Source organism: Kogia breviceps, chromosome 6, assembly GCF_026419965.1.
Source record: "Kogia breviceps isolate mKogBre1 chromosome 6, mKogBre1 haplotype 1, whole genome shotgun sequence".
Lineage (NCBI taxonomy): Eukaryota > Metazoa > Chordata > Mammalia > Artiodactyla > Physeteridae > Kogia > Kogia breviceps.
In genome coordinates this window covers 128,013,886-128,158,064 of record NC_081315.1, presented here as the reverse complement: position 1 = coordinate 128,158,064, position 144,179 = coordinate 128,013,886, and the positions used below count along the sequence as shown (strand labels likewise).

Sequence of the window (144,179 nt, the reverse complement as noted above, 5' to 3'; positions counted from 1 at the left end):
TGGAGGGTAGAAGTATGTGGCAAAGAAAGGTGCTGATGAAAAAATTAAAAAGTCCAAGCAAGCGCATGACACTTCAATCCTTTGTCATGGAGGCAACAAAACTCAGGGAATAAATGATCCAGTAAAACCAGGACAAGGATGCAACTGTGGAAGTATAGTGGGTAAGTTAGGAATGCCATATTCAGAGATAATTCATCTGAGATGAAATATGAAAGAGATCCTAGTAAATAGTCACACCAGTCAGAATGGCCATCATCAAAAAATCTAGAAACAATAAATGCTGAAGAGGGTGTGGAGAAAAGGGGACACTCTTGCACTGTTGGTGGGAATGTAAATTGATACAACCACTATGGAGAACAGTATGGAGATTCCTTAAAAAACTACAAATAGAACTACCATACAACCCAGCAATCCCACTACTGGGCATATACTCTGAGAAAACCATAATTCAGAGAGTCATGTACCACAATGTTCACTGCACCTCTATTTACAATAGCCAGGACTTGGAAGCAACCTAAGTGTCCATCAACAGATGAATGGATAAAGAAGATGTGGCACATATATACAAGGGAATATTACTCAGCCATAAAAAGAAACAAAATTGAGTTATTTGTGGTGAGGTGGTAGGACCTACAGTCTGTCATACAGAGTGAAGTAAGTCAGAAGGAGAAAAACAAATACCGTATGCTAACACATATATATATGGAATCTAAGAAAAAAAAATGTCATGAAGAGATTAGTGGTAGGATGGGAATAAAACACAGACCTACTAGAGCATGGACTTGAGGATATGGGGAGGGGGAAGGGTAAGCTGGGACGAAGTGAGAGAGTGGTATGGACATATATACACTACCAAATGTAAAATAGATAGCTAGTGGGAAGCAGCCGCATAGCACAGGGAGATCAGGTCAGTGCTTTGTGACCACCTGGAGGGGTGGGATAGGGAGGGTGGAGGGAGGGAGATGCAAGAGGGAAGAGATATGGGAACAGATGTATATGTATAACTGATTCACTTTGTTGTAAAGCGGAAACTGGCACACCATTGTAAAGCAATTATACTCCAATAAAGATGTTTTTAAAAAAAAGAAAATACATTCCAGCCCGGCAACTATGGTATATGCAGGGCCTCTTCACCTTCTCTACCCCAGGAGTTTATCAAACATCCTAGGCTGGTGTTCCCCAAACTTCAGCTGTCCCTAGACCACCTTCATAACTTTTACTATATCCATGCCCCAACTGCACTAATGTTTCCTTAACATTTAAATTTAAATTAAATCATTTCACTTAAAATGTGGAAACTACATTATTACCATAAATAGAAAAACAGTATCATTTATCATTAATAGAATGTAACCATAAAAATAAATTCAACTAAAGCAAAATATTATTAAATTCTAGCTAAATTCCATTGTCTGCCTATCACTTTCAGCTTGAGGCCAGCTCTCTGTTAAAAATTTAGGCTAGAAACTCTTAGATGTTACAGATATTCTAGCATTAAAGTGAGAATTTCTTCTAGACCAAATAGAAGGATTGAAAGAAATTAAAAAGTATATGATCCAAAACTATCCAGTATGGTTAACAAGGATCAACTTTTTTTTATGTCTTCTTTTTTTAAAAACTGGAAATATAGGGTTTTTAAAAACTTTTTATTGGAGTATAGTTGATTTACAATGTTGTGTTAGTTTCTGTTGTACAGAAAAGTGAATTAGTTATACCTATATATGGATCCACTCTTTGGAACATGTCTCATATGTTAGTTTGTTCCTGTTACTCAGTATTGTAAAATTTTCCTCATTCTAGACATTTGATATTTCTTTGCTTTATTTTCTTGTGTTATAGGCAAGTGTTGACTTAAGCAACAAAACATAGATTATCAGTTGAAATCTTTTTGGCTGTAAGTAAAAGAAAAAATACCCTGACCCTACAAGTTTAAAGAGTGAAGAAAATTTGGACTTCCCTGGTGGCGCAGCAGTTAAGAATCCGCCTGCCAGTGCAGGGGATACGGGGGGATATGGGTTCGAGTCCTGGTCCAGGAGGATCCCACATACCGCAGAGCAACTAAGCCCGTGTGCCACAACTACTGAGCCTGACCTCTAGAGCCTGAGACCCACAACTACTGAAGCCCGTGTGCCTAGATCCCCTGCTCCACAACAAAAGAAACCACCGCAGTGAGAAGCCCGCGAGCCACAACGAAGAGTAGCCCCTGCTCAACGCAACTACAGAAAGCCCAACGCAGCCAAAAATAAAATTAATTAATTATTTTAAAAAAGAAAATTTGTTCCACATAATTAGCTCCTACATAGAGTGGCTCCAAGGATAGTTCACACAAGCAGCCCAATAACACTATCAAGGACCCAAGTTCTTTCCATCTTTATATGCTGCCAACCTCAGTGTGTTGGCTTCGTTTTCTGGCCGATCTCCTTCCTGGTTTTATGACAGCTGTTGCAGTTTTAAAGCATCACTTGGAGATATAGCAAATCCAGCAAAACAAAAAACTATCTTTGGGGAATGAATAAACTCTTCCTGGGGCTTCCCTGGTGGCTCAGTGGTTGAGAGTCCACCTGCCGATGCGGGGGACGCGGGTTCGTGCCCCGGTCCGGGAGGATCCCACGTGCCGTGGAGCGGCTGGGCCTGTGAGCCGTGGCCGCTGAGCCCGCGCGTCCGGAGCCTGTGCTCCGCAACGGGAGAGGCCGCGACAGTGAGAGGCTCGCTTACCGAAAAAAAAAAAAACCAAAAACTCTTCCTGAAGGTCCACCTCACCTCACCCCCATAGGCTTCCCCTTGTAACCCTTTGGCCCGAATTCTGTCACATGTCCATGCTAACCAGTCTGTCTAGAAGAGTGGAAGTCCCACAGCCCGGCCTGAGATCCCGGCTGGCAGCCCGCGCCCATCATTGCAGTAAACATTCTTGGGAGTGGATCCTCCAGCCCTAGGTGGGCCACTTAACTGTAACTGGAGCAGTGACAAGATCTTCCGACCAAGTCCTACCCAAGTCACAAAATCATGAGAAAATAAATGATTTTTGTTATACAACAATAGATAACCAAACACAAACAGATACTTTTAAAATATGACAATTCCATGGTTTATGAATTTTAAATGTTGGACATTAAAATGCTATTTTCAACTATCATCATCTCATGAAAGAAGAAAAAATTTAACATCCACACATACACACACACACACACACACACACAGAGTGAGAAGACAATCTCAGACAAGACGCTGGTTCTTTAATTTTAGTAAATTTAACTTCACTTCAAAAACTCACAATATTGCCCTTATTTTTCTCACTTTTTTCTGGACTTACTGAAATATTATTTGGAACTCATACTTAGAAATCATTGCTCTACCATCTCACAGGATGATACCAGAAGGATATCCTTATTTAAGAGCATTTTAAAGCTCAAATAATTTTTTTTTTTTTTTTTTTTTTCCCGTTGCGGGGCACAGGCTCCGGACGCGCAGGCTCAGCGGCCATGGCTCACGGGCCCAGCCGCTCCGCAGCATGTGGGATCTTCCCGGACCGGGGCACGAACCCGTATCCCCTGCATCGGCAGGCGGACTCTCAACCACTGCGCCACCAGGGAAGCCCTCAAATAATTTTTTTCTTGAGAAAATATTTACCTTACCCAAGCCAACAGTAAGTCCTGCCTTCTCTGAATTATAGTCTGTATCATTACTGAAATGTCACAAAATGATAAAATATCTTACTAGCTAAAACCACAATTTGAATATTCTTGTTGGTGTCATTTGCAAAACCTGGTTACCTACATACTTGAGGGAAACAAAGCTAGTGACACAACTGATGGATCAATGGTGAAGAGTTAGTTGCTATGGACAGGAAACATTGTCACCTGCATAACACGTTCCTAGGCCTGCCTTGATTGGAGGCTCCACACTAGTGACAGCCATGCTGCAGTGAATTGAGGGCCAATAAGCTATCCATGTTTTCATGCTGTGAGCCCACTGGGAAGAGCCTGCTGGGTGACACACCCAACTTCTCCCTGCCCAACTGAGGCTTGCAACATGCATACACATGTGCCCCGCAGGCCTGAGGTACCACCTAGTGGTTGGGAATTCCTGAAAACTGGAATACAGTGGAATACAGCGAAGTCTGCTGACTGTGTCACTAACAGCTCCTTTCTATACCTGCTTATGAAATTAATAGGATCTACACAAGACTTACTGAATTATTCAATTACTTCCATGATCAACATCTTGGACTCTCATACCTTAGAGGGATGTGGATTGATAATTATGTTTTAACATTCAAGCCGTTTTTCTCTTAGCATTTGTTTCTAAACTTCTGTCATTATTTTTGAGATAGAAAGTTTTCTCAATTTCTGCTCATCTTTGGCATCTTATAGCAGTTTTGTAGAAAGTAAAACAAAAAGGGCAAAAACATTTTGAACTAAATGCCTAGAAAGGTTTGATAAAGCCAACCTGAGAATGCCTGAAATACAATGTGACGAATTTCTTTCTTTGGCTCATTTTAAATATAATTGACAGTTATAAATGTATCCTTAAAATTTTCAAAGACGTCCACAAGTACATTTAAATTCAAAGTTGGACTGGTGATATTTAAGAGCAAGTGCATTTCCCGGTTTGAATAAACCACCTCTGAAGGACTTCTTTGGGAGAACTGAGGGAAGCTGGAAATTAAATATTATTAAGGAATAATTATTTTTGTAAGGTGTGATAATGAAATTGTGGATTTTAGGAAAATATCCTGTTTTCTTCAGGGATGCATATTGAAGTGTTTAAGGGTGAAGTGTCATGATATCTATAACTTGCTTCAAAGTACTTTAAATTTATGAATCAAATATGCCCACATGGTAAAAATTATTCTTGAAAGGTGATTGGTATATGTTTATTTGCTGGTCTCTCTACTTTTCAATATGTTTAACATTTTTCATAATAAAAGTGAAAACAAAAATTGATACAGGTATTATATTTTAATGTTTTCCTTTCAGGAATATGATGGAGGGAATTTAACAAATCTTGAATTGTACTTAAAAAAATAGATGTTAATCCTGAAAGAAACCTCTACTTTGAAGCCTATAAGCTTCCCACCAGAAGGGCTCTCTTTCTAATTCTGATTCAACCTTACTTATTTATTTTCTTAACCACTGTCCATAGATACACTTCTAGCAATCAGAATAATTTTGATATTGCTACAATGCGAACCCAAACAAGCACAAGATTCAAATTTTATTTTACTTAATTTGATGAGCTTCAAATGTGTGCACTTTGATTAAGCAGGCGATTTAGAGAGCAGATAATGGGGCTGACACAGCCTTCTGAAGGAGGAAAGCACAGCATAATTGAAGTCAGCTAACAGGATTTCCAGCAGGGAACGATTTCCCTGAGTGTGTGATCTGATTTTCTTTGATGTTTGTATTACAGTAATAACGTTAGTAGCGTCCCAAACACTGTTTAATGAAATTTTAGACTTGCTATACGTGAGGACTCTTCTGTCATCAAACTTGGCTGTTTTCTATATAGTTTCTCTCAGGTGTGCTAGCTAAACGTATGCGAAAACCAGGACAGTATAGGACACATGTCAGCTTCAAATTCCAGACCAAATATCACTGCTTTAAAAAATAACCCTATGTGCTATCCTTGCCTAGCCTGTGCAGATATCGAGGTGAGAAAGTACCTAAAATAGTCAAACTCAAAGAAGTGAAGAATAAAGCAGTGGTTGACAGGGGCTGGAGTGGCGGGGAGGGCGGGGAGAAATTGGAGAGTTGCTGATCAAAGGGTATAAAGCTTCAGCTTTGCAAGATGTGTACGTTCTACAGATTGCTGTACAACACTGTGCCTATGGTATTGTACACTTAAATATCTGTCGAGAGAATAGATCTCGTTATCACAGTAAAAAGGAAAAAGAATGTGGATAGATCAATATCAATTGATGCACGAATACAGAAATAATGATTGGGTAAATCCTGCTAATGGTTGGTAGCAACGGTAGCTACTGTACAAGGAATAGTGGACTTTAACATTTTCAGAAAATTGTTCATATCACTTTAAAGGTGATTTAGGATTATAACAAATGTTAAGTGCCATTGTAAGGAACTGAGGACTCCAATCACTACTTGTAATTTTATTAACAGTGAGTCAGTAAAGAAATATTGAACTGTATCTTTAAAAAGCTTTTCAATGAATAATTAACAGGAGAGAGAGAGAGTCGTCATCCTGACTTCACTGTCATATAATTTTGGAATCTGAAAATTCATCTCTCCCTGAAAATGTTTGTAAAATGGGGGAATAGATTCTTGCTTTCCATAATTCATGCCTGACTACTAATCCATAGGAGTGAACTGTACGTAAGTACCAAGATTAAATTCTGTGTCTAAGATTTTCCAGGTCTGATGGAAATGGCTTTATTCTGTGTGTGTATTTGAAAGAAAGGTCTTGGTTCTTAGGTTAGAACTAAAAATGGGGTGAGAGGAGTGGAGGAGAGTGGGAATCTATGGCTGATTGATAAGTTAAGCATATGTATTAATAATTCCATAAACTTAAGTTACACTAAAATTAAGCAAGTAATTATGAGAAATGAGTAAAAGTAGGCAATTACTGACAATTGCCAGTACAAACACAAAGGGCATTTGGCCACTTATGAGTCCTACCAGTGGAGTTAGAATCCATGTGGACCCAAGTTGCAGAATTTCAAGAGACACCAGGCATATGAACATTCTGTATTCTGATATTTGTGATCATTGACAATTTTTATCAAAGGCACGTCAAACAGTTCACTGAATACAAATCGGGTAAATGCTGTTGCTCTAACATGCCTGCTTGATTTTGAAGTTCAGCAGGCAGGATGATGTAGTCTTGGTTTCAGGATGCATAACACCTTCCCATTCACTACAACAGGTCTTTTTAGGACTCTGATTCCAAACGCAGTCACAGTAAAGACGTTAATTTGACAGTTCTGAAAATCATTTTTGTTTTCCTTCTGTTGGGATCAACGACCCTCTCATTTTAAAAATTCAGGTTCCACCTGGATTTATTAGCTAAATCAGAAAGCATGAATGTAGTATGAATGATGGCTTATTTTGGCTACAACTAGAAGATAGATTATAAAATTACTTCAGAATTTTCTTATATAATTTTGCTCATTTGGGGACTATAACATTTATTGAGCTCCTACGCTAATCAAGGAATGTGTTTGGTTGGCCGTGTGGTGTGTACAAATACAACAGCCCGGAAGGCAGTCCCTGTCCTCCAGTCGACCTTAAGAGATCGGTTCATTGATGACTTGCAAATATTCAAAAGTCTATAAGTTAGCTATTTGATATTTTTAAGTCAATAATAGATTATTTTATAGAAGTTGATCGTGTCTATCAAAGAATTGGAGAAAGGATTTTTAACATGGGGTATAACATAGGAAAAGCTTCCCGGTACCTGAAAAGAGCAAAAACCTTGAGTCTTGAACTAGGCTCTAGTTTTCTGGCAGCTAAGATGCAAAACAGAAACATGGATTATTTCTTGTTATTTTGTTGTTGTTGTTTTCTGAGAAAAAAAGAGCCGTTTATGTTTTCTTCAGTGGCACTATTTTTGCTGAAGTAAATCCTAATAATCATGAGTAACTTCCTGGCCAACATTAATGCAACAAAAACAGGATCCACTTTCATCAACTCAGGGTGAATTTATTTTTGCCATGTTAAGTGTTAACCACCATCACACATAGCACAGGTGGTGATTTTTATTCTGTTTTGTAGAATAAATAGCGGGATAATTCACATGTCCAAAAGATTTGAGATCACATCCTTTTCTAACTAGTTCGAAATATCTTAGTTTTCATTATCCTGATAGTTTGCAAACCCCAAAAGAAAAGTGTTCTGTTCTTCTGAGAATAGCCCACAGTAAAACATAAAGAAAGGTTCATGAGGAAATATAACTACTAACTCTAATGTGTTTAAAAGGTTACCCAGTTTCGGTGTCATTAAAAGCTTTTATCAGATGGTTTCCTAACGTAACATAATAATTCTGTTGAGGTAGTTATATAATGACTTTGGTATTTCCTCTTATTCAAAAGTGTGTTTAATTATAAAATGTGTAAGAACACATTTCTGTTGTTATCAAGTAAGCTGCATCTTAAATTATATTGGCAAGACAAACATCAATGTATTACGCTAGTAGAAATAGATTTTTTATTTAACAATCCAAGTTCCAAAACTGACTAACAATATAACAATAATATGATTTTTTGAGTTCTCTCCTATGGCTGGTTTTTATAAATTTTCAGTTTTCTGGACACCTATAGAACAACTGGACAGCCAAATGACTTGCTTGGCTTTGGTGACAAAATGTTAATGTGAGGCTTACATAGGTGTCAAATCTTTGTAAACTGAAATGCTTTACTAATTAATTTGAATTTAAATAATAAAACTGCATAGACCGATTGATTGAGATACTATTCTATTGTAATGTAAGAGTGATTGTTACTTATCATTTGCAATTGAGCATTCAATCATTTGGTAAATATTGAGTTATTAGTCCTATTCAAAGCCCAGAACTGTGTAAAGTGTGAGGATATACTAGTGGGTAAAACAGTCTCAACCTCGTGGTGTTTAAAGTTTACTGGGGGACTTCCCTGGCGGTAGAGTGGTTAAGACTCTGCTTCCACTTCAGGGGACAAGGGTTCAATCCCTGGTGAGGAACTAAGATCCCGCATGCCGCGAGGTGTGGCCAAGAATAAAATAAAATGGCGAGGTGTCTTTTTTTTTAATTCACTTAGTATTAAAAATAAGAAAGGGGCTTCCCTGGTGGTGCAGTGGTTGAGAATCCGCCTGCCGATGCAGGGGACACGGGTTCGTGCCCCGGTCCGGGAGGATCCCACATGCCGTGGAGCGGCTGGGCCCATGAGCCATGGCTGCTGAGCCTGCGTGTCCGGAGCCTGTGCTCCGCAACGGGAGAGGCCACAACAGTGAGGCCCGCATACCACAAAAAAAAAAATAAATAAATAAAAATAATAATAATAAGAAAGGAAGGGAGGGAGGGAGGAAGGAAGGAAGGAAGTCTGTTGAGAAGGCAAACAGTCAAAATATCTCACAAATATACAATTACAAATTGCAATAAGTGCTATAAAGGCACTTCTATTGCATAGAAGATGCAATTAGAGTGTATCATAGGCAGGCCTGATGCAATATGGGTATCAGAGACGGCTTCCTAGAGGAAGTGGTATTTGAGTTTCTATTTGAAGGATGAGTAGGTGTTAACCAGCTGTAAAGAAGTGGGTAGTGGAAGCACACCAGGCAGAAAGAAAAGTATGTACAAGGGCCCTGTGGTAGAGCTCTGGAGGAGCCAAGAAAAGAAAGGAAAGGTCTGTGGGACGGGGTCACAGAAAGTATGGGGGCAGTGGAATGAATGGGATCAGGGAGGCAGGCAGGGCCAGATGTTAAGATTTGGGTGTTTATTCTGAAAGTAATAGGAAGCCTTTGAAGTATTTTAAACAGGAGTGTGACATGAACAGATTTGCAGGTTTTTTTAAAAAATTGACTTCTATTTTTTAAAATTCCAAAGTATAATTTACATACAATAAAATGAACCCACTCTAAGTACACAGTTGATGAGCTTTGACAAATGTATATATTCTTGTAACCACTACAAAAATCAAGACATAAATATTTCTATTAGCCCAGAAAGTTGTCTCATGCCCCTTTCTAGTCTCAGAGATACCTCCCCTAACCCTAGGCAGTCACTAATCAGCTTTCTCTCGCTATATATATTATTTTTTCCTATTCTACAATTTTATGGAATTTTATGGAATTTTACTGTATGTCCTCTTTTATGTCTGGCTTTTTTCACTGGCATGTTTTAGAGATTCATCCATATTGTTGCAGGTATCAGTAATGTGTCTTTTTTGTTGTTGTTGTTGAGTACGATTCCATTCTTTGGCTATATCTCAATTTGTTTACCCATCAATCTGTTGGTGGACATTTGTGTTGTTCTTACTTTGGGGCCATCCTGAATAAAGCTTCTATGAATATAAAAGTCTTTTGTGGACATATATTTCCTTGGATAAATGTAAGAGTGGGTGGTTAGTGTAAGTTTACTTTCTAAGAAACTGCCCAACCATTCTCCAATGTGGTTTTACATTCCAAAATACATTTTTTTTACTCAAAAGCACATTTTACATTCCCATAAACAGTGTATAAGAATTCTAGCTCCTTCATATGCTCACCAACACTTAGCATGGTCAGTCTTGTTCATTTTAAACATTCTAACAGGTATGAAGTGATACATCATATTTTTAATATTTATTTTAAATAAATCACCCTGGCTTCAGTGTGGATAAGGATTGGAGGGAGGCAAAAGTGGAATCAGGGAGATACCGCTGATAATTAGGATGACCAATTCATCCGTCATTGACTAGAACTGATCCTTTTTAAAATTGCAAATCCCACATCTTGGGACCCCTCTTAATCCTGAGCAAACCTGGATGGTTAGTCACCCAATCAATAAAGAAGAACTGATGATGGTTTTGGCTTAAATGGATGACAGTGACCTTGAAGAGAAGTGGACAGATTTACTATTTAGGAGATACACTACGTTAGAACGGAGCGATGGAGTGGATAGATATGGGGGGGGGGGCACGGGTAACCACTAGGCTTCTGTCTTGCACAGCCGAGTAGACGGCAGTGTTACCCCCTGAGCACTGATGTGGAGAACACTGGAGGAGGACCAGGGCTGAGAGCATGACCTCGTGTTCAGCTTTGAACATGTAGAAGGTGAGGCATATATGAGACATCCAAGTGGTGCTGTCAAGTTCACTTATAGCCTGGAGCCTAGAGGACGGGTCTGGTCTAGAAATACAAATTAGGGAATTCTGGGCAAATCGCTGTGAAGGTTACTGAAGACATGGGTTTCGATGAGACCAGAGGGAACTTTAATGGAAATTTCTTAACTGACTTTTCCAAGGGTTTTTCTCTGTAATTTTTATAATATATAAGTCATGCTACTTCAGTATAAGGAACATGAGTAGAATTTTATCATTAACATGCCCCTTTATACAGCACTTTTAAAATGACTTTGGCATCATTAATATCGAAATGTACCATCTCAAACTCCCTCTTAAAACAGAAATCCCAATTTGGCATCATACTCACTCATAATTAGATGGATTAGCAAATAATCTCTGCCTAACCTATGTAAAAATATGTTACATTTATTGCAGCATCATTTAAAGAAAACATAAAGATGTCAGATTTCTGAGGAGACCTAATCTAAAGGTCTTCTGGCTTTTTGAAAAGAGATACCACCGCTTTGCTTGAAAGATGGGTATATCAAGAAGCAAAGACACAAAGATATAGAAAACATGTCCTATTATGAAATTCCAAATACTACATCTTAATTTAGGGTATGTTATTTTCATTTAAATGCATATGAAATATCTAGATTATCTCCTAACCAGGCCTCAGAGAATGCATGAAAATCTCAATCTTAGCAACGCCAGGGTTAGTAAGATATCTGGCTAAATATTATCTTAACAAATACAGAGGGTTTTTGTTTTGTTTTGTTTTGCTTTTATGTTATTTAAATTTTTATTGAAGTATAAAATACATACAGAAAAGTGGAAATATCCTCAGTGTATAGCTTGATAGATTTTTGCAAACTGAGCATACCATTCTTGTCACTACTGACTCTCTGGGAGTGTCTCCTCTTGGGAACCATGCCAAAAGTCTAAATTTGAGTCCCGTTGTATATATGAGGCCACTTTTTTTTTCTTTTGAGAGTTTATTGCAACTTTGGGAAATTAGTGGCAAACCATATGGTTTTAAAAAACAATATGTGGCTGTACTTAAATTCACATAAAAACTGAGCTGTTTTTTAAAAAAAGGTTTTAGGGACCTAATAAAGAGAGCTGAAGAAAGTGTAAAACTAGGAGAAAAAGCATGAGAAAGAGGCAAGCATTGAAAATGCAGATTATCTTTGTTGTAAAGCAGAAACTAACACACCACTGTAAAACAGTTATACTACAATATAGATGTTTAAAAAAAAAAAGAAGAAAATGCAGAGTATATGTTTGAGGAATAAGGATTTAACATAAGGATATGTACCCACAGAATAGGTCCAAGAGAACCTGGGACAGAAGAAGGAGAGATAATTGGGAAAACTCTGGCACCCAATTGTTCTGAGTATCAGAACATATGTTTCAACAATCAGGAAAGCACTCTTGTCATTTCACATGGCCAATTAGACCACAACTGAAATACTGCACTTAAATCTGTATTTCCGGAAGCTACATTTAAGCATTCAGTCCAAAACTGTTCTTAAAGATATGTTCTACTAGTTTTCCTTAATAGGGTTAAACACAAGAGCCAGAAAGTTGAAGAGAAAGAAAAAATTCAGAGAGGAACACAGGAATAGTTTAAAGGATGCTAGGTTTAAATAGTGTGATAAACAGAAATAGACTCATAGACATAGAAAAGAAGCTTATGGTTACCAAAGGGGAAAGCGGGGGCAGGGATAAATTAAGAGTTTGGCATTAACAGATACACACTACTATATATACAATTGATAAACAATAAAGACTTACTGTATAGCACAGGGAACTATATTCAGTATCTTGTAATAACCTATAATGGAAAAGAATATGAAAAAGAATATATATATATATATATAACTGAATCACTTTGCTGTACACCTGAAACTAGCAAAACATTGTAAATCGACTATACTTCAATAAAAAATTTAAAATAAATAGTGTGGTGAAATGAAAAGAACTAAACACATTAGCTGAGAGAAACTTATTAGGGACTGATTCATATGTATCTCTGAAGGTTGTACATATGAGAAAAAACGAAGATAAATGGTGGCTAGAAATGTCAGAATTTGGTAAGCATGGTAGAATGGAATAAGAAAAGATTCTTTTTTATTTTCTTTACTTAATTTTTGGTAGGAGGAAAACCATCTGACCTGGAAATTCCATGATAACTGGTAGAAGTTTTATACCATGAGGTATTCTAAAAACTTCATAAAAGCAAACTCAGGGAGTCTAACAAAAGAGGAAATGACTGTGTATGAAGATGTAAATGAGAATGAAATAGCATTTTAATGGGGCTCAGCTTGGACTCAGACTCTATGAGGAAAATACAGGAGGATGGTAGTGTGTGTTCCAAATGACTATTTGTCACTAAATTGTGTGCCATTTTATGCGTCAGTTGGTAAACTTTTTTATCAATCCCCCTGTTTGAAGATTGTTTCTGGGGATTAATTTGTGACCCCATTTGCTTAATAGATAGTCACCATTGTAGCCTTTATTTTCATACAGATTCTAATGTAGCTAATCTAAGCAAGCTTTAGATAATAAGGACCTGAAAGAATAAAGTAGGCTCCGTCCTCAATTCTAGAAATCCTGTGTTTCAGGCAAGCATTTGTTCTTGTCTGCCTATTACTGTGATTTCATGGCATGTCTGTAAGGTGCTAAATGCATTATTTAGAGTGCACTGAAAGTACAGGGAATATTTTCTGAGAACTTTTGTGCTCTAAGTTATTTTCTAAGGTGCTCTTTTACACTACAAGATGCTAATATAGAGATGTGACATATACAGAGCAGACTGGAGAAGGCCCTTCTCTATACTTTTTCCACTTCTCTGAATGCCAGCTTGCTGTGATTATTACATTCTGTCCTCTTTCATTCTACCCACAGTAGACTTCCAAAAGAGTGTAAATTTACGTTTGACTTATTCTTTGTTTTATGCAATGAATAGAACACTGAACTCTAATTCAGAGGACCCCATGCCATTCTATACATTTGTCCAACTGGACACTATTTTAGACTGCTTCAGAATATGTGTGCCTTTAGGGCAGGAAAAGGGGATTGGACAACTTGGGTTGTGTTCAATATGGAGGCGGCTGCATTAATAAACACCACTTGATACCACTGATCTCATTTCACAAACACAAATGTTTTTATTTAATTGTCCATTTCCCTGTGAAATAAGGTGAAATATTTCCCTCCCCATCTAATTCTAATTTTGATTAATGTTATGTTTTTCCTCCACAAATACAGAAATTCAAAATTTAACAAACGAACTATAATTCTAAGGAGAAAGAATGGGTTGAGTTCTTTAGTGCCACTTAAGAAGCAGTGGGAAAGGCAGCAGTTAACTGGGGTGAGATTTCCATTCATCCACATTCTTACATCCAACCTTGATTTTTCCTCTTCCCTGCCACACTTTGATCAGTTCAAAGTGTCTACTAGGCACCCACCAGACTGTGTTCATTCCTACTTCTGTGCCTTTGTTCACATAATTCCCTTTTCCTCTCGGCTTTTTAAAGATTTAAGTGCCTTATATGACATATTTCCAATACACAGAAGAAAGCAGGAAATAAAATACATAATAACCAAATGTATGCGTCTACCAACAGCTTTAATAGACATTCATGTTTGGTCCTACTTGCTTTGGTCTCTCCAACTTTATTTTTATTTTTTTTATTTTTTATTTTTTATTTTTTTTGCGGTACGCGGGCCTCTCACTGCTGTGGCCTCTCCCGTTGCAGAGCACAGGCTCCGGACGCGCAGGCGCAGCAGCCACGGCTCACGGGCCCAGCCGCTCCGCGGCGTGTGGGATCTTCCCGGACCAGGGCACGAACCCGCGTCCCCCGCATCGGCAGGCGGACTCGCAACCACTGCGCCACCAGGGAAGCCCCCTATTTTTGTTTTTTAAGAAAAAAAGTTTTGCTCCAAAATACCTCCCCATTGCTTTCAGTCTTTCATTTGTTTTTGTTATTCAGCAAACATTTCTTTATTGAGTATCTACTACATCCAGAGGCTGTGCCAGGGTGTGAAAAGGTGGGGAGAATAAACCAAGCAGCCTTATCTTTTAAAGTTCAACATACAAAGACCTCCTCTTGTTTAAATCCTATCTTCCCCCATCAAGGTCTTCCTAATAGGAGTCTGACTGGCTGACCTCCCTTATCTAGACATCCAGACAACATAATTTAAGGTGTTGTTCATGTAGACACACGACCCATGTGTGCCGGAGCTGGCTTGGACTGGCTTGTGAGAGACAGTTTTGCGTACCCCTTTCCAACTCTGCATTCAGTGATGGCCATGGTGGGAGTATATGTACCACAGAAACTGGCAAACACTACGAATCAGAGTTTTATGTTTTCTAAGAGAGCTGATTTACCAATTCACCATTGCATATAACCCATAAACTTGTAAACATGCCTGTCTCGTATACTGAAAATGCTTTTCTAGCTAAGTCAAATATAAAACCTATGATCTCCTTAAGGGATGGAATCATGTTTTACATGACTTTCTTAATCTCACAAGTGTTGGGCAAACAGTAGGCGTTTCCTAAATACTTTCTGATCACTTTAAACGAGTGTTTTCATTTCTCCTCTTGCCATAGTGATTCATTAATGACATCCACTTTTCCCTGTTTTTGTTATCCTGAATTTTAAAATGCTATTTGAAATTACTCTGATAGTTAATTGCTTTCTCTCTCCCTGTGAGGTAATTTCATAAACATTGAAATAGCAAGTCCTTACAGCCCAGAAAGATCCATTCCAGTAAATGATAGTCTCTCTGGTCCCGTGCATCTCCTGGCAATGCCGAGCTCTCTGACCCCAGGCACTTGCTCCGTCTATTTCTCAGCTGTGCTCTCTGCACATTCCGCATCACCCAGCAGGTCTCTTTTGGAGGCCTGGCTTGATGCAAATCATTTATGATGAATCTTGAGAAAGGGAGGGGTGGTGTGAGGCACGTTCTTCTGGATCAGCAAAGAGTCCTTAGCAGGGACCACAGGAGCTATCAGAGTGAAACGGAGTCAGATGCGAGCAGTAACGGTCGTGTACACATTTCTCAGAGTCCGGGCCTTTTTATGTCTTCATTTCTCATTCCACTAATTACACAGCAAAGCGTATTGGAGACACTGATGCTCATATGTGCAGACCACGGTCAGTGCTCCTTACAACGCTTATGCGAGTATAGAGATTCTCACAGATCAGGGGTATGTTGCATACGGCCTATCCTGCCTGAGGTGTTCTTTAAGAGACCAAGGATAACTGAATTTTTCTAGTTTGTCCTCTTTCTTCAGTAAACCACTCTAGTGTTCCATCACTTTGTCCTTTTTTTTTTTTTTTTTTTTTTTTTTGCGGTACGCGGGGCCCCTCACTGTTGCGGCCTCTCCCGTCGCGGAGCAACGTGTATGTTTTATCATCAGTAACTAAAACTGAGTATTCCTTTTCAAATATTAAAACCATTTTTGCTAAATCAGTAATCTTTGGCAAATTGGTCATTCAATTAACTGAATCTTGTCTTTCAAAGTATTGATTTTGGGTGAGTTGATCTACAAGGGTTGGAGGTTCTAAACTAGCTCCTTGCTTACATTGAACAACTTCTAGAGAATATAAATATACATTAACGTTTTTGAAGTATTTTGGCTACAGTAATATCTCAGATGGAAAGCATATACATTAGAAACACATCGTGTATGATGTAAATGATTAATAAAAGGACAAGTCCTTGAGAGATTTAGGCTCCAGAAATTGAGAACCATCTTTACCGCAATCCCAAACAGACTTTACAAATAACCTCGAAGGCTCAGGACTCGGTTTATAGATATTACATTTCATCCTTCATCAGGGAACATTGCTAAACACTGCTGGGCCTTTTGTGTGCTTATTTATTCATGATACCTTATACGAACTTTTGTTTCACTGTTTGGGCCATGAAGTTCCCACTTGTTAAAAGTTGTAATAATAAGTGTTGTTTGCATGGTAATATATTGCTTATAAAATGTTTTACATACCACTATCTCTGTTAATAGGGCCAGTTACCTCACAGTGCATTTTTTAATAAAGAGGGAGAATTTTGTATAGTAGTGTAGAAGAATATTTCAATTCTTCAGTTAAAATTTCATCTCATGACACATTCACACGTAGAAATTTCAGTTGAGTCAGGATTCTGTGAACAATCACCTTAACACTCAGAAAGCCAAGCTCCTTTTCCCTAAGCTGGTTTAGCATGGACTTATGCCTTCATCACTATTATGCTTCAACTCTAATGTAGCCTCTTGTAAGACTGAAGATAACACCTTCAAGATGAATTTATTTAGCTGGAGCTAACACTAGGATGGAGATTATTAGAATGGCTTTTTTGATAAAGTCAGGAATCAAACTGACAGCACTAATGAAAACTGGGATATCTTTGGCTTCACTGACAAGACAAAAAACCCAAGAAGCAATGTTTGGCTACAAAACTGAATAACAGCAAATGTGCACATACCAAAATTTTTTCCTAGTATTCATGAAGTGAAGTTACTGTCCCTAAGTTTCCCCCAGCCATCCCTGCCCCCACCAGGCTCTATTCCAATCTATCCCTGGAGACAGTACAATCATTGACCAATCTTGAACTATATTCATATTGGTGACTGGCAGGGACAAATATCCTCTCTGAATTTCAGTAAGTTCCTCTGAATAAAACCCATGCATGAAAAACCCACTCTGATTACAATATATAAGTATGGTATAAAATTAAGGAGCAAAATCTCTGGACACTGAAAACCAAAATAGCTTCTTAACCGTTTTTCCTAAAATAGGTTATATGAAACCTTTTATAAAGAGATAATTAACTACCATAAATAGTATAATAAAAGCAGTCTCTTGTTTCTGCTGCAAAACTTGAAATATATTCATGACAAAAGAGAACACTCTTGAGTTCTAACCTTGGTTTTTAATACAGAAGTCATTTTGCAAAAATATGTGATGTGTTATTTTATACAGTTGTTACGCTAGCTAAGACTTTTCTATCAAATGGTTACCTGCTTGGGTACTGTTAAATGACTTAATTTCCAACATATTTCTTCACTTAATAATTAGGGCCATTAGTCACACTTTAGCCCATATAATTTATAAATGATTGATATGATTAAAACTTAACTCATCTAATTATGGGAATATGCCTATGTATGAAGCACAGGTTGCAGTATGAGAGCATATTTTTAAGGTTGTAAAATAACAGTTTGACCAGCTGAATCCTAAGTTTGAGAAGTTTTATAGATTAAAGATAAAATGATATCAAAATAGCAAACACTATCAAAAGTGTCCTTCCTGCCCTGCGTTTTGAGATCGTCTCTACCTTGTCATTGGAAGGTCAGTTCAGAATCCAGTTCCATGTTATGCCGTTAGTGTAGAGCTCTCGCCAAACGAGGAGTGATCAAAGGCACAATGATGGCAGCTGGAAAGATGTGAAAAGCTGCTTCTGTGAGGGTGGGTGCTGTTACAATGTAAGGCAATAGAAGGCAAAAGAATTTTGTGATTAGCTTTCACCATGGCCCGTGCCCCCCCGCCCCCCACCGTCGGGGATGGTGGTGGCAAGAACTACCCAGTGGTCTACAATGGGCTTGGCTACAGGCTACGGGCCATGAGAAAAAGCCTGTGGTCATCTTCCCATAAATGAACCATTCAGCTCCAGAGGTCAAAACCAATCATCGATTGAGAAGCCCCATCTTAATCTTGAAAAAGTCTGCTTCAAAGAGTGTGGCCAATAGTCACATATAGCTTGGCATTGAATTGATGAAAAAGAGTGAAGGAAATCATGTCCTATAACTCTAACTATGATAAAAAATAAAAGAAGATCAATGGATGATGTGGTCCAAAGAGGGGGTCAGTACCATTTGACATATGCTAAGAAAGACAGGCAATCATGATAATTATAATAAGTTGCATTTGAATGCTCACTCCATGCCAGGCTAAGCATTTTATATACTTATCTCTCCAACCGTGCAAGATAAATGGTATTATTACCTCATTTTATAGATAAGGAAACTAAAGGTTAAAGAGATTAAGTAAATTGCCCAAAGACACATGATAATTTTATTAGAATTCACACTCAAACCTGTACCATAGACACCAAAGCTCTATTGTCTTCCCAGGACAAATGGGAAGGGACAGCCCTTGGGTCTCCCCTCAAAAGCTGAAAACCTTGGGGGTGGGGAAAGAGGTGAGTTGCATTTTTAAAAAATGGAATTCTCCTCCAGATTTTGAACTCTGGCTATGAGGCCCCTATTTTGCAGATGAGGTTCTTGGAGGTTGAGTAATTTGCTCAAAGTCACACAATTATTAAGTAGCACAACCCAAATCTTGCCATCCTGAGATGAATAATAATATGTTTGTAATGGGTTAAGTCTGAACCTCCATGTTTGAGAAGCTTGTGAGTATTAACCTTGGAAATTAAAGTGCTGATCAAAATAGAACATGTTTTCCCCAGAAAAGGATTCTGCTATTAACTGAATTAACAAACCAGATGGAGTGCCTCTGGAAGGCACATTTTCTTTTCTTTCCTTTTTTTTTTGTTTGTTTTTTTAACTTTTTGTAAAAAAAATTATTTATCTTTGGCTGTGTTGGGTCTTCTTTGTCTGTGTTGGGTCTTCTTTGCTGCACGCAGGCTTTCTCTAGTTGTGGCAAGCAGGGGCTACTCTTCGTTGCAGTGCATGCGCTTCTCATTGAAGTGGCTTCTCTTGTTGCGGAGCATGGGTTCTAGGCATGTGGGCTTCAGTAGTTGCAGCACGCGGGCTCAGTAGTTGTGGCTCGCGGGCTTAGTTGATCTGCGGCATGTGGGATATTCCCAGACCAGGGATCAAACCCGTGTCCCCTGCATTGGCAGGATTCTTAACCATTATGCCACGAGGGAAGTCCTCAGAAGGTATTTTTTCCTCAGGGTTCCTCAGGGTACAGAGACAAGCCTGTAAGATCACGCTTGGTCTCTTACAAAATTGTGTGGGATAGCAATTGGCAATGTGGAGAAATATTTGGAAGAATAGATCATATTGGCCCAGAATCACTCAAGAACTAAAAGACAAAAAGGTATTTACCGTGTAGTAACAGCCCAAAGGGATGATTACTGAAAAATGACCAGCCTCAGTTCAGTGGAATTGAACGAAGGTTTGAACATAGTTTGGTGGTTAAAAGATTTAGGTTTGTAAATTTTATACTATGTATTGATGTTAATTGAGAGATTAAGGTTTAAAACACATTTTCTGTATTAAAACACAGAAAAGGACATTCATAATATATGTCTAAGGTAGTGATAAGAAAATTAAAAACGTAACAGAGACTAACAATGTAGGTAACTGTGGTACTCTAGTTATAGCTGTGCCTTAATGGCCCTATATAAAGTTTCTTCCATTCCCCTAACGGATATTCTTTGTGATTTCATTTCCACAGAGCTGTGCTGAGGAGTTCAGGAATGAAAAACTATTCTAATAGGACAATAATATAGTCTCTGTAGTTCTCAAACTTTAGAGTACTTGGAACAAATTTCAGTGCCCCAACCCCAGAGTTTCTGACTCAGCAGGATTTGGGTGGGGCCTGAGACTTTGCATCTCTAACTTGTTCTCAGTTGATGCTGATGGTGTTGGTCCAGGGAAGACACTTTGATAATCTCTGATCTAACTGTATGGGCAGATCTTTTGCCTTAGATGAGAGACATCCGGAAAGTCTTTTTCTCCGTATGTTTCTAGCAAGGACCAGTTTCACATGCATGACAAGGTTAGAGTTGAGGTTTAGAAATGAAAACAGTGTTGGCATCTCTGTTCCAACCCAAACACAGAAGCCAACAAAATGCTTTAAGATGAATCTAAAATCAAAGCCCCAAAAGAGAAACCCCCCAAAGCCCCCAAAAGGCCAATCTAACTTTCCATGAGATTTTGCTGTGTTCTATGGACACATTGTATTATGATTTATTTGGTGACGACAGAGCAGTAACTCTCAATAAAATCATGTGAGAAAAGCACTATTTCTTCATTTAGCAGTTAACAAAAATGTAGACTTGAATGGCAGTAAATAATTCACCCATTGCAGCAGACTAAAGGAATGGTAAAAGAAATGAAGACAGAAGAAAGTCACAGAAAGAGAAAAATTATCAACTTTTCTATTGTCCTTTGCATGTAAAGTACACACATCACACTTGTATTGATATGAATAGGAAAGATTCCTGATGGTCCTGTTTGCCTATCCTAGGATCATAGAATGTGAGAGCAAAAGGGGATTTCATTTTACAGAAAAGGAAACTGAGGCTCAGAGATCAAGCAATCATTGCAAGTTTCTCTGGCTGGCAAGGAGAGACTTACTGGAAGTCCTGGGGCTCTGATCCCGTACCCTCTCTACCACCCAAGTTACACCAGTTCTAAAGACAAAAGACTCTCTGGTTGAAACAGAAAAAGCACTACGCTAGAGGTTGGGTTCTGGCTGTCCTCTGTGGACCTGTTATAAAAATCTATCTGATTTCAGTTTCTTCAATTCTCGAGTGGGAATAACAATTCCTGTTCCATAGGGTTGTCCTGGGGCTCCGTGATGGGCTGGACATGAGGTCACATTTTGTAAACCGAAAAGCACTGCATGGATCGCTAATACTCTGGTGATACATCTGGTGTGACTGATGGGCCTGTTGGCATTTTAGAGCTCAATGTGAGGTTATAGACAGAAAGGGGCAAGGTCTTAAACCAAAAAGTATATCCAAAATAAAAAGCCAATATCAAGTAATTCCAAAAGACTTCTGGTTCACATTCCTGCTGCTGAATGGCATATGCTTTTGAAAAAAATAGCATGTCAAAAAAAAAAAATAGAAAAAAAAGAAACAAGCAAAAAGTAAGAAAAGATTTAACCAAGTCACATCCCATAACACCCAGGTTATCCTCTAGGCTAGCACTGGCTGGGAGAACTAAGTAAATCACACTATAAGTCTTTTGTATTCGTGACATATTCCATAGAGCCCTTGGGCTAACTCTAGCTATTCATGCCAAGTTGCCTGTCTTCCTGCTTCAGCTGGGGAAGTTCTAGGTCAGTAATACCCACCAGACCTCAACTTTCAAATGGCTTATGGCTCTTGTAATTACCAAGAGACTCCCAAACTTCTGGTTTTTGTCTTAGAATATCCGTGAGACCATTTAACAACACTGGGGCTCATCCAATTAACGGTGATTGTAGCCGTGAGGCTCCAGAATCCCAGGGCTGCAGATACTACTGGCCTGGGTATTAACTTTGAAGCACTAGAAGTGATATGGTGACCTCTGTGGAAGGACCCAAAATAACCAAGGCCACGCTGAGATGAAATAAGGAAAACTGAGCCTGAGCTAGCACCCACGATATACAGCAAGAAAAACAGGGATTGCTTGTCTCCACAGTCTATGTTTAGCAGACCGTGCTCCTTCGAAAGCTGGAAATGTGTGGCTGTTATTTACAGAAAGCACCATAAGCATGTCCGGGACCTTTCTGAGGTATAAAAAAGCAAACTGTGGTGAGCCACAGAGAGGAATTTATTGTCAATGTTGATAAACCAAAACCACAGTGATGGGGATGTGATTATGCGACTCACTGGGGCGACTTCCCCCATCGGCCATGTGTTCCACGAGGATCAGGGCAGCTATGAGGGTAGAGATGGAGGAGGGAAACATTGATAGTAAGAAAAAAAAAATTTTAAGTTAAAGGAAGTGTTTACTCTTCTGGTATCCCTATGTGACAAGAGAAGGGATATAATAGGATTGTCCTCAATAGTCATGCTGTTGAGTAGAGTGGACCAAAACACAAAACAAACAAACAAAAAAACAAAAACAGCTATAAGGAGGAAATAAGCCATGAAAAGCAATAAGAACATATACTTTAAGTCATTTGCTTTCACTTTCCTTTTGGCCTATTATCAAGAAAACCATTACCTTTCTTCTTCCATAAGGTATTCATTTAGTTTAAGAAGCACTTTATGGGCATTTATGTGCTTCACTTCTATAGGAAAAAGGTTACTTCTGCCATTATTTATCTGTTTTGTGTTTCAGAAGAATGCATCTTTCCTTCAAAAGAGTTTTAGGTCCCAGGCAGGTTTGCTTTGTTTTCAGTGGGGCCACTGCTGGCCTACAGGGTGCCATTGAAGGCGTGCAGGCAGCCTCGTGGGCACATGGCTTAGGGTGAGAAGTGAGGGCTAGATTTCAGCTTCCCCTTGTGCTCCAAGCTAGGCGTCATTGCGCAGTGCACAAACTACATACCCGTACTCAGCAGCCTAGCTTCATGTAATAATATGTTTTTTAATAAGTTGTGTGTGAACTAAATGTATGTGGACTCACTATGATCTTTGGTTTCCACATAAGAGGAGATTTTGTGAATTGCCAGGGCAGTGTTTTATACTCTGAAACCAAATATTTGCAGCAATTCCATGATGCATTGTTTGTTAAGATGAAGCATTATCTCACAATTTACCCATGATACAAAATCAATAAGTAATAGTAATATTATACCAATTATTTCATTATTGTAGAATAATTTAATGAGGAATTAAATTAAGCTCAGCTCACTTCCTCATGTCCAGGGTGGCAAAGAACCTCTATTTATGTGCCCCAGAGTTCTTCAGAATAAAAACTTTATTACCAGCTATTATGTAGAAATATGTGACACAATAAAAATTTATTTCTCACTGTCTGATGGTCAGGGAAGTCTCCTTGCAATATAAAATTCTTGACAGTCAGCAAGGAATATACAAAAACAGGAGTGCTACTGGTGGAATTCCAAAAATTTGTTTCTCTGCTCTGTCAACCCTTACCACTACCCTCCCATCTACAGCTGCAGAGTCTAAGTTTAGCGATAAGGAAGTGTATGCCATCTCCAGAGACAAAAGACAAAAAGTATTTTCCCCTTTCTCTCAGTATAAACACGAACTTAATGTGTTAGTGAGAATTTTCATAAACACGGCGTCCTGGTCAACACTATTTTGGTTGGAAGTGACTAAACCCAACTAGTTGGCAAAGGGGATGTAAGGAAAAGAGTGGAGATGGAGCCTGAGAACAACATGATACCAGGTCTCAAACTCTGCCTTTCTTACTATCTCTCCTTCTCTCCTCATGGTTTCTATCTCTCAATTTCTCAGTTTCTGACTACAGAAATATATCTATATATTTACATATAATATACATTATATATGTAAATATCTATATATTTACATATAATATACATTAAGTCTGGGAATAAATGTAAAGGTCACCTTTATATTCCCAGACCTAATGTAGAAACACCAGCTGCTCTCATGCCGGACTTCTCCTAGCTTCGCCACCAGAGGGAGACTGAGACTAAGGTCCCAGCTGCAAGATCAGAGGGGAGGACTCTGATTGGCCGAGCTTGTGTTCACCCAGCTGGGCCCAAACCTGTTGCAGTCATCTCTAAGCAGGTCCAATCAGAGGAGGCACGAGAGAGTGGGATGGGAACGTGAAAGGCAGCTCCCCTTTGCGTATGGCTAGAGTAGGGGAAGGAGCATTTCCCAGAAGAAAGACGTGCGGCTGTAGGCAAACAATGGTTACTGTGCCTGTTCTTACACCAACAGGTGAGAGTTGAGCTAACAGGCTCCTTCATGTTTGTTCCACACGTATTTATTGAACTCCTCCTTAAGTTCCAGGTAGGAAGCTTGGAGTTGGAAAATGTATGGAACGGGTGTATTCCAGAGCCCAGTGCATTTAGGGGAGGGATGCTTAGTGATTAAGAACTTGGGCTCTGAGGTGACAGACAGGAGCTCAAAGCTCAGCTTTACTATTTACTTCGGGTGTGATCTTGGGCAAGTTTTTTTTTTAACTTCCTTCAAATCAATCCTCATTATACTCAAAGCACTTTACCAAAGAGCATGGCATAAAGAAAGCACTCAATAAGTGACGGCTATTATTATTTAAAAATCAGACGGAGAGGGTCTTATTGTCTCCATTGTGTTAGTAAAATGGTGGACTGTCTTCATGAAAACCAAACAGAATTTGCATAAACCTATCTTGTTTTCTTTCGATGGGTGGTGGGGGATGCTTAGGTACCTCTCCAGAGCAGTCCCTGTTCTGGCACAGAATATAGAGAACCCCTGTGCAAACTAGACCTTACTGCAGAATAATTTTCTTATTATGGTGGCACCTGGTCCTAAGTTCCTTGTGTGTCTGGATTTTGTGCATTTTCTCTGCCCCTTCTCTAATACCTCCTGCCTCTCGGTCTGCGCTGTGATTCTCAGGTTCCTGACATCCTTGTTGTTTCTGACTTCCTCTACTTTTACCTTTGTGGCAGGTGTTCCTGACTCTCCAGACAATTGAGGCCTCCATACTTTCATACCGTTGCTGCTGTAACTCATACTGTACAGAGAATCAGGAACACACTGGGATATCAGCACGGCACAGGAAGAGCAAATGGAAAACAGGGAAGGGTTTATATTGGGTTTATAAGGGTTTATATTTATATCCTCCGAATATATTGGAGGAGAGAGGGATAGAGTGTAAGTGGACCACCAAAGCCCTTATAAGAAGAGAAGCATACGTCCCAAGGATCAGCCATTAGCTAAATTTGAGTGAAGCGTTGCCATAAGGCAGTCTATGGGCTGGTCCAAAAGGGACTGGGAAAGAGCAAGGCAAGGAAAATGAAGACACACTGCAAAAAAACACCCTCAGTAGAAGGATTATCAGGGAGCCACTAAATTGCCAGAAGGTGGAACTATCTGAGTTGGAAATGGGCAGGCACCAGGGCAGCTCTGGAAGAACAAGAAGGAAGAACCCTAGCAAGGTCTCCTGACAGGTCAGGGTACCACTGATGAAGTGCATCAGGCCCTATGTTTCTTCGTTATGTCCCTCACTCCAGAGGCTTTGAGAGGAAAGATCAGGTCACTTCAGCTCCTGTGGAGGGAGGTCCCTGTATTCACCATCCACCAGCATCACAGTCAGTGGGAAAGAGGTAATTCCCCAAAAGGAAATCAGGGTCCTGCTAGGAAAAGGGAGTATATCCCAGGCAAATATCCTCCACACATTCCTGAAACATGATATTTTGGTTATTTCAATGCAGAAAAATGATTCGCTTTGATTGGAAAAAAAAAATAAATGTCTCCACGATTCCATCATTCAGGGATTTACAATTTTTTTCCCCTCAGAATCCATTTTTTAATTGTAAATGTTACATAGAAATCCAAATGTAAAACGTAAAAAGCAAAACTCCTGGGGTAGGAAGGGGAAAGAACCCTCCCCGCCCACACACTCAGCCCCAATTTTGGCAGCCCTGAGGTACCACCATGGAAAACTTGTGGCTTTGAGAAACACACTTTGAAAACCTCTGCAGAAAAACTCTAATGGTGGCTATACATATTTTTAAAAAAAAAACCTTCAACCACTTATTAAAAGGCAGTTCTCACATTAGAGTTTTTAGAGGAGGAAAATATATGAAGCAGTGTATTTATATCCTAGTTCTTGTCCTTCCTTCCGTCAACCAAAGGTTAAATTATGGTTGCTAAGAAATTCAGATGCAATGGTGCTAGACTGCCCATAAAAATGTTTCTTTGCTTTTTTAGATATTTGTCCCATGTTGCCGTGTCCTTTCAAGCTGTTCCTTGAAAGGCTAGAAAATGTATTCTTCATCGTTAACATGTTGCACTTGGGACTTGAAAAGGATGAGACTGAATGCTGTGTGATTGTTAGAAACACTGGTACAGCCAGCAGACCCTGATCTCTACACAAGTAGCTTCAATGGAGAAGAAACTAACACCTGGAGGGCATGAACTGTACAATTGCAGCGTATTCTCTGCAGCTCAGAATGAAAGTGCATTGACTAGACAGAAAAGCAAATTGCTAGCACTAAGCCCCATGGCACAAATAAGGGAGTCAGAGGTATCTGCATTACTGAACAGGCACGGTTCAACAGCATCAAAATTTATAGTCACCTTCTTTTTTTTTTTCCAGTTTAAAATGGTTTCCAACATCTTCAAACAGAAACTTGTATAAAATTTGTGAATATGTGCTTGGTTCAAGTTCTTAGTCTTTACACTTAAAACACTTACTCCCAAACTTCCCTTTGCTTAATTGCAAAATTAATCATAACTACCTGAAATGATAAACTTTAGCAGCCTGTTCTTCTCACAATTAGAAAAAAGAGAACAAAACATGATGACTGTCACTGTTTAACATTTAGGGTCAGAGAGAGGAAATTCAGGAATGGAAAGAAGTACTTATTATTGTTGTTGTTGTTATTATTGAAAAGTAGACTCATAATATCCAGCACACATTGTACTAAACCTGCTGACTTTCCTTTCAAATGAGAAGCTAAATATGGGTGAGAGAAAATCAGTAGTGCGGGGAATTTCGAAGAGATCTCACATTCTAATCCTTCCTTTCACAATTTGCGATATTGTTCAATATGCTTTTACGGGAGAGTTGGGGGAAATGCTAACATTAATTAGCCCTTGAGGAAAAAAGAAAATTAAATGTATTTCTGAACAACTCGTTTATATATAGGAATTAATTTTATCCTCAGGGAGTTCATTGTTGTGCCTGTGAGCCAGAATTACTGGGGCTGAATTCTTATATTTAGCCCAAGCTAGAATCATACAATGACATTTATAGGACATTTATAAGCCTTATGTGACTTCTGACTTTTCATTCCTGATGTACCACCTACATAGACTGTTGATAATTGCTTTAGGTACCTAATGAGGATGATAATGATAATAATAATAATAAATAGCCTTCTACAGTTGGGAATTTATAATCTAGTTGGGCAAGTAGCACATGAAAAACCATATTAAGAAAGTAAAGCAGTACTTATTTAAGGTCCAAATAGGGTAACAGTGCCCTAGGAGTTAGGAGAAGACAGAGGTCACCATGAGCTGTAATGGTCCTCAAAAGGTTTGTGGATTGGGTAAGATTCCAGGTGGGTTTCTACACATTGGTAGGATTTTGATTAGAAAAAAATGGAGGAAAGAGAGTATACACTTTAGGCAAGAGAATTCCCATGCACGATATTGAGAGCTGCGTTAGGGTAAATGGCACTCACTGTTATAACAATCTTCGAGTCTCAGTGGCTTAACACAATAAATCTTAGTTATTCTTCACTTGATCTTAGCCAAAAGGCCGAGAAGCGATCTTAGTTATTCTTTTACATCCCAATCTAATGTGATGGGGGTGGCTGTGTGGGGAGAATAAAGGACTCATCTCCACCCAACCATTCAGAGACCTGAGCTCATCTATCTTTTGATGTCATCAACCTCCATGTGTGATTCCCAAGGTTAGCACAGAAGAGGAAATGGAGCATTGAGGATGGAAGAGTTCTATGGGTAAATTCCTCTGCTTACGTTCCACCGTCCAGAACACAGTCAGATGGCTCCAATCTGACCGCAAGGAGATTGGGAAATGTCGTTTGTCTGTGTACGCAAGAGTAAACTTCAGTTATTGAACCAGGCATTGTTTTTGCTGCAGGAGGTCATGTGAAAGACAGTAAGAAAAGCATATCATGGTGGCAAACTTTAATGGCAATTGCTGGTCACGTCCTTAGTCCCCTCTCCTCCTCTTAATATTACCCCAGTTTTGGTACCCTATGCACTCCTTCACTTCAAGGGATATTGACACTAAGGTTAAGTACAGCTGGAGAAGAGAAGTTCAGACTAGATATCAAAGATAGTAAATTGGAAGCCACTGTTGGTTCCTTTTTAGAGAACTGACATGGCAAAAAATGGTGCTAGTAGACAGTGGTATCAAGATATTGAAAAGAGGGTAGAGACCTGAAAAAGCATAATATCTTTGTAATCTTTTAAACCATGTTTTTCTTATTTGTCTTTTTTTCTCCCTACAATCTCTTATTATTACTAGACCCGGAGATTCTGGACTTTTGTCCTAGGGAAGAGGAAAGCAAATGCCGTCCCAGGGAAGGTAGAAGAAGCTAGGGTGATATTTAAGTATCTGAGAACTTAAATGGTCTCTGGGGGCAAGAGCAGGAGGAGAGGAGGAGAAGAATCCAGAACTGGCCAAGCTTAAATGCTAAAGGACTGACCCTATAATAATCTAAAGAGACTTTTTTAACCGAAAGATGCTGAGTTACCTTGGACCAAATAAGTACTCCCCCACCCCAATTACAAAGTAGAAGTGGAAACTTCATTATTGCAAATACAAAATAAGTGTATTTCTACCCGTTACATTTAGTAATGAAAAAGTGTATCTGGCTTAGGATGCTGGCTTAGCCTGGGTGTTCCCATTAAGTGGAGCCCTGAGGCGTAGCTTGTGTGCAGGTCGTTCATTCTGAGAAGTGATCTTGAAGAGCAAGAATGGGGACCTGGGTAGTGGGAAACAGGGAGGGAGGAGAGCCAACACAAGCGTGCGTTTTCTGGTTGGCTGCCACTGCGGGCAGCTGGGGCTTCCTGCCAATGGCACCACCTGTGGAACCATGTAGAAATGCCTCCGATCTATCCACCCAAGGGATGGAAGAGAAGGGAATTTGGTTACCCTGCCTCCAAGCACAGACACTTCCGGGCCACAGGTGTGAGTCCCGTAGGTCCCACAGGCATCCCACACTGAGGCATCTGAGGAGCCCCACAGTACTAGGTGAGAGGAGCTTAGAGCACCTTGCATCCGGTGCTGCAAGGTGACCCTCTGCGGAGCTGGGTGGCTCAGTAAAGCCTGGAACAGTAGGTGGGCTGAGATGATGGCAGGTGTCTGAAGCAGGTGCAGTGTTCCAGCCCCAGGATGATGAGGGCACAGGTTAGAGTACTGAAAGCTGAGGAAAGGAAAAGATGTCACGTTGCCCTGTCCTTCAGCGGCAGGTCTCCTCTGTCCTTTTAAAAAGAGCAACACTCCCAGCTTTCGTAAGAAAGCAAGATTTTACTCATGGGCTTCAGTAGAATATGCTACTTAAGGGCGCTTCTAAAAAATGGAGAAAGGGGGCCGACTACCAATTTCCCTTTCTAAAAAATCCTACTGATAAAGAAAGCCAGACCAATTTGGGTGCCATGGCCCCTCAGTGTCATTACTTAGTCTGCTGTAAATTGTGGCTTCCCAGAGGCTAAGTCGCTGGTTAATGCATTTCACTTACTTTTCCTATAGAATTCTGTGATACTTGCCATGACACAGAAAAAGCAGCTAAAATAGTTATGCCTGGCACTGGCCTCCTCTATGGTGCCCACTGTAAATGAAATGTTTTTGGCTTATACCCACAGTCAGACAAATGTTTTTACCAGATAATGGTCTCTGGGCACTGGATTCCTTCCTCTAGAGAGTTTCTCATACTGAAACATTCCATTTTCCATGCTCCTTCACCCCTGCTGGTTTTCACAGTTCAGCGTTTTTGACATTGTCCTTAAGTTGATAGCAGCAGGCAGTAATGTCATAACTAATAGAGTCAAAACTTTACTGCAGGTTCCAAAACAAGGAGATTTGACATGAAAATGAGGATAAAGAAATGTCTTGGTGGATTTTTCTGTTAATCACTGTACTCTCTTACATTTTTCTAAGCCCAAGAATCCATTTAGCTTGTGTCACCTCTTTTAAGTGATTACAACTTCAGTTATTCTGACTGAAAAAATTTCCATGCTGAGTATGTGAGACAGAAAATTACAAGCAAGCTGTGCCTCTATAATATATTGCTAATGCAGTTATTTTAAAAAAACCTGTGCTAATATGGGGATCTTTTAAGCCAGTGTTAATACATTTATTCACTCAGTGCTTATTAAGGAGCTGTTATGTACTAGGGGCAGGGATTCAAATGTGAGGAAGCCCCTACCCTCAGTCTAGTGGGGGAGAAAAAAAGTAATTAATGGTACTGCCTGTGGAAAATGCTCTAAGAGGAGCATGCATAATGTGTCAGTGGGTCAGAGACAACTCTAACTTCCTCTGGGTGTGGGGGGTGTGGTGATAGGGTGGGAGAAGATGGGGAGGAAGGCTGTGAAGAGGAGGCTGCTCTTGCACTGAATGTTGACAGTTGTGTGAAAAATCCTCAGAAGAACAAAGGGAAAGGGCAAGTGCAAAGGTGTGGCTTTGATCGTGGCTTACTTGAAGAGCTGCGGGGCAGAGAGTCAAGTTGGACCGTAGGGTGCAACTGGAGGAGCTCCAAGAGGGAAAAACTGATTGTGAAGGGGTCTGCTGAGCTTCAACGCTACACTGTATCCAGGCATTGGGAAGGCAGTCTGGGGGTTTAAGCTGGAGAGTGACATGACCACATTTGCATCTTAGAAAGAAAACCGAGGTGTGGGAAATGGACGGATGGGTTGGTGCAATACCTAGGCAAGAGGCAATGAGTGCCTGAAGGAAAGCAGTGGTGATGGAGTGGAAAAAAAAAGAGTGTACTTGAGAAATACCCAGAGTGTAAGACTGGCTGGTTCCATAGCCAACTGAGGAGAGGATATTGCGAGGGAGAGGGTAGGGTCTGGGTTGACTGTGTTTGCTCTTCTGTCTTCCCTCACTGGCATCAGTGGCTCCTTGCTACAACTGCTGCCTGCTGTCCTGCCACTAATTCTCCCCACATAAGTGACAGAGTAAAAGTGGTGTCTCATTTGAATGTCTTGGTTATAGTTCTTACCTTCTGGCATTTGACCTTTGACGTAGAAGATGAGCTGTTTTTACATATCTGGGGGACAATCGTGTTTGCACTCGAATTTTAAAATAACTCTGCAGTTTACAAAGCAGTTTTCCATTCGTCATGTCACTTGAGACTCATGTCAGTGCTCTGGTGGGTAAAGCAAGGGCTATGACTATTTGCATGTTGCCATGGGCAGCTGTGAGTGAGGGAGCTAAGGAGACTTGCCCAAACCCGCACAGCTTCTGAGGAGCTGACCCAGGAATCCCGTAACACCTTTCTCCATAACTTTACAGTACCCCACATCAGCTGAGACTTTTGGTTTCTAGTTTGGAATGTCATATATTGCTTTTCATTTCCATTTTAATGCTTTTTTATCCAACTTGATTATGATTCTCATAAGGCTAGGAACTAGATATTAGACTTCTTCCTTCCACACATACTAACTACACAATTGATAACCATCACTGATAAGAGTGATTTCTTTTAAAACTATAAAGATCTAGGGGCTTCCCTGGTGGCGCAGTGGTTGAGAATCCGCCTGCGGATGCGGGGGACACGGGTTCATGCCCCGGTCCGGGAAGATCCCACGTGCCGCGGAGCGGCTGGGCCCGTGAGCCATGGCCGCTGAGCCTGCGCGTCCGGAGCCTGTGCTCCGCAAAGGGAGAGGCCACAGCAGTGAGAGGCCCGCGTACCACCAAAAAAAAAAGATCTAGGAATTTGGGGCAGCATTTAAAGGCATCACTTAATTACTTCTGCTAAGGGAAAGGACTGTGGATCAAAGAGTGCGAATCAGTACTGTGGAGCTGATAGGAACCCTGGAAAGGTAGTATAAGTTGCTGGTTAAAAACGTGGGCTTTTGTGTCACGCAGATCTATGTTCTCAGTTTAGCTTCAGCATGTATGGCCTAAGGCAAGTTATTTAACATTTCTATGTTTCAATTTCTTCATCTCAAACAGGGAAAGTGATTAAAAACATGTAGGATTGTTGCAAAGAATGCACAAGAGAGCACGAGTAAACCCTTTGTCCAAGGTCTGGCACATAGTAAATCTCTCAATACATGTTGGTAATCATTAATATGTTAGTAACCCCGATGTCAACTCAAGCCACCATCCCATTCCCTCCTTGGAATTTCTGTGCCAACTTTGGGCTCTATTTGTTACTCTGTGAGTTCCTGCCCTACGGAGCTCTCAGTCTCATCAAAGTCAGAATGGCAAGAAGGTTACATCACAGATTTCTAAGACAGACTACTTAAAATATAATGATAGGCTTCCTTCTTTGTTTCATTAACTCTAGCTTCCCACCAGGTTGCCCAGCTGTGGCTCTGCCTCCCTCTTCGGCTGCCACAAATGACTTAAAGAACAACAGTAACAATGGTTCTTCCTACAGTTGACAGGGTGGGAGCGAACTCGGCAGCTCTCTCCAACATCTCTCCTCCAACTCAGTACCAAGCCCCTCATGAATGACCAAAGACTATGAACGATGGGTCGCTGCTCCAGGTCTCACTCTCCTCTCCCCTCCTCCAAAGTCTCTGTTAGGAGGAAGAAGCCATATAGAGACTTATAGAAATTGATTTCTCCCCTGAAATGAATTATGCCACCTCTTCCTTATAAGGAAGAACAGGCCACAGCCAGGCCACAGCCAGTTTTAGTTTCAGATACATGCTTTTCTCTTAGTAACATATTATTATTGTACATTCTGGTGATGGATGCAGCCTGCTTAACAAGATATTAAAAGATGATATTGAACGGCTTGGGCTTTTTTTAAGATTGCTCTTCATTTGATCAACACCTTCACTCCCATCCCAGGACTTGCCCTCTGCACTAACTGTAACGTTGCACAACTCCCCAGGTGATAACTTAAAAAGGAGTTGGGTTTGCATGAGATGCAAGAAACTCCTCGCAAAGCAATGCCATAATTTTCACTCAGATAAACCACCTCTTAAATAGCTAATTTTTCCTCAGCTTGTGGAATAACAATGTGTCTTACAATTACATAGTATCTATAAATTACGGCAATGTTTCCAAGTTACCTCTACCATTTGAAATAAAGGACGTCTTGTTATTCTGGGATAAGGAACGAATGTGTTTGTCTTTGTGCCAATGAAAATGAGGCAATCTCAAATTCATGCAGGTCTAGAGATCTGGTTCTTAAAAAGGTGAATCCCTGAACTCACAATAAATAAAAAGTTCAGTTAGAAATTTGAAGTATGCCTTTCATTTCATAGGAATTCTTTTTAGATTTTTTTCCAGTAACTCAGCTCATTCACTACCTTGTGACTGGAAGATTTTAATACAAGCTGTTTAAGAGGAAAGGATGATACATGCTGTTACTTTCCAATACACGAAGTCAGCTCCCTAACTAAACTGTCTTTTCTGACAAGCAGTCAGAAATGTTGACATGAACCCAATCAGGTGATGTGACTTTACATCCGGGCTTTTTAACTGACACTTTGATGGAGCATAATAGATAGTTCCACTCAAGGATCTAGCTTTGTTGTCTCTAATCTGTCATCATTTTGATTTGGTAATATACATAATGTCTCTGGTTTCAATTTCATTCCTCTTTCAATTTACATTTGAAGATTAGACATGTGTGAATTCACATAGCCCTTCAATTTAGAAAGAGAATGAGTCTTTAGAATGATTAGACAGAAGACTAAAATTTTCACTCAATTCTCCAAACTTAACTGGTATATTAAGAAAAAAATCTTAACTTCTAAATAAATTAGTGTTGGATTCAAAATTCTTTATTTTGACTTCTGAATAACATTTGTTTTCCCCTGCAATACTTGCTATTAATAGAATAAAATTTCAACACTAGTTTGTTGTACAATAGTAACATAGGCAACTTGGTTTTGCCTGCCTAGAATCTTTTCCCTCATCTTCTGAGACAAAACCCACGTTGTCCTTCAGAAACCAGCCCTCCCACATTGTCAGTCTAGGCAACTGGGGTAGGTGAACTCCTCCTGGTGCCAGCGCAGGGTATGTGAGGAGACCCGCCCAATCAGAGCACTGTATCTCTCAAGGATGGGTGGAGCCAAGAGATGCAGAAAGAAAGAGCATTAATTATGTGAGCCTGGATCCAGCTGGGCCAGAATTCAGTCCATCTTGGAGGCCCTGATCATGTAAGCTAAGTCAGCTTCATTTAGGTTTCCTGTTACTTAAAATAGACAAAGTCCTAACTATAAGGAATAGCTTCCGATTATATTTGGCAACATCTCGAGAAAGATGTCCCTTTAGTTTATCTCTATTTTGCCAATAAGTAAGTTCTTGAAGCTAGTTATAAGTCACTTACAGTGGTAATTTCAAAGGTGACACAAAAAGCACATTCGAGGATTTATTGTTTCTGCTTCTGGAGTGGTAGGTGGCTTTTACTCACATGTTGCCCTCAGGAAATTAAACATAAATAAAAGTTTCTATTACCAAAACTGTTTCTGAAATCTGGGTTTGCATTTCATTTATTTTCTGAGACTTTGCTTCCTGTTTCTAAACTTTCTATGTATTGTTTCAATATCTCACGAGAGAGAGAAGCTGGACAGTATGAGATGAGTCTCTTTAGTGGGGAAGCAACACTTTCAAGAAAACTTGTCCTTCTGTGATGCATCACAATTTACATTTCTGCCTAATATTTTCTGTTCTCGTTTTTCTGTAAGAATTTACTTTTATGTAAGAATTTCTTTGATTACTAAGACACACAAATTGAGCTGCTTTTAGCTATAAGAGGAAAACTCCAACTCAAACAGCTTAATTTTTTTTTTTTTTTGGTGCTAGGCGGGCCTCTCACTGTTGTGGCCTCTCCCATTGCGGAGCACAGGCTCCGGACGCGCAGGCTCAGCGGCCATGGCTCACGGGCCCAGCCGCTCCACGGCATGTGGGATCTTCCCAGACCGGGGCATGAACCCGTGTCCCCTGCATCGGCAGGCGGACTCCCAACCACTGCGCCACCAGGGAAGCCCAAACAGCTTAATTTTTTAAAAAAATATTATTTTACATAGCAAGAAGGGTAAGCAGGAATGGCTTCATAGCTAGTTAATTCCACATCCAACTGGTGGATCCCTTCTCTCTTTTCACTTTGCCATCTTCAGTAGCGTTCCTCATTTAGCAAGGTGGCTACGGAAATGTTGGGCATTCTTGCACAGATAATAATGTCTAGGGAAAGAAGACCTGTTTCTTCTCCTGTGTCTCTTTTCATCAAGAATGAAATCAGATCTCACTGGGTAGAAGTGTATCATATGATCAGGCCTAAACCAATTTCTGACAAAGGAAATGGAGATATACTCTTGGCTTATTCCTCACCCCTGGATTTGAGGATGGGACAAGCCTCCCCCTACCTAAAAGGATGGCCATGTGAAAGCAAAGGAATACCTGAAGATGGCATTGGGAAGTAACCAAAGACTTCTGCTCAGGGTCAGTGTCATGAATGTATATCCTGGACAGCAGCACAGAGACCAGCCCCAGAAGGGCCCTGTTCTTAGTTTAATGCTCTGCTGTCATGAATTTCTTGATACATTTTGAACAAGGGGCCCTGAAAATTATGTAGCATGTTTTAGCTGTGGTAAATCAAATAGCTATGCCAGGGGCTTGGTAGAGTGTCTTCTTCATCTTTTTCTTTTCCTTTTCTCCTTGGAGGAATGTGAAATAAAATTTTGCTGTGTAGAGGTGAAGGAAAATTAGGCAAAAGACGGTGGAAGACAGTAGCTAAGAATGTAAGGAGGAAGCTGTCAGTAGAGATGTGAGCAAACAGAAAGGACGGAAGATGGACTGTAGAATACAGGAAAAGACAAGAAAGAAGTATACCCTGAGGATGGGCTGGAACAGGTCAACACAGCTCATTCTCAGGGGGCTTATTACCAAGGGAGGGTGCGTTCTGCAGGAATTGGTCAAGGCAAAATGTTGTGATTAACTTTATAGCTTTTTAATGATCCTCATATTTGTTTATAGTTACTTCTGTTTGTTTATTTTAAATCTCTCTTTTAATGTTTGCTTTCTTTCTCATGCTACTCCTTTTTCTTTCTGTCTCTCAGTTTTTCTGCTAGAGGGCTGCTTCCCTCAAATCAGTTATTGCCTCTTTCCCCTTTTCAAGAACGGTTTCTGCTGTTAGGTAAAAAGGGGCCTTGCCTCCCCTGCATGTGCAAAGGCCTGGTGAGAACATGGGACTTGAGCTAATAAAACCCTCTGACCTAACACAGGAACGCAGCACATGTATCCGTGTAGCTGTTCGTGTGGTTGACCCCCATTGCCAACTCCACTTTTAGGAGTGGGCCCATGGTATAAGCCTGCCCTATTGGTAAAGCCCAGTCCCCTGGACTCAGAGGGCTTTTCAGGTATGGACACTTTATTTCACCACTGTGTTAAATAAAACGTAGCTCCAGGATATCTGCCAGAACAACTGAGAAAGAGGTGCCCACTATTTGCTGGAGTTCATGGGCTGATAGGATGTAAGCCTAGAGCTGCTGGCTGCCATTTTTCTCATGACTTGGTCAGAAACTGGGAGTGAAGGTATTAGCATAGAGATAAGCAGAGCTGAGACGTGGAGGGAGACAGATTTCTAACGACAGTTTTTGAGCATTTGGGTTCAGATGAGCTTCAACTCTCACCAAGACTTTCAATTAGAGGACCAGCAAATTCCCTTTTTAGTTTAATTCAGTTTGGTTTAATCCAGTCACTTTTAATCTAAAGAGATCTGACTCATACATATCGCTACCACCAGAACATATAACTGTGTAAATATTTTCAGCCACTTTTAAGGAAGAGATGTGTTTTGAAGGAAATTTCATTTACTATCTTTCCAACTGTTTAATATCTACTTAGAAAAATAAGGGACAGTAAGTGTGACTTGCCCTTGCACACATGCCCTCTGATTGGCTAGGTCCAATCAGGCCAATGGATTCAGCCAATCAGAACTGAGCAGCACGTAGGCGTCAGCTGCCGGGAAGAGAGGACTGTTTGCCTTCACACCTCACAGAGACAGTGCACTGGAAATTTATGTGGGCCTAGGTAAACAACATAGATCAACTGAAAGGTGACGAGGTCCAAAGTCCTTAGCTTATACCCATGGCAGAAATGTCTTCAAGCCATGGAGAAAATGAAAAAGACAGATTTTAAATCAGATTATGAAAAAATATATATAGATAGATAGGTAGATGAGGAGGCAACCTTAGAAAACACCGTTACTCCCTATAGGGCTTTCACAAGGCCCTCAATTTCACCTGCTCTGGAGTTCCATTAGCCGCCTTCTTCTTCTAATCTTCTTGTTCTTATTATAGTAGAAATAAGAATAAAAAGACAGACATAAAACTTGTTGTTGTTAATCATCATTGAGACGAAAGTCTGTTTTCTGGTAATTAGCCCCACTTGCTACAGAGAGTTTTTGAAGAATAAATGTACTTATAAATTGTGCCTATTACGTTGACATCACCAAAACCTCAGAAATTCATTATTTCAAAAGTATAGTGACTCCTAAATTTAAGAAGCAAAGCATCTTTGTGCAGTTTTTAAAACTAAAATCCAGTGTATAAAAACTTTCATTCTTTTTTCTTTCTTTCATAGACAAACTCCTCAAAATTTGCTCTACACTTAGTCACCATTTCTTCACTTTACTGCCCTGCTTCTAGCCAGCTTATACACATGAACATATCAAGAAGATAAGGCAGAGGTGAAGTAAAGAGGAGGTTGGACTTACCTAGTAAGGCTTTTTTCTCCTGGGAAATAGGTGCCATCAAATGGCTGACAGTAAAGGGCTACTGTGATAGGATTAAACATACTCTACACACACACACACACACACACACACACACACACACACACACACACACACCCCAGACCATAAAGAAGAATTAGAACCATTCAGCCCCAGCCCAGAGCTCTCGGCAACCCCCCAGCTTCTCTCCCTGGGCTGCAATCTGCTTTCCCTCTAACCCTGTCTACCCAGCCTCACACCCTTGGTCTGCAGTCCCAACTTGAATCCCTTGGAACTTGGCTTCTCCAGGGCTCAAAACTTGGCTTTTCTCAAACAACTAGAATCCGATTCCCTTTACCCTACCACCTCCCCTACACATGAGCTCTTTTTCTGCTTTGAGGAGAAAATTCTACCCTTAAAGTTTAAGGTAAAGAACCCACTCCAGACAACACAAAGAACTGGGTGGGGTGAGTCAGGGAGTATCTGGAGAGGGCTAATGGTGAGGGGGGAGGATTTGCATCTCACTTTGAATTGACTTCTCCAGCACTCTGGCAAAGGCCACAAGGCCTTCTACTTGTTAAATCCAGTGAAAATCTTTCAGAACTTAATCATACTGGATTTCTCTGGACCTTCTGACATTGCTGACAATCCTTCCTTCCTAAAACACTCTTCTCCTTCGGCACTTTTCCCCCTTAGGCCTCTAAGACACACCTTCTTTTGCTGAACTTTCTTTTTCTCCAGCCATTCTTTCCTATTCATACTCCTCTTCTCTTTGTTTCACTGATCCTCAGGAGTCATCTTATCTACTCCCATGGCTTTGACCTACAACCTACATGCCAATGGTGTTTAGACCTTTATCTCCACCCTGTTCTTTCTCCTGAGTTCCAGTCCTATGTATCCAACACCTATACTGAACAACCCTACCTAGGTAGTCACAGATAGCTCCAGGATGTCAAAGACAGAACTCGTCATCTTTACTCCTTAATTCCATTCCACTTCCTCTGCAGCCAAGCTTCCCCACATCCTGCATTCCTTATTTTAGTAAATGGCACCGCAATTCATCAAGAGTGCAAAACAAGAAACTGTGAGTCTCACTAAAGTCTACGTTCTATCAACTCAACTTCCCAAATAACTCTCCATCTCTTCCCCCATATTAGGCTCTCACTTTCCTTGCCTTAACTACTGTAATTACTCTGTAGTGGGATTCTATGTCTCTAGTCACTTTTCCCTCTAATTCTTCACCTGATGGCTCTCAGTGTTATCTTAATAAAACAAAATCTTATCACATTATTCCCTTCCTGCAAGTCATGTGATGACACCCTATCAATCACCCACAAGAAAAAATGTTTTGATAGGAAAGTTTAGCACCATCTTTATTTCACTTCTGCCATATCTCCTTGATAACCTCATTTAGACACACTTAGAGACTATTTTTTCCCTAGTTCTCTTCTTTTATTCAAGACTTTAATACCCTAAAAGAAATTAATTTGTGTTTGATTTCTCAATATTGCCTGCTTTGTTTGGAGCATTGTTTGTCCAAACATGGAAGTAATGTGCTATATATCCAAGTGATTTTGGCAATTAACTTGTAAAATCTGGTCTAATTATTCTTCTCCTTTTCTTGGATTAAGGTGGGCTTTTAATTTGTTTTCTTTTTAAAAGAATATGCTACGGAAGAGACTTTATTTTTCACATAAAATAGCCTATTTTTTATTTGTGGGTTATTGGGATTGAATCAAAGTTGATGTTTTAGTGAGAAACTTGAATATATTCATTAATTCATTTAAAGTGATACTGTTCAATTTATAGTGGTAACTATTAAAATATGGCAGTTATGTTTTATTGAAAGAAAAAAATAACAACAATAAAAAATAAACAAGGCAATCTTTGAGAGTCATAAGTGCCCTAAAGGGAATAAATAAGATGGTGTGAAAATACATAGTAATAATAGTTAACATTTATTGAATAATTATTATGTGCCAGCATATTACATTCTTTACATGTAATCCTGTAATGTAGGTACTATTATTATCCCTATTTTATAGATGAAGAAACTGAGGTACATGGAGCTTAAATGATTTATCCAAAGTCACACAGCTACGAAGTAACAGAGTAAGGATTTGAAGTGAAGCAGATTCCTGTGTAATGGTGGGCTATGATATTTGAATCAATCGTCCTGCTGAAAACAACCAAAACACTTAAGAGAAACCTCTTCTTCAAGTCATTAAAAAGATAAGACAGTTTTTAAAAAGGCCAAAAGTGAAGGGAAAATGAGAACTCTGGAAGGTAATGGATACAGAAAGGAAGTGAGCATTGAAACTGTTTTTGACTTAAAGGCACTTCCCAATCTGGGTAGATCAGAAGCTTTGTTTTGATGGTCTTGTTGAACAAGGGAGATGACCTGATGGAGAATCTAGTAGAAGACCCTCCTTTCAATAGACTGAGAATCCTCCTCCAAAGGGCTGCACATTCAGCATAGGTATGAATCAGAAGGGAAACAGCCCAGAAGATAACTTAAAGCCTCTGATTTAACTGCTATCTCGAGACTTAGGCTTATGGTTTAAGGTAGTAATGCCCCAGAAGCCTAGCAAAATCAGGAAAAAAAAAATCTCTCTGGAACTGAGTACCTTCATCTGTGGGTCTCAAATTGTTTCCACAAATAATTTTCAAATACAGTGTTCTACACACAAAGGAAACCAGGAATATAAGGAAACTAGACTTGCGACCCCAAAAGACTTCAGAGGGAGACAGTAAAAGAACTATGCTGACTTTGTTGGAACAAATAAAAGATAAGCTTGAAGACATCAGTAGGAAATAGAAAACTATAAAGTGACTGCTTTGTAAAGGTGGAATTTAAGATGGAAAATGATAGAGACAACAATTAAAAGGCCATTGTAATAGTTTGCACAAGGGATATTATTTAAAGAATATTAATGTATAAATAGGTATCAAACAGAATAGTGGATTTGTCTTGGCCACATCAACACTATATTCAAAGTATAGATAAAGTCATAAAAATGTCTATCAAATCTGTGGATAATGTGCAGTTAGGAACAAAGGAGACTGCTTTGGGTGATAAATTAGTACCCAGGAAGACATCAACTTCTTGGTGTGAACAAATAAAATAAACTGAAATTAAGCAGGGTAAACATAACATAGGAATGACAGGACTTAGTATAGCTCACATAAGGGAAAAAAAACAGAGATTTTCTCTGACAGTGAGCCCAAGATGAGTGAACAGTGATTTCAACGGTGGGCTCATCAATTACTCTAAATGATAGTACCGCATTTCTTTGTACTACTTAAAACAAACCTTAAAGTTAAGGTCATTTATGGGCACCTTGCTAAGAAAAGGGGGACAAAGATGATGAGAGAGGGCACAAAACCACATCATATTAGGAATTTTGGAAGAACTGGGAATATTTAACATTGATAATTCAATTTGATTTCACTAATATTTGTTGAACATTGCCTTTATGCCAGAGATTGTTATAGGCAAAGGAAATACAGAAATATACATGACTGGTTCCCAGTCTCAGAATGTTCATAGTTTCATTACGATGTAAACAAGAATAGAAGATTAGAAATAAAAATAATAACTGTCTTAAAATAATTTAAGGTTTATGATGTGGAATAAAAAATGGCTATGACACCTAGGTAAGATTCAGGACCTGTGAATAAAATATAACCTATTAAAGTGAACTATTTCCTAAAAATTGTAATTTCCTGAAGATGGAATGGACTACTTTTCCATCTTTACTACCTTTTAGAGTAGTGAGTTTTATGTCATCTACGCCATTTAAACATAAGCTAGACATGTACTTGGGGGAGATTGACATTAGACTGTTGGACTGTGTGTATATACACACTACTATATATAGAATAGAGAACTAATAAGAACCTACTGAATAGCCCAGGGAACTCTATTTAGTGTTCTGTAATAACCCATATGGGAATCTAAAACAGAATCTAGAAAAGAGATTTTTTAGAATCTAAAAAAGAGTGGATATATGTGTATGTATAACTGACTCACATTGCCGTGTGGCAGAAACTAACACAACATTGTAAATCAAGTATACGCCAATAAAATAATTAATTTAAAAAGGAAGGTTGGACTGTGTGAACTTAAAAAAGTTCTTCCCACCCTGAGAATCTATTATTCAATGTGTATTAGTTATCTACTACCGACTAACAAATTACCACAAGTTTAGTGGCTTAAAACAATACACATTTATTATTTCACAGTTTCTGTAAGTCAGGAATCCAAGAATGGCTCAGCTGGGTTCTCTGCTTCTCAGTATCTCACAAGGTTGCAGTTAAGTTTTGGCCAGGGCTGGAAGATTTGACTGGGGAAGGATCTGGTTGTTTCAGTTCTTCAAAGGCTATTGGACTGAGGGCTGTTGGCCATAAGTCACCCTCATTTCCTTAGCATGTGGGCCTCTCCAATATGGGAACTTGTGTTATCATAGTCTGTTAGGGAGAGAGTCTGTTAACAAGAAAGGAGTTACTATCTTGTGTAACCTAGTCATCGACGTGACATTCCATCATCTTTGCCCTATTCTGTTGGTTAGAAACAAGACGCAGGTCCTTCTCACATTCAAGATGAGGGGATTACACGAAGGAATAACTACCAGGAGGTCAAGTCAGAAACTACCTGTGTCACGCTATGAATAAATAAAAGAGGTGTGTTTGGAGTCTTTAGGAGATAGGAAAATCTGGGGGAATCACAGAGTGGGTTATCTAGTAAAGAATAAAGGGATTGAGAAAGAGAAGTTAAAAATCCAGCCAGAATTTAGCAATCTCTGATAAAAAGTTCTTTACGACAAAATCTGTTATGTTGGAAACTTTGGTCTGACAGAGTTATAACTAATACCAAAATCTGACAAATATATCACTAAGAGGAAAACTACACTCCATTCATAAACATGAAAATCTTAATACCAGCAAAGAGATTAATCAGTATAATAAAAGAACTCTAACCACAATCAAGTACAGTTCTTTCCAGGCATGCAAAGAAGGTTCAATATTTCAAAATCTATTAAGATAATCAATCCTTTGTTTCAAAGAAGAAAAACTCCAATCCATGATCATCTTCACATATGCAAAAAAAGGGGGGGGGGTGGCATTTAATAACATGAAATAGCCACTCCTGAACAAAAAGTCTCGATAAAATGGGAATAAAAAAGATACTTCTTTAATAAATGTTTTAAAGTGTTAGAAGAACAGTAGCTAGTATGGTAGATTTGTCACCTGACAGCCCCCATTAACAGCCTCCTGGTATTCATGTCTTTTTAATGTGAGGTTGCCTCTCCTCCCATCTAGAACTAGCATCTGTCTCCCACGTCTTGAACTTAAGTTGGCCTTATTACTTACTTAGGCTAACAGAATATGGCAGAAGTGAACCTGTGTCCGTTTTAAGCCTAGCCCCCAAGAACCCTAGCATGCTTCCACTTTCTGTCTTGGATAGAAAATAGCACAGACTCTGGCTAGCCTTCTGCAGGATGAGAAATCACGTGAGACAGATGGAAGAGGTGCCAGCCAAGCCTTGGAAGCAGAGCTACCTCGCCATCAAATGGCTGCATGCAGACACATAAGGGAGCGCAGGGGATACCAGCCTAAATTACCAACGTGACTTGCAGGATCATGAACTAAATAAACGGTTGTTCGAAATAATTGTTTTGAGGTTGTTTGTTATGCAACAATAGCAACTGATACAGCTAGCAAGTCCATGAAAATCCTCAATTGATTTTCTTGGTTTTGGAAATGATAATGTCTGGCTACTTCATCCCTCCATTCAAAAGAATGGAAGGAAGGAAGAAGGCAGGGAGGAAAGGATGAAGGGAGAAGAAGGGACTTCAGGTTACATCCAATTCACTATTAGATTTCTGTATGGTGACAACAGGAAACGTAATGAAGTGCTTAATCTGTATGAATGAGAACTTTTATTATTGATTTTAGATCAGACCTAGGACAGTGATACTTGGCCCCTCATCTCATGATGAAATTATCTCTAAGAACGCCTTGATGCATTTAAAGGAGAATTGGCTTGGATGAGAATTTTAGCTACGTTATGCCTTTTCCCCTTACTCAGAGCTTGAAATGCAGATCCATGATTATTACTCAGGCTTCTTATTCATGTTTTGCTTTTGCCAAGATGATTACTATAAGCTACAACACCTCAAATCACAGTGGAGACATAGAATTTCTAGAGGCATTATATTACCTTTATGTTTTGGTTCAAAATCCATCTACTTTTCAACATGTTCTTATGGCAGTTGAGCACTTTCCTCCCTTGTGCAATTAAAATGGAGTCCTTATATTTCCATTTCCTTTCGGAAAATTTCCATCAAATTATGGAGCTGGAAGGATGGTTTGGGGGACACTATCTCCTTACTACTCAATGCTTTTCATTTTTATTACATGTTACTAATTGCTCTGCATTAAATATTACTACTTTTCCTTTTATGGTTCTCTGCAGGATTGGCTACAATGTAAAATATAACTCAGATATTCAAGGTTATCTTTTGAGGATAGACAGTCATTCTATTCTGTGCCATAAACATTAGATCTCTAGTTTAGATTACACAAAGCAGTGTAAATCTGAGAGGATAAATAGTCTGTTAAACAGCCAAAGTCATGATTAAGTAATCATTGGGAGCTCTAGACAATTCTTGAGGAGCAAGTGATGAGCCTTGGGGATTCTTCATAATTCCTGATGATGTCCTTGAATCCAAGATAAAAAGTAAAGGATATGAGTAATTTAAGTCTGTTTAGAATCTCTAGAACTGAGATTTCCTTCTAAACTTAATCCCGACTCTTGAGTCAAATCTTATAAATGAGTGAACCAAATAGTCCTCAGGGGTAAACAGCCTTCCCTCTTTGTTTTTTTCTCTGAAGATCTATTACCTGAGTGTAAGAGGGCTCTCTTGGGATAAAAGCTTTAAAATTCTATCACTGCTTAGTATTCCTCCCATCTCAGGTCTTTTCTTCTTGCTCCAATATTGTCCTGCTACTTCTCTTATAGATATTTATGGAGCAGCTAGCATGATTATGGCACTAAGCCCTGTGATAAAGCGGCTATGGACTTTCCTCAGGAAGAGAGATATTGAAGTTATTCTTTGAAAGACACTACTTTAAAAGGTATTGTTACCTCTATCATCATCAAGAAAGCTTTTTGGCATCCTTTCCTTAAGGAGTGCAGTCACAATTCCTCCCCTTTAATAATGAAGAGAATTATGCTTTGGCATCAAGTTCCCACCTCACTTTTCCAGCTTAGAAAATGAATGCACTCTAGTCAATAAACTAAATTCTGATTAAAAAAATACTTCCTTAATTGCTTGGCAGTCAGTGACTGAGCTCTGGCAGGTTCAGATAGTGAGCTGGGAGGACAGTGAAGGTGCAAAAGAGCTCTAAAGACACTTATCTTTCCATTGCCATCACTGGAGCACGACTGTGCTTGGTCAAAAGCAGTACTACTGTTAACCCCATAGAATAGAGGAGTCTGCTTCAGGCAACTTCTTTTCACATCTATCACCTCATCACTTTGTTTTTTGTTTGTTTCATTTTGTTACAAATATACTCCCAAAATAGCCTGCAAATTGGGAATCATTTCATTAGCAAGATGGTTGTGTGGAAAAGGTAACATGTTGTGAAAAAATTATCAAGCTCTGGGACTAGATTTTGTGACAATGATCCAGTTCCTCTTAATCATGCAACACTCACACCCAATCAGATATCAACACCTGTCAAGCTCACCTCCATAAGTTCTCCCATTTCTCTACAGTCTACAACCACAACCCTAGTTCACTTCCTTTCCTCTGTTCCTTTGCTTTGGGCTCTAATTTGGTCCCCCCAATTCCTGTCTTTCCCTTCCCTGTCCATTCTGATTTTAATCATCTTGAGGCCCACTCCAATTTTATCACTGACATGTTTAAAATTCTTTGCTTATTCTCCGCTACCTACAGGATAAAATTCACACCTGTTCTGAGGCATTCACAACACTCCTCCGTCTTGACATAACTCCTCTTCCCCGCTCTCCTCAGCTCTCCCCACCCTCACACACTCTGCTTCTCTCCTATGGCAGAGTCAAACTGATCTGCTCACTCTGTCCTATACCCACTCTTCTCTTTCCTGCCCTTCTGCCTCTGTACTTTCAGTTCCCTTTAGCTGAAATATCTTCCTTAATATCACTTCTAGTGTAAATGCTATCTTTCCTTCTCAGGTCCAATCAGATGCCGCCTTATTCACAAAATCTCCCTAATATCCCCGTGTAAATGGAATTGATCTATCCCACTTCCCCAGCTTGAATGGAAGAAAGAACTGTTTTCCCTTTCATTTTCAGCATAAATCACTCTGAGGTTCTATCTTACAGAAGAATATCCTTCCCATTGGACAGTTGTCCCTTCATGGTAACTCCAGTACCCCCAGGCATGGTTTCTCAGTCTCTGTGGGCAATATTAATTACTCTCATCTCCAGGGGGGCAGAAAAACAGAAAATCTATTCCATCAGCCAAGAGGTCCTTTCCTGTCACTCTTGTTGCCCTGATTATCACATTACATTGTTGGGAAAACACCAAGAATCTGGTTATACCTGTGCCACATTTCACGTCCATTATTTGAGGATCCTTTGTCATCTTGGACATCTACTACAACCAAAATCTGGCAACCAGTCAGCTGGTGCAATTCCTGTCCTCTGAAGAAATTCCCTTGGGCCACCTAGGATTACACGACTTGGTTGCTTTGACCGTCATTTTCTCCAAATGAGGGGGCCGAAGGAAAAGCCTCTCTACTTGCAGGCACACACGGCTGCCTTCATCCCCTACCACTCAGAATGTTGCTGTACTTTGGTTACTTGCTTCCTCAAGTCTACAACACTGTACCCCTAGAGCCTTTGCCCAAGGTAATGTGGGCAGTGCCAGAACAGCCTGTTCTTGAGCTACTTCTATCTCAGCCCTACAATCTAGCTGGAGTCCTCCATCCCATGCCACCCCGTGCTTTGCTGCCTGACTTGCATCTCATTACCATGACCAAGGCTTCACATCACTGTCCATTCAGGTACATGTGCCTTCCAGGTAAGCATCAAAGTCTTTAGGAGATATGTTGGTTAAAAATGCCCTTAGTTTTAAGGGTGAAAAAACCTGAAAATGAACAAACAAGAAAAACCTCAAACTGGATTGAACAATAATGAGACTTGCTGATTGACATATCTGGAAACTTAGAGGTAGAATAGACTCAAGGATGATTTAATCCCGTAGATAGCCCTATTTCCTTGTGACTCTTCGCCCTGTCTTCCTCATTGTATTGACGTCATCCTCGAGCCTGGTGATGGGGTATCCTTAGAGGTCTGAGTCTCACACCTACACACAACAGTACATCCAGAAAAAGAGTTAAGGGGACACTTCTGCAAACATTCCTGGAGTAGTGGGCACAAAATTTCCCAGGAGCCCCAGGAAACCTCTCTTCAGGTCTCATTGGTCAAAATGGGGACTCACATTCCTCAGCCAATCACTGACAAGGAGGAGCAAGATTACCAATCAGGCTCACCCCCCTCCCCCATGAATCACATGGGTTGCATGTGGCACAGGAACAAAAGTGGGTTCTGTTAAGAATGACAGTAAAGAATGCTGAGCAGGCATCCTCTAGAGAGAAATTTCATACATGCCTCTTAATAGCTGCCTTCTTTCTGAACTGGGGATATGGAAAACATCTCATATACATTGATTAAAATCTTAGATACTGCAATATTACTTATTTTTTTTTTAAAAAAAAGCTTTTAGAATCTTACAAACATAATATTGAGAGAAAGAAGATAGACACAAAAGAGAATACGTACTGTATGATTCCATTTATATAAAGTTCAGGCAACAGTCTTTTGTGTTAGCAACAAGAGAGGCAAAGACAGTAAAGGGGCATGAAGAGTTATTCTAGGGACAATGTTCCTTTTCTTGATTTATGCTAGTTACAGCATGACTTTCATTTGTGAAAATTCATCCAGCTGTGCATATGATTTATGTACTTTCTGAGATGCATGTTTTACTTCAATTAAAAAAGTAAATGTTTAAAAATGAAATTATAGCGTAAAGTGTTGTGCAGGTATTGCGGATATTGAGATGAAGTCTCTTCAAGATTCAAGGACTTCATAGCTGAGTGGAGGATTCATATATGCCCATAACCCATTATTATACCATGTTAGGATACTTTCTATGATACGCGGCATCAAATCCAAGGTCGGGAAAGGCTTTCCAAAAAGGATGACGTGTCAGTTGAAACAAATACCGTGTGTGGGTAGGAATTTGCCTGGTGAAGGATGAAGGGTTGCTGTGAATGTAGAGGTAACAGACTACCCGAGACCAGGTCAGCATGACTGGATCTGAGTGTTTAAGGGGAAGAGCACACATAAAGGCTGGAGAGGTCAGCAGAGGCCTTCTAGGTTATGTTAAGGAGATGGACTTTATCCTGAGGGCAAAGGAAGCTCATAGAAGGGAATTGCCCTGATCTGTCATATCAGCCAAGAGCACACTCAGCACCCTTAGTGAAGGGACTTTTACTTGTATGTCTAAGAGATTGGAAGAAACTTCCATCAAGAAGTTGACAGTCCTCAGAGCTTGGCTGAAAGGAATGAGTGGGAAACTAACTGGTCTGCAAGCCAGATGATCTAGATTCTTACCCCAGTTTTCCTATAACCTTGATCTGTGCCCTTAAACAAGGGGGAACAGGGAAGAGAAAGAGCGTTTACTGAATAGATCCACGACTTAGGCACTAGGCTTAAAAGGCAGAATTTCTCCAGGCAGAAAAGAGCATAAGCATTCTCGAGAGTAGAGGAGGATGAGTATTAAGGCTATAGCACTAACAAAGGCATCTAGGCGCTAGGTGTGGTCACGCAAAGTGACCAGGTTCAGAAACGGGAGTGTGGTGAGAGAAAGATGCTGAATGAGAGAGAAGGGGCAGGATAGGAACTGCAAAGGTGACTTCAGGCTGAGTTCAATCCTGGTAGGATGGCAGACCAGATACTCTGAACAGCTCTCCAAACTGCCAATTGCTTAATGCAGTTTTAAAAGCATGCTTTTAAGAGAATTGCTCAGCTCACAAGAAATCAAGAGAAATAGCTTAGGGCCGACTTATTCAAGTGACTGGAAGGATGGTGAAGGGAGGTGCAGGTTTACAAGGGAACTGGCCAGCTGAGTGACCTTCAGGAAGTCAGCTGGCTTCTTTATATCTCATGCTCTTCACGTGTGAAATGAGGGTTTTAGGCAAGGAGAGGAAGATCCCAGCTCTAATGCTCTCACCGTCTGGAGGCAGGGTGCTTTCCCTCCCAAGCCCTTCAATTCTCACTATTACATCTACCGCTCAGATCTCCCTGAGGCCGACAGGACCCTTGGAAAGATCACAGTTTCCTTTTTTCTATTCTTGTTGTCTTCCAGAAATGTAGATCCTAATAAATTATTCAGAACTTTTAAATTTCAGGTAAAAATATAACATCAAGAATATTCAGCTTGGCCAAAAGCAGCAGAGAGAAAGCAACTGTTATTTCCTTTTTAAAAAATCCTAAATTTACTTCATATGAAGTGAATAATGTAAACAGTGACTTCTGGGGGGTGGGTAAAAATCACTTACTCAGGAGAATGTTTAACTCTATTCCATCAGTAACTTTATAAGCAGAATTTCCAGCTTCGGGTATAGAAAAGTACACAATGAATATTATCTTGGGAAAATGATAATGTAGTCACTTAAATGAACAATTTGTGTGTTTTAACAGGCTTATAGTTATGCAAGAGTGAGTGCAATGTTAAAAAGCCATTCTTCAAAAAAGATTTCAATTTCAGAGAAACAATGTTCTAGTATTATGGGAAAACAGTAATCTAAAAAATTTTTACACAGAATCCATTACTTGAAAAAAGCATTCACTTGGTTATGTTTATTTTATTTATTTTTATTTATTTATTTATTTGCTGTACCTGGGCCTGTCACTGTTGTGGCCTCTCCCGCTGCAGAGCACAGGCTCCGGACGCACAGGCTCAGCGGCCGTGGCTCACGGGCCCAGCCCCTCCGCGGCATGTGGGATCTTCCCGGACCGAGACACGAACCCGTGTCCCCTTATATATTTTTAAAAGCATCATAAAAACCTATACTTGCATAACATATAGAGCAAACACTTCAAAGAATGTACTATGTGCAGGACACTGTTCTAGGTGCTTTATGTATTAACTCAGTCAGCTATGTACTATTGTTATTATTATTATTGCTATTCTATAGATAAGGAAACTGAAACACAAAGAGTATAAGTAATTTGCCCAAGAACCCCAAAATGTTAAGAGGTAGAGCTTGAATTTTCTCCAATCAGCCTGTCTCCAGGTCTGTGTTTTTAAGTACACTAAATTGCCTATCGGGTATATAAGTATATAGAAAAAAGCCTGAGAAAATACGTCCCTAACTCTTAACTGTGGTTATTTCTGAAAAGGAGAAAACTTTTAACAATTGGAACACTGAAAACTTTTAACAAATGGCATACATTCACTTGTGTAATTATTTTTCACTCCCTTGAAAAAAAAAGTTGCTGTATGGTTCCACAAGGGTTGTGTACAAGGTACAGTGGTGGCATTATTTAAAAGGGTAAGAGGATGGTTATTAACTTGCTTTGAGGAAGGAAACTTCAAGGAGGAGGAGATTTTTGAGTTCTAATAGTTGAAGAGTTTGCCAGGCAGACATTTAAGGAAGGGCATATAATTGGCGCTCAATCACTTTTTTTGAATGGATGTATTCTGGGCACAGGAAACACATATACAAAGTCTCAAAGAGAAGGTAGCAGGAGATAAGGCCAGAAAGGTAGGCAAGGGCCAAATTACCAAAAGTCTTAAGTGTTAGGTAAAGGACATTATCTGGAGGCAATCAGGAGACTTTGAAGGGTTTTAAGTGGTGGACGTCTCACTATTCTTTGATTGTGGGTTTAATTTAGGCTCCTCATTCTACAGAGGCTCACTCCACATTAAACAGAAAGGAATAGTAGAAAAGGGTAGTTGTTGCTGCTGATGTGAGATTCTGGGATATAAAATACATGGACTCTGATCATGACTGTCTCCTATGATACACCAGTCCTATCTTTTCTGTATATAAGATCATTTCATTCATGGCCACGCTGATACCTTGGGATTTTTCATTTCCTTAGGTACTGGTGATTTTTTTCCTGCTTTGTACTCAATTTTATATTTCGCATTTATATAAAAGTAGCTTCTGAAACAAATCAAAACTCATGAATAAGATCTTACATGTTCTCACAGAAAGTCATTCTAATTAAACTATTCCATTTTGTTCCCTTAACAGTACTGCAAATCCTTAATGTACTCTTGTTAGCTTATGAGCTTTCATTATTCCTCCTAAAATCAATTCATTTGTGGATACTGGGCTTTTCCTGAATTATCTCCAAAGTTGTCTTTGTTGATGTTCTAATGTATTTGGCTACAGTACGCATACTATTTTTAGCCAAGAAAAAGCTGATTCTTTTTAAGTAAGGTATTATTGGTAGCATAAGCCTATCAATGCATGTTTGGTAAAAATCCACCTGTGATTCACTACGCTGGTTTTATAAGAAAATTGAAGCCATTTATGGTTTGGGAGCCTGCCATCTTCTTTTGGATGTGTGAGAAGCCTCTCTCTCCCTTGGGATTTCAGAATTTGAAGCTGCTGGCTAAACAGTTGAGTAGAGAAAAAAAGTCCTCATGAAACAGAACATCCTATAGAAACGATTTCTTTTTGTGGTTCAGTAGCCGAGACTAATGTCTAACTTTTATGAGGAAGACTTTTATGTGCAGGAATTGTTTGTTTGCTACAGATACCAGCTCTTTTGTTATTGTGGCTGGGCTCTGCAGCAAGTAGCACCTTCACAGGATCCCAACAAAGTCCCTTGGACAAAGCTCCTTTTCCAGGATAAATTAAATTCTAGCCAAGATTCAAAGCTTCCACTTTCAAATTATATCTTAGACCATTCTCTCCTGTTTTGTAGTCAAACTGAAATCTATTGTATGCAAAACATCTATAATCTGTCTTCTTTTTGGTTTATAATAATGCAGATCCTTGTCATTGCTCTCCATTTCCATCTCCAACTCATAATCCTAAGAAGTTCTGATTGGGTTGTATCCAAGGCTCAAATTTTAAAAGTCCAAACTTTCAACGGAGACTCAGTTGTCCGCACTTGATTTGTACATGTCCAATTGGACTTTTCCAGTCCTTGTAGATTTAGATGGTGTTGAACATCAGTGCTTCCCAGGAACCCTCATAGGCATCACTTAAAGTTCCCCTTTGAATAATTACTCCATTGCAAAGAGATTCAACAACCTTCCTTATAAAGGCAATTATTCACAGATTTGACTCACTGATTAAGATGTAGTCCACACAATTAATTTTTTCCCCAGCATGTGAAACTCTTCTAAGAAAGGATTTATTGAACTAAAAAAGAATCTACAGTGGCATGTGGATGGTGTTTTTTAAAACTGTTGACATTATAAAAATATTAACATATATGTTTGAACATTTAGCCAGGACAGTGCAGAGGGATTCAAGCATTATAATGTGATCAGACTAGATGTCCTTTAAGATACATTTCAAATCCACATAGTTCATGATTTTTTAGACAGTATAATCTCCTCCCTTTTTCTCTATCCCTAAAGTCCTTAAAGACATTCTACTGATTATAATATCATGTCAAAAGTATTAATAATTGAGCTATATGTTTTATGTTGCTGTGTGACTATTTTGTCATTTTAATTTTTAATCAAAGTTTGCATTAAAATTAGACCACTGAGCATCCCATGTATGTGGATATTTCCGACATATTTAAGATAATTTATTCCAGGTGAATATAGGGAGGGAGAAGCAGAAAACATTGTCTTCTCTCCCATTTCTCTTTCCTTTTGTATTCTCTTAACTCTTTGCCTAAATTGAGTTACAAGATAAAGGAGTTACATTTGAAGATTAGGGATAGCTAATTGGAGTCTGGGGAGGAAGGGCATGGTTTAAAGCAATGGGGAAACATTGTCCTTTATATATCCAGAATGTTTAAGTGAGGCCCATTCTCCCTTCCCTAAATCCATACCTAGTTAGACCTGATTAGGCATCGGAAAGTCAAGTCTCTCTTCATCCACTGGTGGTGAGTAGATATTTATGCTTTTAAACAAAACAAAGGAAGCTAAACTGGTAATATGGAGACTAACAACTTAATTCTATTACTGAACGATTCAGACCTTAGAAAGGGATTGCATTTGCACCCTGTAAGTCCTGTGCATGTAGCACAAAGTAAATTTGACATTAAAGAGCTATATGGGGGCTTCCCTGGTGGCGCAGTGGTTGAGAATCCGCCTGCCAATGCAGGAGACACAGGTTCGTGCCCTGGTCCGGGAAGATCCCACATGCCGCGGAGCAACTAAGCCCATGAGCCATGGCCGCTAGGCCTGCGCGTCCGGAGCCTGTGCTCCGCAATGGGAGAGGCCACAACAGTGAGAGGCCCGCATACCGAAAAAAAAAAAAAAAAGAGCTATATGATTAGGAAAAGGAAAGATAATTGCACTTTAGTTTTTATCACCATTATTAATGTGTTCTAAGGATTCACGTTGCACAAAAATAATATGAATAAGAAATGATTTTAGCTCATTTCACTAATGGTGAATATACTCTGATCGGAAAACTTGAACTACTCTATTTTCTCAAACTCCCTTTCTGACAGGTGACTTACATAGACAAATTTCTGCCAGTTTTCCATTTGTTAAGTGATCAGTACTTTTTCCTCCCTCAAGGAAGGACAAATATAACTTTGAGGAACATGTCTTTAAATAGGTTTTGGAAGAGGGTAGGCAGGGATCATAGGGATTAGGATGAAGCAGAGTTGTTTTTGCCCACGCCAAAAATAGAGGCTGGACAGATTTGATTTCTGTATGTACGTGCAGACAGAGGTCGAGGAAGTGAAAGCTAAATATTCACCCTCACCTCTCCTCAAGTCTCCAAACACAACAGCATTCTAAGCCTTGAGTAGCAGTGTTGGCTGAGTAGAAACGTCAAGCCACTCCTCAGATTGTCAACACAAAACTATTAGCACTCATAAAGTCTGTACCTTAAAAAGTAGAGGATATCGGGGCTTCCCTGGACATCTAGTGGTTAAGACTTCTCCTTCCAATGCAGGGGGTGCGGGTTCTATCCCTGGTAGGGGGGCTAAGATCCCACATGCCTAGCCGCCAAAAAAACAAAACACAAAACAGAAGCAATATTGTAACAAATTCAATAAAGACTTAAAAAAAATGGTCCACATCAAAACAAAAAATCTTATAAAAATTTTTTTTTAAGTAGAGGGTATTGATTTCCTTTGGTACTGATTTCACATAAAAAATCATTAGCAAATATTGAAATATTAATTAATAAATGAATGCACTTATTCTCGTGGGAAAGTTAATACAAGCCCTCTCAGAACCTAATATACTCTTGGAGATTTCTGCTCTGGGGAGAGCTGTGAATGTTTTCACCTGTAAAATCTAATAATTGTCAAGCACTCTGAGAGTTTACACGATTTGTAAGCTACCACGTTGGTCACTCACAGTTTCGTGGATGCTGGCAGAAGGCACAAGACTCCCAGACCAGAAACAAAGGACAGTTTTTTTACTCACAGCCACAGCAGTAGCTAGAGTGTCAGCACTGGTACTCGTTCCCTGAGTCCCAACTCCCACAAAGGAACAGGAGGGGGGCCAGATGATCCCCGTACATGCAGTGCGTTGCATTACGAGAGAGGAACGCCACGCTTAGGTAACTGAATCTTTTATAAGGATCAGTAAGCCTCCCTGCCCTTTGCTCAGTGGAAGCACCATCTTTATTCTACTGGACGGTAAACAAACCTAGTCTTTGCTCCAGAGAGGGACACCCCCTCTGCCTTCCTAAGCTGTTAGCCTTACAAACACCCTTGAAAAGATATTCCAGAACAAAGGCAGACTCTCTCTGCTTGCAGGATGTATAGACATGGGAGGCGCTCCTGGAGAATTGTCTTCCAAAGATAATACACTTCTGTTCCTATTTTCTCAAGATTGAGACTATACATAAAGTCTCTAGCTCTGCCTCTTAGGCCCTCTTTCCACTCCCTCCTCAAACTGCACCCTTTCTTGACAGTGCCATGGGAAGATGCTGAGGAGGGGGCTGAGGGGGTGAATGTAAAAATGTTGGGGAATGGTAACTTTAGTAACAGGGAAGATAAAAGTCAGAAACCCTGTAGGAAAGTTCTTCCTCTGCCAGCTTGCTACTTGGCAGTTCCTCACCCCTTCCCACCCCTTAAAAAGTATCTTCCTTTCACTTCACTTTAATACACAGCTAGTAATTCCATTAAATGGATATTCACTGCAGTTTTTGAAGAACGTAAATCTCTCAGAGCATTAAGGACTCTTAGATGTTCACGCACATTAGTGTGAACTTGTGTAAGACACTTTCCCTTTAATAGCTAGCTGAGGCTGGTTGCCCTGAAGGAAAAGCAATTTTGACTGGCAGGATAGAGAAGGGTGATTGTAAAGCATGGAGCACTTTTTGGGTTCAGCACGCTAGAGAGATAACATTGTAGGATAATTCAAGCAACCTGAAGTCACTGAGTCCATAGGTGCCAGGGAAGGCAGGCACCATAAGGTGGGAAAAGATGTGTGAGAAAGAGTAGAAAGATACCAGAGAGGAATTTTGCCCATTCCCAGATTTTGTTTGAAGTTGGCACTGTGGCCAAAGCAGAGGAAGTTCTCTCCCTCCTTCTCCTCGTACCTGGATTTCCATTCTATAAACATTTATCGAGCATCTGCTATTGCAACTGCCACTGCGACTATTACTAGTTACCACGTACTGAACACTTGCTGTTTTCAGGTTTATGATTACACAGTGTGACAGTGTCAGATAAGACACTGTCCCTGCCTTCAATAGAGCTTACCATCCAGTGAGGGAGACAGACAAATAAGTCAACAGTCATGCAGCTTAGTAAATGCTATTTACTAAATACAATTATACAATTTAGTAAATGCTTTTATATGGAGGGGCATCTAAATCAGACATGGCAGCTCCCTGTCTTAGGACCCAGGCTTCAGACTTCTATTGTAAGTGCTATAGTTTACAATAGTGAACTAATAATAGATAATTCTTACCAGCACCTATTAGGTGCAAGGCACAGTTTTCCATGCCATTAACACCTAGAATCTTTAGAGCAGCCTTATGAAATAGGTACTATGATTATATCTTCATTTTACGGAGGAAGAAACTGAAGCTCAGAGAGGTTAGGTAGCTTCCCTAAAGTCACAGAGCAGCAGAGGTGGGCCCAGACTCCAGGCCTGTGGCCTAGAGTATATGTTCTTACATACCTCTCTATACTGTCACTGAAACAAGTTTAAGTTAAGTAAGCTTTTGTGAGCTGTCCAAGAACTATACCCGTCACTTCCAACTTATCTCTGTGATAAAGTAAACGTGGAGTTCTAAACTTGTGACCCATGAACAAATTTTCAAAACAAATGTTTTAAGGTAGGAAACTACCTGAGACCTCCTGGGCCTGTAAGAGAGCTGCAAGCATTAGTGAGACCCTGTTAATAGAGCCCTGCCAATTCTGTGTAAAAAGCACTAGAGTACTAATTACCACATCATACAAGCAGGGATCCTCCTTTTTCAGGTTCAATTATCCTGATATGTAGTATTCCCGATCTTAATAGTTTATGCTGCTAAGAAAAATTAATGACTTATGTTTCCTTTAAAAAGCAAAAAATCAAGAGCATGAGAAGACAAGCCACAGACTGGGAGAAAATACACTAGTTCCCCCTTATCCTCAAGGGATATGTTCCAGGACCCCCAGCGGATGCATGAAACCACGGACAGTATCCAACCCTACATATACACTAAGTCTTTTCTTATACATGCGTATCTATGGTAAAGTTTAATTTATAAACGAGGCACAGTAAGAGATTACCAACAATAACTAATAAAACAGAACAATTACAACAAAATTCTGTGACAAAAGTTATGTAAATGTGGTCTGTCTCTCTCAAAATATTGTACAAATTTAATGCCTTTTCCATCTTAACTGAGCACTGATCATGCACTGTGGCTATAACTTTCTCAGTTTGAAGTGTGACAGCAAAACTATCACAAATTTATTTTTCCTTCCTCAAAATTTCATGAATAGAAGACTCATTCTTACCGTAGATCTTAGCAAATGCAGCATACGATTTCTTTTTTTTTTCTTTCCTTAAATCAAGAACTTTCACCTTTTCACCTAAAGGAAGCACTTTATGGCTTCTCTTTGGCATATTCAAATTGCCAGAACCACTACTCCTGTGCTTTGGGGCCATTATCAAGTAAAATAAGGTTTACCTGAGCACAGGCACTGCAATACCACAACAGTGGATCTGATACCTGAGATGGCTACTGAGTGACTAACAGATACCTTACGTCCTGAGTAACGATAATTCACGTCCTGAGTGGGATCGAGCGAGATTTCATCATGCTACTCAGAAAAGCGTGCAATTTAAAACTCATGAATTGTTTGTTTTCTGTAATTTTTCTTTTAATATATATATATTTTTTTTGCGGGCCTCTCACTGTTGTGGCCTCTCCCATTGCGGAGCACAGGCTTCGGACGCGCAGGCTCAGCGGCCATGGCTCACGGGCCCAGCCGCTCAGCGGCATGTGGGATCTTCCCGGACCGGGGCACGAACCTGTGTCGCCTGCATCGGCAGGCGGATTCTCAACCACTGCGCCACCAGGGAAGCCCTCTTTTAATATTTTTGAACCATGGAAAATGAAACTGCAGATAAGCAGGGGCTACTGTATTTGCAAAAGACATATCTGATAAAAGGCTGTTATCCAAAATTTACAAAGAACTCTTAAAACTCAACTATAAGAACACGTTTTTTTTTCCTTGATGTGACAATAAAAGTGTGTTGTTTAAGCTGCTAAGAAACAATAGACAGCTAATGCCGTTCCTACCACAAACTCTTCTCAGGCAAGCATTACCTTCGGACTTCATGTTTCATTGGCCTAGTCTCATCTTGTTGATGGTGCAAAGAAAATCTCCATTTGACATTTTTTGCAACCTTTGAATCTATCAAAATACTGCTAAAATATTTTATAAAGAAGTTTGTAACACATAAAGTGCTAGATCTGTATCACTGAAGTGTGCTCCTTGATGTGTACCCAAAGGAGTTGAAAACTTATGTCTACACAAAATCCTGCACACAGATATTTATAGCAGCTTTGTTCATTACTACCCAAATTTTGAAGCAACCAAGATGTCCTTCAGTAGGGAAATGGATAAAGAAACTGTGGTGCATTCAGATAATGAAATATTATTCAGTGCTGGAAAGAAAGGAACTATCAAGCTATGAAAAGACATGACAGAAACTTAAATACATCTCACTAAGTGGGAAAAAAAAGCCAATCTGAAAAGGCTACATACTGTATAATTCCAACTATATAACATTTTGGAAAAGGCAAAACTATAGAGATAATAAAAAGATCAGTGGTTGCCAGAGATGGGGGGAAGGGTGGGGTGAATAGGCAAAGCACAGAGGATTTTTAGGGCAGCGAAACTACTCTGTGTCATAGATATATGTCATTATAAATTCGTCCAAACCTATCGCATGTACAAGACAAAAAGTGAACTCTAATGTAAACTATGGACTGGTTATAAAAATGTGTCAATGCAGGTTCATCAGTGGTAGCAAATACACAGCCCTGGTGGCGGGTGTTGGTATTGGGGGAGGCTGTGTGTGTCAGGGTAGGGGATCTATGGGAACTCTCCATACCTTACACTCATTTTTGCTGTGAATCTAAAACTGCTCTAAAAAATAAAGTTTACTTTTTTTAAAGCAAAGCAAAATCCACTTGGAAGAGAACTTCTATTCTTAAAGAGGAAAAAATTGTGCACTGGGGCTCCCCTGGTGGAGCAGTGGTTAAGAATCCACCTGCCAATGCAGGGGACACGGGTTCGAGCCCTGGCCCAGGAAGATGCCACATGCCGCGGAGCAATGAAGCCCATGCCCCACAACTACTGAGCCTGTGCTCTAAAGCCGAGAGTCACAACTATGGAGCCTGCACTCTAGAGCCCAAGCGCCACAACTACTTAGCCCGCGTGCCACAACTACTGAAGCCCGCGCGCCTAGAGCCCGTGCTCCGAGACAAGAGAAGCCATCGCAATGAGAAGCCCGGGCACCTCAGTGAAGAGTAGCCCCTGCTCGCCGCAACCAGCCAAAAATAAATGATAATAAATAAAAATTTTTTCTACGATGTGCACTGTTTGGAACATTATACCTGTTTCCATGCTCTTGCCCCCTTGAGAAAACTGCTAAGTCTAAACTTCATCCTGGGGTGCAAGAATTACTGCTCAACAGTGTCTTCTTATTAGGTGTGTTACAGACAACCCTGGAAGAAGAGAGAGGGAGAGAGAGGAGACAGAGAGACAGAGAACAGCCTTCCACAGTGTGTGAAACAGATTTTAAAGAAGGTATAGCATTTCTTAGAGGTGCAGGGGGAAAACTGGAATCCATCTTCTGCTACCAGGTTTTTAAAATGTGCTTTTATTTAATTTGGACTTACCATGAAAGTCATCCTTCTCTTCTGCCTCAGTGACCACCTCTACTTGAAAATAACCGGCCTCAACAGTTGATTTTCTGAATATTGAATATTGATTTTGTTGTTGTCGTTCTCCAAAGGAGTAATGGATTTTGAATGCATGTTAGGCACTTATTTCATGAGTACACAGACAGCCAACAACATATAGAGAGTGATAGACCCTCTATTACAAAAGAAGAAAACCAAAAAGACAAAGCTGGCTTATGCCAAGGAGGTCCCTATTTCCTCTCTCTTCTAAGAACCTACTTTCTTTAGATTTCCTCTGCTCTGGGTTTTCGGTAATCTCATGAATGCACTTCTCAAGAATAAGAATGTTAGCAGTCTCTGGATGAAACAGTTCCCTCCGCCCAGGAGAGTTAGTTTGTGTTATGGGCTGAATTGTGCCCCTGTCCCTCACTTGTATGTTGAAGTCCTAACCACCAGTACCTAAGAATGTGACTGTATTTGGAGATAGGGTTTTTAAAGAGGTTATTAAGCTAAAAGTGAGGTCACTACAGTGGGTCCTAATCCAATCTGACTTGTGTTGTTATAAGAAGAGGAGATTAGGACACAGACACAGAGGGAAGACCATGTGAAGACTCAGGGAGAAGACAGTCAAGGGAGAGGCCTTGGAAGAAACCAACCCTGTCAACATCTTGATCGCAGACCTGCAGCCTCCAGAATGATCAGAAAACAACTTTCTATTGTTTAAACCACCCAGCCTGTGACACTTCGTTAGGGCAGCCCTAGGAAACTAACACCGTATGTAAGAGTAAACCCTCGTGAGTCCAGCATTCCCACAGTGCTTCTATCCAGAGCCTCATAAGAGCAGTTCATGCAGTTGTTAACATAATTATAAAGAACCTGTAGACTTCCTGAATTCTTTCAACATTTATTGAGCTTCTCCTGCACATCAGGTACTGAGCGAAATGCAAAGACAAAAAGATAAAACCCTCAAGAAGCTCAAGGTATATAAGATCCCAAACCATCCTCAAGGAATCCAGTCTTAAACGAGACAGGAATATAAGGAGTTAATTTCAACGTGCTGTGACTACCGGTAAGATGGTAGTATGCACAGAGCGCCATGGGTGAGGGTCATGAGCTGTGGGAACTTACTGGAAGCAGGAGGGATATCAGATTGGTTGCCATACCTAATCTAGGTCTTTAGGGAAAGTAAAAGTGTGCCAGGTGGCTGAGGGGAGAGAGATGTTTCAGTGACAGGAATACCACAGACAAAGGCAGGAAAACAGGAAAGTGGCTAGAATGTAGGGTGATGAATGAGAAGTTCAGCGTAACTGGAGTTAGGATGTATAAGAAGGAGGATGGGAGGAGAGACTGAAGAATTAAGGTCAGACCACAAAGGGCTGGGCATGCCAAATTTGGCTTTGAACCTGAAAGCAGTGGGAAGCCACCAGAGATTTTTACAGTGAAAAATTCATGATCAGACTTGCTCTAAGCATGGTCTCTCTAGCGTGGAGAATGAAATGGTGTGGGGAGAGGTGGGCTGCAGAAAGACTAGATGGCAGGGAGGATGATGGGAGCCTTAACTGAAGCAGCGGTTTTGGGGTACGGAAAGCACTCCTGCTTTAGAGATCGTTCAGAGGTGGAATTGAAGGGGTCTGGAAACTTGCATTGTGAGGATTTTGACACTTCTATGTGTGCTGGTATGGGAAGGGTGCTTCCAACTGTAAAACACCAGACATTATTTGTTTTTTCTGTACCAGATGTATAAATAAACATCATTGCTTCCTAAAACATACAGACATTATCATCTTAATAAAACACACAATATATTATTTACGTTTTAAGACTGTAGTTCAAAAGAGCTAAATTTCCTTGTGCTTTGTTTAAATTTGAGAAGAAATGCTCTTTGAAAAAATACAGTATAACTGGACAATGGTAAAAATGAGTATCTTATTTCATAGTAGCGTACCTTGTATTTTTGTGATTCTTCCAAGTTGGATTTGCTGGAAAGCTGTTTATTTGAGGCAATAGAAGGCTTTAGAAAATACACTTGCCTAGGTCTCATCTGAGTTTTCTATTACCTACCTTGAGTAGTTTACTCAGTCTTTCTAGGCCTCAGTTTTCTTATTTCTAAAACGAGGGATAAATTCCTTGATCCCTAAAACTCCTTCTGACTAAAATTCCACAAGTCTTTTCTCCCAGAAGAAATACTGCTCTTGAATTTTAAAATGCAATTTTTAAGTTTTAAAAAGAATACTTTAAATTTTGCTGGAAAATATTTCTTGGAAAGCATATAAATCTTGTTAGATGTTTTGAGATTCATTTAAAACAAACAAACAAAACCCTGAAGCATCATGCACGATTAAAACATTACCATTCTTGGCACTCAGGGAAATGTCCTTAAACCTCTGTAGTGTAGGCTCAACGAAGTCTTAGAGTAAGTAACACAACGAACCAATGCTGCTTGTTGAAACAAATATAAAGTTGAACAGGGTAAATACAACCGCAGGAAAATTAACAAGCCAGACGACTTCCTTTTCCCTTCCTTGGGAAACTTGTATCTCTAAATGGAGAAAGGCTGTTTTGGAAGAGAAAGGGGAAATTGGGAAGGGAAGTTTCTCTGATTTCCTTACTCCCTACCTGCTGGTCTGTCTGATTTCCTCTCCAGCTCTCACTGTCTGATAAGGAATTGATTCTTCCCCTCTTCTCCCTCCCTCCCCCTCCCCTCCCCCTCCCTCTCCCTCCCTTCCTCGCTCCCTCTCTCTCCTTCACCCTGAGTAACTGTACTGTCCTAGCAAGTGATGCTGTCGGAGACAGGAGACGGGCACGGAGCGGGCATCGCCGTCGCCGCCGCCGCGGGGCGGGAGAGCGTTTCCCAGCACCAGCGGCCCGCTCGGCCCCGGGCTTCCTCCTCACAGCCACGGGCGTGGCGGCTGCCCCCACGGTTTGATGGTGGGCGGCGGCGGCGGCGACTCGGCTTTGGTTCCCGCCTCTAACTGCTCGGTCTCGGGCCGCGCCGCTCTCTCTTCCTGCCTCCCTGCCCGGGGCTGCCCGGGACTACTGGAGCCGCGGGAGGTAGGGAAGGGGCGCCGCGGGGAGAGCGCGCGGCGGCGGCGGTGGAGAAGGAGGCCGCCGGCCGGCATCCCCGCGCTCGGACCGCGGCCGGCGCGATGTCCACCAAGGTCAGCAAGTGCAAGGAGCAAGCGAGGGTGACCTTCCCCGCGCCGGAGGAGGAGGAGGAGGAGGGCGAGGACGAAGGCGCGGAGCCGCAGCGCCGCCGACGGGGCTGGAGGGGCGTCAACGGGGGGCTCGAGCCGCGCTTGGCGCCCTGGCAGCGGGAACCGCACGACTACCGCCTGCCGCCCTTCCCGCCGGGGCCCGACATGTGAGTACCCGGCCGGCCCGCGGCCCGCGCCTCGGGAGGACCGCGCCTGGCGGGGGGCGGGAAGGCGCGCCCGCGGCCGCCCCGCGTTGTGCCGCGGACCCTCAAAGCCCACCCTCCACGGCGGTCCTGTGCGGGCCGGCTCGGGTGTACGGGAGACCTAGGGCGGGGTCTCGCACCCATGGCGCGGTTCCGTAGAGGGCCTTGGGGGGCGCCGAAGGCGTGGCCGGGGTGTCCGGCCCGGCTCGAGCGCACGGAACAGCCCCGCGGACTGACACAGCGGACGCCAGGCACGCTTTCCAGTAAGCAGACGCCTGCTCTCCTGCGACCGAGGGGCGGCGTGCCCCTGCCCGTGGTCAGGGGACCTCGCGGAAGATGGACCCCGGGGTCCCGGAGCTTACCCCGGGAGGTCAAAGAAGGGGAAGGATGCTTAGACCCCGGCGCGAGCTCGAACCCCGGCCTCCTCCCGGCGTCCAGCGTGGAGCCACCCTGGGAGCCTCAGTCCCCTCCGACGCTCCCGGCCGTCGGGCGTGGGGAGAAGGGAGGGGGGGCGGTGTGCGATACAGAGTGTGAGGTGAAGGTTTGCCCTGTCACCTCTTTTCCCGACGGTCCAGTCACAGTTTGGGGGTAAACTGGAGTCGAAGCCCCAGCGGGTCTCCGGGGGAGAGAGCGGGCGCGGGGCGGCCGCCGGCACCGCTTTGAGGTACTCGGTTGTGGTTCCCAGGCGGCTCAGGGTCAGTAGCTGTTTCTTGGTTAAAGAAAGGTAGAGGCCCGCGCTTTAATGTGTGAGAAAGAACAACTTTTCTTAACTGCTAAATCTTGGAAACAGCCTTTAACCAGCTGCGAGACGCAGAGAGGATGAAGAAGAGAGTGGTTCGTTTGATAGGGCGCGTGCTCTGTGTTTCTTGTCTCACGTACCTTGGGCGTCTGTCTTTTTTAGGAGGTAGAGAACTTGGGGCCAGTCGTGACAGGCTGCACTAACCGCCTGGGCCGGGGAAGGGGGTTCTCCCGGGAAGGGACGGAGGTTCCGCAGCGCCCCCTGCTGCCCGCAAGCTGCGCACAGGCGGGGTGCGAGGTCTCTGGGGCGACCTCGAGCCGGTCGGGTCGCGCACTGCTCGGCTGGTCAGAGCCCGCACCTGGCTCGGCCGGACTTGTCTATTAAAAACGCAAATCATTGTCTGGGAGTAGATCGTCTAAGGAAGGTTTCTGATTTAAAACGAGCGACGCTTCCCAATGTGGTTCACTTATTGCTGAAGATTAGCCTGGATTGGAAATGGCCCAGGAAATGGAGGGAAGGTAGGTCCTTTCGGATTAAAGCGCCGCCAACTCGCTTCCCCGCCTCCCTAAGGTTTTAAGACATTGTCCATTTTTCCTTTGGCCAATTTGGTTTTTATAACCCAGCTCAACTTCTTTTTTTTTTTTTTTTTTTTTTTTTTTTTTTTTTGCGGTACGCGGGCCTCTCACTGTTGTGGCCCCTCCCGTTGCAGAGCACAGGCTCCGGACGCGCAGGCTCAGCGGCCACGGCTCACGGGCCCAGCCGCTCCGCGGCACGTGGGATCTTCCCGGACCGGGGCACGAACTCGTGTCCCCTGCATCGGCAGGCGGACTCTCAACCACTGAGCCACCAGGGAAGCCCAACCCAGCTCAACTTCTTGATTCTTTAATTTTTTTTCTTTTATCGTAAATCCACAATAAATGGGACACCAGAGCACCCTTATCTGAGAAAGTAGGGCGGAGCAGAGATTACACACTTTGTTTTCTGAAGCTTGAGGTCAATTACACAAAGCACTGGGACAAATTCTAATGTAGACTCGATGTCTAACTCGTAAGAGAACATCTTTCCTATCTATCTTCTGACTTTACATAATTCAACAGGTAAATGTTGTAGTGCACTTATTTTGTAAAGTAAATACAGCTGGCTGAAAAGACCCAGTCATTTGCAGGAGATATCCATTAATAAAGGTTCCTTCTAGAGGTAGAGCAGCAAGCCCTTCTTGTTTCTTTGAGGCCTGTCACTTGGTAACGGCAGAGACTACCTTGATATCTGCAGCAGAGATTAGCTCTTTATTCCACCTTTGAGTAGAATATGGCCACAGTTTAATAGCTCAGAAAGTGAACATACAGCCCCAGGATGGAATTGGAGAAGGATACCCAGTCTACCAAAGCCCCAGGGTCATTTTCCGTAGGCAGAATAGAATAGCCAAATTTAACATCCAGCAGAATGCCGAGGGTAGAATCCCACTTTTACCAAAAGGATTCCGTAGCATAACCTTGTTGCTCATTTCACTGCTTCATGCTCCAGTATTCCATCTGGGAATTTTAAACAGACTGACTTAGGAGGAAAAGTGTCATCTACTGTATCACTGAGAAGACTTTTTTTTTTAATCCTTTGGTAGAACTCTTTATCCAACCATTGATTCAAAACAAGACTTCTTTTTTTCCCAATCGTTTGCAAATCTAGGAACAAGTAGTACGTCACTGTCAAGATTAACTCATTCTTGAAGTTTTTAGTTATTAAATATGTCTGATGAACTCCAAAAGCATTTGAAGGCAGTTCTTATGAGTTTTAATTCAAAGGCATTTCTTAAGCATTTACATGTGCAAAGTGCAGACTAGGTACAGTAAGCCACAAAGATGAGTATGAGAACTTTACTGCATTCAAGGAGTTTAAAATCTCATAGGGGAGAGGTGGAAATGAAACTACACGTGAACAATTATGCTATAAGTTAGAGTAAAATAAGTGCTTAAATACATACACACAGATAGAGCTCTGCTGAGTCAAGTGCAAAAAAGAAATAGACAACACAAGGTTGTGGAGAAATCAAGAAAACCTTTATGAGCCTTAAAAAGTAAATAGGATAGGAGGCAGAGACAGGGTGGGCAATTAATTCAAGCCCTCCCAATTCCAAAATTCCAGGCGTGTCCAGGGAATAGTAATTGAGTTTTACTGAAACATAGCTTATTTGGGGCATTAATGTATAGGATCTTGTATGTCAAGGGGAGGCAATAGGGAGCCATTGATTGTTTTAAAGTAGCCACAGTTTGATCAAAGCCACTCTGAGAACAGGATGGATTGAAGTGGCAATTGGCAGAATGTGAATAAATAAATTAGGGGGCTATTGTAGCTTTCCAGGCTGAGATTAGGATCTGTAATAGTGTAGGACTGGTGGGATGGAATGGGGAGAGATAGGAAAAGAGAATACACAAAGCATCTATGGGAATTTGCAGCTAACTGTCCATCAGGGGTTTAAAGAGAAAGCAGGGTCAGAGATGACTTGGTGATTTTGATGTAGATGACTGAGATCGTGATGTCATTGTTGAAAAGAAAAGAACAAACAGAGTAGAATCTGATTTTTCAGATAATTTTGATAGAAGTGTCAAGCAGGAAGGTGGAAATGCAAGTTTAAAGCTTGGGAGAATTTGAGCGTCTACTGTCCAATGGGAATTGTTATAGAGTTGTGGTGAGTTCATGATGTTACCCAAGGAAGGAGTGTGAAGAGAGAAACAAAGGGAGCCTGAGCTAGTTTTCTGAGGGGAACCTTTTTGTTTAGAGGGGCAGAAAGAAAGAGTAGCAAGCAGAAGACACGGGAAAAGGTGAAGGAGCAGGTGGTACTAAGACAAGGCTGCCTAGAGAGAAGAGGTTCAAGAAAAGGGAAGAATTGACCCATAGTTGGCAAATACTCGGTAAATAAAGAGAAAAACTGTTTTGTCTTACTTTTAGTAAGAAGGCTCAATCCTTACTCATACATGCAAGAAATCATTAGATTTCTCAGCAGTGTTATCTTTAAGAGAGAAAGACGGGCTTCCCTGGTGGCGCAGTAGTTGAGAGTCCGCCTGCCGATGCAGGGGACACGGGTTCGTGCCCCGGTCCGGGAAGATCCCACGTGCCGCGGAGCGGCTGGGCCTGTGAGCCATGGCCGCTGAGCCTGTGCGTCCGGATCCTGTGCTCCGCAACGGGAGAGGCCACAGCAGTGAGAGGCCCGCGTAACGCAAAAAAAAAAAAAAAAAGAGAGAGAGAGAAAGGCTTCTAGAAGAGAGGATTCTGGGGAATTCCCTGGTGGTCCAGTAGTTAGGACTCGGAGCTTTCACTGCCGTGGCCCGGCTTCAGTCCCTGGTCTAGGGAACTAAGATCCCGCAAGCCTCTCAGCCAAAAAAGAAAAATTGTAATAAACATACTTAAAAAAAAATAGAGGATTCAGTTTAACTTTTCTTGAAGAAGTGCTGCCAAAAATTTGTCATAATTAAAGCAGTAATTTGTGTTTGTATAATACCTCATGCTGTCATTTAAATGAATTAACTTGAATCACACCTCTTTAAAGCAGGTTTTCTCATTTGGCAAATGAGGAAATTGATACACAGTGAAGTTAAGTCAGTTTCTAAAGATTATTTAGTAAATCAATAATAGAGCTTCTGTATTCAATATAGTATTGTTAACTATAGTCCTCATACTCTACATTAGATCTCTAGACTTATTCATCCCACATAACTACAACTTTGTACCCTTTGACCAACATCTACCCAATTTCCCCACCTCCCAGCCCCTGGTAACTACAGTTCTACTCTCTCCTTCCATGTATTTGAATTTTTAGATTCCACTTATAAGTGAGATCATGCAGTTTTTTTCTTTCTGTGTCTGGCTTATTTCATTTAGCCTAATGTCTTCCAGGTTTGTCCCTTTTGTCACAAATTGCAGGATCTCCTTTGTAGAGGCTGAATAATATTGATATTACATTGTGTATACATATATATATATATATATATATGTATACACCACAGTTTCTTTTAACATTCATGGGTCTATGACACTTAGGTTGTTTCCGTATTTGGACTGTTTGCTAAGGGTAGATTTCAGGTTTCTTCATCACACACACACAAAAGGTAACTATATGAGGAGCTGGATATGTTAATTACCTTGCCTGTAGTAATCACTTCACTATGTACAGTTGACTCTTGAATAACCCAGAGGTTAGGGGTGCCGACTCCCCGCACAGTCTAAAATCCACGTATAACTTTTGACCCCTCCTAAAACTTCACTACTAATAGCCTACTGTTGACCAGAGCCTTGCCGATAACATAAACAGTTGATTAACACAGATTTTGTATGTTATATGTACATATTATATAATTGTATTCTTCAATAGAGAAAGAGCAAGAAAATATTATTAAGAAAAGCATAAGGAAGAGAAAATACATTTACAGTATTGTACTGTATTTATTGATACCATGCTTATGTCATCTGTTTACAAAATGAATCATCTGTCAGTACCTACAACGATATTGTCTTATATGATACAAAACACTGCAGACATTATATGTATTATTGATGCTAACACTAGACATCAAAAATGAAAAAATTATGTGAAAAAGAAATTCATATTTATTTGCAGGTATAACGATTCATGCATTGATATCGAAGAAGCAGCAATATGATTGCTTTATGGTAGCTAGTGTAATCGTTATGGCTGCTTCACAGTAGCCTATAAACTAACGAATGAACCGTTATAAAATTCTTGTGGCATATGGTATTATTACCATGCCATATTCATAATACAGTATTGGAAACATGATTATGTTTTTTTAAAACCACTTACCTGTGATGATAGGCTGACACACATCTTCTCCAATTGAAAGAAAGAGAGAGAGAGAGGCATACTATATGGTAATGTAATTATTTGAAAGCAAAGTTATAAAACAGTAAGAAAATGAACATTATTGCTATTATTAAATGTATTTAAAGTATATTATTTAATTATTTAAACATTATAATTAAATGTCACTCACCTTATGCCTATATAAGGATAGACAAGTATCTACATATACCTTAGGCATTAATGACATACCTAACTTTTTCTTAGTTTTTTCAATATTTCCAGGCTACAGAGTTTGCCTGTGAGTTTTTTCAAATTGTCACAAATCTCCAAAACTTTTTCCAATATACTTGTTAAAAAAATATGTGTGCAAATGGACTTGCACAGTTCAAACCCGTGTTCAAGGTTCAACTGTACATGTATATCAAATCATCATATTATATACCATAAATATATACAATTTTTATTCTGAAAGTTATATAAAATAAAGCCACAGAGTGATTAGAAGATTTTTAAAAATAATAGAGCTTCTGATGCTCAACTTTGTATGTTAGGGGATCTGAAGATGAGTACACCATGCCTCGTAACCCAGATTGTCTACTTGGATGTTAGTTTCTGTGGTACTGGCCTGTGAAAATGTTCCAGTCTAGGTTTAGCTTGGCTGTGAGATTGAGAACAGTGTTGTGCATGTCGGCTTGTGTTTCAGACTGGAAGTAGCACTTACCTTCCACTGCTGGAGTGGAAATCAGAGATTTGCCAAGTCACTGTTGAATCTCCAGGGATAGGAATTTGGACTTTAAGGACTGAAGTCAAACTAGCATTATTAAGGAAGAGGCAGGTTTCTCCATAGTTACAGTTTTCAAGAATAGTACAGCACAGCATTAGCCTTGAGACCTTTAATAATCTGAAACTTCGAATTATATTTTTAGTTTATCCTGTAGAGTAGTAATTTCACCATGTACAATAGAGAGTTGTCATTTTTGTTGGTTTGTTGTAAATTATTTTATATAGTATCAAAGTAATGCAAGAATATAGTTTTAAAACTTAATGCTAGGACTTTCCTGGGCGCAGTGGTTGAGAGTCCGTCTGCTGATGCGGGGGACACGGGTTCGTGCCCCGGTCCGGGAGGATCCCGCATGCCACGGAGCAGCTGGGCCCGTGAGACATGGCCGCTGAGCCTGCGTGTCCGGAGCCTGCGCTCCGCAACGGGAGAGGCCACAACAGTGAGACGCCCACGTACCACAAAAAAAAACACCTTAATGCTAAAAAAAGTGGCTTATAAGAACAACAGCAAATCCATGGCAGTTCTCTGGTTTTCTCCTTCTTTCTTCTTGTCCCCTCCATTTCATTCCACTTACAACCCCTTCAGGTATAGCTATCTTGTTATTCATGTTTTTAGATGTCATCAGTATTCTCAGGCAACAATTTTCACTCACTTATACCTTTTATTCTCCCCCATCCTCCATCACGTGGTTTGGCACAATTTGTGGTTAATATCTTACTTAAAGTCTTCATTATTACGATCATGTAACTGTTATTCACTGCCGAGTCAAGTAGTATAGTATGATTGCATTTCTTTTCTTTTTATAATTAGTTTTTTTTATGGAGTAAATATTTGTTCCATCTTATTCTTGTCTCTTTAGCAAAATCTTTTACAGTCTCTTACTGTGTGTGTTTTCCTGAAGACATCCCTTCCAAAACCCTCTGACTTCCTTTGTTTGTGGTTTTTAATTTTTTTTTTCTTCAGGAAGCTTTTAGAATGATCTCATCATTAGTGTTGTTCTGAAATGTCTAGATGATATGCCTTGATATGGGTCTTTTTTTCATTCAGTGAACTGGATACTTGGTGAACCCTTTCAGTATTTGGAGATTATGCCCTTTGGTTCTGGGAAGTTTTCTTGTATTATTTCTTTTACTATTTCCTACCTGTTATTTTCATATTTCTTCTTTCTTTCTGGAAACCTATTGTTTGGACTTTGGATCTGCTGGGCTGATCCCCTAGTTTTTGTATCTCTTCTATCCTGTTTTCCAGTGATTGTCTTTTCTGTTCTTTCTGAGATATTTCCTTAGCTATATTTCCCAACTCTTTCACTGAATTTTTTTCCATTTTATCTATTATATTTACAATCTCTAAGAGCTCTTTTTGTCTTATGAGTATTCCTTTGTTATAGATTCTTTCTTATTTCAGAGATGCAATATCTTTTTTTTTTTAATGTCACAGGGAGAAGGGGTTGGGAGATAATAAACCTGGCTGCTAGTATTTTGGAACTGGCCAGGGTTCCCCTCATTCTTAGTCCCTCCTCTCCCCTGGGCCTGGTATCCCCACATTTAGAGAATCTCTGTTTCTATTTCTCCAGAGATTTCGTATCCTATATTTCTTATAGGGATGTGGGAGGGTTGTCACTTGATCGTATCAGTTGGAGGTTAGCAATCTAGGGGGAGGGTTACTACACACCACTTACACAAAATTTCTGCTGATTCCTCCATTTTAGGCTCCTGCCTTGTCTCTGCTTTCTGAGATTTCTTTTGCCCTTAATTGCCAAGTCTTTTCTGATATTGGGTGGATCAGCTTATTTTTTGTTACAGGCACTCTGGTTAGACCTTCCTTCTCTCTGTTAAATCATTCACCATTCTTCGAACTTAGCTCCTTTTCATATATTGTGGAGTGCGGTTACAAATACTTCTGGTTTCATGGAAGATGAAATTTGTGTTCTCTGTTTTCTGTGTTGTTTAGGGGGTAATTTTTGAGAGGTGAAGGGGTGAGAAAGGCCTTTATTCCATCATCTTGAAACCAAACATCCTTACAATTGTGTTTTAGGTATTCATTTAAGCCCAAATGAAGACAGTATTATTAACAGAACCAAGGTTGCAGAAGGAAGACTATTCTTAATTATGACTGATCTTATTAGGCAAATGAAGTAGATAGTAATCTATACAGTGTGATTTGAGGGTCATCTGAAGTCCCCCAACTAAAATCATCTTAGAATCACACTTCCTAAATTTAACTGATGTAGAATAGATGAAGAATAGAATGTTTGAGTCGAAAAGGATTTCATCTAGTCCAGTTGAGAAACTGAAGCTGAAGGTTGACATTGAATTCACAGCAGCCCCAGGCCTTTCCTTTGACTGTAATGTTTACACTGTGGCGAGTTTAGGTTAAGCATTTCTCTCTTCCTCAGAGAAATTTTAGATGCATTTACTCCTAGGAGGAGCAACACAGGAAACTAATAATTAGTATTAACTCATTTATGAGATTCAATTAATTCATCATTTCAATTTGACTACTGATGGCTGATCAGCTTGAGAAAGTTTTAAACTAAGTAGGAGGATTAATAATTGGGTGGGGGTGGGGGTGGTGGGGGTAGGTGGGTGGGTGGAGATAAGAATATCTCAAGGAACAATTGACCCCTGCCAAATATCATTTATGGTTTTCTCTTTTCTTAATATCAAAGAGGTAAAAGGATCCTGGACAACATCTGAAGAGTAGGTTAGAACTTTAGGAATTTTTCGTTACTGTGCTAGGATAGCAAACGTCTGTCTGCTCATGTTTTCTCCTTATAAAACTTCACAGGAAATGTAATGGGAGGAAGACAACTGTTTTTGCAGAGCTCTCTGCTCTCCATAGGAAGGAATACTTTCAACTCCCTGGCTCAGGTTTGAGATAGCCCCCTTCAGGCAATCAACACTATGTAGTTATCAGTCTGGCAGGGGAGCCAGAAGAGTGGACTGTGCAGGGTGTACACAGAGGAATCTGGCCCCAGATAGAAGGTCTGGAGTTGGGAACTATGGATGCCAAATTCACACTTGTGCATAAGGGGCTCAGCAGTGACTTTATGAGAATAATTAGGATTGTTATAGCATTTTATCTTTAATTTAGTATCTAGGTCAGGGGTATTTGTCTACACTTATCTAGTCAGAAAATTTCCCCTATTCAAAAGAAAACTCCCCTCTTTTCTTTGCACTATTCAAATAATAGGTGACTGTATGAATTTGGCCCTAGACCTTTTTTTAAAAATGAGATTTAAATGTCCACAAGTGCATGACGTGTTAAGGAAAGAGCATGACATTACTAAATATTTTACACCAGTTTTGCATTTCTAAATACATTTTTAAATTTATTTATTTATTTTTTTTGCGGTACGTGGGCCTCTCACTGTTGTGGCCTCTCCCGTTGCGGAGCACAGGCTCCAGACGCGCAGGCTCAGCGGCCATGGCTCACGGGCCCAGCCACTCCGTGGCATGTGGGATCTTCCCTGACCGGGGCACAAACCCGTGTCCCCTGCATCGGCAGGCGGAGTTCCAACCACTGCGCCACCAGGGAAGCCCGCAAAACCTCAGACTTTTGACTTCAGATATGGATAACAATGATAGAAACCCAGATCCTTTTGCTTTTAATAACATTAGAAGTTAATATATATCTAATTGATAGTGACTAATATGTTTAAATAGCCAAATATGAACTTCTCTTGGGTCAGTAGAGGTTTTTGATTTTATTATTTAGTTCATTTTATCTCAAGTTCTTAATCAATTATAGACTGAATTTGTATTTCATTGTCACTAATCTTCCTGAAATAATAAAAATTAGTTTTAGAAAGTACTGAATTTAATAAATGAGTTTGGTTTTGAAGATAAGCTTAATTATTAACTATAAAAGCTTATTAATTCTAAGATGTATCCTCTGTTTGCCCTCAGATTATCCTGACAAAATGTAACTTTATGTAAGATCAAAATCATAAGCTGTAAGATTCGTCAGTTATTATGTGGTGTAACTAAGAATTGAATGTGATTAAGCAGAAATCTGTTTTGAAAGAAGAATGATTGTTTACATTACTTTAATTCCTGATAATTAATTTATATTAATGTATTCATGACATTCTTTTTTATAGAAGAATTACTCCAAATTCCCCTCCACCACTACTTCCACACATTATTTTATGTGACCAAGGATATGCTTGAATCTGAAGGGGAAGAGTGTCTGTTCCCTAGGTGTTCAGTCTTAATGCTTCAAGCACACACACATCTGTGCCTCCAATAGATAGATATTCATCAGCCATGTACTAACAGCCAGGCATATAGAGATATAGAGAGACGGTCTCTGCTCTTAAGTATGTTACAGTATTGTTGAGGAGACTGGCATGAAAGCACATAATCACAAAACAATAAACTAGTTCAATGGAGTTACACACAAAATGCAGTTCCTGGAAACAGAAACATCGACGTTCTAGAAGGCATTTACCTAAACGCTTTCTGGGCACATACGTTTAAGAAGCATCACCAAGAACTCATGCAGGCAGTGGTTAGGGGTCCTCACCTGTGCTCCCAGTGGACTTTTAGAGGGAACAACACACTCTTAAAAGCTTTTTTGCTTTTCTGGTCTTAGGTGCTAAAGGGTCTCCAGAACTTTCCTGAGAGGGATGACGGGGAAAGCGATGAAGAGTAGAGACAGGAGCTTCCCTCCAGCAACAGCTTCTTGTCTCCGACTGAGTCATTAGGGCATATACCAAAATCAGCAGTTGTCTAACAGATTTACTAAAATGATGCATGGAGAATTCTGAATATAACACTGGCCAGCAGAAACTCTCAGGAAATTAATTACTGTGGAGATCCAAATCTCTCCCCAGACTCAGAAGTTCTGGAATCTCTACATTCTAACCATTTTCTGGGGTGGGACCCTTTAGGCATGACAGTGACGCGTTCCTGTTTCTGAAGCGGAGTGCCTTGTCTTGCTGCTTCGGCTGCGGTCCTGACGGCATGCTGTCGGACTGTACGTGGTGATGGCAGAGGCAGGCTCAGCAGCAGCTGGTGTGGAAGGCGGCGCTCCCCACAGCGCGGTCCTCGCTACGCCAGACGGTCGGACTGCTTGGGCTGCCTCTCGAGCCTTGCACGCTGGCGCTCGTCGGGGCTCCTCAAGTTCAGAGCGCCCCGCCACTCTACAGCTTCCCCTCCACAAATGCACGTATAAGAGATTTTTCAAAACGTGACGTTATCGAGGCTGTCAGATGATGCCCTCTTCTCATTCCGAACACACGCACACGTAGGCAGAGCGTGCAGCTGTCGGGTGTCCCCGGAGGCCACCACGTTGACTGACAGGTGCCTGCTTCCCTGGGGGACTGTGGGCTTTGTCTCCTTTTTGACTTTTCATCTCTGACTTTCTTGTCCTCCGTCAGGTGCCTGCTGCTTCCCACCTTCATTACCACTTCCAATTATCACCATCCCTAATACGGTAGCCAACATGGTGGTGGCTCTCTGACACTTTTCCCCCCTCCTCTGTGCTTTTCTCACTACTTATCTTCCGAGGCTCCTCCTGCTTTTCCTTGCCCTTCACAGAAGGACAGACCGGATCCTAGCCGGTGGGCACATCTGCCTCCTTCAATGTGGTGAATTGATTGGTCAAAACAATTTGACTGTTACTCTTATTGCTTTGGCTCGCATTGTTGGTGGTGTTTACTTTGCTTGGTTGCTGTCTGGCTTGCTAGATAGATCGAGTAGCTGCTTAATTCTTCACCTCACTTAAATAAAAGATTTGAGGGGGGCTTCCCTGGTGGCGCAGTGGTTGGGAGTCCGCCTGCCGATGCAGGGGACACGGGTTCGTGCCCCAGTCCGGGAAGATCCCACATGCCGCAGAGTGGCTGGGCCTGTGAGCCATGGCCGCTGAGCCTGCGCGTCCGGAGCCTGTGCTCCGCAACGGGAGAGGCCACAGCAGTGAGAGGCCCGCGTACTGCAAAAAAAAAAAAGATTTGAGGGGACTTCTTTAATAATCTCCATTTGTTGCTGAGTGCTAAAGAGCTTGTGATTCAACCCAAAGAGCCATTTTAGAAACTGTTTTCGTAGAACCAAAGTATTCCAATACATAAGCTCAGCCTATATTTTAATAGTGCTATTTTGATTTGCAACTTGTTATTCATTTTTCTTGTTCCCTAGAGACAACATGGTAAAGTAGAGACACCCTAGAAGAGAACCTCTGAGCTCTCATTTTCTCTTCCTTTCAGTGACCTCAAGGACATTAACATTCTGACTGAGTCACTTTATCTGTAGAATTAGCATCAATTGACAAGTATTTTTGAACATATACTGCACTGTATTAGGCACTATAGAGGTGGCTAAGAAGTATGAAAAATAAGATAGGAAGCATGGGGCATTTATTCTCAACCAGACTTAGGGGACATGAATATCATAGGAGACAATAATCAAGGAGACAGAATCAAGGAGGGGGGAAAAAAAGTGTGTAGATTTATAGGCAGACTAGCAATATTGCAGAAGGTCAGGGTGAAGTGGTCAGGAATGGTTTCAGAAAGGTTCAGAGGACAACATTTCAGAATGAATAGAACCTTGCAGGTCTTCTAGTTATTACCGTGTGAAGCCTTACCCTCTGTTTCCAGAAGTGTAATGTAAGCTGGGCCACAGAAGGTAGGAAGGATTTGAATTGGCACAGGGCAAGAATACGAGTATGCCCAGGGATAGAAACAAAAGGAACATCCCAGAGGCAGGTGTAGCAGGAACAAGAAACCAGAACAACTTCTATGGGCAGCATGTAGATCGCATATAACAGGCCTTTCCCCTGAGCCTCCTACCTGCTGACTAGTGGGGAAAAAAGTTGACCAAATGTTCCATCTGTGGTTTAAATTAGTTTTTAAAATTCTGTTTTGTTTTTTGCTTACTAAACAGACATTCATTCTCATTCAGCAAGTGAATTAAGCAATCAATAAATTGAGCAATTAAGTTAATTAAGCAATTAAGCAATTATGTGGGTTAATAAGATGGGAATCCTTGACCTACATTATCGCAGGGATCTAGTCAACTAGAACAGTGTCTCCCTGTGCTGCGAGCCGGTGTCTAGGGGACCTTTGCTTACTGATTCCTCCCTGCAGTCTCCATAAGGGGTTGGAGTCTCCTTCTGGTCCGCATGTCCACCCCCGGTTCAGGGCACTCTGGAGGGATGCTGTGAGGCCAATTTCACTGATCTTAGTTTGATAATATAAAGTAAGTTTCCTTTTTAAGAAATACTGTCTCACTTGGATAAAATTGCTCAGGCTCTTGGAAAGCCACTCCTTCCCCTGCTCTTCTCTGTAGCATCTGGGCATTGGGGGAGGGGAGCTTATGTGTCCCCTGGAGGGAGGAAAGGGTGCTATTCTCTGACTCTTTTGGCCTCTGGGCAGTGTTCATTGTCTGCTGGGTGCTGCTTTGTCAGTGGCAGTAACTTGATCTTGGCTGACTTGACTTTGTCTCCCAGATGTGCTCTCTGGCATATGTGGTTTCAGCTCAGCTCCTGGGGGCTACAAAGCTGGGTGCCTGCAACCTCCTCCATCCAGCTCACAGCATCAGCGGTCATCCTTAGTCTTGGTGCAGGCTCCCTGGCTCTCAGTGCAGGGTCCACACTACATGGAAGCTGAGGGTGGCTTGAGAAAACCCAGGCCAGACCACTCCCTACTTAACCAGGCAGGACTGTTCCAAATCTCCAAATCAAACAAGCAGGGCAAGAATCCCCCTAACCTCAGTGCTGCTGGTTCCTCACCTTACTAAATCCACATCTTGACTTTTACTTCCTTTCTGTTATTTCTTTCTTCTCCCAGGACAGTAAGCATCATGGCTTTGTCGTCAGAAGGGGGAGAATTATCTCGTCTGTGTGACGAGAGCACTCGGTGATCAGGTTCTTTTGGAATTAATTAGAGAAATAAAGGAACTAAGCAAATTCTTCCTCAAGACAATTTCCCTTTTCCCAAACTCTGCTTACAAAACCCCATTTTTCTTGCAAAAAAAAAAAAAACCCCAACACTAAAAATTACCTTGATCTCTCTATGTGCACTCCTCCTCTAAAATTTATCTTATTTCCCCCTAAACTCATGCAGCTCTATACTGCATCCCTCCTACACCCTAAGGCTGAAGCAAGGTGTCCCTGAGTTAACCAGGGTCAAGATCTTGTATTTGGAAAGGCAAAATCGAAAAGCACCTTGCTAATTTTTCAAAAAAATATCCTTGATGGTATAGGATATTTTATACCTGTACCCTTCACAGTACAGAAATAAGCAGAATAATATGTTTATAAGACAGTGAAGAATGGATTTGAGGCGCAAGGAAGAGAAGGTTGGTTGTGGGGGGGGCAGGCTGTCAGCATCCCTGAAAATCAGCTGGAGGACCTTGTTTGTTTTCGTTTCGTTTTGGTTTTAAGAGAAGTGTGACAGTAAAAGCAGCATTTAAGAAGTGCAAGCTGCTGGGAATGTCTTGTGGGGATACAAAGAGGAAATCAGGAGCAGCACGAAGTGCCAGGAAGAATAGGAGTCAGACAGACCCTAGGTTGAATCCCAGCTCTGCATTCTACTCTGTGTATTCCCTTGGGCAATTTCCTTTGAGCTCATTTTCTTATTTATGAAACAGAAAATAATACCTGCTTCCTAGCAATGTTACGAGAATTAAATATGAGAGTGCATGAGAAACAGACACCTCTACCAGGAACTCAGTAAAGTTTCATTGCCTTCCCTTGTGCCATCTCTGCCGGAAAGCTGTTCTAATAATCCGGGCACGACGAGTTAAAGATCTGCAGGATAGCCTTGGCAATGAGAATTTTGGAAGGAAAGGTCCGGTACAGGAAACATTCCAAAGGAGAAGCTTCAGAACTTTATGACTGACAGGATCAAGACAGTGAGTCACAGATGACCTTGAAATTGCTAAGGCTGAATAACTAGGCTGAGATGCAAATGTTAGGAGGGGGAGCTGGTTTAAGGCAGAACGTGAGTTGGGGCATTTTAGAGTGACCAGAGGACAGATAGTTGTCCATGTGGGAGCTGAAGTCAAGTGAGAGGATAGGGCCCAGGGAGAGATTTGAGTACTCAATTGAATAGATATTTATTGAGTATCTGCTCCCTGTGGGGCATTGGGTAATGACAAATAAAGCATGACCTTACCATCCAGGAATGTGGGCAGGGGTGGCCCATATGAGGGGGTATTTATTAATACTCTGTTTTTCAGAAAAGAATTTAGATAACCATGAAATAGGTTTAAGACACATGGAACACAGGATAACTGATTTAAAATCTATGTCAGAAATCATGTAGGAGAAGGGGAAAGACTGTGCCAGAAACCTGGGTTAGGATACTGATGGTAGTTGAGCATTTTTAGATCTAAGCTGAATTCCTGGGTACCCTGGACCACAGAAAATGACAAGCATATACAGTTCATAGTATTAGATCAAGGGAAGCAAACTCATCTGGAGAGACAGGCTTCTTGATACACAATTCTAGGATGATTTTAGCACTTGAATCCTCATAAAAGGTACAATGGATACTATAATGGAAAACCTCTTTAAACCTTTAAAGGCAGTTTTGAAGGAAACATAGTAACCCTTTAAAAATATCAATCCTTGGTAAAAGAAAGAGCATGACATTAAATGGTCACTGGTGAAGGCATTTTACAGGCTTCTTATTTACTGTGATTCAGGTGAATAGCTCCCTGAAGATCAAATTTTAAGTGGTACTAAAGGGTAGGGAAACTAAGTGAATGTAAGGCTGCTTGTCCCTTAGCCTGCACTACTCAAACATGTTATTCCAACTTTGCTTTTGGCAGGGCCAGTGTGACAAGTGTTTACAGGCCTCCTAGCCTGGGGTCATTGATCCAGGATATCTCCATTGTTTTTAAACTGGAGGTTTCCAAACTTCAGTGTGTGTAGGACTTGCAAAGGATGCTCATTTAAAATATATATTCCAGGGCCCCACCCCTGAGAGTGATTTAGTTCGTCTAGAATGGGGCCCAGAAATCTGAATTTTAACAGGTACTCCAAGCGATCTTGAGGCAGGTGGGCCTCAAGTCACACTGTTAGAAGCCAGATGAGTGGACGGCAAAGTTACAAAAACTGAGGAGTGTTGCTTATATTTTTGCCTCTGAATAGAATGGAGCAGAGGATTGCCTTTGGGTGCACAAAAACATTTCTCAGGAAGAACTTTTTATCTGCTTAAGTGTTTGGACAAGTACTAGGAATCCAAAGTTTGTTTCATAAAAGCGTGAAAAACATTTTTTTTTGTCTTAAGATGTATGGTCAGCGTCTTACTCAGCTTGGGCTGTCATGCCTAAGTACCACAGACTGGATGGCTTAAACAACAGAAGTATATTTTCTCACAGTTCTGGAAGCCAGAAGTCTGAGATCATGGTACCAGTATGGTCAGGTTCTGGTGAGCGCTCCCTTCCTGGATTGCAGATGGCTGCCATCTCACTGTGTCCTCACAAGGAGGGGGTAGTGGGAGGGTAGGGAGAGCAAGCTCTCTGTTTTCTCCTCTTACAAGGGCACTGATCCCACCATGAGGGCTCTACACTCATAACCTTATCTAACCCTGATTACCTCCCAAAGACCTCAACCCCACATACCATATTGGAGATTAGGGCTTCAACATATGGATTTGTGGTGGTACAGAGTTCAGTCCACAGCAATCAGATGTTACCAGCCATCCATATCAGCCATGAAGGAGCTTGCACATTGTGCTTGTAGGGCAACTGATTTAGGTCAGTGGTTCTCCAATGCTTTTACCCGAAAGAAGGCCCTGTCCAATGCACCCTGGCAGTGCTGAATGAGTTGACCCACTGGGTGAGGATCTAAAGGTAAGAAAATGTCGGGCAAAATGATTTTAGTGTTAGCATTACTAAGGTTAGGCATCCTCTCCCATTCACCCTCACTCTTTCCTTATTTCTCATGCCAGAGGAGATGCATTGTCAAGACCAGCCGAGATTGAGGCCAAGCTAATGCATTGTGGACGAACTGATTGTGACTCATACCATTTTATCAGTCCAGATTAATGAAGCTTATCTTAATACTGTAAGGAAAGTTAAAAAAAAAAAAAGACACTTCTTATGTGGATTCACCGTGAAGACAAGTAGCACTAAATCAGTACTTCTATTTTGAAATAGCAGTATAACTTGTTCTAACTGAAAAATCTTACTTCACACTTAACTCAGTGTTAGAATCTTTTATAGACAAAATCAAAATGGCTCATGTGACTTGCATTGTATAGTACTAAAACCCCACATTTCAGCTCAAATACACAAAACGTAGATATAGGTTCCAAAAGAAGAAGAGATACTAAGAAAAAAGAAACTTTAAAATACTAAGAAATGCAAAGAAAAATTTATGAAAGAATCATTTTCTGGTATTTTCAGACACTCTCTTTGGGGAGAAAAGGTAGGGTTTTTATGAGTGATTTTCTTCGTAGGTAGCAATCATTAGATTAAAAGCCCTATTCCATTAAGATGTGACACTTGAAAAATGAGTTTATTTCTCCAAAGATAACCCATCTGAGATAGACTGGAATTCTTCAGACTTACATATTCTGCATATATATTCTGTAGTCATAAATAATGTCAATATATTATCAATGGTAAGCACAAAATTCATCATTTATACAATATGGAAGTTCTAGCCATCTGAAGAGTACTGGTTTGTAACTTAATAGTAATAGTTAATCTAATGAAGTCAGTACTACTAATGTAATAAGTATGTCAACTTATTACAATGACAGTATTTTTAAGATTTTTTAAAAGACCCTTGTCATAGAGTTTGATCTTGAAACAAAGGTCTCTTCTATGCAGTTCAGTGAATGCTATTTCCCAGTTCTTGTCCATCTAAAAAAATCATCATTCTACAAACACACACACACACAATACAAAAAACCACACACAACACACACGCCCCCAACCAGGCTTGCACCTCCTTGTTTCACACACACACACCACACACTTTACACACCTCACTCCACACACTATTCTCCACACCACACCTACTAATAATTGTCAAACATATGGCATTTATTTAACTTCAGAAAGATTATAGTGTAATGGTTATGTATAATGTAATATGTACCTATATTTTTAAAATGTCAACTAAGGGATTAAGATTTTTTAAATTTAAACATAAATTTTATTTTTAATAAAAATATTCAAACCATGGTGAAAACTATTCAAAATGTGTAAAAGCTGTAAGTGAAAAGTAAGAACCTCCCTTGCCCTGTGCCTCCTCAGTTCCACTCCCCAGAGCCCCAGGTATAAATACAATGAAAGGCTTCTTATATTGCCTTCTAGAAATTCCTAAACATAGATACATGTGTATGTACATATGTGTATATATAAGTATATTCATATAAATGTGTGTGTATATATAAATACTATATTTATTTTTTTAAAGTTGATCACCTGACAGTAGTTGAGCCATTAGAATGGGGAGCCAGACACAGCACCCTCTGCCCTTGGACAAGTTTATAAGTTTGTGGCGGGACTTCTTTGGTTTCCTTACCTCTGTAGGTTTGCCTGGCCACATTTCCTTGGTCTCTATCTGGGAAACCTCTGCCAGTGGCTTCAGTTTTCCTTTCTTAATTTGGGGACCACAGAGCTGAGAACTGAGTGGACACTGCTCCCCACCTCTGAGTTCCCCTGCTAGAGACGCTCTCTAATGTCCACCTCCAGGCCCCTCGCGGAGGACAGCGCCTCTCTAGTTAGTTTTCAGCCCCTGACTATGTGAATGCTATTTTGTCAACGGTAGTTGCTTTATTCATAAAGTAATACTAGTGATTTTTAAACCATAAATCATACCATATCCTTTTCGTTCAAAGAGGTAACTATATAATATTGGTAATTAAACAACTCATTACACAGTTATTTTCAAAAAACTAAATCTAGATTAATATTCTCATTTTGTAATTGCTAAATCTTGTCTGTGTTATTGAAAAAAATGAATCTTGTAAGTTTTTTGGAGGGTTGGGGGAGTGGAGTGGGATACCCTTAAGAGAAAAAAATAGCAAATCTAAGATCCTGAAAGATAATACTTGGCCTAAATACTGGGCTCTGTGTGTGTGTGTGTGTGTGTGTGTGTGTGTGTGTGTGTGTGTGTGTATGATTTTATTTAGTTAAAAATACGCAGTGACTTGAGAGGATTGTTCTGGCCTAATTCTTGAAAATTTTAATTTCTTTAGCCTTCAAGCCTAGTGCTTTGGTGCCAGGAACCTGCTCGCCCCTATTTTCAAGACTTTTAAGAGCAGTAGTAAGGTTATTTCCACAAGGTATGATGAGTCCCATCTTTGCCAGGGTCGCAAGGGAGACGCGGGGTGTCTGGAGATCGTTTATATTATTATTCCTTGTGAATGTCATTTTCTACGGAACAGGAACTCTTGTTCTGAAGGGCTTCCAGCCCCTCTCTGGGTTCTAGCAGCCCGTGTTAGGTACAGGTGTAAATTTCAGGCGGGTGTCAGCAAGGGACCTGGCTGTCCTCGGGCCACCGATGTGCGCGGTGGCTGCTGTGTACTCCAGAAACGGCCCGACATCTGGGAGGAAGCAATATGCCCTAATATTATACCTCTGGGTGTTTTGTTTTGTTTTGTTTTTTCTTGTTGCTGTTGCTGATTAGGTCAATGGAGGAAAGCCCTTCCCTGAGGCGCAAGACGTTGATGCGCGAGAAGGGCCGGCGCCAGGCTGTCCGGGGCCCGGCTTTCATGTTCAACGATCGGGGCACCAGCCTCACCGCCGAGGAGGAGCGCTTCCTCGACGCCGCCGAGTACGGCAACATCCCAGTGGTGCGCAAGATGCTGGAGGAGTCCAGGACGCTGAACGTCAACTGCGTGGACTACATGGGCCAGAACGCGCTGCAGCTGGCGGTGGGCAATGAGCACCTGGAGGTGACCGAGCTGCTGCTCAAGAAGGAGAACCTGGCGCGCATCGGCGACGCCCTGCTGCTCGCCATCAGCAAGGGCTACGTGCGCATCGTGGAGGCCATCCTCAACCACCCGGGTTTCGCGGCCAGCAAGCGCCTCACCCTGAGCCCCTGTGAGCAGGAGCTGCAGGACGACGACTTCTACGCCTACGACGAGGACGGCACGCGCTTCTCCCCCGACATCACCCCCATCATCCTGGCGGCGCACTGCCAGAAGTACGAGGTGGTGCACATGCTGCTGCTGAAGGGCGCCAGGATCGAGCGGCCGCACGACTATTTCTGCAAGTGCGGGGACTGCGCGGAGAAGCAGAGGCACGACTCCTTCAGCCACTCGCGCTCGAGGATCAATGCCTACAAGGGGCTGGCCAGCCCCGCGTATCTGTCCTTGTCCAGCGAGGACCCTGTGCTCACCGCCCTGGAGCTCAGCAACGAGCTGGCCAAGCTGGCCAACATAGAGAAGGAGTTCAAGGTAAGCTGGGCGCTCCACCCGGGCTGCCCTGAGCGCTCTTCCGCTTCCGGGCCGCCACCAGGCGCCTCCGGTAGTTTGCTCCCGAGTCAGTTTCGCCCAGTGGATTTAAAACCACGAGGGACTGGGAGCGTCGATCAGAAACGACCTGATGCTTTTCCTTTCTCACCGCGGAGCTGTGATAAATTCGCTCTGAGGATGGCAGTATACTAGATCAGAGAGCTGTAATTACGGTGCTGCTCTGTGTTCTGGATAAGCGTCAAGTAGTTAGTACACGGGACTTCTCTTTTGCTGAAGGAGGGATGTGGTGTGATCGTCTCCCTTCCAAATTCTTCCTCAATTCTTTTGTAGTTGATTGTATGGTGGCGCCCAATATAGAAATAGTATTAGTTTTGCATGCACTGTTTATTGGCCCAAACATTTGTATATCTCTTTTTTTAAAAAAATTATTTTATTTATTTTATTTTTGGCTGCACTGGGTCTTTGTTGCCATGCGTGGGCTTTTCTCTAGTTGCGGTGAGCGGGGCAACTCTTCGCTGTGGTGCGCGGGCTTCTCATTGCGGTGGCTTCTCTTGTTGCAGAGCACGGGCTCTAGGCGCACGGGGTTCCAGTAGTTGTGGCACACGGGCTTAGTTGCCCCGTGGCATGTGGGATCTTCCCGGACCAGGGCTCGCACCCGTGTCCCCTGAATCGGCAGGCGGACTCTCAACCACTGCACCACCAGGGAAGCCCTTTGTATATCTCTTTAGACTGAAAGTTATTTTATTTGTGACAAAAATGGCTGTACCTGAAATCCACAAGTGAAATCCACAATGTTCAAAATGGTGAGCCATAGACATGAGGTCAACCCAGAAATAATGACAGCAGATTGATTTGCTTTAATAGATTTTTTTTGTTTTTTTATGAGTGAACTTTTTTTCTGGACATCATCTCCAGTCAAGGAGAATTATTTATTTTTGTAAAAAACTATACATTAATAGTGGAACATTTTAAAAATTTAATTGTTACAGCCTGCTGTGCATTTTGGATGGTTCTACCTATTAAATCTGGGGCAAAAGGAGATTTCATAGATCGGGTGAAAGTCAGACTTTTTCAGCAGGTTCTTGCCTCCCGTTATCCACCTAAGAGGATGATTCTAGGCATAGATTCCTTGAATTATTTTCTGTATGCTGAGTTAATCTTTTTAATTTAGTATTGTGGTATCAGATCACAGAAAAAGTGATGATTCTGCTTTTCAGATATTATTGCAGTTTTTCACACTTAAGTGTGAGCTACACAAATGCGACTAGCAATATAATTCAAGGTAAGTAGTTGAAAGAAAATGGTAGGAAAGTTTTGTGAGGGGGTTTCCCCTTCTGTATGCACCAAATTCCCTCGACATCCATCAACACTCATCTTGTCCTTCTGGAGATCTGGCCTTAGTATAATTTTATTTGTTATTCCATTACATTCTTTTCTAATATAAAAGCTACACATATTTATTGTAAAAAATTTGGAAAATGTGGGAGAATAAAAAGAAGAAAATACATATCACCTATATCTACTCCCGTTGAAAAGATTCATTATGTGGTATTTGAAAAGATTTATTTCCTTGTACCTAAAATGAATTATTATTTTTTTGACAGAACTCAGAGCAAATTTAAAACTTCAAATTCTGTTTGAAGAGAATAGAAAAGCGTTCAAAGTCTAAATGTCACTTTATTTCAACATAGTAATAAAAAGTATAATTCTAAATTTGTTAATTCACTATTCCAAGTGTCACTCAAACCTTGTTTTTAAGCGTTTTGCTTGATATATACTGAAAGTCTGTAGAAGAGGTTCTACAAAAGGGAATGTTCTAGATTATGTTTTTTGTTTGTTAATAGATATTTATTGGAGTATAATTGCTTCACAATACTTTGTTAGTTTCTGTTGCACAACAAAGCGAATCAGCCATATGCATACACATGTCCCCTGTCTCCTCCCTCTTGAGCCTCCCTCCCATCCTCCCTATCCCACCCCTCTAGGTCATTGCAAAGCACCAAGCCGATCTCCCTATGCTATGCTGCTACTTCCCACCAGCCCATATTTTACATTCGGTAGTGTATGTATGTTGATGCCACTCTCACTTCGACCCAGCTTCACCCTCCCACCCCATGTCATCAAGTCCATTCTCTATGTCTGTGTCTTATTCCTGCCCTGCAACTAGGTTCATCAGTACCTTTTTTTTTTAGATTCCATATATATGCATTAGCATACAGTATTTGTTTTTCTCTTTCTGACTTACTTCACTCTGTATGACAGACTCTAGATCCATCCACCTCACTACAAATAACTCAGTTTCGTTTCTTTTTATGGCTGAGTAATATTCCATTATATATATGTGCCACATCTTCTTTATCCATGCATCTGTCGATGGACATTTAGGTTGGTTCCATGTCCTGGCAATTGTAAATAGTGCTGCAGTGAACATTGTGGTGCATGTCTCTTTTTGAATTACGGCTTTCTCGGGGTATATGCCCAGTCGTGGGATTGCTGAGTCATATGGTAATTCTATTTTTAGTTTTTTAAGGAACCTCCCTACTTTTGTCCATAGTGGTTGTATCAATTTACATTCCCACCAAAAGTGTAGGAGGGTTCCCTTTTTACCACATCCTTTCCAGCATTTATTGTTTCTAGATTTTTTGATAATGGCCATCCTGACCGGTGTGAGGTGATACTACATTGTAGTTTTGATTTGCATTTCTCTAATGATTAGTGATGTTGAGCATCTTTTCACGTGTCTCTTGGACATCTGTATGTCTTCCTTGGTGAAATGTCTATGCAAGTCTTCTGCCCAGTTTTTAATGGGATTGTTTGTTTTTTTTTGGATATTGAGCTCCATGAGCTGTTTGTATATTTTGGAGATTAATCCTTTGTTGGTTGTTTCATTTGCAAATATTTTCTCCCATTCTGAGGGTTGTCCTTTTGTCTTGTTTATGGTATCCTTTGCTGTGCAAAAGCTTTTAAGTTTCACTAGGTCCCATTTGTTTATTTTCGTTTTTATTTCTGTTACTCTAGGAGGTGGAGCAAAAAAGATCTTGCTGTGGTTTATGTCAAAGAGTGTTTTTCCTATGTTTTCCGCTAAAAGTTTTATAGTGTCTGGTCTTACATTTAAGTCTTTAATCCATGTGGAGTTGATTTTTGTGTATGGTGTTAGGTAGTGTTCTAATTTCATTCTTTTACATGTAGCTGTCCAGTTTTCCCAGCACCACTTATTGAAGAGGCTATCTTTCCTCCATGTATATTCTTGCCTCCTTTGTTGTAAATTAGGTGCCCATATGTGCGTGGGTTTATCTCTGGGCTTTCTATCCTGTACCATTGATCTGTATTTCTGTTTCTGTGCCAGTGCCATACTGTCTTGATTACTGTAGCTTTGTGGTTAGATTATGTTTTAATAATTTCGGAAAGTTGGTGATATATGCAATTCTGTCCAGAGAAGTAGTCTCAGTGAAGCAATGTTAAGAAAATTTGTTATTCATAGTTTTCCGCTTGAAGCCAGCTAAACCTGTATTGATGATACTTGGAATCTCCTTTACCCTGACATAGAGAGTCACCTTTGATAACCTTTCAAAGGTGGGAAACTATTATAAGTGAAGAGGCAAAAAGAGGAGAAAACACCACTGAGTTTAAGAAGGCATCCATAAAGCTGCCAAATATCTAAGGGTACGCAAAAATCATCTAAACCTCACACTCCCTTTTTCTGAATTATATGGAAAACAGTCATGTAGCATAACCATCTCTGAGCCAAAATACAGACACTTCTTTGGAAGTTACAGTCTCTAAGGACTACAGGTCTCTCTCCCCTGACTAAGTGTTCCTTTTCTTTCCCATTCTCACTTGTCCTTGTTATCCTTTCCTTATCTGCCTTCCTTTCACCTCTTTGCCTTCTCATCCCACACTCATGTCCACCTGTCAGGGCTTTCGACAGACAGAGAAAATAGTGCTTTCACAGCACTGACCCAGAGACTCGGCACTCTGAAAGGGCAGGAAGTGAAGCTTATTTGTGTGGCAGGGTCACTTAATTTGCCCTATTCCATGGTGTTCACTATGTTCTTTCCATAGAGGCTTTGAGCTCAAAGTACTGGCCTTGAAATGAAAAAAAAAAAAAAAAAAAAAAACAACACCGTGTTCCCTAGTGAAAAAGACATGATTTTTTTTCCATTTCAGACACATATGACTATTTTATCTTATCAATGGCCTGTAAGATCCCGTATCTCATCTCTCAAACTGCCATCACTTAGGTGCTTCACGGAAGGTTCTCAGCCACTGTGCAGTTTTCAAAGTTCCTTTAAGAGTGGAGGAGGCATGGTGCCGAAAACATGTGAAGGTCATTACCCCAAGGGTTGAACATTCTAGGATATAGATATAGATAGATTAATGGAGGACAGCTTGGTGACAGGTTATTAAAGAAGTATTTTCGATGTGCAAATGCTATCTGAAGCTATTTTGAGAAACATAATATTAGACAGGACGGATTCCATGTCTAATCCTTCAAATGTCAGTGGCAAGGAAGCTGGTCATTTATTAAGCTGAAATTTACTAATTTCCTAATTCTGAATCAATGATGCACTTTTTTTGCAAAAAAAAAAAAAAAATGCCATTTGTTTTCTCCATGCCTCAAATTTCCCCTCTTTAAAGCAGAAAAACAATTTCAACTTATATCACAGAAGGACTGTAAGGAAGAGGAAAATGAATGTAATCCAAAAGCAAGATAGCATTTTATAGCAGGAAAATACTCTAGGAATCATCTGACTATTCACACCTCTCATTTGACAAATGAAAAAACAAAGACTGTAGCCAAGGTCCCATCTGCTAAGCCTAGATTTGGGTGCCTTGGGTCCCAGTCCTAGCTATTCTATGTAACATGCTGTACCTGGTAACACTGAAGCAATTCTATAGTATTTGATGTGTACCAAGCACACTCAAAGCATTCAATCCTCATAGTAGCAGTATTAGATAGGCTTATTCTCATCAGAGAGGCTAAGTAACTTCTATAAGATCACACAGTGGTAGAAGCAGTGTTTGAACGTAGGAAGTCTGGTTTCAGATTTATCCTTTTAATCACTACACTTTCCTGCCTCTTTTATTATTAGGGAAAGGATCTGACAGGACCACGCCTGCTTAGAGTTGAATTTCAATTTTCCTGTTAAGGATAAAAAGGGATTAGAATGATGATTAAACCATACACATTAAAAACCTGCTGAAACCTGTAGACAGGTTGAGATGAGGCCCAAGCTTCCTTGTTCTTCCTCTGGCTTGAGCAGTTCTTCCAGGTTTTGAGTTCCTGCTCTGTAAAGTGGGCTGCAGATCCATCTGGTAACTTTGTGGAGGGCCATGGTAATGGAAAAGTGGCACAGTGAAGATGCTCAAGCAAAACTAAATGAAGACAGCATCGTTAGAAAATTCAGGCCAGATAAACGGTCTGAGTTGTGAAGCAACATGAGACAGGACCTCATGGTAGAACTGACAGAGTCAACTCATGATGCAATTCAGACTTCAGATAGGTCCTTCTGCAACTGAGGAAAGGTCGTCTTTAGTGGTGCTCTCCGTCTTTCCCTGAGAGCTCTGTATATAGTGGCAAGTGGTATCCCACAACCCCAGTAGAAGAAATCGCTATTACCTCCAGCTCTGATTATTTTCTGTACTTGGATAGCAGACTTCTTCCAGCAGGAAGTGTTTAAATTGTTACGAAAACAGTGTTGTCCTTGCAACTTGGTTACCTGTTTTTTGCTTCTTGACTGATCTTTTAGTGTATATGAAAAAGCCACAAAGCTTTCCTTAAGATCGGATAATTTTACAGATTATAATTTTTAAAAATAATGAGTTATTATTCAGGTATTACTGCAAAATTGGTTCCTATGTTTTCTTCAAGTAGAGAAAATAGTCTCTTTTATTTCTGATCAATGGAGAATTGGCCATCCTGTGTTGTACCAAATCTTACAGAACAGTCTGAACTGACGAGTAACATGAGGAAATTTCATCTAAAAAATTGTATTAAAAGGGGAGCTTTATATGGAAACAGACATGGATAACACTTCTTCTGGATGCTATAATAAAATATTTCATTAGTCTTTCAGGAATGGAAGGCAGATGGATATTTAACTGACACTCTGCATAGAAACCAGAGACTGAACATTTTATTAATTTTATCAGTTGCATGGTACCAACTTGAATGGAAACCAAAGATTGAAGTTTTTATTCATTTTATCTGTTCCTTTATGAGGGGAAAAGGATTAACTGCAACTGTTCTTTATCTGGATTTCTGATATCTGAAATGGAAACTATTCTAGTCTGTGTAGCCTTTAAACAGTCTCTCCTCTTCTGTTTATTTTAGTTGGTGACATGATTTTTGCCCATCAAATCAAGTTAATTAATCATTTAAGGGGAAAAAATTCTTCATACATCATTTTTAAAGTATGATTTTTGGAAGCCCAGAAATTCTGCTGTGCTAAATGTTACACAGTTTTTAGACATATACAGTATCTCAAGACATGTTGGAATGAGGGATTCTATTTTCCTCAAGTGCACCAAATTAGATTATCCTCTGATTAATTTTCTTAATGGGCTAAAGTTTTAGTGAAAGCCGTAGAAGTGGAGCTGGGGGTTGCAAAAGTAAGGCCCTTACCCAAGAGATGGCCATTGACACCTAGACTGGAATCAATGGGCTAGAAATAGAGCTCCATTCAGTAGGTAACAGGGAATGCTGACAGCTGACTTCCTCATACCAGTCCATGGCACTATATAAACATGCTAATGAAATTAAACATTCACAGATTATTTTTAGCAAGGCATTAGGTCCAGTAGCCTGAACATTTTTCTCTCAGGTATTGATATTCTGCAACCCTTGAGAATTCAATTACATATAATCAGACATTTCTGTCTCTCTAGAAGCTCTGCAGGACATTATAATGTGCCCTTCAGACAAACAAGAAAAACTACCCTCCAAGTTGGTACCTATGCTTCTCTTTGCCTTCACTATGAACCATCATTCTCAAACATAAATGTGTATCAGAAACACCTGGAGGGCTTCCCTGGTGGCGCAGTGGTTGAGAATCCGCCTGCCGATGCAGGAGACACGGGTTCGTGCCCCGGTCCGGGAAGATCCCACATGCCGCGGAGCAACTAAGCCCGTGAGCCATGGCCGCTGAGCCTGTGCTCCGCAACGGGAGAGGCCACAACAGTGAGAGGCCCGCATACTGCAAAAAAAAAAAAAAAAAAAAAAGAAACACCTGGAGAGTGTGTTAACACAGATTGCTGGCCCTCACCATCCGTTTCTAATCAGGACACCTGGGGTGGGATCCGAGCATTTACACTTCTAACACATGTCCAGGTGCTATTGATGCTGCTGGTCCGAGGGCTACAATTTGAGAAGCACTGTCTCCAACGACGCAATGGATAATAAACCAGACAGGTTCTTTTCATACATAGTCAATCTTCTATGCCACATTGCCACTTAGTTTAAAGAACTTTCATTGTAGAAATGGTTTTGTTTGAGCTTTAAGAAAACTATTGTTCATCTGTACAAGAAAGATTCTTTCGATTCTTTAGTCTTTCAGCATTAGCATTTAGCCAACATCTCTTAATATAAATCAGTCACTGACATGCACACCATTTTCGGAACTGTCCACATGGTTGTACAGGTTGTAGAAGGTTCTGGCTAAGGGGGTTGGTGGGAGCAAATCCAGCCGGTATCGAACTGAACAAAACTTGCATCCACCTGGGGGCTGCAGCTTCCTACCCAGAGGTAGGGAGACCTTTTTCTAATTCACAAAACCCCTAAACACTTTCCACTGAATTAAAGCACACTGTCTGTATTAAACTCTAAACCTCTTGGTCTTAGAATGACTATCGCAAGCTCTCCATGCAATGCAAAGACTTCGTAGTGGGTGTGCTGGATCTTTGCCGAGACTCGGAAGAGGTAGAAGCCATTCTGAATGGAGATCTGGAATCGGCAGAGCCTCTGGAGATGCACAGGCATAAAGCTTCACTGAGTCGTGTCAAACTTGCCATTAAGTATGAAGTCAAAAAGGTGAGTGGCCTACTTTCATCCAGCCCCATATTAGAATAAACATGTAATATCAACTATGCCATAATCCCAGGAAAGATTTTTAAATAATAGCAGTAATAGATGTTATTGATAAGAAGATTTATTTTACTTCATGAAAGAGATTAAATGAAGTATCATGGTAAAGTTGTGAGTCAAGTATCTAGCTCCGATCCTTTCCACTTTTTATCCATTTTTGGACCTTGGATAAGTCATAAAACTTCTTTAAATTTCATTTTCCTCATATAAAAGGAGAATAATACCTCTTATCTGTCTCAGGGTCTTGGTGGGATTTCAGTGGATTAAGATATGCAAAAGAACTTTGTAAACTGCTCATTAAAATTCGATTAATGATAATAAAATCTGTTACTTGTAAACATTTTTGTAAGTCACTGGTTACTTACATTCGCATGTTAGTCTTGCAATAAGCCTTTGTTATTATCCATTTCACCTATAAAATAGGTGTTCGATGATGAGATTTCTCTTCTGTAAGGAAACCGAGGTTCAACAAGCTTAAATGACGTGTCGAAGATCACACAGCTATGGAATTTTATGCAGTTGCCAAAAAAAAAAAAAATTATGATTACTTTTTTACTCTGGTTACTGCAGATAGAACAGTTATGTATTCTGTGTTTGCTACTTGTATGGGCCTTTGAAATAATTCATTTAAATTGTAGTTAGGACATTTCACTTATAATAAAAATCTCAGTTATCCAGAATCTAATCGCTTATACATATTTTATATAACTTAAATTTTTGCGCTTTAAATCACGAAGAAGTAAGCTGTTGTCGGGAATAGATCTGGTTTCATGAATTGGTCAATGTATGGAATCTTCTCTCCTTCCTGCAGTGTGACATGGTGCATAAGGGGGCAGGCCCTGGAGCCAACTTGCAAGAGTTCAAGTCCTCACTTGTCTTCTCTGTGTGACAGGGCAAGTCACTTGATCAGTCTAAACCTCATTCTGCTGATTGGTAGTGGGGACAACTACTGTTTCGGTTGTTTTAAGGATTACATGAGCTAATGCAAGTCAAGTAGTTAGCACAGGCGTAGTACATGGTGATTGCTCAATAAGTATTAGCTAATCACATTTCTGCATTTGAAAATTCATTCTCAGAATGATGGCTCTTAAACAAGTTCAGTTCTTAGTCATCAAAGACATTTCATGTTTATTGTCCTGGTTCTGGTTCTTAGCGGTACACCATGGCCAATTTAAACAGAAAAGAATTTAGTAAAGGATATTAGGAAGCTCACAGAATCATTAGGAGAGGTGGAGGAACAAGCTTATCTAAGCTGTGCTTACAGAAAGCTTGCCCAGAACCAGGCCCAGAACTGACCTGGTAAGGGAGTTTCTGTGGCCCAAACAGAACAATTCTGCCTCTGCTGCAGATGGTCAGCTCCCCACCAACAGAACGGATGCCCTGAGTGCTGCCTGTTATAAAAGGCCCCTTCCAAATCAGAGGTCTGCACATGTGCCTCTGACCAGTGGAACCTAGGCCAGAGTTTGCACCCTAGTAGCAAATGAGGACGGGGGAATCTCTCTCTCTCTCTCTGTGTGCGTGTGTGTGTGTGTGTGTTTCTATGTGTGTACACACATACATACACAGTTCTACCACAATGTAGAGAACTTCCACATTGTAGTGTTCACAAGATTATAGCCAGCTATTAATGACAGATCTCCCCTCTACTTAATAAGATAGTGAAATGTGAAGATTCTCAGTAAATACTGAGGTAAAATAACTTTTCAAGGAATTGTCAGTTACAAGGTAAATGAATTGGATTAACTGCCCTCCTCTCAGAGCATTCTTGCTAGTTGAAGTTTTGCTGTATTGGAAGAAAAAGACAGTTTTGCATAAGATTGATATTAAACTGTTTTTAGAAACCTGTCTGGACATTTATTCACAGATCTTGCAATAGGCATCTCTCCTCTTTAGCACCTGAGAGGAGAGAATTGATTTCGGTTGTCACTGGTTCTTTATCATTGCTTTGAAAGTGTCATATTAGGAGAGACAGCTCATCTACAGATGTGCTTCTGTTAACCAAACTGTCTTGCAGAGTGACTGTCTCCTTGCATGTTGATTTTAAATAAATTGATGTGTAGGTTACAATGTATGAGGTGTCAATTAATAATAAATTTGCTATCAGTCAACTACCAGGAAACAGCAACAACAAAAATGTATTCGGAACTGAAAGGAGATTTAAGACTTTGCAGGTATTTCTGGTTCTGTCTGTTTTATGCTATAAAAGGAATAGTATTTAAAATCTTTTATTTGGAATCTTCACTCAGTAAATGTATATAGGAACTTTATTCTGGAATGCCCCCCCCAAAAGCCCCAGTTCCTCTTTCTTTCTCTCCAAGGCTTCCTTCATTCTTCACTCAACACTCACCCATCTCCATCTAGCAAGGAGCAAAAATACCCCCACCCACTTATGCTGCTTCCTTTTCCCATCATCTCATTTCTAGTCCCCAAGTAAAATAACCTCTTGGGTTATAATGATTCCTGAACCCTACCCACTGTGGCACTGAAGTAGCCCATAGCTACATGCATGGCATTAGGATTTCAAAATACTTTATATGTTATGGAGTTTTCCCCCCTGATAATATAATAAACTTGTATAGGTTCAAATCAACCCATAATTCCCCCAAGTAAACCAGTCTGATTAATGTTAATTTGTTTAGGTCCCGTAAGAGACTCAGGATGTCTCTTCTGCCATCTGCCCAAGACCTACTCCCAACTCTGATTCCGAGTCTGTTGGGTTCTTTCTGGGCTCAGGTCTTCCCGAGGAATAACCATGTGTTCACCTTAGGCCTTAGAGACTCAATGACAGTTAATGAAGAAAATGAAAATATACAAATCTGAATAGGAGAGGTCTGAACATGAATTTAATTTTATGTGGGAAAGGATTTTTTAATATAAAAGCAGTAGAAGAGATAAAAAATGAAAATATAAATTGTTTGACCACATGCAACTTAAAACCTCTGTACATCAAAAAGATCATAAACCGAAAAGGTGAAGGGCAAACTGGGAAAATGTTTTTCTATACTATAACTTACAGAGGATTGATATTCTTAATATCCAAAGTATGCAAACAAATTTATAGGGAAAATTTCCAGAGCCCTGTAGAAAAATAAGCAAAAGGCTTGGATAGGTAATTCACAGAAAATTCAAATGGCTAACGAACATATTTTAAAATTTCAAACCCTCTAGTAATAAAAGAAATGCATGCTAACATACCGTTACCATCTCCTCTCGCTCAAATTATTAAAGAATAAAAAATTACAATTCTCAGTGCTGTTGGTGAAATGAGCAATCATACGCTACGAGTGGAGAACAAACAATAATGTATCTTCTATCAGGGAGTGGATGTTGAAGCTTATTCATCCCAGATTCACTTCTGAGGGGGTCTTTAAGGTACATAATGAAACTGGAAAGATAGTAAATGTTATTACCATTTGTAGAGTTACCCATATTACTCTACAAAAGAGAATGGAATAGAGTGGAGGGTGAAATTTGGTTTTTTTGAAAATAAGTACAAGAAAATTAAATTTTAGGCAAACCATTCATTATTTTCCAATTAGAATAATGGACTATTTGCCCTCCAAAATGTCCTGAGCTCTACTTATGACTGTACCTCTATCTTCTCTGACTTGAGGATGAATATCAATACCCTCCCCCCCCCATAGATATAACGGGAGTCCTACCTATCTCAAGTGAGCTTTGTCTATTGTAAGAAAGCCCTTGACAAGGATGAAAGATACTAGCACTGGATGGATCACCGAATCTGGAAAACCGAGCTCTTGAGAAAGAGGAAACCCTTTCCTGAGCTCTTCCTCCTTGCTCTATTTCCTCCAGAGAGAGATTAGGTTTAAGCATAGAAAGATCACCTAGAAACGAGACATGCAGCAATGTAGACACATAAAATGCTCCACTGTGTATGCAGAAAGTGTGAAAAGAAAGCTCAGAAAGTGAGCAGTACAATGAAACTGGTAAATGCACGGCAGAGACTTTGGCGTGCGTGTGGCAGCCGGCACGGGAAGGGGTCCTGCACTGTAGGGCTTCTGCCATGTTTGTGCTCAGGCACCTGAAAGATAACAGTCAGTTAGCTCTTGGTAACAGCATTTTGCACGCTGGGTTTGAAATCCAGAAAACGTGTACAATGTAAGTTTTCAGGGGTTAAAACAAATATTTTTTTAATTGAAGTAGAGTTGATTTACAGTGCCAGTCTCTGCTGTGCAGCACAGTGGAGTTTTCAGTTTATATTTCACAATTCAAAGAACTTTAAAAAGAAGATGAAGGATCTCGTTTTTATTCACAAGAATATTTGCTTTTAACTATTGTAAACTGTGGCTCCAGCAATGTCATTAAAAACAGAGTGTTCCTACCATGTTTTTGTACACCAGTATTTCCATGAAGATAGTTTCTTGGAAAAGCTGACTTGATTAGAAGACAGTGTAATTTTTTTAGGTTGAAATTTATCAACTGCCTGATGGGTGGTTCAGTTTACAATCTGTCAGTCATTTGGTAGGGAATAAAGTTTGTTCTCTAGGCTCCAGTAGTTTTGTTCCGTTGAAAGACTGAGATTTTCTTGTGTGTCAAGCATTTTCCCTTTATATCAGAAAACCTCAAATAAGGGTATTATTTCTGTGATGGTTTCAATTTGTTGGTCCACTGAAGTTAAGAAACAGCATACAAATTTTATCCAGCTGGCTGTGACTGGTGTGGCAGCATAAGGACATTTTTTAGGAGGTAAAGCAGTTTTAAGAGATAAAGGTTACTGCCCTATTTTGAAGTCATTGAAAAGAGCAAAACTCATCTCCTAGAAGGATTAGCTCTTTTGCCCTCACTTGCTGCTATTTGGTTTTATTTTCTTTTAAAAACATGTTCCTTGTGTACTTGTATTAGGATTTTAAATCATTGGAGGAAAATATCTATTTGTGTTTGCTTTCCGTGGATTAAATGCCATATGGTGTTGTATTATGATCTCAGTTAAGAAGAGGGTAGAATTAATGGTATAGGAGATATACCTGTTAGGTTGAATTTTAAAGTATAACAAGTGAAGTGCAAACACCATGATTTTGGCTCGTATTTAACATATATTAAGTGTCTGCACTGTATTGTACAAGTCACACCAGGTCAAAGATTGATCGTTGCATAATGCCATATGGAAAGGATTGATTTCCACCAAGTCTTTGAGGGCCTTGTAAACTTTATACAGTATAATTAATGCCATAAAGCATTTAAAGATTAGCTCAAGGAGGAAGAGCAAAAAGAGGGAGCCATACTACAACATTAATATTTCTGTACTCAGGAGTTTAAAACCTAAGAAAGAAAGGCTGGACAACCACAAAAGGGAAACTTGTCCATCAATTTCACAGGGACACATGTCCAAGTGTCTCTTAACTTCAATGTGGGTTTTCTGTTTTGCAGAAACCCTTGGCCTATAAACAAGTGCATGTTGACTTCCCAAGTGGTAATCTGATCTGATGACATTGTATGCTCTACTTGTAGATTTCTCTGAATGCACCATTCCCATTCCTAAGCTGAGCCTAGCTGGAGTCACAGGACTGCCTTTTAGTTACATCTCTCCAACTTCCCACAAATGCAGATCCTCCAAACACCAAGACATTTGGACCAACGTTCAACTTAAGACTATTTTAAATGCTGATTATTTATCTTGGCAAGCATATGGAATCTAAGTCTCCATTATAATAACTTCTTCACATTTATGTAGAGCTTACTGTGTGCTCTAGAACAGGGACCACTTATCACTTACTGCAATACTGATGTTCCTGATTTGGTCTTCTTGTACCAAATACCTAACACCTGCCTGGCGTGTAGGAGGGGCTTATGACATTTTGAAGAATGAATGAATGAATGAGACAGACATTTAAGAACCGTAGAAGGGGGACTTCCCCGGTGGTGCAGTGGATACGAATCCGCCTGCCAATGCGGGGGACACAGGTTGGATCCCTGGTCCGGGAAGATCCCACATGCCGCGGAGCAACAAAACCTGTGTGCCACAACTACTGAGCCTGCATGCTGCAATTACTGAAGCCTGCATGCCTAGAGCCCAAGCATCCCAACAGAGTAGCCCCCGCTAGCTGCAACTAGAGAAAGCCCGCATGCAACAATGAAGACCCAGTGCAGCCAAAAATAAATAAAATTAAATCTTAAAAAAAAAAAAGAAGAAGAAGAACCGTAGAGGGGATGAAGATTCTTAACACAAAAGGAGGGGCGGAGCAGGCAGGTAATGACTCAATAGAGTACAGGGGCAGAAGTGGAAGTTTGGAGAAAGTCTCAGTAAGACTCCTAGGAAATTGTTAAATAGACCCCAGGAAGCCTTCAACCTTGATTTTATTTCATCATGAGTTCAAATAATGACTCCATTGGTCTTGAAATACTGTTTTCAAAAATCAGAACTTTGGAAGAGTGACAATCTTGAATTTGGAAAGAAGATCTAATGTATACTTAGCCACTAGCAATGACCCATGAGCCTCAGGACCTGGGATTTTTTATCACTAAATTAAAAGGAACTTACAAGATAAAATATGCTTTTTCACATTGAACTCATCGAGCAAGAAAAAATAGCATCTTCCTTCTAGTACTTTCAATCTCCCAAATCCTGCTGTTCATTTCCTTTGTATTATTGGGAAAAAAATTCAGTCAAGTATTTCAAACCTGATATTTGTAAACTCATCCTCACCACCTCTGTCAATGGATTGTCAAGTTTTCTTTCTGCACAGTGGTGGCAGCTGTCATAACAAAGTCAGTGGACTTCCCAGAGGGCGGGTGCACACTGCGGGGAAGAGTGGGAATTTGAGGAAAATTGTGTCTCTACCGCCCAACCTGGGAGATGAGGTTTTATTTTTGTTTTTTCTTTTCTTTTTATTTTTTTTTTTTAAATTAGAACAACTGGTGGGAAACTCTACACCACTAAGTGGAATCCTGTTCGTTTCCCTGTAGGTATGCTATTGATAAATAGCCGGGTAACTTGAGGAATTGCCTAGAGTTACTAAGAAGCATTCAGATCATTAACTAGAACTTGATTAAAGTTGAACCCTTTGCCTAGTGGGAACTGTGGCTGCTTCCTTTGCCTCTCAGAATTTGCAAAAACATTTCATGGGTACTTCCTAGCAGGTTCTTTGTTGTTTATTGCATTTTATAGAAGACAGTTATACCTTGACTTTTGTGTTGCTAAGCACTCTTTTTTAAAAATATGTTGACACTCGTAGCTGACTTGTGAATGACCTTGAATAATTCCCAAGCTTGGGCAAAGAGCAGCTGGCCGTTCAAAGAAAGGCATATCCAGCTGCAGATAGGCACCTTTTGATGTAGGGGCCTTTTCCCATGGGCCTGACTACAAATATATTCTGCTACCTTAATGAAGACAGGACCTTAATGAAATCCCAGTCCTTCTATATAGTTGTAGGCAGATGACTTAGCAAAATCAGATGGCAAAAATAAAATAAAATAATAAAATAAAACAAAATAATAAAATAAAATAGCAGGGCTAAAATAAGTATAATTTGCTCATGTTTTTCCTGATTAGAGCTGTAATTATAAAAGAATTGATAGAGAGAAATGTTTGTGTTTTTTTGACCTGTGATAGAGGAAACAACAAAAAGAGTACAGATTACTAAAATAGGATGGACGTGATATTTGATGCCAATTCCTGGAAGCAGAGCAAATGTGGATCAAGCATAATACTTGGAGGTTCATTGAGTTTTTGCAAGTCTTTTGCATATTTGCTATGGTAGGGCATACATCCGCATACAACATATCATGTATATATTTTTCATAGATGTATCATTTTAGGAGTTGCTCGTGAAACAGTAACACATTTCTCTTTTAGCTAAGGTATCCAGTAAACCAAATAACTATTTTCTTTTCCATTTTGAACTGAATGCAAGTAAGCTGGCAGACAGCAACATGGGACACGTTTCCTCAAAGGAAAGCGTATGTCACCCAGATTCCAGAGAGGAGTCTGTAAATACAGAGAGAAAGAACTATGATTAAGGACAACGTCAGTTTTACCCTCATGTTTCCACTTTAGTTCTTGAAATAGTTCTGAAGCAATTTTGAAAAACAAAGGGAAGGTAAAGAATATTACCAGAAACCTTCCAGTGCCTATATCTGGAAAAAAATTGTGCATTAATATCTTTAGGATGCACATGCATTCGGTAGCTGAACTGTTGTTGACAATGGCATGGTAACCTACTTCTCTTTCTCCCTCTCTCTCTGCCCCAACCAACAGTTTGTGGCTCACCCCAATTGCCAGCAGCAACTCTTGACAATCTGGTACGAGAACCTCTCAGGCCTGCGGGAACAGACGATAGCTATCAAGTGTCTGGTGGTTCTGGTCGTGGCCTTGGGCCTTCCGTTCCTTGCCATCGGCTACTGGATTGCACCTTGCAGCAGGGTACCGGCTTTTCCACCTCTGTTTCCTCTGTGGTTGGTGTACCATGTCCTTTGAGGATGAAAAAGGAAAAAGCTTCCTACTTAAGGCTCTTATCAGTTTTACCCTGAATGTTAATTGACTCAAGAACATGAATTCTGCTTTTTAATGACTGGATTAGTTCAAATAAGGGATGAAAAGAATTTGGTACTAGTGGGATAGATCATATTTGCGGGCGTATAATACTTAGGCTTTTAAGATAAAATCCCCATGGTAAGCGGGAGGAAAAGCTGCTTAAGTGAAGTAGCAATTGTACCGATGCTATTGCCAGCTTAATAAATAGTCTACCAGGCTGGCCTGTGGAAGAGGAAGAGCCCTACTGCCGTGGTTCCAAGAAACAGTTAACCTGAGAATTGAAAAGGCAGCTCGATTGAACCTGTCAAAAAGATCTGAGGCTGGGTGTACTAAGCTTGGTTCTGAACAGTGGTATTATCCAGTCTTCATGAAAGCACATGTCAGGTTCCCTTAGCCCTTTGTTCCTTCAGGAGATTCTAAAAAATGTTGAATTTGGGTTTGGGGGCTTTGGATTGTTTAGATTGTTCATCTGTTTAGTTTTGTTTGCATCACTTTGTTCACTACCTTTATCCCTCTCTCAACTTTGCCAGTATACAGTCAATTTAACTGTGCCTAAGGGATCCTCTAAACAAGATGTGGAAAGGAATAGGAGTCATGCTAACAGAATCTGTATTCGGTTAATAAAGGACACTGCCAGGGAGAAGAAACAGTTCTGAGATCCTTTCGTCCTATTTTTATATTCTAAAATCTGGTTTTGTTAAAATCAGAGGCAGTTTCAGGCAAAATGAGTCAAGGCCACTCACAAGTGACCCTGGAAATCCGTCATCTCTCTGGCACATCTGTCTCCTCCTGCAGAGTCCTGGTCCACAGGCCCATATACGTGTAAGAAGATTCATACATCTCACTTCATCGTTGAGCTGCCCGTGCAGTTTAAGGCAGAAATGTTGTCATTTTGATCAATTTTGATGACTCAACTAAGTTCCTTTGTTATATATCATGGGCAAAAATACCTTAAGATTCTGCTAATACATAAACACTAAAGACTAAAAACTATAAATAAGGAGAGAGCATGCATGAAAGCAAAAATCATATCCCACCCAAATAATTTTCCTTCCTGAGGGAAATGAATTGGAATGTTCAGATTTATACGTGTTTGTCTCTTAGGGCAGCTTACCCAGTTAAAACATTGAGTTTGAAGTAGGCATCTTGAAGTCGATTCTTTTTTCTCTTCACCTGTAAAAGTACAGCTAATGATGTGGTGAACTGTGCCCAGCAGAGAAGGGAAAGGAGGGAATTGAGTTGTTTCTGGAGCCCACATTTATACCTGCCATATACCACTTATCCTGTGGTGAAAGGACAATATAGTAAGAATTCTCCACACGTATCCCATTTTTTAAGATAGGCATACTGCTTTTTTTTTTTTTTTTCATGTTATTTAACATTTTCAAAGATCAACCTTTAGGAGAAACAGACTTGGCAACTCCCCCAAATCACTGTGTACTATGGATGAGCTACCCCAGTGTGTCCTCTCAGCAGCTGTGGAACCAGCACAGTGATATGTAAATGAGTGGTTTATTTTTCTGTGTCTAATATGGAAAATGTGACATTTGTCTGTGTGCATTCATGTCCAATCCCAGAAATGCTTGACATTCTTTGGTTATTTGTTGACATCAAATTAAGTTTCTGGACATACAAAAACATTTGTTTGAAGTTACAGTCTTTTAAATGTGAAGCTTGGTACTTTTTAAGGTCACAGACTGAGTTTGAAAGTAGGGTCTGAGTATACAGAATAGACAACTTATATGCTAAATCTACCAAATATACCTAATTCTTAGACTGCAGAAGCCCTTGGGACAGGAAGAATTATTTTTCATTTCTACTAGAACATATGGCTTTTAAGGACATTATATCACACGGGATTTAAAAAGAGTTACCTTAAAATCATTATAAACTGAACTTTAAAAATGTTTCTGCACTATTTATATGATTTTCCAGACTCAGGGATGACTTTTCATTAAGTTAACCTACTTAGAGATTTTAATTATTGTGTATCTCTCTGCTCTTATTGGATAGTAACAGATAAAATATTTATGTTTATTATAATATTTTCTGCCTTTTTATATCATACAAAGTACAAATTGATTTTGGAATATGTAGAAGTGAGAACAAAAATTTACTTCTGTAGCAGTAAGTTTTTTTAAAATCTTCAAAGCCTTTGTAATGTGCTATAAAAACATCATAATATTTCAATTATAAATGAATGAGTCTACAAACTTATCATAACATTTCAATTATAAAGAATTACATATTACAAATTTGGAGTTTCTTTTCCTAGACTCTAAAATCCTGACACTGCATAATCTTACATGTAAAAATAAGAATCACCAGTATATGCCTTGTAATTTCCAGAAACGCATCTGTGAATGAAGTACATCCTAAGACAAATTGGATATTTAGAAACAATGAAGTTTGAAGACTTCTTAAATTATTCTTAGAGGAAGCATCCCCTAAAAGGAGTAATTTTTACAGTGTATAACTCTTCAGAAACAAAAGCAGAATTTTGAGACTGTTCTCATTTTATCTGTTTTTTTTTTTTTTTTTATCCTGTATAGTAGTTTGCATAAGTGGAAGCCAGATTTCCTAAAGTAAAAGGTTTTGGTATTTTTTGTTTTTTTTTTTGTTTATTGGTTTGTTTGCCTTCTTACAGCTGGGGAAAATCCTGCGAAGCCCTTTTATGAAGTTTGTGGCACACGCTGCTTCTTTCATCATCTTCCTGGGCCTGCTTGTGTTCAATGCCTCAGACAGATTCGAAGGAATCACCATGTTGCCAAATATCACTGTTATTGACTATCCCAAACAGATCTTCAGGGTGAAAACCACCCAGTTCACATGGACTGAAATGCTAATTATGGTCTGGGTTCTTGGTAAGCCTTTTATCTCAAGTATTCTAATTTCTACCAAAATAACATCTATATAATGATTGCCATGTTCTATTTAAAATGCTGTGGTACAATATATGGTGACAGCATCCCCACTGTAAGATAAGCAGACTAGCAAATACTGGAATAATGTGGCAGGTTGACAATGGTGAAAGATATCCCTTAACACTAAACAAAATTTTTATGAGTAACATAAGCTTAATTATAAATATACCATGTTTTAGAAATCCGACTTCAATTACTGAATAAAATGCCATTTTTATATATACACTACCAACTGTTAGATAGCTAGTGGGAAGCAGCCGCATAGCACAGGGAGATCAGCTCGGTGCTTTGTGACCACCTAGAGGGGTGGGATAGGGAGGGTGGGAGGGAGAAGCAAGAGGGAAGAGATATGGGGATAGATGTATCTGTATAGCTGATTCACTTTGTTATAAAGCAGAAACTAACACACCATTGTAAAGCAGTTATACTCCAATAAAGACGTTAAAAAAATAAATTAAAAAAAAATAAAATGTGACTCATCGTGATGATCAAATATTTAATTGAAATAGTTCTGAAATAACCTAGTGGCTATTAACTGATGATTAAAGAACATTTATTGCTTCCGTTTCAGAGGTTTTTTTAAGGAGAGTTTCCATTTTCAGAATGTTTGTTACTTCCCCTCACAATAGCTCATTTTGAATAACTATGTTAAAGTAAACATTTTAAGCAATATGAGGAAAAAATAAAGATTGGAACCAGTTTATCTATTGATCACTCATCCGAAGTCATTTTTGTATATTCTATTTCACACAGAATGTTTCTTATTATCTTCTCAGTTCCCAAATTAATGGGCTGGTTCTCCTCCTCATTCACTCCTATGGCCTTAACCTGGGTCAATTAATTATTTTATGAATTTTTTTTTGAGCCACTACCTGTCTTTTAAAAGCGCTACAATGTTTTCCCCTTACATAGTCAGGACAAGTTGTTAAACTGGCATATTTTGTCCTCTTCTCCCAGAACGACCCTTTCTGCTTTCAGTTTCTTCATAATGTCCTAGGGCCTCCTGCTTAAGGGTTTCTTCTTTTTCCAATGACATTCCTCACCTTCTCAGCATGAAGCTGAAATGAGAGAGAGGGTAGGGGAATGAGGTAAGTGTTCCTGGATGACTGGAAAAGTGTTCTCGTTAAAAGTGTAGAGTAGGGTTCTCAATTAGGGGCTTATTTCTCTAATAATCACCATGATTTGAGAATTAACCATTGTCATTTTATAAAGATGAATTTTCTCCTCTCCTCCAAGTGTTTCATGGGCCAAAATCATTTGATGTGTGAAGAGCCTTCCCTGCTTATTTCCTTCCCTCCCTCCTGCCCTACCCCCATGAGAGTAGCACCATTTCTTGTGCCACATGTAGAATTATGTTTCACCAAAATCTAACTTGATGGAGTGAGTGAATCATTCCTTCAGTTGAAGCTTCTTCTTTCACTTAACTCTGCCCAGCACCTCCCTTCCCGAGCTGTAGTCCATCAGGGCTTTACAGTGCCTGGTGGCATGCTTTACACTGGGGCATTTTATAGGTGGGGACTGATGGTGGACGGAATAGTAGCTTCCCTAGCCAAGCAGTAAACTCTTGTCTGTAATCTGTGCATCCTGTGACAGGAATGATGTGGTCTGAATGTAAGGAGCTCTGGCTGGAAGGACCCAGGGAATACATTTTGCAGTTGTGGAATGTTCTAGACTTCGGGATGCTCTCCATCTTCATTGCTGCTTTCACAGCCAGATTCCTGGCTTTCCTTCAGGCAACAAAAGCACAACAGTATGTGGACAGTTATGTCCAAGAGAGCGACCTCAGTGAAGTTACACTTCCACCAGAGATACAGTATTTCACTTATGGTAAGTTAACAGCTGCAGAGTCCTCTTTTGTCTCAGGAAGAGTATGACAAGCACATTTTGGAAGGGAGTGCCAATAAAGAGTACGTTTAGTATGAGATGCGTGTTGAATGTGTAGAGATGGTAGAAAGAACATGAGCTTTAGAGCTGTATAAAACTAGATTCATATCATGGCACTGACTCTCCCTAGCTGTGTGACTTTGTTCAAAGTAGTTTACTTCTCTGTGCCTCAGTTTTCACATCTATAAAAAGGAGGTATTGCAAGGTGGGAGAAAATTACCTTTAAGCCTAACATCATGATTATGCTTATATATTCTTAGGAAATGAAATTGTCTTTAATTGGGAGAAACAATAGCTTGCTAAACTGTTTGATGTGGAAGATGAGTCCCTGAGAGCCTGGTTTAGAGGAGATAAAATAATAAAAGGTGCTAAACTGCTGTAGAGGGAAGTGAACAAAAATTCAGCAGAGGCAGGAAATAGGAGCTAAAGTGACAGTGAGAATGTAAGCTTTGCAGAACCAGCAGAAATGCTGGGAAGGATGTTGTGCTCCTACGACGTGGGATGGAGAAGCCAGGCTTCTCTAGATCGTGAGAGCAGGAGACCCCAGTGACATCAGATGTGCATGGTTACCGATGCCTTCCTTGCCCACTGCAAACCGATATTAAGCAATGTTAGCTTCCCTTCCCTTAAGGCGAAACTGGGAAGCCGCAATTAGCAAATTTTCATATAGTTGCAAAATCTTAAACCTGGAAAAGATTTTAGCAATTATTGTCTAACCCTCATTTTACAGATAAGGAAACTAGGGCACAGAGTTTAAATGCGTTCTGATTGTGAGGAATAACTCTTTATAAGTACACTGTGATACGTACCAGCAGCATGTTAACATTACTGAAGAAGGCTGAGCGCATACTCTAACGTGAAGGTGTACGTTTTACACATTGTGAAATTTAAACACATTATCTCTTATTGTCAGCAAGCAAAGATTTGTATATACCAAGGATCAAATGAGCAAGTGATTACCACTTATAATTAAGGAAATAGCTTAGATTGTATTTGTGTGTAACAGATATCTTGACTATTTCGGTACCTTCTTATTTAAATTTACTTGCGTGTGTCTAATGGCTGTCTTCTGGAGGAATGGAAATTTGTGAATTTAGGCTTCACTCCTTACGGTGATTTTGATCAAATTTTTAACCTTTCTAAGTCTTGGTTTCTGCATCTTTGAGAAGAGAATAATAACCTCAGATCCATAGAGTCAATGAAAGCACAGTGTCTGGTACATATTAAACATTCAATAAGCGTTCATTTTTGTTGTTGTTGGAAATGTCTGCAGTGCACCGTCCTTCTGGGAGTGACCCAGTTCTCACAGAATTAACCACATAGTGTTTCGCTGATCTTCCAGGGAAATGAGTATCCAATAGTCTGCTGTGAACTTACTAAAGTAACCTTGAAAGGGGTGTTGGGGGTCCTCATTTAGAATCCGTTGCCAAGATTTTTGCACCTCAGTAGCATTTTATACTTTCCAGGAACCAGCTGTGTTGCTCAGACATCACATTGACAGCACCATTGTGATTCAGTGACATTCGCACTTCTTATAATATGACATTTTACTTGCATAAACTGTTAGATGACCTAGTTTTCCCATGAAATAGGGAAAAGAAGATTTGTGCCAACTGAGCCAATAGGATGCTAAAATAGCCAGTCAATAAATCTGGTAACTGAGGGGACAAATCAGTCAGGTCAATTGTTTTGTCATCCTGGACACAGTCTATCTAATGAAGCATTTTCACCTCTTTTTTCGTCTCTTGCACTTTATTCTGTTTCTGCTCAATGTGAAGTCAGCTTTGTATCTTTATAATAATAGCGTTTCCTCCATTAACAGAAACCATATGAATGTAGAATTCATATGTTTCTGGTTTAACATGAAAAGTAATGCCTGGACAGTTCACTAAATGTAGAGTAGTTTCAATTGAGATAATAACCACCTACCTACAAGGCAGATCCTATTTAAGGTATTCCACGTAGTTAGCAATGAATAGAAAGTTCCATCTTTAATCTTTCTCTCTCTCTTTTCTTGTAGCCAGAGATAAATGGCTCCCTTCTGACCCTCAGATCATATCTGAAGGTCTCTATGCCATAGCCGTCGTGCTCAGCTTTTCTCGGATCGCCTACATCCTCCCTGCGAATGAGAGCTTCGGCCCCTTACAGATCTCTCTTGGAAGGACTGTGAAGGACATATTTAAGTTCATGGTCCTCTTTATTATGGTGTTTCTTGCTTTTATGATTGGCATGTTCATACTTTATTCTTACTACCTTGGAGCTAAAGTAAATGCTGCTTTTACCACGTAAGTAAAACATTTTACAAACAAAGGTAGGATGAAGGGAAATTCTAACAAGTCTAGATGAAGCAAAGAAATTTTTTTCAATGATTGTAATAAGGATGTTTTAAAGAGCAGGAAAATAATCCATTAAACATAGTTAGTGCCTCAAGTAACAAATGTTAGCGAGTATGTGGAGAAAAGGGAGCCCTCGTACACTGTTGGTGGGAATGTAAATTGGTGCTGCCACTGTGGAAAAGAGTATGGAAGTTTCTCAAAAAACTAAAAATAGAACTATCATATGATCCAGCAATGCCATTCCTGGGTATATCTAAGAAAAAAAAATCACTAATTCAAAAAGAGACATGCGCCCCAATGTTCATAGCAGCGTTATTTACAATTGCCAGGATATGGAAACAAACTTAAGTGTTCATCAACAGAAGAATGGATAAAGAAGATGTGGATGGACTTGGAGGGCGCTAACTGAAATAAGTCAGACAGAGAAAGACAAACCGTCTGATATCACTTATATGTGGAATCTAAAAAATACAACAAACTAGTGAATATAACAAAAAAGAAACAGACTCAGAGATGCAGAGAACAAACTAGTAGTTGCCAGTGGGGGGCGTGTAATAATCGGGTGGGGGAATAGGAGGCAAACACTACTGGGTATAAGATAGGCTCAAGGATGTACTGTACAGCACAGGGAATATAGCCAATATTTTGTCACAACTGTAAGTGGAATATAACCTTTAAAAATTGTGAATCACTGTGTTGTACACCTGAAACTTATGTAATATCGTACATCAGCTATACTGAAAAAAGAAAAAAAGGAAAGGGATGGAGAAAACCTAAGAAAACACAAAACAAAAACAGTGCTTGTGTGAGATTACATTGCTCCAAAGGCTCATCTCTTTGAATTTAGTGAATGTTTGATCACAGAGTGGACCAAAACTCAGGGAAATCCTAAGATAAAACTAGCTATTTTAAGAGAATTGGGTAGCAAATTTTTAATACTGGATATCTCTTATATTATGTATGACATTAAGTTTAGTTTCATCATTTTGTAGCCATTACTATTATTTCAAAAAGAAGCATTGGTTTTTGGTTGTTTTTTTTTTGACTGCCTTGGGGCTTCGTTGCTGCGCGTGGGCTTTCTCTAGTTGCAGCGAGTGGGGACTACTCCTCATTGCGGTGCGCGGGCTTCTCATTGCGGTGGCTTCTCTAGTTGTGGAGCACGGGCTCTAGGTGTGTGGGCTTCAGTACTTGCAGCACGCAGGTCAATAGTTGTGGCACAAGAGCCCGAGAGCGCAGGCTCAGTAGTTGTGGCGTTCAGGCTTAGTTGCTCCGCGGCATGTGGGATCTTCCTGGGCCACGGATCGAACCCATGTCCCCTGCATTGGCAGGTGAATTCTTAACCACTGCGCCACAAGGGACGTCCTGGAGCATTGGCTTTTATGTTAATGTATCCTTAATCAGTACAGGGAGTTGAAGAAGGAGAAATCATAGCTAAACGTTGTACCGTCCACTATACGGTAGTACCACTTCCTTCCTTTGATCATACTGGCGTCTGCACTGGAGGCTTACCTTCCGCATGAAGTCTTTCTTGAATAAGCTTTCTTAGTTATTGTCCCTTTATGTTCTCTCAGCGTGGAGAAGTCCACATTGCCAGGTCCTCTATCACCCATTGCTGTTTAGCGGTCAGGGAGGCGGGCCCTCCGTCTGTACTGTGGTCCTTCCAGGTGAGATCAGAAGGTCCTCCATGCCTCCCTTTGTACCCTCTGTGCCCTGTAAGGCCACAGCTGAAAACAAACTAGACCTTCAGTAAGTTCCCTTTGGACTAAAGTAGAATATCAAGCCCTTCCAGGCATCTAAATTGTTTTGAAATAAATTTTTCCAAGTAGTTAATATAGAGCAGATTGTAGGTGTGAAAGAGAACTGAAACTCACTTTATTGTAATGAAAAAAAAATTCTGTTTGAACCCAGGGGGGAAGGACAGAGAGATCCTGCACACAGCACACAGTAGTACCCCTTTGACCTCTACGAGAACTCATCTTATACACGACATTTCGACAGTGCTTTGTGTGAGGACCTGGCAACACGATATAGTGGAAAGACCGTAGGCTAGAAAATCAGGCAGACCTGGCTGTGGTCTTTGGTTAAGTATTTTAACATTTCTCAGTATTAGTTTCTTGTTTTCAGAATGAGTATTATAGGGGCTTCCCTGGTGGTCCAGTGGTTAAGATTCCGTGCTTCCCCTAAAGGGGGTGTGGGTTTGGTCCCTGGTCGGGGAACTAAGGTTCCCCCATGCCCTGTGGTGGGGCCAAAAAAAGCACAATAAGGTTTGAATCAGGTCATTGTAAGGATATGGAAGGTAATTTATATAAAGCCTCTTGCCCATAGCAGGAGCTCAGGAACTGCCAGTGTCCTCTCCTTTTCCCTCTCCCCGTCTCCCCAAACATGTGGATTCTCGGGAATCTATATTCCCAGCGTTAAAGGTGAGAAGGTTTGCAAAGGAGCAAGAGGAGGGAGTGGGGACATTTTGTGATGCTGTTAAATTCACGGCAGGAACAAAGAGGCTAATAGTCTTTCTTATTCTTTCCTTAGCATCTGTGCTATAACATCACATCATCAAATGTTTCATAATGGAGAGTAACTCTACAGGAACAGGAACCTTTCTATTCAACCCTCTATCCCCAGGGTCTAGCACAATTTCTATAACATAATAGGTGCTCCATCAATATTTGTTGAATGATTGAATTAAACTAGTACTAAAACCTACAAATCTATAAAATTGTTGTTTAGAGTCTGTTGTAACAAACCAAAAAAAGTACTATTTCCATACATTTTTCTTTGAAAAAAAAAGGGCTTACTTTTGAAACCTCCTTTTTACTGGAATTCTACATGTGTAACTGTTTAAGGATTAAACTGATCTGGTTCACAGATCAGTGATTACCACTCAGTTGTATGACAAAACCAGCCAAATTCAGTCGGCATAATTCATTTAAGGGATACAAGTAGGTAATTAGTCTGGTGAAGGCTTAAGTGCTAACTGCTGTGATGGAAGAATCAGGAAGTAGACTATATAAATTAAGGGAAAAGAATAGGAATCTTTAATTCTGTTGCCTTCTCTTCACTTCCACTTAAGTAAAACTTTTAGGTAGGTAATATATTCTTGTGGCGAAAAATACATGTAGAGCAGTATCTACAGTGAAGAGCCTGACCCCTTCCTCAGCCTTGGACACCAGTCTCTTAGTTCTCCTTAGGTACAGAGGCAATGGTTTCTTTTGGTTACTTTCAGACATGTTTTTTGCATAAACAAGAATATAAGAGTTTGTATACCCGTCTTTGTTATTAAAACGGTAGACTATTTCACACTTGTTACATCTCATTTTTTCTCTAATAATATATCTTGGACATCATTTTATATAAACACATGAAGCCAGATATGTCTCATTTTTCTCCCAGTGGCTGCATAGCCATCCATTTATAGATAGACCAGATTTACCCACTCTTCTATTGACAGATATTTTATTAGTTTTCATTCTTCCCTGCTGCCGTGCTGCAAGGAATAAGTTTGTACATACTTTTTTTTGAAGTGGGTATATAATTTTAATCCTAATCTTGTTCTACTCCAGAAAACCTGGCTTAAATTCCTAAACCACCTACAAAATAAAACCCCAAACTTCCATCCTTCTAGGAAAAAGGAATGGATATTGGGGCATGACTTCAGCTCTTCCCTGCCAAGCTCAGAAAATTTTCACTTGATGATAACTTAAAAGAATAAAAACTAGGTATCGGCACCCTTTAATCATCCGTTCCTAAAAACCTGAGAGAACATTTTCTATTAAATATTGTAACAAAATTGTTATGATCGGGGTATTATGATGATAGTTTAATACAATAGCATTTTACATCTGTGCAGTATTCAGATCTTAACTTGTTTTTACTTTTGACTTTTTCATACTGAAAACTGTTTATTTATTTACTTTGTACCTTATTCTTTCAACAGTGTAGAAGAAAGTTTCAAGACTCTGTTTTGGTCAATATTTGGGTTGTCTGAAGTGACTTCCGTTGTGCTCAAATATGATCACAAATTCATAGAGAATATTGGATACGTTCTTTATGGAATATACAATGTAACTATGGTGGTTGTTTTACTCAACATGCTCATTGCTATGATCAATAGCTCGTATCAAGAAATTGAGGTAAATCTGCTTCCTACCCACTGTGTCTGTCCTGGCCATTTCGTTCTAATAGCACACTGCGTCTGCTTTTGTGCCCTGGGCTGGAGCTCCTGCTCTTGTCCACAAAGAGACTTAGACCAAAGCAGGGCCTTTCTCTGTGTTTTCCATCTGGATAGGTGGTAATACACCTTCTAGTATCTTCTAGGAGCACAGCAGGGTCCTCATGAATTTACCATCCCTCTGTCTTCTCTCAGGGTATATTGCTGAATTAGTGTCTAGAAGAAGTATTGGCCATAGGGAAATTATTCTCTCCTACGTTGGCCAGCCAACCATCTGAAAGATCCCAGTAGAGGAATTACTAGATGCCCGGTAAACTTCGATGATGCTCTTTATCTAGTCAGAATTTTTAGTATTCTCGAAATCACTTTATTTTTGTTCGAGATTGGGCTCGATTTGGTGCCTTTCTTCACCACTGTATATATATTTTCTTACGTACTTCAGTTTAGTGTGCTGTGTCTAGTGCTTTACTGTTTGTTAAGCCCATCGAGTCTCTATCTGTGTTTTAGAACACATAAGATAGTGTTCTCAAAGCAGAAGTTAGGTCCTCCAGAGATGAAAACTGGTACTCTGAACACCTGCTTGGGTGTAGTAATGGCTGACTGGGCGTTGTGAAATGACTGAGCCAACTTCTTCCAATCATGGGCCGGCTCCGTTTCTTCTCTCCATTCTTCCTACCAGATAGAATGTTTATGCCCACCACCAGGGGACAGCACTGAGGATAAAAGGAGATTAAGACAGAAATAGGCCACTGAGGGCCTTATGTGACATTGGAGTACACATGGCAGACACATAAACTCCAAAGTGCAGTTCATCTGAATGCTGCTTGTTCCTTTGCCCTTTATAATATGCTGTGTCTACAACCTGGCTTGGATGGGTGTAGATGAGGAGGGGAATGGAGAACTCTCGTTGAATATGCAGAATTGGAAGGGGTGGGGAGGGAGGGAGGAATTAATCTTTTCATCTTTCCTCGACCCTAAATTTTTCTTGTGCTTATGCTTTGTTTTTTGGATAGGGGACAGGACATTCTGGTTAAATTTCAGTGGGTACAGACAGAGGCATATGGAAGAGGAAAAAATTTTAAATATCATGAAAATGATATTACTGAGAATATTATATAGCCCAATAGGGATCATATGCAGATAAATGTATATATGCCACTTCTGTATTTCAAAAGCATAATGTATGTTCAGTGTAAGATCCTACTGAAATCAATTACTAGAATTTTTAGTTTTTAAAATCAGTTGTTATATTTTTTCTGTTTTTGTGACACAGGATGACAGTGACGTAGAGTGGAAGTTTGCTCGCTCAAAACTTTGGTTATCGTATTTTGATGATGGAAAAACATTACCTCCACCCTTCAGTCTGGTTCCAAGTCCAAAGTCATTTGTTTATTTCATCATGAGGATCATTAACTTTTCCAAATGCAGAAGGAGAAGGCTACAGAAGGATATAGAAATGGGAATGGGTAACTCAAAGTCCAGGGTAGGTATCAAAAGCTTACTGAGACCTGAAGATAAATGTTTTGTCTTTCCCCTTGTCTTTTATGTTTGTTCAATAATTTTTATGTGTGAACTTAGAAGATGTTGAAAGTAACTGTCCATTCCATAGTCTTTCATAGACTAATACTTAATATCTTCATAATATATCAAGAAGTCACTTAGTCTATGCCTTGTTTTTGGTCAGAATTTCAAGTAAACTACCAAATTAAAAACAAACAAAAAAAAACCTTCTTTAACTTGTTAAAAGTAAGCAGAAAAGTTATTACTAGAAAACACTTCGTTTTTTGTGTGTGTGTTCCATGCTTCTCAATTGTTATTCTGAAGTTAAGTAGTTCTATCCTCACATTTTTCTCTTGGTTGTATATATAGTTCACCACCAACATATTATTCTTATTTGTAGAAACCCTTTATTGGGCTAAATAATCTTTTATCCTTTAATATCATAAACTTGATACAGGCTTAAGAGCACCCCCAAATATTAACCATAAATGCTCCCTTTTATAAATAATCAAGAATGGCTTGTTCTTGAGTCATACTCATTGAGTCATACTTTGATTTTAACAAAGATGAGTTCCATGCTAGCACTTTAGTATCAGGAATTTAATTTGCAGAGGTAGAATTGATATAGGACACAGAAGGATATTGGCAGAACATCAAATAAATAATAGGGAGTGAAGCAGACAGGAGCAAAATTAATTTTGCCTAAAAGTTGTGAAAATGGAGCCCACAAGATAGCAATGTTACCTCCATAAAGTACATATTTTTTCTCAGTTGATGCTGGGGAAAAAGACAGGATTAATGCAGTTTAATTTCTCACTTTTTAAAAGAGATGTGCATTTCCAAGATTTGTAATACTCCACATCTTACTCTTTAAGAAGGTAGCCTTTTAAACCTTCTTTGTTTGACCTGAATATGGGCTCTTAAGGCTCTTAGGTTGCAAGACAGTGATTGGCTATGATTTCAAATTATATCTCACTGTGGCTATGATTTCAAATTATATCTCACTGTATACAGTGAAAGGCAACATAATGTAAGGAAGAGAGCATTGGCATTAGACCTGGGTTTCAATTCTGGCTTAAGGCTTATTAGAAAGTAACATAGATAAATCACTTCATTACCCTAAGCCATAATTGTCTCACCTGAAAGAGAGAAAACTTCACAGTGTTATCGTGAGGAGGATATGAGAGGCACAAAATTCCAGCCTCAACAAATATCAGTGCCCTTCCTCATTCACAGTTTACAAAGTGCTTTGCCGTACATTTGAACCTCTTGCAACGCCGTGAGGTAGGTATTATTATTCCCATTTTATAGATAAGACCGCTGAAGCCATTAAAACAACTCACCTATGCAAGGTCACAAGAGCTAGCCAGTGTGGGGTAGCGTTTTCCGGCCTCAGAGGTCTCTTTCTGCTGCACCTGGCTGCCTCCTGCTCAGCAGCTGTGGCTCTGGCTTGGTTCCTGCGCCACCTCCTCCCCACCGGCTGTGCCTTTAGCTGCAGCTTAGCTGGTGTCTTAAAGGGGCTGGGTTCTAACTGCCATCCTGGGCAACTCCTGCTACTGCTGAGATGGACTTTGTTTGGAAGGCAATTTGTTTCTCTGGGGATTGATTATTATTCTCTGAGGCTTTATTATTTAAAAGGGAAGCTGTTCGAGCATGGGAACTCACAGCTCCAGCACTTCACTCCCTCGAGTTTTCTTTCTGTAGGCAAATGGTTTCACCGACATTTGACTTCATTCCTGATACTGTCATAATGTAGAAGGGGAGACACACTAACAGGTTAAGAGGAGCACATTCAAGTTGGCTGTGGCGACCTAGACCCCTGTTATTAAAAAAAAAAAAAAAATACACAAAAAACAGCTTGCTCACAGGGATGTGAGGGCGGCAGATGTGCTCCGTTTAGGGTGTCCTCTCCTGCCTGTATTGCAACAGCGGCAGGAAGAATAGCTTTCTTCAGAGACGTTGCTGGAAACAGAAGGTTGAACACTGATCTTTCAGGAGCCATGCTTGTTGGCTTCCTAGTCTCCCCACATCTGGTTAAAAACTGCCATTTGGGGACTTCCCTGGTGGTCCAGTGGCTAGGACTCCGCGCTTCCACTGCAGGGGGCACAGGTTTGATCCCTGGTCAGGGAACTAAGATCCCGCATGTGGCATGGTGCGGCAAAAAAAAAAAAAAAAAAAAACCCTGCCATTTTGATTTTATTTCTTAAATTGTTCATGGAGCTGTTTTTATCTCTTTGATATTATTAAGCTTTATAGATACTCTCTGTGTCCTGAATTTAGTAAACATTTGGAGAAATTATGTTTCTGCTTTTCTTTTTAAGAGGACAGGAAGGAACCTCAAGAAATCAATCTAACGTTTACCTCTAACCTCAGTCAACAGTCAGAGACTGACCTCTAGTGGCAAATAGGAGAATTAACTTTGTTAGCTGAGGTTTTCTCCTGCCCCAGTCGAAAGAGGACAAAACCAAGAGGATCCTTACCTATAAGTGCCACTTCCTTCCCTTCTAGTATCCCACCGCTTCCTAAGTTATGATGGTGGGAAGACAGGTGGTGGAGTGAATACATTTTCTTGGATGAAGGGCCCAGCCTTTGAATCACACTGTATAGGTAGCAGCTTATCTGTGAATAAGATGCAGGCCCTGTGCACATATGTGAAGGGTAGACAGTAACGACAGTCTCCTCTTGCTGTCTGTTCTTACCCACCCAAAAGTTAAACCTTAAAAAGAAAGAGAAAATAAAAGAAAGCCAAAATACCTTAGTCCAATTCTCTCCAAAGTGTTGAACCTGGCACAGTGTACTTCCAAGATACTTAGGAAGACGTTTTGTTTTGGCTCCTGTTTTAGGATTACAAAATACCAAATGATACCCTATACCCTCTGAACTTGTAGTGTGTATCTGTTCAAGTGTAGGAGAGGAACACAGGCTCAGGAGCAGATAAAGTTGCTTCTGTGCAATATCTCCTTCTAGATGCCATGAAGACATTTTGATGAAGTGTACGAGGACCCCAGGAACAATTATGTTTAACACGAGCCAACTTTTAAAAATATTTTTTCAGTTCAGCAGTTCTATTACAGTACATCTGTCCAATATTTTGATAAGTGTGGGCGTGTTGCTCACGTTAGTTTTCACCTTTGGAAATATATGAAGTCATTCATAAAACTCAGCTTCCACAAAATGTCCCTCGGAAATGTTGACTCCAGAAATGTTATCAGGGAGAATAAAGTAGATTATATTTATGATTTCCAAATAAATGTATTCGAATTTACTAGGCTAATTGTATTTTTTCCTAGTTAAACCTCTTCACTCAGTCTAACTCAAGAGTTTTTGAATCACACAGTTTTAACAGCATTCTCAATCAGCCAACACGTTATCAGGTAAGCATTCATTAGACATATCTCCTTATCTGTATGTAGTTCCACATATGTCTCTGTGTTCATGTGTGTGTATGTGCATGTGTGTGTGTGTGTGTGTGTGAGAAAAGTGAGTAGAATTATATTCTTCAGTTCTTCAGATGTGCTATGAGGGTAGAACAGAACAGAGAAAATGCTATGTTAGAGGGCACTTTAGAAATCAGAAATCCAAGTTCTTCCCCTTCTTCTTCTTCTTGCTGTTGTTTTGTTTGTTTGTTTGTTTGTTTGATTGAGGAAGCAGAGTTCCTTTGTGATATTGAAAGCAAAGTGTTGCCACAATTTTCGAAGGTCACTTTCATACACCTTGAGCTGGAGAAAGCAGTGGGAGATGCGGTATATTAGGAAAATAATGTTCTCACAGTACAAAAAAACCAGCTCCATTTCTCCAGATAATCTGTTTTTCAAATGGAATCTTAGGCTATACTGTTGCATCAGTACTACTTTAAAATATCTGTTGCGCTTTGATCTTGGATGTGACATTTCAACACTATTTTCCAACTCAGAAGTGGGTATAGTCCTTCCCATATGGTTGATCACTTTGACTACCAAATCTTTAGATTTCTGTTGAGTACAAGATCACGAGAATGAGGATCAAAGAATTTATAATGAATGGTAATGTCGTTAATGGGTATATTCCTGTTCGTGTGATTTTCTTGGAAGCAGCACATTCTGCAAAATTGCTTCGCACACTGACTGTCAAAGTCTTACTTTGTAATGGATACGTTTTATCCCATTATATGGTTGTATTTAATTTATCAGCCTTCTATTGATGGAAATAGAGGATATTGCCAATACTTAGCTATTACAAACAATACAAGTAAGTAACCTTCTATACATGATATTTGAAATGTGCAAGCCTATAGAATTGTCTGGTTAAAGTATATGTGCATTTTATTTTTTAGCTATTATCAAACTGATTTTGATGGAGCTTGTACAAATGTATGTTCTTTTTTTTAACGTCTTTATTGGAGTATAACTGCTTTACAATAGTGTATTAGTTTCTGCTGTATAACAAAGAAAATCAGCTATACGTATACATATATCCCCATATCCCCTCCCTCGTGCGTCTCCCTCCCACCATCCCTATCCCACCCCTCTAGGTGGTCACAAAGCACCGAGCTGATCTCCCTGTGCTATGTGGCTGCTTCCCACTAGCTACCTATTTTACATTTGGTAGTGTATATATGTCAAGGCTACTCTCTCACATCATCTCATCTTACCCTTCCCCCTCCCCGTGTCCTCAAGTCCCTTCTCTACGTCTGCATCTTTATTCCTGTCCTGCCCCTAGAACCATGTTTTAGAACCATTTTTTGAACCGTTTTTTTTTTTAGATTCCATATATATGTGTTAGTATACAGTATTTGTTTTTCTCTTTCTGACTTACTTCACTCTTTATGACAGACTCTAGGTCCATTTACCTCACTACAAATAACTCATTTTCATTTCTTTTTATGGCTCAGTAATATTCCATTGTATATATGTGCCACATCTTCTTTATCCATTCATCTGTTGATGGGCACTTAAGTTGCTTCCATGTCCTGGCTATTGTAAATAAAGTTGCAATGAACATTGTGGTACATGACTCTTTTTGAATTATGGTTTTCTCAGGGTATATGCACAGTAGTAGAATTGCTGGGTCATATGGTAGTTCTACTTTTAGATTTTTAAGGAACCTCTGTACTGTTCTTCATAGTAGCTGTATCAGTTTACATTCCCACCAACAGTGCAAGAGGGTTCCCTTTTCCCCACACCCTCTCCAGCATTTATTGTTTCTAGATTTTTTGATGATGGCCATTCTGACTGGTGTGAGGTGATACCTCATTGTAGTTTTGATGTGCATTTCTCTAATAGTCAGTGATGTTGAGCATCCTTTCATGTGTTTGTTGGCAATCTGTATATCTTTTTTTGGAGAAATGTCTACTTAGGTCTTCTGCCCATTTTTGGATTGGGTTGTTTGTTTTTTGATATTGAGCTGCATGAACTGCTTGTATATTTTGGAGATTACTCCTTTGTCAGTTGCTTCATTTGCAAATATTTTCTCCCATTCTGAGGGTTGTCTTTTCATCTTGTTTATGGTTTTCTTTGCTGTGCAAAAGCTTTTAAGTTTCATTAGGTCCCATTTGTTTATTTTTGTTTTTATTTGCATTTCTCTAAGAGGTGGATCAAAAAGGATCTTGCTGTGATTTATGTCAAAGAGTGTTCTTCCTATGTTTTCCTCTAAGAATTTTATAGTGTCTGGCCTTACATTTAGGTCTCAAATCCATTTTGAGTTTATTTTTCTGTATGGTGTTAAGGAGTGTTCTAACTGCATTCTTTTACATGTAGCTGTCCAGTTTTCCCAGCACTTATTGAAGAGGCTGTCTTTTCTCCATTGTATATTCTTGCCTCCTTTATCAAAGATAAGGTGACCATATGTGCATGGGTTTATCTCTGGGCTTTCTACCGTGTTCCATTGATCTATATTTCTGTTTTTGTGCCAGTACCATACTGGCTTGATTACTGTAGCTTTATAGTATAGTCTGAAGTCAGGGAGCTGATTCCTCCACCTCCATTTTTCTTTCTCAAGATTGCTTTGGCTCTTTGGGGCCCTTTTTTTTTTCTTTTTGCAGTATGCGGGCCTCTCAATGTTGTGGCCTCTCCCGTCGCGGAGCACAGGCTCCGGACGTGCAGGCTCAGCGGCCATGTTTCACGGGCCGAGCCACTCCACGGCATGTGAGATCTTCCCGGACCGGGGCACGAACCCGTGTTCCCTGCGTTGGCAGGCGGACTCTCAACCACTGCGCCACCAGGGAAGCCCAAGGGGGTCTTTTGTATTTCCATACAAATTGTGAAATTTTTTCTTCTAGTACTGTGAAAACTGCCATTGGTAGTTTGATAGGGATTGCATTAAATCTGTAGATTGCTTTGGGTAGTATAGTCATTTTCACACTGTTGATTCTTCCAATCCAAGAACAGAGTATATCTCTCCATCTGTTTGTATCATCTTTAATTTCTTTCATCAGTGTCTTATAGTTTTCCGCATATAGGTCTTTTGTCTCCTTAGGTAGGTTTATTGCTAGGTATTTTATTCTTCGTGTTGCAGTGGTAAATGGGAGTGTTTCCTTAATTTCTCTTTCAGATTTTTCATCATTAGTGTATAGGAATGCAACAGATTTCTGTGCATTAATTTTGTATCCTGCTACTTTACCAAATTCATCGATTAGCTCTAGTAGTTTTATGATAGCATCTTTTTTTTAAACATCTTTATTGGAGTATAGTTGCTTTACAATGGTGTGTTAGTTTTTCTGCTTTATAACAAAGTGAATCAGCTATACATATACATATATCTCCATATCTCCTCCCTCTTGTGTCTCCCTCCCACCCTCCCTATCTCACCCCTCTAGGTGTTCACAAAGCACCGAGCTGATTTCCCTATGCCTTGTGGCTGCTTCCCACTAGCTATCTATTTTACATTTGATAGTACCACTCTCTCACTTCATCCCAGCTTACCCTTCCCCCTCCTCATGTCCTCAAGTCCATTCTCCACATCTGTGTCTTTATTCCTGTGCTGCCCCTGGTTCTTCAGAACCTTTTTTTTTCTTAGATTCCATACATATGTGTCATCATATGGTATTTGTTTTTCTCTTTCTGACTTATTTCACTCTGTATGACAGACTCTAGGTCCATCCACATCACTACATACAACTCAATTTCGTTTCTTTTTATGGCTGAGTAATATTCCATTGTATATATATGTGCCACATCTTCTTTATCCATTCATCTGTCGCTGGACACTTAGGTTGCGCCCATGTCCTGACTATTGTAAGTAGAGCTGCAATGAACATTGTGGTACATGACTCATTTATTTATTTATTTATTTATTTATTTATTTATTTATGGCTGTGTTGGGTCTTTGCTGCTGCGCGCAGGCTTTCTCTAGTTGCGGTGAGCAGGGGCTACTCCTCATTGCGGTGCACAGGCTTCTCATTGTCATGGCTTCTCTTGTGGAGCACGGGCTCTAGGCACACAGGCTTCAGTAGTTGCGGCATGTGGGCTCAGTAGTTGTGGCTTGCAGGCTCTAGAGCTCAGGCTCAGTTGTTGTGGCATGTGGGCTTTGTTGCTCCGTGGCATGTGGGATCTTACTGGGCCAGGGCTCAAACCCATGTCCCTTGCATTGGCAGGCAGATTCTTAACCACTGCGCCACCAGGGAAGCCCACATGACTCTTTTTAAATTATGGTTTTCTCAGGGTATATGCCCAGTAGTGGGATTGCTGGGTCGTATGGTAGTTCTATTTTTAGTTTTTAAAGGAACCTCCATACTGTTCTCCATAGTGGCTGTATCAATTTACATTCCCACCAACACTGCAAGAGGATTCCCTTTTCCCCACACTCTCTCCAGCATTTGTTGATTGTAGATTTTTTGATGATGGCCATTCTGACTGGTGTGAGGTGATACCTCACTGTAGTTTTGATTTGCATTTCTCTAATAATTAGTGATGCTAAGCATCCTTTCATGTGTTTTTTTGCAATCTGTATATCTTCTTTGGAGAAATCTCTATTTAGGTCTTCTGCACATTTTTGGATTAGGTTGTTTGTTTTTTTGATATTGGGCTGCATGAGCTGCTTGTAAATTTTGGAGATTACTCCTTTGTCAGTTGCTTCATTTGCAAATATTCTCTCCCATTCTGAGGGTTGTCTTTTCGTCTTGTTTATGGTTTTCTTTGCTGTGCAAAAGCTTTTAAGTTTCATTAGGTCCCATTTGTTTATTTTTGTTTTTATTTCCATGTCTCTTGGTGGTGGATCAAAGAGGATCTGCTGTGATTTATGTCATAGAGTGTTTGGCCTATGTTTTCCTCTAAGACTGATAGCATCTTTAGGATTCTCTATGTATAGTATCATGTCATCTGCAAACAGTGACAGCCTTATGTCTTCTTTTCCAATTTGGATTCCTTTCATTTCTTTTCCTCTCCGATTGCTGTGGCTAAAACTTCCAAAACTATGTTGAATAATAGTGATGAGAACGGGCATACTTGTTCCTGATTTTAGAGGAAATGGTTTCAGTTTTTTCACCATTGAGAATGATGTTGGCTGTGGGTTTGTCATATACGGCCTCTATTATGTTGAGGTAAGTTCCCTCTATCCTACTTTCTGGAGAATTTTTATGATAAATGGGTGTTGAATTTTGTCAAAAGCTTTTTCTGTATCTATTGAGATGATCATATGGTTTTTCTCCTTCAATTTGTTAATATGGTGTATCACATTGATTGATTTGCATATATTGACGAATCCTTGCATTCCTGGAATAAACCCCACTTGATCATGGTGTATGATCCTTTTAATGTGCTGTTGAATTCTGTTTTCTAGTATTTTGTTGAGGATTTTTGCATCTGTGTTCATCAGTGATATTGATCTGTAGTTTTCTTTTTTTGTGACATCTTTGTCTGGTTTTGGTATCAGGATGATGGTGGCCTTGTAGAATGAGTTTGGGAGTGTTCCTCCCTCTGCTATATTTTGGAAGAGTTTGAGAAGGATAGGTGTTAGCTCTTCTCTAAATGTTTGATAGAATTTGCCTGTGAAGCCATCTGGTTCTGGGCTTTTGTTTGTTGGAAGATTTTAAATCAGAGTATCAATTTCAATGCTTGTGACTGGTGTGTTTATGTTTTCTATTTCTTCCTAGTTCAGTCTCGGAAGGTGGTTCTTTTCTAAGAATATGTCCATTTCTTCAAGGTTGTCCATTTTATTGGCATATAGTTGCTTGTAGTAATCTCTTATGATTCTTTGTATTTCTGCAGGGTCAGCTGTTACTTCTTTTTCACTTCTAATTCTGTTGATTTTAGTCTTTGCCCCTTTTGTCTTAATGAGTCTGGATAGTGGTTTATCAATTTTGTTTATCTTCTCAAAGAGCCAGCTTTTAGTTTCATTCATCTTTGCTATTGTTTCCTTCATTTCTTTTCCATTTATTTCTGATCTGATCTTTATGATTTCTTTCCTTCTGCTAACTTTGGGGGGGTTTTTTGTTCTTCTTTTGTTCTTCTTTCTCTTATTGTATTGCTATAAACTTCCCTCTTAGAACTCCTTTTGCTGCATCTCATAGGTTTTGGGTGGTGGTGTTTTCATTGTCATTTGTTTCTAGGTATTTTTTGATTTCCTCTTTGATTTCTTCAGTGATCTCTTGCTTATTTAGTAGTGTATTGTTTAACCTCCATGTGTTTGTATTTTTTACAGTCTTTTTTCCTGTGATTGATATCTAGTGTCGTAGCATTGTGGTCGGGAAAGATAACTGTTGCAATGTCAATTTTCTTAAATTTACCAAGCCCTGATTTTTGACCCAAGATATGATCTATCCTGGAGAATGTTCCATGAGCACTTGAGAAGAATGTGTATTCTGTTGGTTTTGGATGGAATGTCCTATTAATATCAGTTAAGTCCATCTTGTTTAATATGTCATTTAAAGCTTGTGTTTCCTTATTTATTTTCATTTTGGATGATCTGTCCATTGGTGAAAGTGGGGTGTTAGAGTCCCCTGATGTTATTGTGTTACTGTCAATTTCCCCTTTTATGGCTGTTAGCATTTGCCTTATGTATTGAGGTGCTCCTATGTTGGGTTCATAAATATTTAAAATTGTTATATCTTCTTCTTGGATTGATCCCTTGATCATGATGTAGTGTCCATCTTTGTCTTTTATAATAGTCTTTATTTTAAAGTCTATTTTGTCTGATATGAGAGTTGCTACTCCAGCTTTCTTCTGATTTCCATTTGCATGGAATATCTTTTTCCATCCCCTCACTTTCAGTCAGTATGTGTCCCTAGGTCTGAAGTGGGTCTCTTGTAGACAGCATATATACGGTTCTTGTTTTTGTATCCATTCAGCTAGTCTGTGTCTTTTGGTGGGAGCATTTACATTTAAGGTAATTATTGACATGTATGTTCCTATTACCATTTTCTTAATTGTTTTGGGTTTGTTTTTGTAGATCTTTTCCTTCTCTTGTGTTTCCTGCCTAGAGAAGTTCCTTTAGCCTTTATTGTAAAGCTGGTTTGGTGGTGCTGATTTCTCTTACCTTTTGCTTGTCTGTAAAGGTTTTAATTTCCCCATCAAATCTGAATGAGATCCTTGTTGGGAAGAGTAATCTTGGTTTTAGATTTTTCCCTTTCATCACTTTAAATACGTCCTGCCACTCCCTTCTGCCTTGCAGAGTTTCTGCTGAAAGGTCAGCTGTTAACCTTATGGGGATTCCCTTGTACGTTATTTGCCACTTTTCCCTTGCTGCTTTTAGTATTTTTTTCTTTGTATTTAATTTTTGATAGTTTGATTAATATGTGCCTTGGCATGTTTCTCCTTGGATTTATCCTCTATGGGACTCTCTATGCTTCCTGGACTTGATTGACAATTTCCTTTCCCATGTTAGGGAAGTTTTCAACTATAATCTCTTCAAATATTTTCTCAGACCCTTTCTTTTTCTATTCTTCTGAGACCCCTATAATTCAAGTGTTGGTACCTTTAATGTTGTCCCAGAGGTCTCTGAGACTGTCCTCAATTCTTTTCATTCTTTTTTCTGTATTCTGCTCTGCGGTAGTTATTTCCACTATTTTATCTTCCAAGTCACTTATCCGTTCTTCTGCCTCAGTTATTCGGCTATTGATTCCTTCTAGAGAATTTTTAATCTCATTTATTGTGTTGTTCATCATTGTATGTTTTCTCTTTAGTTCTTCTAGGTCCTTGTTAAATGTTTCTTGTATTTTCTCCATTCTGTTTCCAAGATTTTGGATCATTTTTACTATCATTACTCTGAATTCTTTTTCAGGTAGACTGCCTATTTCTTCTTCATTTGTTTGGTCTGGTGGGTTTTTACCTTGCTCCTTCATCTGCTGCATATTTCTCTGTCTTTCCATTTTGCTTTTTTTTTTTCCTTTTTGCAGGCTGCAGGTTCATACTTCCCATTGTTTTTGGTGTCTGCCCCCAGTGTCTAAGGTTGTTTCAGTGGGTTGTGTAGGCTTCCTGGTGAAGGGGACTGTTGCCTGTGTTCTGGTGGGAGGGGCTGGATCTTGTCTTTCTGGTGGGCAGATCCACGTCTTTTTGGGGTGTCTGTGAACTTAAATTAATTTAGGCAGCCTCTCTGCTAATGGGTGTTGTGTTCCTGTCCTGCTAGTTGTTTGGCATGGGGCATCCAGCACTGGAGTTTGCTGGCCGTTCAGTGGAGCTGGGTCTTAGTGTTGAGATGGAGGTCTCTTTATAGAGCTCTCGTCAGTTGATCTTACATGGGGTTGGGAGGTCTCTGGTGGTCCAATGTCCTGAACTCGGCTCTTCCACCTTAGAGGCTCAGGCCTGACACCAAGCCAGAGCACCAAGACCCTCTTGATGTCTGTTTTCCTTCCTGCTACTTTCCTTCTCCTCTTCCCTGAGAATCCTCTTGCCAGCAAAGCTGCTTGGTTTTCTCTGTGAGCCACAACGAAGTTGTCTTTAACTCTGTCCAAGGTTGGGTGGAAGTACTTGAGTGCTCCTAGACAACCAAGCCAGATTTATTATCCTTCCCCTACACGGTAGCAGTTTCTCATGAGTAAACAATTCTCTAGTGATAGTGTGCCTTTTATCATTCTCTTGGGTCTTCAAATGATTGTAACAATTTTCCCATTTTACACTAGACCGAATGGACTATGATTCACTTTCCTTTTCACGCATGTTCAACTCTTTTGCTCCTGCCTCATTTTGCCAGGGTACTATTTCTTTGTGGGTACCTGTGCAGGTGAGCTGGGTCCTCTGCTCCGGACCTCATACAGGAGGCTGCGCGGGAGCTGCTGGTCAGGGCTGGAGACTCATTTAAGGCTCCAGGTCCTCTAGCAGGCACATGGTTGTTGGAATTCACTTCCTTTTGGTTGTTGTGCTCAAGCCCTCAGCTGATAGAGACCATCTGCTATTCCCTCACATGTGGGCCCCTCTCCAAAATGGAAGTTCACTCCTTGGGCAGCCGCCTTGTCACAGAGTCACCTGAGGGCCGGGCGTCCTGTTGGGGGCTCCTTTCCTCAGGTCCCAGAGACGCCTGAGCGGTGGCCTCCTGTCAGGGGCTTCCCAGTCAGGTGCAGTCGCCTGAGGGCCTGGCGTGTGGTCTGAGTCATGTGGGGCGCTGGGCACTAGACGGCTTCAGCCGGCATATGAGCCCAGTGTATATTCTTAACAATAAACGTACAAGAGTGCCCATTTCCTCCTTAATTTACCAACAGTATGTTACCAAAGGTTTTTATCTTGTCCAAATTGATAGGTGAAAATGATACCACAGTGTCACATTTTACTTTGCATTCTTTGTAATGAATGAATTTGACCATCTTTTTAGGCTTAGTTTTCTATATGCTTAAAACCCAATATTTATTTGCTTTTCTTGATGGGCTCTTTGTTGTAAATTAGGAAGAATTCTTTTAAGAATTAAGAATTATTTTAAGAAAATCAGCCCTTTACCTGTGATAGGAGTTGAGAATTTTTCACCCAGTTTGTTGTGTGTCTTTTTAATATTTGTGGGTATTTTTTCCCAACCTTTTAGAATTGTGTGTAGTCAACTTTAAAAATTGTTATGGCTTCAGATTTTGTGTCCTATTTCAAAAGCACCTCTCCCATATGAGGATATTTAAGAAATGTTTTACCCATATTTTCCTTGGTACACTAATGGTTTCACTTTTTACATGATAATATTTGATCTGTATAGAATATAGTTTGATGCAATGTGTGGGTGGGGATCCAAATTTATATTTTTTCCAGATGATTACACAACTGGGTGTGTTGAATAATCTGTCTTCTCTATTGATTTGAAATATCACTTTTATCATTTACTAAGTTCCCGTATCTACTTAGATTTATTTCTGGGCTATCAATATGCTATAGAACCACATTGTTTTAATTACTATAGTTTAAAACAAAATCAAACAAAGTACACAGAAACACATACATATGTCCTTACTTCAAGACTCTTACTTGAAGAGACTCTTACTCAAATTATTTTGCCTAATTTTCCTGGTTATTCTTTCTTGTTTATTTTTCTCCTTAAACTTTAGAGTCAGCTTGTATAATTTGCAAACTATTCTGTTGGTATTTTAGGGGTTGTGTTAACTTAAGAAGAATTGACATCTTTATAATGTTACATCTTCCTTTTCAAGAATATGACACCTTTCCATTTGTTCAGATCTTCATTCGTGTACCCAGTATCATTTTAAAGTAGTCCTCAGAGTGTTCATATTAATTAGGATTAAGTGGTGCAAATCACACGGAAATACCAACTACTAATATCTGAAAGAACATAGAAATGTGTTTCTCTCTTCTCTTCAAGAATTCTGGAGGTGGTCATTCCAGGGCTGGTATGGTACCTACCACTGTCAGGGGCCCAGTCTGTTTCTATCATATTACTCTGTCATGATTGGCTTTCATTCTAACATGATCTCACAGTCCAAGAAAGCTACTGGAGCTCTGGCTATTATTTCTGCATTCCAAAATATAGTCAGACAGTGATAGGGAAGAAAGATGCCTCCTTCCTGTCAGGAACTTCTGTAAAGTTACACAAACAACATGTCTGCAATGGAGGCTGCGAAATAAGTCTTAATTCCTAGTGACCGTGTGCTGAGCTAAAAAACCAGGGAAGAGAATTGGCAGTCTCTGCCAAAGTGGATTTTATTATTTGTCTTGGTGCTTTACACATACTTATATCTGTTATTTGATTTATAAGTTTCAAGTTTTGACCCTCCAGCTCTAAAATATGAAAAAATCAGTATATTTACTTTATCTTTCACCATTTTTCCCCTCCTCCTCCCAGCTTTTGCTAGTTAAATCCTTAGAATTGTAAGGACGGAACAAAAATACCTTTCCTCTACCCATTAGGTTCTGTAGCTGGGGCCTGTGAATTAAACTAACAAAAGGCAGATTAACAGAAGAAAAATAAAACAGAGTTTATTTATGCGTGCAAAGTGCAAACACATGGGAGAATTTGGTGATGAGTAACTCAAAGGGGTAGTTTGAAATTGAGGCTTATATATCATCCTAAAAAGGGCAATGAATTTGTGGAGAAGTGATAAGACAAAGGAAAGAGGATGTCTTTGGGCTCCCAGGGGTGGTAAATTGTGAGAAGGTAAGTATATGTATGGGGAAATTAATGGAAGATTAGGGTTACTGTAGTAAGGTTTGTGTTTGTGCAGACCCATCTCTGAGACAACTTTCTGTTTCTAGTGATGATGCTTGTTTCTCTTCCTCTTGGTATGGGAGAGGGGAGGGGGAAGACCTTCACAAAGGGAAATTTATGTCCTGTTCTTGGGCAGCTGGGAGGAAGGCAGTGAGCTCCTTCTGTGTCTTCTGCTTCTTAATTGCCTTCAGCTCAAAGTAATCCTGTCAAAGTGATATATTTGGGGGTGATATTTTCTGATCCCCTTCACTACCTTGTAAGATTATAATTCACATTTGTTTTAGTTTTAGTCCCACAGCTAAAGAGTCAGTACTCACCATCAGTCTTTTTGCCTTAATTTTCCATTAATCTCTTTGTCAGGTAAAGTTTGTCTTCCTCCAGTTTCTTCAAAAAGAGCTCATAGGAACTACGTTCTCTGAGTTATTTCATGTCCTAAACTGTTTCCTATTTTCTATATATTCATATTGCCTAGCTGTAAAATTCTTAGATATGACTTTATTTTCTTGTTGTATTTGTAAACATTGCTCCACTGCTTCTAAAATGGAATGTTGATGTGGAAAAGTTTGAGGCCAGCCTGATAGTTTTTCTCATATAGTTGACCTGAGATTTTGATTTGAATGCCCAAATTTTCTTTGTTTATCTTTTGAATCCAATATCTTGCAATTGATTGTTCTGTAGGTGGAGCTACATGAATTTTTCCTGGCATGGAGTCTGTCCTTTCAAATTGTACATTCAAGTCTTCTTTTATTTCTGAATAATTTCCTTGAATTATACCTTGAAATATTTTTTCTGTTCCATTATTTGAGGTCTCATCTTCAGAGATACCAATTAGATGCCTGCTGAATCTTTTTTTCTCTAGGCCTTTTTAATTTTTTGTCCATTTCTCTCTTTGGGTCCTTTTTTTCCCATCCTGTCTTTTATTCCTGTCTATCTTCATATATGCTGCTTCAAATATATCTTTCATTTCTGTGATGATTTAATTTTTTTCTTCCTCCTCTTCTTGAGAGTTTCCAACTTACATATCATTTCCTACTTTGACTTACCATATTTTCCTTGTGCTCTTATTTTGAAGACATGATTGGTCCCTATTTTTAAAAGATTATGTTTCAATAATGACATTATGTTTTCATCTCTTCTTTAGCATTTTTCTAGTGAGTGTTCTCTATTTGCTATTTGTTTTTTTTCCTTTTTTTCTTGAACTGTCTTAGTATAGGTGTTTTGTAGATTCCTTACTGACTATTACTCAGTTTTGAATGAAGTAAGTTCTTCTCAGACCAGCTGCTTTCAGGAGGTTGGAGTGCGGTCAGAGAATTCCAGGGCCCCATCCCAGGCTAGTAGGAATTTGCCTTTAGGCACAGCATTGTGTATGTGAGTTCAACTTATTCTTTATTATCTCTTGTCAAAAATAGCACTGCAGGATTGTTCACAAGGCAGACTCTCCCTCTCCACCTCACTCACAAAGTACTTCTAGCAATTATGGCTTTTCTTTATAATTTCTCCTTCAGCCCTATAATTCTAAGCTTCTGTAGCCTTTGTATCAAAAAGGTCAAGGACATTCTCAGCCAGGAATATCTGCTCTTGGCATTTCTCCATATCCCCATTTGATCTTTACATATAACCTTTCTAAAAAAGAATATGGTTCCTCTAAGTCTCATTAATGAAGGAGTTAGTGTTTCTGTTTCCTATTCTCCTTATTGCTTTTGAGTGATTTAGAAGAAGTGGAGAAACTTCTAAGTATATTGTTAAATTGAAAATGGCTATGCCTCTGCATGAGATGATCCTTGCTAAATGCTTGGAGACTCCAGAATCCTGTATATTTCATATTTTCTAAAGAGAAGAATTCCCTGCGCCTGTGACATAGTCTTCTGTAGCTCCCCAAAAGTGATAGCAGAAAAAGAGAAACGGAGGGAAAAAGTCTCAATCAGCTATATGTACACCAAACTTCATATAAATGTCTTGATTACATTTAGATAAAAATCTACCTGTTATCAACTCCATGAGTGATAACAATTGGTTTATTTGTTACGAATTTTTGTTTCATGTAGTGTGATTATGTGATTTACCTTAAAGAAATTCCAAATCTTAATCTGCTAAGTGGGGATTTTTCCTTCAAAGGGGTGACCTTTGTAATACACTAATTCTAATGGTTTATATCACAGATCAGAATATTTTTGGAATATCTCTAAAGAGTTACTTCTATAATTAGTTTATAAGACACAAAAAAGTGCTTTGTTACTTTCTCAGTACTGAACTCAGCTAATCATTCACCTTATTAACAAGACAGTGCCATCTGACTTCACATTTTTTCAAAAATAGTCACATCCTTGGATTTCCCTGGTGGTCCAGTGGTTAAGACTCTGTGCTTCCACTGCAAGGGGCACAGGTTTGATCCCTGGTTGGGGAACTAGGATCCCACATGCCGCAGAGCTTGGCAAAAAGAAAAAAAAAAAAAGTTACATCCATCTTCAAAAAAATATGTGGCCATCACCAATCAGGTCATCATCTTACATGTTTTACATTCAAATGAATGTTTCCTCTCCATGACAATTACTTCAAAGACAGAGATTCAGATGTGTCTCAAAGGGCAACAAAGGAAAAATTTTTAGGTGCCTTGATCAATAGCAGTATTATTTATATTAACATTAATTATTACAAGCATGCAGAGGTAATTTTTATGTATATAAAGAATTTTTTTTGAAAAACTGGGGATGATTTTTCTGGAAAACATAAAGACTTGGAGGGATAGCTATGATTGAATTCTGCTCATGAATACCTGTGTTAGTTAATTCAAGTTAAAAGTACATAGATATGCTAATATGACATTGAGAAATGAGAGTATATTGTAAGCCTCCACAAAAGCTGGGCTGTAGGTTCTTGTCTCTCTGCTCTCTTCTGTGGCAGCTCTGCTTTAACAACCTTCTTTGGCTTGGGAACACCTCTGGCTCAGATAGTGTTAGACTGTCTTCAGCCCGATGATGGTCTCTGATCTAATTCACGTAGGCTTGATTTTACTGGAAGTACATGGTAATATGAGGAATTCACCTTAAGCTTCATGGCACATTCAGGATATCCTCTGTTATGCATGGTCTTAGGTTGTAAGATTACAAATATACAGTCCATGGCTTCAAGGATCTCTCCACTGGAGTGGAAGGGCAGCACGGAGGTGGAGAGGAAGGGAAGGAAAGAAAAAAGTAGGTGAACGTTCATACAACCTTGGGATATGGCTATGTGGTATAAGTGAGATATAAATTAAAAAATGGTATGGGAACCCAGGGAAACCCAGAGGAGGAAAATATTTGAAAGCTGATCAAGTAGAAGAAGAAGGAAATCTATTCTCTGTTTCTCCAAAGAACAAAACTTGGACCAGTAGTTAGAAAGTACAGTGAAGCAGATTTTGGCTCAATACAAAGGAATTTTTTAACAGCTACAATTGTCCAAAAATAGACCAAACCAACTGTCTGGAAAAAGTAGCAGGGTCTGAATCACAGATGTTTATTCAGAGGCTGTGCAATGGTGATCTGTCAGGGTATGTATGTCACAATGAGTGGTATGAAAAAATGAAAAACACATGATTTCCAAGGACCCTTCCCTCCCTAAAATTCTGCTCTCTACTTCCAAGTTCTTTGTGTTTGTCCAAATCAATCTTATTACCTTATAGTCACACTTTATAGGTTGCTAAAATTCAGATTATAGAATCTACTGATGTCAGTCAAATTTGGCTTCTCTGCAGGAGTAAATGAGGAAATAAATGTAAAAATATCTGATAGATTACTTAACAATTGTTAGTTGAATTTGAATCAGTAAAAAATAAGCAAGTGAAAAGAAAAGCTTTGATGTTTTTTGGAAAGGCAGGGCATACAGACATATGCAACTATCCAAATCTCATTCCTTCTCCCAGTCTTAATGGAGGGCTGAGAAATGAACTTGGATTTGTTTGCAAGAGATAATGTTTGAGGTAACTAGGACCAAGCTTTCCACACCTTGGATAGAGGAAATCCATAGTCCACTCAATAATTTTACAATCTCTTCCTTAAACAGTGACTCACATTCTCATATTGAGAAATATGGATAATTCCTGGAGGTCTGTGGAATGTGGAAGTTAATTTATAGACTACTGTTGCATTAGTCAGCAGTTTGACCAAGAGGGAAAGAAGATGATTCTGTTATTGATCAATTTAATTTGTGGTACTGGCTTTGATTAAAGAATCCATCAGAAATTTAGGTAAAGATAATATTTTAAGTGATACTTTTACTTATTACTCACAAGTTTCATGATCTTTGCCTACAGTACCAGCATTATTAAGATGGGTTAATCAAAATTTTCTTTGTAAAAGCAACATAAATGATAATAAGGAATAATAGTTACATTAATTGAGCACCTTCTATGTAATTAACTTGTATTATCTTTTACAAGATAGATGCTAACATTTACACTACACAGATTGTCACCAAGATTTGATTGCTTGTAAATAACTCAAAACACACTCAAATCCAAGCTATTTGTCCTTGTAGCCCACTTCCTCAACTGCTATACAATACTGCCTTGGGTTCACCAGACAAGCTACCTAATAGAATGGAAATGGCTAAACTTTGCACCTTCTTTGAGCTGTAAATCATTTTGGAATTCACATCAGTTATCTTTCCAACATGAACTAAGGGATGGACTATTACCAGGTAGTGTCATATGTGGGGAAACTGATTTCAGTCCAATAGCAGGTGTCGTCTTGCCTTTTAGAGAGACTCCAACTTGGTGCGGTGGTAGTAAAGGATATTTAAGCTATAAATATTGAGGTGGACATTTTTGTGGGATGCATGGAAAGCTTAAAACACATCAAATTTTGAAGGGAAAAAATTAAGCCTATAACTATAATTTTCCCTGCGGGTTAAAAATGAGGTGGCGATGAATATGCCTTCTTCTTTTCCCTTCAATGAGGGAATTTAATCTGAATAGTTTTGCTCAGGATATTTCTAGGGAACTTGAACACTATATGAATGTTTAAAATATTTTATTTTCCTGTTATTGTCCCTTCTGGCAGTAAATGTAAGTTTTCATAGACTTTCTATCTGGCAGTAAAGTAAGTTTTCATAGACTTTCTAAGTGTGGTTTTGAATAATGTTACATAAATGTTTTAGATATTATACTAGGGAATGTGGGTAGCAGTATCTTAGTCCTCAAACTTTATAAATAATACCAACAAGAGCTGTCCTTTTCTAAGCAGGAACTATGCTTTTCTTTTCTTTTTTTTTTGCTGTACGCGGGCCTCTTACTGTTGTGGCCTCTCCCGTTGTGGAGCACAGGCTCTGGACGCGCAGGCTCAGCGGCCACGGCTCACGGGCCCAGCCGCTCCGCGGCACGTGGGATCCTCCCGGACCGGGGCACGAACCCGCGTCCCCTGCATCGGCAGGCGGACTCTCAACCACTGCGCCACCAGGGAAGCCCGGATCTATGCTTTTTACATGCGTTTGATTTTTTAACCTGTACAACTTATTAGTTGAGTTTTATTACCCCCATTTTATAAATGAGGAAATGGAAGCTTAAAGAGTTTAAGCACCTTTAATTCACTCAGCTAGTAAGTAAAGGCCTACATTCAAATTCATAGATTTTTGACTCCAAACTTCTGCCTCACTTAAATTTTTAGAAGTTTCATTTTTTCTGGAGATAGTATTTCTAAATAATGCACTTCTGAATGGTACTAAATAAGACCCTTATAAGTCCTGAGTTATTCTCAGTTTCTTTACAGCATGAAGTTTTTACAGCTTTGTTTGTAAAAGTGAAAAATATTTGTTTATCATGACTGAAGGACTGTTGGCTACTGAAGATGGAATGAATGCCCAGGCTAGCGAGGCACATCGATTTTCTAGGCAGCATTAAAAACCTATTTATAGGGCTTCCCTGGTGGCGCAGTGGTTGAGAGTCCGCCTGCCGATGCAGGGGACACGGGTTCGTGCCCCGGTCCGGGAAGATCCCACATGCCGTGGAGCGGCTGGGCCCGTGAGCCATGGCCGCTGAGCCTGCGCGTCCGGAGCCTGTGCTCTGCAACGGGAGAGGCCACAACAGTGAGAGGCCCACGTACCACAAAAATTAAAAAAAAAAAAAAAAAACCTATTTATAAGAGTATTTTAATTGTTTTTATTTTATTTTAAATTTTGATTACGGACTATTTCAAACACAGAAAGACAGAAAGGTATCACAAAATGTCCTGTTAGACATCTATGTCACTACCATCTTACTTTAATAAATATTAACATTTTGCCATATTCTTTTTGGATCTTTTTTGTAAGGAAATTTTGATACAACTAAAATACCCCTACTCTATTACATTGGCTTTTATCCCTCCCCAGCGATCTTCACTATCTTGAAGTTCTTGTATGTTCTTCCCATGTATACTTTATTTATTATTTACATAAGTATATTCATACCATTATGTATTGATACTAGTTTTATGTGGTTTTGAAATATATATAAATAACATTATGTATTCTGGTTTTTTTACTTATCTTTATATTTTTGAGAATTATCTATATTGATACACATATATCTTATTTTTCATTCTAACTGCTCTATAATATCCCACTGTATGAATATAAAATTTTTGTTTATTCCTCTGTTGATGAAAATTTAGCTTATTTTCCATTTTTGCCTATTATAAATAATGCTGTATTGAACATTCTAGTAAATGTCTCCTTTTGCACATTTGTAAGTGTTTTTCCGGGTTGTGTACCTGGGAGTGGTAATATCAATTTCTATTTCCAGTAACAGGGTATAAGAGTTTCCCAGTGTTCTCACAAGAACTTGGTATTATCAGAATTTTTAAATTTTGCAAACTACAAAACAACTTCCCTTTATACTTCAAAAACGTCAGCATCATGAAAGACAAGGAGAGGCCAAGGAGCTGTTCCAGGTTAAAGGAGACTGAAGATACATGACATCTAAAAGCAACATGGGATCCTTGATTGGGAAAATGAGACAGAATATAGACTGTATTAGACAGTTTGATCCATGTTAATTTTTCTAAAGTTTGATCATTGTAGCATGGTTATATAAGAGAACATTCTTAGAAGATACTCATGGAAATATTTAGGGATAAAATGACATGATGTCTGAAAATCATTTTCAAATGCTTTAGCAATATAGTAATAATAGTCGCAGGGAGCAAGGTAAAGCAAATGTGGCAAATTTCTAACATTGGTGAATCAAGATGAAAGGTCTGAAGTCACTTTATTTTACTTTCAACTTTTCTGTGGGTTTGAATTTTTTTCAAAAGAAAAAATGTTTGCCAAACGTATATGTGTGAATTGGTATTAATTTTTAAAATGTACTCTTCTCTGATTACCAATGAGATTGAACATCTTTTCATACTTTTGTTGGTCATTCAGTTTTCCTTTCTTGTGAATTTAAATTCTTTTTCCTAATTCTACTTGGCTGTTGTCTTTACCTTAGTGACTTGTCAAAATTCTATCATGTTCTGGATACTGATTCTTGGTCAGTATGTTTTGCAGGCAGCCTCTCTCCCTCTTTGGTTTGTCTTTTAACTTCATGTAATGGTTCACTAAGGAGTCGCAGCCTGTGAGTGTATAAAAGTGACTTTGTTTTCAATAATTTCCCACTAACTGTCTTATTTTGAACTCTTCTTTTCCACTGAATGAAGGAGCCCTTTACAACACCTTGTCAAGACTCCATAACTTTCCAGTGACTTTGGGTTATTAGAAAGTCTCACATTTGTGATTAAAGAGATAGTTATGTTTATTTTGAAACTTGAGAATTCCCTGGCAGTCAGTGGTTAGAACTTGGTGCTTTCACTGCTGAGGGCCCGGGTTCAATCCCTGGTGGGGGAACTAAGATCCTGCAGGCCATGCTGCATGGCCAAAAATAAATAAATAAATAAATAAATAAATAAATAAATAAATAAATAAATAAATAAAATTATTGAGAGAGAGAAAAAGCAAGCAAGCAAGAAAGAAAGCAAGAAAGAAAGAAAGAAAGAAAAGAAAAAGAAAGAAAGAAACTCTCCAAATCAATCTAGCACTCCTCTCCTTCTCAATCCTAGCACAAGCTAAACCTCTGAAGGTGACTCCAGTGGCTAAAGGCTGTGGTCTGCTTTATCCACACCTCCTCCTGTTAACTCCTCTAGGTGTTCATCCTGTGCTCTGTGGAGAGGGAAGGGGGAGAAGCTGAAAGGTAAACATCTTTTGCCTTGAGTTAACTGCAGGTTGCAGTCTCTTCCTTGTTGTTCGTCACTAGTGCTCTAACACTGATCAAATCCTGATGTCCTGCCTGTGGCCGTCACCAAACTGCTGCCTGTCTAACTGGGCAAGGGCATGTTTAAAGGGTTTGAAAAGGTGATGCACAGCTCCCTGACGCAGAGATCTGGCTCTCCCTTGAGGTGTGGATCTAATTTTCACCTTTCCCATAAGGATAGCCCATTGTCCAAGCCCCATTTATTGAAAAGATTATCGTTTCCCACTGATGTGTATTCTACCCAACATAGTGGAAATGTGTCTCTGTTTGTCAAATATTGAGAGTACAGGTTGACCCAATGGCTGTTCCTCTCTTATCATAGTTCTTTTTCCTTTCTGACTAAATTACCAGGATCAGGCCAGCAAGCCTGCTAGAACAGACATCTAATTGGGAGTAGGATGCCAGGCTCCCTTTCCTACAGGCAACCCTAAACTTTACATTGCCTTGGATTTCCTTCTTCCCTTTGCTTCTAGGAGGCGGGCTGCACCTTCTCCCTTCCACACAGGTGAGGGAGAGCATAACCTCTCTCCCCGCAAAGCCCATGATCCCTCCCATGTCTCACTCTCTTTCCTTATGTGAGGTGAGGAGAAAGTAGTTGGTAAGTTCAGTACTGGTCTAGTGAGTCTCAGTAAACCCTGAGGGGAGGTGGCTGGCTCCAGCTGCAGGGGGCAATGTGGTCTTAGACCATGGTGGCTGACCTGGTACTTAGCATCCTTTTTCATCAGTCTTGGGTTTATCAACAATTCCAGGACAATAGGAAAAATCCCATCTGACATAAGATTACATGTTATTGATATTCTTCCTTGTATGAAAGTTTTAAATTGTCCTAATATGGTCAGATTTATCAACATTTTCCTTATGGCTTATCCTTTCTGTTAGCTTTCTCAAGAAACATCACCATATTCCTTACAAAGTTTTTGCTTTTCACATTTAGATTTTTCGTCCATTTGGCTCTCTTCTTTAATATATGGTGTGAGGAAGGTCTAATCTTAACTTTCCCTGTAAGGATAGTCCATTGTCTAGGCCCTATTTGTTGAGCAGTCCTTTCTTTCCCACTGATTTGTATTACTGCCTTTCAAGCTGCTTTTAACTGATAAACACTTCGTTTGTTTTTTCTTTCTATAGGCATATGCCTGCATTGTCCCCTAAACTTAATTATATCCCGCCCGTCACAGTGAATTGTGTCAGGGAGGTTTCGTTGGAGCAGGGATTGTATTCGCTTTTGCATCTCCAGTGCCTAGTATGGTACCTGGCACAGAGCTGGCGCTCCCTAAAAATATTTGGTGAATGAATGAATGAGTCCTGCCTAAGGTCTGTCCTGGGGTCCAGATTCCACACCACTCAACAAGTTTTATACATATTTTCTTATGACTGGTACAACGGGCTTTTCCTTTTGGATAGCATGGGCTCTCTCTCAATCTGTCATTATTCTCTGAGACAGACATTTTGAATTATCCTAGATTTTTCCTTTTGACTTGACCTTGGCATCGAGTGGGTCACTTTGGTTCATAATTCACACTTTCTTAAAACTGAGGTACATTTTCCACCCTCACTATATCTGCATTTCAGTTAGAACTTTTTTTTTCCTTTATTGTCTTTTTAATGTGTGATATATGCACAAGAATATGTGCAGCACGTCAATTATGAAGTATAATTACATGCATACGTAGGAAGCCACCACTCCCATGAGAGGGATAACATTATCTGTCCACTGCCTCTGCATGGGTGTTCCTCCCTAGGCCACACCCTTGCCTCCACCTACGGGGTAGTCACTATCTGGAAGTCTGCGTTGCTCATCCTCTGGCTTTGGCTTTCTTTTCAAATATAGGTTTATCACAAATATAGATAGTCCTAAAAATGCATTATGTGGATTTACTTTTATTTAAAACTTTATAAGGATAGTTTCATACTTTGTGAAGTCTGCAACTTGAATTTGTCATTCAACATTTATGCTTCTAAGATTCATCCATACTGTTGTGTGTGGCCATGGTTCATTAATTGCATTAATTAATTTCATTAATGAACAGAGTGACATTACATTGTGTAACATACCATGATTTATTTGTCTATTCTTCTGTTCGTATTTGTTTGGATTGTTTCCAGGTTTTTTGCTGTCTCGGACAAGATTGCTATAAACCTTGTCTATGTCTGTCTCTTGGTCCACATGTGCTAAGTTTCTCTAGGGCCTATACCAAGGAGTGGCCTTTCTGAGTGAAAGGATATGCAAGTGTCCAACTTTAAAAGATAAGGCCAAATTGATAGGGAATTAAGAGGTACAAACTACTATGAATAAAATAAGCTACAAGGATATATTGTACAGCACAGGGAGAGATAGCCATTGTTTTATAATAACTTTAAATGGAGTGTACTCTATAAAAATATTGAATCACTGTGTTGTATACCTGAAACTAATATAATATTGTAAATCAGCTGTACTTCAATTACAAAAAGATGATGCCGACTTGTTTTTCAAAGTGGTCTACTGTACTAGTACTCATGCCAGTGAAGTACAAAAGTCCCATTGACCCATATCCTTTCCAACACTTGGCATTATAAGATTTATTAATTTTTCCCTTTTTAGACATAAAATTGTATCACTTCTTTACTTTTTTCCAGTTTTATTGAGATATAATTAACATACAGCACTGTATAAGTTTAAGGTGTGCAGCATAATGATCTGACTTACATACATCATGAAATGATTATCGTAATAAGTTCAGTGAACATCAGTCAATTCGTATAGATACAAAATTAAACAAATGGAAAAAAAATTTTTTTCTCGTGATGAGAACGCTTTGGATTTACTCTCTTACCAACTTTCATGTAAAACATAAAACAGTGTTAATTGTATTTATCATGTTCTACATTACATCCCTAGTACTTATTTATCTTATAATGAAGTTTGTACCATTTGACTGCCTTCCTCCAATTCCCCTCCCCACCCCCATGTATCTCCTTTTAACTGTAATTTGTATTTCCCCAAGAAAAGATTTTGAGATTATTTTATATGCATATTGGCCATTCACAATTCCATTTCAGTGAAGCGCCTGTTTGTCTTTTGCCCATTTTTCTACTGGATTATTTGAGTTTTTCTTATTAAAATTCTTCATATATCTTGGATCCAAATTCTTTACCAGTTGTAAGTATCATCAATATTTTCTCCCAGTGTGTGGCTTGCCTTTTTACTTTCTTCATGGTATCTTTATAAAGAGAAGTTTTAATGAAGTTTTAATTGTAATGAAATTGAGTTTATAAATCTGAAAAGTAGAAATTATAATAGAATTATAATTATAGTAGAAATACTATAATTAGAATTCTTTATCTTATTTAAAAAACATCCAGTTATACACTGAATTTATAAATATATTCTCCTATACTTTCTTTTAAAGGATTTAAAAGCTTTGTCTTTCATATTTAAGATGCATGTGGAGTTACTTTTTTTGTGCATGGTATGAAGTAGGGCTCCAATTTAATTTTTTCTGTATGAATAAACAATTATCTTGTAAGAGCATTTATTTAGTTTGAAATATAATTTTATATATATATATAGTTTGAAATATATTCACAATATATATTACTATGAGAGGAAAACATATAATATAACAGAATATATGGTATTTAGGCAACATAAAATGTAATACATATTGTAATTAGTATATATGAAAAATTTAAAGATATTGGAAAGACATACACTAAAATTATCTTTGGATGGTGGGATAATTGATGATTTTTGTTTATTGTTTAGTTCTCTGTATTTTCCAAATTCTCCATATTGAGCATATATTTATATATTTTTTAAACAGTGAGAAATAAGGTAGTATCTATAGATGATAATTTAGTGTCAATGTGCCTTAAAGAGAAATCATTATTTGAAAGAGAAGCCATGAATTGAAGTCTTTCAGCTTAACTTCTTTTGAAGCTTCTTGCATCCCCTGAGTGGGGTGGCAGTGAGGGTGAAGTCTGGGTCAAGGCAATGTTTGTGGATCATGCAGTAAAACTCAGTACAAGGTGAAAAGGTATGAGGTTCTGAAATCTGGGCGAGTCTTCTGTAAATAGTTACATACAGCTTCTCTCCCCTGAGTTCTTTGCTTTACAGGTATGTAAGGCTCTTTGGGAAATAGGATCCAGATTACTTATGTGTATCATTGGTGATATAATTTTTTTTTTTTTTTGGCCCAACAGCAGATAATGAAAAGACTTATAAAGCGGTACGTTTTGAAAGCACAAGTAGACAAAGAAAATGATGAAGTTAATGAAGGTAAGCACCTTCAACTTGAGAAACATCCTTTTACAACTAATTTAATGAACTTGGAAAATTCATATTGAAGGATACTTTAAAAATCCAATATGGGAAAGTAAAAAATGAAAGTAAAAGTCAACCAGAAATAACTATTGTTAGTGCAATTCCTTCTTACCTTGCTTTCAAAAAAAAAAAAACAAATTTAAGTTGATTTTGGAGTTGCCTTGTATTTTGACTCTTCATAATATATCAAAGCAAGACTAAGCCACTTAACCCCAGTAGGAAAGATGGGGGCATTACTGATTTCAGTACAAAACATTTTTAATAATAAATTAAAACTAAAACGTGTGAAAAATAAAAAAAAATAATACAATCTCAGGTAACTGTTTGGGTTCCTCCAAGATTGACAGGAGAATCTTACACTACATTTCTAAAACTCTATCTTTTTAAAGAAACAGTTACTTCAGTTGTCAATCAGAGACAGTTTATCACTACAGAATGCCCTGATTTCTTAGAATGTAAAGTCTGCCATCTTTCTGGGAGTTTTTAATCCCTATTACGTAAGTAGTCTGTAGTTTCACTTCTGTTTCAGGGAGTTCACATTGAGTGTTAACATTTTTCCGGTGATGCAGGTAAAATAACGTTGGCTCAAACAGAATCCACATTTCTTCAGAAAAATCTTTACTTTGTTGTCCAGAAAGAAATCTCTAACCCATTTTTCTCATCTGGTGTTTCTCGTGTGCCTTTCACTTTTCTTCTTGGCACCTGTTTTCCAGGCATATCCTAGGCAGCATGTCTGTCTGGACTATAACACTTTTTCATCAAAGGCTGGGGTATAAGCCAAAGAACAGGTCCAGAGATGGAAAGAAATCAACCAGGGAGAAATAAGTTGCCCTAAAAGTAGCAACTATAGCTTTCAACACCAGTGAGATGCTACTAGATAGTGCTACGCTGATAAGAAAAGGCTAAACTAAACGGTTGAATGAGCTTTGAAGCCATTACTTGATTAATGCAAGGAATCTCTTACAAATCTGAGTCAATACAATGGTATGTGTTTGTAGAAATCTAAGAATGTGTGATTGGATACCAGCAAAAATCCAATCATGGTGATCTAGAAACAGTCTCAGAGAGACCGGATTGGAATTGAGTTTTAGTTTAGAAAGCAGAAACCTTATCTGTTGTACCATAACCTCCCTGAAAACAAACAAAAAAACTAAGTGAAGGGGGCAATGGGCCACCATGACAGCATCAAAAACAAGGAGTCATCTTCCAAGTCCTTTTATACAAAAGAGGAAAACGAATTAAGGAAAATTTGGAGTTTTGAACAAAGTTCTAACTAAGAAAGTATATCATATAATTTAACCTGTTCACTGAATAAATGAAGAAGCTAAATTCCAAAGAGGTTGAGTAATTTGTGTTTCCTGTATTGGCAGACTAAGTACAACACTTAGTGTGTAGGCTTCCCATAACTCAAAAACAAGGAAGGAGAATGTAGTAGTAGGGAGGTGAAAGGGGGCCCACTGGGCTTATGGTCCAAATATGATATTAAATGCTGTGAGAATCCATTTCTTCCACCAAAGACTGGCCTCACGATTTTGAATTTGATCAGTTTATTTCCTCTATGTTGCCAAATGTGAAACGAAAAGCCACCCCCACCTTTTTTTTTGCCATAAAAAGCATCCAATGTTTTGTGTGTATTCTTGAGGAAGAGTTAGAATTCTTTAAAATAAAAGGTTCTGATGTTTATATAATAAAAAACCATAGATTATACTTTAAAGCATCATAAAGATACCAGGAAATATCATGAAAGATATGTTTTACATATGATTTTATTATAGAAAGCTATTAAAGTGCCAATGATTTAAAGAATCATTTCTTGGATTCAAGATAAATTCATGCCCCAAGGTTTACCTTTTAAGGTCAATGACTTATCTACATTATAATTATTTGCAAGAGAATCCAGTTATTAATTGCAATCTACACACGCTCAGAGTATTACCAAGCTAAATTATGGGAATAGTTGTGTTTTAATAGCCAGAAGTTTCCTATGGAGACTTCTGTGTATGTAAACATTGCCAGTGGTATCACATCTAAACTCCTTAATTTCACCATTGCTTGTTATTTCCTTATACATCATCCCCTGTGCCACAGAAACTAATTTGTTTGTTCCTTAGCTCCATGTTCATTGCCATGCCTTCCCTAAGAAATACCCCTACTCTTTTTCCTTCCTTTCCCTTACTTCAAACTTGACCTCAATTTACTTCTTATGTGTATTTGCCTGTTATATAGATTGATTCATTTTTAGAAATGTTTCATTTTGCTAGGATTCCCTTCCAGCCTAGCAATGGGAGATGATCCATATAGGTGTCAACCCTTACGGCTCAGGAAACCAGACAAACTCCCTGAAGATAGAAAGGAGATACTCTGATTATAGACCAGTTAACAGAGAAATCACCTTGTGTTAAAAATTGGCTAAGCCACAGGACAATACTTTAGCTGAGTTTTACTTTTAAAACATAGCTGAACTACTTTTTATAGCTTTTTTTTTCAAAAGCCAGTACATTTTTTAAAGGCAGACATTCCTTAAACATTCTAAAGGAAAACACCTAAAGTAACTATGTTGGAGATGTTATGAGACAAATGCATTCATGTATAAATTTCACTCTGTTTTTTTCTAAATACGAAGGGCAAATTACCAATTATATGTTTTTTAATACTAATACCGTAGGTGAATTAAAAGAAATCAAGCAAGATATCTCCAGCCTTCGCTATGAACTTTTGGAGGACAAGAGCCAAGCGACTGAGGAATTAGCCATTCTAATTCATAAACTCAGTGAGAAACTGAATCCCAGCGTGCTGAGATGTGAATGATTCAGTAACCTGGAATTATGGCTTTGACTATAGCACAAATGTGGGCAATAATATTTCTAAGTATGAAATACTTGAAAAACTATGATGTAAATTTTTAGTATTAACTACCTTTATCATGTGAATCTGTAAAGGTTAGGTCTTAATGATTTTACTGTTTTATCACATGCAAATCGTCTTCATTTTAATTGTCTGCCTTGACATCACAAACAATGACGTGCCATTGTATTTAAAGACCCAATATTACTACATTATTGATATTTTTGTCCATTTTAGAATAAACTGTATGTCTTTGCACTACCTGTTTGCCTCTAAGAGACTGTAAGCTCCTTGGGGACAGGGACCATGTCTTATTCATCTTTGTGTCTCCAGCATCTAGTACAGTGCCTGGTACATAGTAGGTGCTCAATAAATGTTGTCAAAACCAACTGAACTGAACTGCCAACGAAATACAAATAAAAATTAAAAGGCCATCACTATGTAGCATATCTTCCCTTGTCCACGTGCTAAAGAGATTTTTTTTTTGAAAAATATAAACTGAAAAAATTTTACAAACAGCTATGACTTGGTCAGATTTTTCTTAGAATTTTTGACATCACTGATAATCCTAGAACCTTTGATCCCTGAATGAAGAATTTCACAATGAAATGGGTTAATAGAAAATATAATTACATTACATACTTGTTTCATAGAATTGTTCAAAACAACACATTAAAGATTTTTCTAAAGTATATACTGTTTGCTTACTGTCTTAGATTTTCATTTGGTTTTTTTCAGTAATGTGAATTTAGTCAGTGGGGTGGTGAATTTTGTAAAGTCGGGGGTTATGCAGGGTTGTTAGTTTGTTATAACCTCCTAATTTCTGCCTCTGACGCTTTAATGCTAAATAAGTTATCAACAACTGACTTCATATCTTGCCTGTTAGCTCCACTCTGAGTTTTGGAGGGTATCCTATGGGGAGGAATAGGAATGAGCAATGGCTGTGTACCTGGAAAGCCATGTCCAAGCATCACCAGGTGTGTTTCATTTTCCTTTGAGGCATCTCTTGCCATCATTGCTTACAATGATTGACATGCTTTTCCTTATCAAGGCATTTCACTTACACTTGCTACACAGAATAGATTGTGATGTATGTGTATGACTTACTATATAACTGAGCTGAACACTGGTAATATCCACAATACCTCATGACTTTACTAGGAAAGGGGATAGATACAGACTGGTAAGTTCCCTCCTCTCTTCACA

The 144,179-nt window shown here is 39.7% G+C and overlaps 1 protein-coding gene across 3 annotated transcripts; it reads left to right on the top strand.

Moving 5' to 3' along the window:
• The first annotated feature begins 62,306 nt into the window (after positions 1–62,306).
• On the top strand, positions 62,307–143,665 carry TRPC3 (transient receptor potential cation channel subfamily C member 3). 3 transcript variants are annotated; one of them, XM_059067563.2, is made up of 12 exons: positions 62,307–62,908; positions 82,868–83,639; positions 91,498–91,686; positions 99,956–100,120; positions 102,879–103,095; positions 104,749–104,982; positions 107,060–107,324; positions 111,310–111,505; positions 112,817–113,026; positions 116,334–116,417; positions 140,009–140,084; positions 142,795–143,665. In XM_059067563.2, exons 1-12 carry the CDS (start codon positions 62,694–62,696, stop codon positions 142,935–142,937), a joined length of 2,766 nt encoding a protein of 921 aa, XP_058923546.1. In that variant the 5' UTR covers positions 62,307–62,693; the 3' UTR covers positions 142,938–143,665. The 3 variants fall into 3 exon arrangements, with proteins under 3 accessions (XP_058923546.1, XP_058923548.1, XP_066893075.1); XM_067036974.1 differs by lacking the exon at positions 62,307–62,908 and adding an exon at positions 63,154–63,207 and having other exon boundaries at positions 142,795–143,664; XM_059067565.2 differs by lacking the exon at positions 116,334–116,417 and having other exon boundaries at positions 142,795–143,409.
• The last annotated feature ends 514 nt before the right edge of the window (positions 143,666–144,179 follow it).

Excerpts from the sequence above, each read along its gene's own strand:
- TRPC3 (XM_059067563.2), top strand. The coding sequence starts at position 62,694 with ATGTCCACCAAGGTCAGCAAGTGCAAGGAGCAAGCGAGGGTGACCTTC. Across the intron at positions 100,121-102,878 it reads GGATTGCACCTTGCAGCAGG|CTGGGGAAAATCCTGCGAAG; the intron begins GTACCGGCTTTT and ends GCCTTCTTACAG. Across the intron at positions 103,096-104,748 it reads AATTATGGTCTGGGTTCTTG|GAATGATGTGGTCTGAATGT; the intron begins GTAAGCCTTTTA and ends ATCCTGTGACAG.